This window comes from Chionomys nivalis, chromosome 14, assembly GCF_950005125.1.
Source record: "Chionomys nivalis chromosome 14, mChiNiv1.1, whole genome shotgun sequence".
Taxonomy (NCBI): domain Eukaryota; kingdom Metazoa; phylum Chordata; class Mammalia; order Rodentia; family Cricetidae; genus Chionomys; species Chionomys nivalis.
The window spans coordinates 13,274,649-13,403,310 of record NC_080099.1 but is presented as its reverse complement, the minus strand read 5'-3'; the positions used below and the strand labels follow the sequence as shown (position 1 = coordinate 13,403,310).

The 128,662-nt window shown below is 42.6% G+C and overlaps 2 protein-coding genes, 1 non-coding gene and 1 pseudogene across 5 annotated transcripts; 1 reads left to right on the top strand and 3 right to left on the bottom strand.

Moving 5' to 3' along the window:
- Window positions 1-21,650: 21,650 nt before the first annotated feature.
- On the bottom strand, window positions 21,651-80,401 carry Smad4 (SMAD family member 4). 2 transcript variants are annotated; one of them, XM_057788466.1, is made up of 12 exons: window positions 80,025-80,400; window positions 63,311-63,686; window positions 61,401-61,575; window positions 60,572-60,601; window positions 51,811-52,023; window positions 47,751-47,870; window positions 47,538-47,654; window positions 46,123-46,173; window positions 39,365-39,548; window positions 38,277-38,445; window positions 28,766-28,904; window positions 21,651-27,444 (listed from the first exon to the last, which is right to left on the bottom strand). In XM_057788466.1, exons 2-12 carry the CDS (start codon window positions 63,557-63,559, stop codon window positions 27,233-27,235), a joined length of 1,659 nt encoding a protein of 552 aa, XP_057644449.1. In that variant the 5' UTR covers window positions 63,560-63,686; window positions 80,025-80,400; the 3' UTR covers window positions 21,651-27,232. The 2 variants fall into 2 exon arrangements, with proteins under 2 accessions (XP_057644449.1, XP_057644450.1); XM_057788467.1 differs by lacking the exons at window positions 47,538-47,654; window positions 47,751-47,870 and having other exon boundaries at window positions 80,025-80,401.
- Window positions 35,944-36,403, top strand: LOC130886559 (host cell factor C1 regulator 1-like; annotated as a pseudogene).
- Window positions 80,402-106,555: 26,154 nt separating the features above from the next.
- Elac1 (elaC ribonuclease Z 1) lies at window positions 106,556-125,275 on the bottom strand. 2 transcript variants are annotated; one of them, XR_009058300.1, is made up of 5 exons: window positions 125,020-125,275; window positions 118,887-119,051; window positions 113,215-113,679; window positions 110,239-110,783; window positions 106,556-109,649 (listed from the first exon to the last, which is right to left on the bottom strand). XR_009058300.1 is itself a non-coding variant. In XM_057788837.1 (4 exons), exons 2-4 carry the CDS (start codon window positions 119,041-119,043, stop codon window positions 110,317-110,319), a joined length of 1,089 nt encoding a protein of 362 aa, XP_057644820.1. In that variant the 5' UTR covers window positions 119,044-119,051; window positions 125,020-125,274; the 3' UTR covers window positions 106,556-110,316. The 2 variants fall into 2 exon arrangements, 1 of the variants encoding a protein (XP_057644820.1); XM_057788837.1 differs by having other exon boundaries at window positions 106,556-110,783; window positions 125,020-125,274.
- Window positions 125,276-126,794: 1,519 nt separating this feature from the next.
- On the bottom strand, window positions 126,795-126,901 carry LOC130887092 (U6 spliceosomal RNA). Its single transcript, XR_009058327.1, has one exon. It is a non-coding gene; the product is annotated as a U6 spliceosomal RNA (small nuclear RNA).
- Between the last annotated feature and the right edge of the window lie 1,761 nt (window positions 126,902-128,662).

Here is a 128,662-nt window from a genome sequence, read left to right as displayed (position 1 = left end):
CTAAGGGGGGAACAGACTCTAAACAACTCAGACCTGGGAGGTCATCGGCTTCCAAACAGCTCAGGGGACTGTGTTAGTCTCATGCAGGTAGCCAGTCTAAGCCTGTGCTGAGGGCGGAACTGCAGGCCTTTCCAGAGGAGGAAATGGAAACTTATATTCAATCTGGAGAGTAACCAGGTAGAGGAAGCAGAGAAAAAGGGCGATCCTAAGCCCCTAGTTCAAACACTTAGCTGCAAGGACCAATAATGAGAATGGTTTGGCCAAATGCATTTTCTGGACTGGAAATTTTGGCAGTGATGGGGTACTAGCTGGTCTCACCTGCAGCCCTCACCAGGGCTAACCAGACAGTTGGGGATCTCCAGCTCAGACGTTCAGAAAACCCATCAAGCAGTGGCTCCTCCCCTGGGTCACCCTCTATCCTCCCCCCACCTCCCCATCACCAGGGAATACTTTGTTCATTAAACCTGGACTTTTAGTTCAGGCATGATCTGTCTCATTGCGTCGGTGGAGAGACCCACTACCAAGATTTCCAAATACTTATAGACCTTGCTTGAACAGGCAGGTGGGACCAGGGGATGGTAGCTGGCTGACAGCTCTCGCCCCAGTACCCTCAGGAAAGTCCTTCACCAGCCACCTCACCTCATCCAGGCCTCTCCTAGCCACCCAGTCACGTGAAAGAACAACACATGATTCCGTCTTCAGCTACACGGGTCCTCACTGCCCACCCAGCTCTCCTGGGGGCCGGGGGGGGGGGGGGGGGGAGTCTTCCATGCATCCTGCTGATGGATGGATATTGAATCCCAGCCTTCTGGGCAGCTGGGGAATACTGGCCTGGAGTGAGGAGTGAGGGGACGGAGCAGGAGGGATTCTGAACGAACACAGGTGGCCAGTTTGCATAGCCAATATAGGTCATTATAAACGATGAAAACTCTAAGTGATGCAATTTGTTGCAGCAGCTATGGCATGGGCTCAGATGTGGGTTTGTGTTTTTAGGAGCAGGCATGCTCTGTGCGTAAAGCAGAAACAGAACAAAGTGCCATTTCTAAAGCCGCTTGCTGCATGCTTTGGAACTGCTGCAGGGGTGCGGTTGCCATTCACACTGCAACTTGCTTTGCTGTCCAGGTAATATGCAATTGCTGTCTTTCCCGGGGCCCTGGTCTTCTCAGGTGACTTGTGGGCACTGGGTGCCACTGGAAGCTGTGGTTTCTTTTTTTTTTTTTTTTTTTTTTTTTTTTTGGTTTTTTCGAGACAGGGTTTCTCTGTGGCTTTGGAGCCTGTCCTGGAACTAGCTCTGTAGACCAGGCTGGTCTCGAATTCACAGAGATCCGCCTGCCTCTGCCTCCCGAGTGCTGGGATTATAGGCGTGCGCCACCACCGCCCGGCTGGAAGCTGTGGTTTCTAGAAGCTGCGACGGCCGTAAAAACAAGCAACCCTCACAGAGTTAAAGTCATGGTAGTTTCTAGAAATAGCCCCTGTACGCCAGAGTTCCTGATTGTTAGTAAAGAAAGGCGATCACTGTCATTTGTGACTGACATTCTCCCTCATGAGACTTTCAAGGGCACCAGCACGGGAAACACAAAGCCTTTATTTACAAGGATGGTTTAGACAGTGTGTAGGTGCTGTGTCTGTCATAACCAGGGAAGGGCAGCTAGCTGCCCAGAGGTGATGCAGAGCCATGCCTAGCTTTACTGGAGTATAGGAAACAACCAGCGATGTAAGTCGCCAGGTGAAAAAAGCCTTAGAATCTTGTACAAATGCAAAGGTCTCCAATTTGTCAAACTGAAAACTGGAGCGAGGAGGTAGACCTTTAGCAGAATGCGGTAGAATTGGCCAATCTTCACATCAGAGCGGCCCTTTCTGTCTCAAAGCGTTTCCAAGCTATTGTCTTTTTCTGTGAAATCGGGAGTACAGATCTTGGGTGGCACTTGCTTCGAGTCCATTGTTAGTCAGCTGGAGCTGAAGTTAGAAGCTGGGACCCTGTGCGCTCTCCTCGAAGGAGGGCCCCAGGAAGCTTTGACCCTCTGAAAGGCAGGGTATCTGGAACTCAGGGACAAGCAGATATTTTTCTCACAAAAGAGGGAAGCTTAATTAGTCTGTGTGACACAAAATGGCTGCAGACTGCACGGCAGGCGAGCGACACTAGTGTGTGACTTCAGTGAGATGTCTGTAAATTCCTCACAAATTCTAAGTACAGACTTAGCACTGTCATGAAGGCCAGAACTTACTTAGTTTGTAAGGCCATGCATAAACAGGCGCTGGCCAGGTTTGGACCTTGGGCCATAGTTCTAGTGTCTTCTATCAGGAGCTATGCTTTGAGAGTAAAAATTTTAAAGACAGAATAGGAGGGGAAACCGAGAAGGAAAAGAATACACACATACTATAGGGTGCCCCAGACAGGGTGGTGGAAGATATTGACCGGCTAATGCTACCTGCTGTGCCCCAAGACTGTCTGGAGGGCAGTGGCAGCCCACTGTGCCATTTTTTGCAGCCACTGAATTTGAGGTACTCCCGGAAGCCATCAGACCTCACGAGAACAGAGGCCCTGATGCAGGCCCCTGTGGGTCAGCTGACTAGGAGCCAGATGCTATCTCCTGCCTGCTCCAGGCTGCAGCACTCACCCCTCCTACTCCCACACAAGCTTGTGAGGATCCTTCCTTAACCACAAGGAGGCTGAGAGGCCAGATCGTTCCACATCGCTGCAATGTTTGGGGTATTTGAACCGTGACGCGCTGCAAGTTTCGGGTTTTGAAGTGTTTAGATTTCAGATTTTCAAGTGAATGACACACAGCTAAGAAGGTCTATGGAAATATTCTAGAACCCCCAAACTGTGGACGTCTGAGCTATGCCTATTCTTCTAGTTCTAGATAAGAGACACTCATTCACATCTCATGAAGTTGCCCTGATATTATCACCACTTTATAGGTGGCAAAGAAACCTAAGGCTCAAAAACTAAAGTAACTCACTCAAGGCAGAGCAGAGGTCCATCCACGTCTAACTTCAAATTCCTTTTTCTTTTCTTTTCTTTTTTTCTCTCCATGTAGTCCTGGCTCTCCTGTAGTTTGCAGTCCTGTAGCTTGTTTATGTAGACCAGGCTGGCCTCAAACTCACAAGAGATCCGCCTGCCTCTGCTTCCCCGGTGCTGGGATTAAAGGTGTGTGCACCACCACACCAGGTAACTTTCTGATTCATCTTCCCAGCAGCTTGGTGTCCATGGAAACCACCAGAGATATGTCCTTCTAGATGAACAACTGCAGGTAAGCCTGCATTTATATGTACTTATTCATTAGTGGTATGTGTCGGAGGGATGGATAACTTCATTAATGCCAATTCACTCGCCAGATGCCCCCCAGTTTAACTTGCAGTAGAGTAACCTACAAAGGTTTTCTGGAGTGTGGTCACATTGAATCAGCACACCATAAAGGTGCAAGGTGTGTACAATGGGCCCGGCTCTTTTACACATTTGCCCCCAGGTTCATGACCATCTGTAGTCAGCTGCACCTTACACTGTGTGAAGATATATCACCGTGGTTGGCTTATTGAAAAGCTAAATGGCCAGTAGTTAGGCAGGATTTTTCAGGGCAGAGAGAGTGCTGGGACAAAGGTGGAGTTGCCAGCCAGATGGAGAGGAAGCAGCATGGGGTGTAGGGAGTAAAGGTAGTTGAGCCACATAAAAGAACATAGATTAAAAGACATGGGTTACAGCAGCACAGACACTGAGAGAAATGATTAGCAAATGGGACCTCCTGAAACTGAAAAGCTTCTGTAAAGCAAAGGACACTGTCAATGAGACAAAACAGCAGCCTACAGAATGGGAAAAGATCTTCACTTCACCAACCTCACATCAGACAGAGGGCTGATCTCCAAAATATACAAAGAACTCAAGAAATTGGTCATCAAGAGAAAGAAAGAAAGAAAGAAAGAAAGAAAGAAAGAAAGAAGGAAGGAAGGAAGGAAGGAAGGAAGGAAGGAAGGAAGGAAAGAAAGAAAGAAAGAAAGAAAGAAAGAAAGAAAGAAAGAAAGAAAGAAAGAAATTGGTCATCAAAAGAACAAATAATCCAATTTAAAAAATGGAGTACAGACCTAAACAGAGAACTCTCAACAGATGAATCTAAAATGGCTGAAAGGCACTTAAGGAAATGTTCAACATCATTAGTCATCAGAGAAATGCAAATCAAAACAACTTTGAGATACCAATTCCATCTTATACCTGTAAGAATGGCCAAGATCAAAAACACTGATGACAACTTATGCTGGAGAGCTTGTGGGGAAAAGGGAACACTTCTGCATTGCTGGTGGGAGTGCAAGCTGGTACAACCCCTTTGGATGTCAGTGTGGCAATTTCTCAGAAAATTAGGAAACAACCCTCCTCAAGACCCAGCAATACCACTCTTGGGTATATATCCAAAGGATGCTCAATCGTGCCACAAGGACATGTGCTCAACTATGTTCAAAGCAGCATTGTTTGTCATAGTCAGAACCTAGAAACAACCTAAATGCCCCTTGACTGAAGAATGGATAAGGAAACTGTGGTACATTTACACAATGGAGTACTACACAGCAGAAAAAATGATGACATCTTGAAATTTGTAGGCAAATGGATGGATCTAGAAAACATCATATTGAGTGAGGTAACCCAGACCCAGAAAGACAAATATCATATGTACTAACTCATAAGTGGCTTTTAGACATAAAACAAAGAAAACCATCCTACAAATCACAACCTCAGAGAACCTAGACAGCAATTAAGACCCTAAAAGAGACATACATAGATCTAATCTACATGGGAAAAGACATAGAAAAAGACAAGATCTCCTGAGTAAATTGGGAGCATGGGGACCATGGGAGAGGGTTGAATGGGAAGGGAAAGGAAGGGGGGGAGCAGAGAAAAATGTATAGCTCAATAAAATCAATTAAGAAAGAGAGAGAGAGAGAGAGAGAGAGAGAGAGAGATCCAAAATGAATGTGCAAATAAAATAACAAACCAGTCAATGGCCAAAGGAAAAAGAAAAGACATAGGTTAATTTAAGTTATAAGAACTAGTTAGGAACAAGCCTAGACTATCAGCCGAGCTTCCATAATTAGTAAGTCTCTGTGTCATTATTGGAGAGTTGACAGTTCTGACCATAAAATCCAACTGCAGCGCACTGTCTCACAGAACAGAGGAGCTGAGCAAGCTCACTGATCATGGGGGAGGACGGGCCATAACAGTTTGTTATTCCCACATGGTTCTCCTGGCCTTTTGCAGGAAGCTCCATGATAAATTCTAATGACAATACTCAGGCCCCATACATAGTAATGAGCAGAGGCTTCCATACTGACTAGACTGGAGCACCAGATGTGACTGTACTGGGCCCAGGAAGGAGCTGCTTGCGATTGTCCCCACCCTCCACAGTCTCCACACAAGGTCTGTAATTCTGGTGTTTTCTCATTAGAAGTCAACACAAAAAGGAGCCAAAGCCTGTCATCACAGGAGGCCCTGCAGAAGTAGCCTGGGTGAGCATGGGTGTGTGTGGACCACATGATGCTGATCATCTCACTGGCTCATCTGTGCTGAGCATCCTTCCACCATGCCTACATCCCTTGTGCTATGAGGCTCTGGTTCTCAAGAGCCTCCTCTTGAAGGTGGTACTGGGCAGAGATGGAACACGTGACTTCTGCCTACCCATGTGCTTATCCAAACTGCCTTCTGGCTCAGCCTCTGTCTCCTGACCTTGGAATAGGATGGCTGATTGAAGCCATGACAAGCAGTGGGGTAGCCTGCCCCACAGTGATGGCAGAGATCCCCCACCATCCATTTACCACATGTTCCCTCAGACGCACCCCCAGCTCCTTCACACTTACTGGCCAGCATGGAGCCTTTCAGTCCCAAGACCTTCTCAGAAGGCCACACAGGATCCAAGGTAATACGGTTTTTGTAGTTTTGTTTTTATGTTGCATATTATCTTAAGGCTGAGTGGCTCAAAATAAATCTATGCCCCGCTTAAGAAAAAGAAAAAGAAAAATCAGCAGGATAAATTCTAGGCCAGTTGGCTACAAGGTGAGACTGTGTCAAAACACCAAACAATAAATAAACAGGACTGAAGATACTATTCAGTGATAGGATGCTAGCTTAGCATGTTCATGTCCATGGGTCCAATGCCCTTAGCACTGCGAAGGTAAAAGGAAAATAAACTCAAAAGTGTCGAGGGGACACATAGAGGATGCACACATAGAGGATGTCTCTGGGTCACAAAGTGCAGTGGTTCTCAGGCCAGTCAGTGGGCTCCTCATCACTGCTCCCAGCAACGCTGCTCAGACTCATTGATGGTGTTCCTATGCTAACCCTGCTCTTCCCACAGACAGCATCATGGCCACATGCAAGGCCAAGGAGTCCGCCTCTGACAGCAAGGCTGGACACTGGTCTTTTCCTTCCAGCCGGTGACTATCCGACCTCTCTGCCTACTTCTGTTGCTGCCCTTCAGACTGTGATCATTTCCAGACAGCGGAAGCATCTCTTAGGAACTTATTTTTAAAAGCGTAAATGCTCACATCCCACTCAGCAGTGAGCAAGTGGAAGGAGTCTCCTGTTGACTCCAAGTCACCTGAAGCCAGAGACCCATCGCGTTGGATCGGTTCCTTCAGCTAGAAGGTTGAGACAGAGATGAACCCGTTTTCAACGCCTTGTCCATCTCTCATGGCACCTTATTAACCCGTGCTTTGGTTAGGGGTGCCGTAAGTGACCCCATTTTTATCCTGACAATTTTTTTCACATTCAGCAGTTATGGAACCATATTTCAGTGGTCGTGAATTAGTTCAGCTTTTTGACCAAGTCCCCACCTTCACAGCTAATTGAGGAGCCACTGTTTTTACTGCCTGACATTTGGGGCTTGGGCACTGTAGCAGTGTTCTCTTTAGTTCAAGCCCAGCTTCAACATTGCTTTATTTGTTTGGTCTTATATTATTTTTTTGTTTGGTTAGTTTTGGGCTTTTTGAGTCAGGGTTACTTTCTGAGCCCTGGCTGTCCTGTAATTCCCTCTGTAAGACCAGGCTGACCTCAGACTCAAAGATCTACCTGCCTCTGCCTCCTGAGTGCTGGGATTAAAAGTGTGAGCCACCACTGTAACATGAGGGCTGGCTTGTTGGGGGTTTCTGTCCTGTCTGGTACCCCACAGCTGGCAAGGCCCAAAGAATCACACAGAGATCTCCGTAAGTTATAAAACTGATTGGCCCATTAGCTCAGTCTTCTTATTAGCTCTTGTAGCTTATATTAGCCCATTATTCTTATCTATGTTAGCCATGTGGCTCAGTACCTTTCTCAGTCGGACAGGTTACATCTTGCAGTTTGGTGGTCTGGGCAGGACTGGGAGGAATGGGCTTCCAACTTTCCAGCATCCTCAGGTTCTCATCACCCCGCCTCTACTTCCTGTCTGGTTGACCCACCTATACTTCCTGCCTGGCCAATCAGCGTTTTATTAAAATACATGATTGACAGAATACAGACAATTCTCCCACACCACACCACGGCCTTGCTAAGAGAGTTGGTTTATTTAAAAGTAGATAATGAAATCTTGAGATCCCCTTCATGGGGACATTTAAGTTGCAGTTTGCTCACCCAACCATGTACATACAGTGCCCTCCTCCCCAGAAGCGTACACCCACGTGACAATTTAGAACTCCAGGAGTGCAGGACTTTCTCAGCCTTGCAGTGAAACACTAATCCTCACAGATAGATTAATCTTCCTTCCTTGATCTTGAAGATCATTTGGCGTGCCTCTGCTGCCTACTGAACACTGCACCTCTCTCTTTCCCCTAAAAACCACAGAGGGGTCCCTAAAGAGATGTGTCTTATCGAAACTATAAAGCCATAAACGATGGCATAGTTACAAAGAAGGTTGCTGGGTTCAGGGTTCTGGGAGGTCTTGTTATTCAGCTGGAACTCCCAGCTGTGAAAGCTCGTTCCTGCCTCTCCAAACCCCGCCCTCTCAGAAAAACTGCCAAGCCAGGTTCTTCTCCTGAAGCGGCCAGCTCCACAACCCCCACCTAAAAGCGTTGTAATTGGGCACAAACACAGCTTGTGGAGAACGTGCCATTGCCTGCGCCTACAGGGTGTTTAAGCCCTTTACATTAGATCCCCAAATAAACCTGTCTTTTACTTTTTAACTGGGCTTGATCTTGCCTACTGCGTCAGTGAAGAAACTTTTTATCGGGGTTCAGAACCTATCACTCATGTCCCTTCTCCGTGACTAGGTCTTTACCGGTGAGAGTTGAACCCAGGAGTATGGAGTCTTGCCTGAAGCAGGCATGCGTAAGCAGCTCCTGGACCCTTGCCAGAGGCATCAGCCTTGTTCTCCACCAGTGGCCCAGGAGTCAGTTTGGAACTGAGATGCGGGGGAAGTATAGGGCCTGATACTTCACGAGACTCTTGTGGCATTTCTGAAATCCTATTTCCTGTCACAATCCCAAAGCAGGTGCTTTTGTTGAATACAGCTTCGGCTGCTATGCCAGTCCTTTGAGTTGCTAGTTTCTTTCAAGGGCTGAACTGCTGTTTTTTTTCCTCAGGTGGAGTCACTGTGAGCAACCAGGAACAGCTGAGGAGTTGTGGCCCCTCCCATATCACCCCAAGCGACTGGGGAGATAGTCACAGACAAGCTGCTTGCTCCACCAGGAGCCACCCTTGAGCAGGCCCTTTGGGGGGTTCACTTGGGCAGGGTGTGTAGGCCCAGCCCCACCCAGGAAATGCAAAACAAAAACAGACCTGTGCTCCACAGGGGACCTCGGCTCCCTGGGGTGTTGAGAGTAACAAGGACAGGCCCAGCAGAAAGCAGCCAAAGCCGTTCCCACAGGGAAAGCCAGAAAAATTCACAAGTGTACAGATGGGGTCTACAAACACTCTGAGAAAGGCCACACAGCCTCTGTGACAATTTCAGTTTTATTCAAAAGAAAATCTTAAAAACCAATGCAAACATGTTCACATCACGAGTAAAAACATCTCGCAAACTACTTCCAGAGATTTCAGGACCACATGGTACTCATCTTTAAAAAGTACTAAGGGATTCAGGTTGGGGAGTCTGAGGCAAAAGGATTGTGTGATCCTAGTTCAAGATCAGTGTAGACACCGCAAGAGACCCCCACTTCTTTAATTCAGTTGATCTTAAAGAATAGAGCAAGGCTACTTCACTTAGAAACACCAGCAGGTGTCATTCTCTGGTGAAGTCCCAGTAAAGACGGACATCATCCCTTCAGGCATCTTCACAGAGCTTAGATTCGGAAAACAGCGGAATAGCTCTCATGAATGTGCTGACGAGGCTGGGCTGTTTTGGGGGGCCTTGGTTGGTCATTTCTATACTTACTAGGTTTTGGGTTACATAAGAGCTGCAGAAGGGCGCAGCTTGCATGACTTTATGTGGGGCTGATGTTCTATGTGTTTATATAAAATATTGTTTGTGTTTAACATGATAGGCAAAATTACATCAAGTCCCGAGCTCTGGTTCCCTCTGTTAAGAGTACTGTGTATGACTCGGGTTTAGAGACCACGACTTCTGTACTTGAATCACACGTCTACAGTCCTGGGCAGCAGAGGAAGAATTAGAAGTGGTTGGGAGCTGAGAACCAGCAGAGGGGAGGGCGCTAGGGAGGAGCGCTGCCACTGCGCGCTTGCCAGGAGCTGCCGTGAAGCAGATGGAGAGGGCGAGGGCAGAAAGAGGCAAAGCAGCCGTTAGGGAAGCAGTGGCTGGTAGGCCCGGAGGGGGCTTGTCTAGCACTGTCTCTGATCATCCTGTCTGACTGACCGAGGCGCTCTGATTCTACTACTGTGGTCAATAAAGACAAAGTGAATTTCATGTATGTGTACTAACTAATGACTGATATTTATATGTGAACACACATGTGCTCACATACATGCATATCTGAGATCACACACATGCACACACATACACAGATTTCCCTAGAGAGCAACTGTAAATACCCGAAAGGTACCATAAGCTGGTGAGGTCATAGCCATGGCAGCAAGGAGGCGCTCCCTGACTGTGAAGGTTTGAATGTGAATGGCCCCCACAGGCTCACAGATTTGAATACTTGGTCTCCAGGAAGAGGCACTATTTGAAAGGATTGTTGGAATAGGTGTGGCCTTGTTGGAGGAAGCGTGTCACTAGAGTGGACTTTGAGGTTTCAAAACCCAAGCTAGTCCCAGTGACTCTCTCTTCCTGCCTGTGGGTCCGGATTGGAACTCTCAGCTACCTCTCCAGCACCTGTCTGCCTGCACGCCGCCATGCTCCCCACCAGGATAATGGACTGAACCTCTGAACCGTAAGCGAGTTTCCAGTCAAATGCTTCTTTTTCAGAGTTGCCGTGGCCATGGTGTGCTGAAGACACCACACATCTTGGTTGCATAATAAAGAAAAAGCAACCTAACCTGAGTCTGGAGCCCCCTCCCTACCGACTAGCCTTCACAGTTTCAGAGGGGGTGGGGTGGGGTGCTAGGGGAGGAGAAAGTGATCCTATCTAGCTTTGAACCCTATAAACTTACAATACCCATCTGTCAGACAGGATGTGGCCCCGGTACAATAGTTGCACTATTGTGGGGATAAGCCACCCATGATTAGATCTGAGGCCCACTTAAAAGGAGGAAACCTATACCTGATACTGTAAACTTGATCAATATATAATATCAGCACTAAGGCTTAGAGAACATTTCAGAAGAGGGGGAAACAAACGTGAGAGCCAGAGATTAGCCAGGGGGTTGGGGGTCGCCATCTTCTGGGCGAGACACAACTGCCGCGATTACACAGCAGCCACAGACAACCACACTAGGTTTGCACAAGAGTGGACAGTCAGGCAGTGGTGGAGGAGAGACCTAGGGGACAACTCTTCACTACTAAACTGTTGAGTGCTGTCAGGTCTGGGGAAGGACAGTCATAGCCTACAGTTGTGTACCCAGTGGTGACCCCAATGGGCTCCAGCAAATAGTTCCAACCCCAACAGGCATATGGCCCTGGTTAAACTAAAAACTGGTTGAAATGAAACCAAAAGTCATGGAACTGACTGGGAAAGGGGTTTGCAGGTGTGAGAGGGAGCCAAGAGTAGGAGTGGACGGGGGAGAATAATCAGAATATGTTATATACATAAGAAATTTTCAAAGAACAGACAACTAACAAAACATGCAGACTAGCAAAACTCAAATTACAAAAACAGATTTAGCAATGTAATGCCTAAAGGAATTTGAAAGAATTCTAGTAATATCAGAAAAAAATACCTTAAGGTATTTTTAAGGTGATGGAAACATCACCATAGGTAAAGAAGTATTATAAAATAATAAAAGGTCTATTCATTTGAAAGACCTAGCAAATATAAATCTATATCTAATAACAGCTTCAAAAACACAAAGAGCAAAATTGATAGAACTAAGAGCAAAAACCTAGACAAATGCATAGTTACAGTGAGAAGACAATTCTGCATTTCTCCTAAAATTCTTGGGAAAAGAACAAGTCTGAAAGGGGTTAATAGCATAAACTGGGAAAAAAATTAAGCATTCCAGGACTCTGTTGGTCAGTCCTCTTAGCCCTACCCTCCTCCTCCAAGCTGCTTTCCCTGGGCACAACCCCAGCAGCCAGCTCCAGGTGCTGGTGGTATATACCCTCAGCCCCACCTCCCACACCACCTGCCCCATACTTTCCCGAACCAACTACTCACATAGGCATCGGTAGTTAGAAACCTTGGCCCCACCCTGTAGCCTCCCCAGAGACCTCACCCAAGTAAGCACCCAGCTAACTTGACCTGAGCTACCCCTGATAACTACAGAGTTGGTGTTGGTGTAACACCCGATTTTGTGTTACACCCTCGGTACAGTTCGCGTGCCACTGTACCTTACTTTGACCAAGAGATTGAAATATTGAAGAAAATCCAAGCTGAAACATATATGGAAAAGAAAATTTCAAAAACTCAGTTCTAAAAAAACTCAAGGGAAAGATGTACAATCAGGATGGATCACAAAGAGGACAGGATGTCAGGGCTTTAAGACATGGCAAAAGATCTGGACCACTTAATCAAAGAAAATGATGTTTTTTAAAGAAACTATTTTTATGTCTATAATTTTTTATTAATAATTTACTTTTTTGCATTTCTATTGTTTCCTTTTGTTTTAAAGAATAGTCTCAGCAGGAATCTGTGGTCTTCCATGATCAAGCCTCACTCTGTCTCAGTTCACTTCCCATTTCCTGTGGATCAAGATGTAGAAATCTGGGGCTGGAGTGATGGCTCAGTGGTTAATACTGAAAAGATAGATATCAAATCTCCAGAAAACCCTTCATGTATCTATACCCAAATAGCTATATAACAGCTGGGACGGCCAAGGGCAAGTGTTGGCGTCTTCCCACTGCCTGGAGAGATGGCTAGTCATGAATCAGCAAGCAGGCCAAGGTCCCGTAGAGGTCTGGATCTCAGGTCAACTAACTGGAAGTCAGAGCCCTTAATCTGGCCCTTAGACCTGTTTGGGTTGGCTTTCGGTATTGGACCAATTATTTGAATCACTTGCCAACATTCAAACATTGGGAAACAGCAATAAAAATCCAGATTTCCGGTTTGCCTTGAAATCATAGATCTGGTGGCACCGGATTTGTTTTTCCTGCTGGCAGTGGCCTGTGAGACTCCTTGGCTGCTGTCTGCTCTGTCTGCGCCTTCTGGCTGAGGCATCGTTCCTCTTCCCCACAGGCCAGCTGCTCGGCCGCTTCTCACAGAGTCCCCAGGGCAGTGGACAACTTTTAATACCTGCCCATCTCTACCAAAAAGCTACAAAACTGAGTGGAAGGGATTTCCATGGTCTAGGGGTACAGCTTAGATGGTAGGTGCTTGCTTAAAGAACAAGCAGTCCTGAATTTGATCCCCGACACTGCATACACTGGATATGTGGGCAGTCCATCTATAACCCCAGCACTCAGGACATCATCAGCTATATATCACATTGAAGGCCAGCCTGATACACACAAAATACTGTTTCAAAACAAAAGACAGGACGCCCCTGGAGAGAGCTCAGTCCTCAAACTCTCAAGTCAGAGGATGTGTGTTCAATCCTCAACAGCCAAGAAATGAAAAGAGGGGAAGAAAGGAAGGGATGGGAGGGAAGGAGGGAGGGAGGGAGGTAAAGAGGGAGGGAGGAAGGAAGGAAGTGGCACAGGCTTGTAATTCTATAGCTAGGGAGGTGGGCACAGGCCGATCCCTAGGGCTCAATGATCATCTTTTACTCTAGCCTATTTGGTAAGTTCCAGTTCTGTAAGAGACACTGTTTGAAAAAAAATGGCAGATGACGCCCCCCACACATACACCCCAAAGCTTCACTTCCTAGGAGAAAAGAGAAAGGGTCCCTTTTTTTTCAGTCCTGCTGTTTCACTGTTGGCTCCGTGGAAGCACCTGATCCTAACTCCCCATGAGGAAACTGAGGCAGTGATTAAGCAGCCACGCACTGATTACAAGGAGCTTCTTGGACCGTGATATCCCAGGGCTCCTGAGCTATGGAAATTCTTTGGGCCTTCTAGCCAGGGCTAAGGGTGTTTCTGTGGCAAAGACAATTAACACAAGCCCGGGAGACAAAGCCAGCACAGCCAGTCACCCACAGTCTCCCTGAGTTTCGTTTAACACATAAAGGAAAAGGACGCAGTTTAAGAACAAGAAACAGCCGGAGGAGCAGCGGCCTCTGGTGACTTCTGCTGCTTTCCCACTAACTGACCGCTTCTGCTGTCACCCCCGCTTCCATCTCTCTCCTGTTTATGGGATCTTCTCAGAACCGAAGTCCCTAGCCTCCACACTGAAGGGCTTCTCCATGGCATGCCAGTCCTGGCCTGTCCTGGCAGAGGTGGTTACCTTCAGTTAGCGGCCCCTCGTGAGGTGTAAAGATGTACTGATTCTGGCCCAAGGACCTGAGACCTCAGGGTGCGACGGGCCTGACGCCCCTAGAGAGGCTGACTGCTTGCGCCAGCTTCTGGGAGCACGAGGGCCTGGCTTGCTAGCTCCGCAAGAATAGGGTCCTTGTAGACCTCAAAACGACATTTCCAAGTGTTCTCTCCTAGAAGTCCGGCAGCACCTTTGCTTTCTGAAGGACAGGACAGACGCGCTCCAACAGGCCTAGGCCTCTGACCCGGGCGCGGGCTGCTGTAAGCATGGGCGACAAATGGCGGGAACCATTGTGCTTCCCTGGGGTGCCTTGGGCCAGGCAGGGCTTTGTCTGTGCAGCTACCGATGAAGGAGCCGCCATAGACTGACACTGCTGCGCCTTTCGCAGGACAATGGCGACACCCAGTGGTGGCAGCAGGAACTAATAGGCACCCATGCACTGATTTCAAGGATCCTGGAGTGACACCTTCGAGGCTCTGGGATACCTGTTCCCATAACCAGATTCTCTGCATGAGCATCGCTCCTACTGACCACCACCCCCACCCCGGCAGCTGGGGTGTGCAGAAGCGTCTTCCAGACAATCGTTGCAACCTCTTCCTGGTCTCTTGGCGCAAGGTTTGCCTCATACCTACAATGTGTCTACCTGTTCCAAAGCTGGAGCCCCAGAGTCCAGGCCACATCCCTCCTGTAAGTGCGTGGTTAGGCCCCTACCTCTTTTAAAAACCAGGCGACATTCCCAATACGTTCTGGCTTTGCTTTACGGATCACCGAACGAAGGTGTCAGCTGGGGTTTGGTGCACCTTCCACGGCACCAGGCCCACTTTTGAGAAGTTTACACACGCTCTTGTAATTCAACACTAAGAAAGATTACTGTTGTTTACTTAAAAAAAAAAAAAGTCTTAAGGATTGCCAAAGCGGAGCCATGAAATTCAACACTAAGAAAGATTACTGTTGTTTACTTAAAAAAAAAAAAAGTCTTAAGGATTGCCAAAGATCCAACGGAGCCATGAACCGAACAGTGTCCGACGGATGACATGACCCTCTAACCAGGTCAAGCACACCTCCAGGTGTCTGCCAGTTACTGCTCTGTGGGGAAATTACACGCTACAGCAGTGGGGATGTCGCTGGTGTGCTCCACTCCTGGGGCCCTGTGATCCTCGCCCCATCCCATCATCGTGTTCCCTGGTCATTAGTCCCTATTGCCTTTGGTGTTGGGGTCAGTCCCCGGTGATCCTAGCCTTGTAACAGCCCCCGCCCCCCATTCTGTCTCTATCTTTAACACTGTTTTCTTGGGTGTCAGTCTGTCTAACTCCTTTTCCTGTAAGGACACTAATCCTACCGAGCCCATCTTCCCACAATCTCACTGGCAAAGTCTCTCTTCACGAGCAATGTCACATTCACAGGCACCAGGGGCTAGGACACCGACACGCCCTTCGTGGAGACAAACAGAACTCATAACAATAACAAACGGCAATTAGTTTGTGAGCAGGGCTCAGATGGCCCCAGGAAAGGGCAGCGGGTTTACGAGTGTTGATTTGATACTTTACTCACTGCAGAGATGGGCCTTCTTCTCCCATGAATCCTCGCTTTTATTGGTCCGTCGGTGATGCTCTGTGGTCACAGTAATGACTGTGTTTACTCCAGGCTTAAGTGCCTGTGTTTCTCCCTCTCATATTAGGTATAAAATGGAATATTAACTTGGAATATGGCCTCTCCCTCTTGGGCAGTGGTGAGGCCATTAATGTCAGAATAAGTCAAGCCGACCTTGCCTTTCTGCAGAAGCTCACCCTCCTCTGCCTGTTCTTTAAGGCTCATCAGAGTCAGGCCTCAGCTCCTGGTTCTGGCTGCTCCTTCATTCTCAAACTCAGGAATCCCTGAGCTGTCAATCAAGCTTGATGCCCATATCATGTCTGTGTTTAGTGGTTTCTAAAGCTGTCTTAAGTTCTAGATACTCCTTGCTAAAACTGAAAGGAAAAATTAATCTTACCTTGTGGATGCATGGGGAAATCTTAATCCATCTCATGCAATCTTTTGATAAACATGAAAATACAATGAAGACACAGCTGTTAGCGAATGATGCTTGTTGCCATGGAGACATTAACTTTCTCATTCACAGGAATATCTGAAATTAGGGATAAGAGGACAATGGGGGTGAATGTAATCATGTACATACATTTGATGTATGGAACTGTGAAGAAGGGAAAGGTTTGGAAACTGCCCACAACCTAGAACAAATAACTTTCCTCTTGTCGTATGCATATTCTAAATAAATATAAAGTCACCCAGAACTAGAACAACAATAAAATGGGTGATCTCCAAGTGTTGCTGGGAGTCCGAGCTGTCAGGAAATGCATCTTAAACCATGTCTTTCAGTGTAGACTTCAAATAGGGCATTTCCCAGCTGTGGATCTAATACCAGCATGGTTTCCAGGTGTGTCTGGAGATTGAGCAGATAAGGATGAGCCAGGAAAAGAGACAGGACCAGTGAAGAGGGAGAAAAACCACGAGTGCAAAGTGTTTGTACAAAGAGGCGTGGCTAACGCTGTCACAGGCCTGTGGGAAATCTGATAAGGACAGTGAAGCAGTGGTCACTAAATCTGACAAAATGTTATTGCTGACTAGCAGGGCCCAGCTGCAGAGGGGTAGCAAGACAGCAGCAAGCTGGAGTGGAACAGGGAAAGACAAATGGAGGCGGAGGGGGAAAAGCAACACAGTAAAGAGCTTTACAAAGTTTCCTCCAAAAGGAAGTGTAGCAAAAGGGATGGAATGTGGGGGAAAGGAGGGGAGTCAAAGGATGAGCGGCAACATTGGGAGTGCTGCCGCAGAGAGGGGAACTCCCCCAGAAGCAGGAGCAGCCTCCCAGCGGGGTGTCCTCAAGAGGGGCATTGGTTCCAGAGTGTGCACTCACGTGGCAGCTTTGACAGAACTGGATGAATCATTTCTCAGGATGGAAAGAGGGTCGAGTGTGCAGAGAGTGGCCTGGACCTTGGGCTGGAGGGTGACAGTCTGAAGGTCTATTTGGGGGAGTAGAAAGTCAACATTTTGTATATATGGAACAGACTTGAACACACAGCACGATGGACCTAGGTGTACATCCCGTTCCCACGAGCACATCTTGATCCTGTCACCGGTACCCACATTTCTGTGTGGTCCTTCAACTTCACTGCCCCCGTTCTCTCACTCCCAGGCCAGGCGTTCTTGATTCCGTGAAGCACTCCATACATCCCGAACGTTATTTACTGTACCTTTCGTTTTTCCTCATTTAACTGATACTGTATTTGATACATTTTTAAAAATTAACTCTTTTACTGAACTCTCCATTCCCAAACAAATCTGATCACCTAACTTTAACCAGCTGTCTCCTCTTCCACAAAGGCAACAAAACAAACCTTGAGGAAAACAAGAGTTTCTGCCGGATCCCATGTCACACAAACTGAAAACCGAAGGCAATCTTCCCTTTTCCCTGCCGGCTAAGGATATTAAGCGCCTTCCTAATTGTTAGCCATTTGTATTTCTTCTTTTCAAACTAGTTTCAAAAGTTAACTAGTTTATTTACTAATCCAATAATTTGGAGAGGGGGTTAGTGTTTAATCTGTTTCTTGATTATCAACTCCCTGTCTGACACTGGCAAATATTTTCTTCATTCTGTAGGCTAGCTCTTCATCCTGCAGATTGTTTCGTCAGACAAAACTTCTTAACTTCAGATAATCCCGTCTGTCAACTCTTAGTGCTATTCTCTGCGCTAAAGCAGCCCTACACAGAAAACCCTTGCTACGCCTGCCCCTTGTGAGGATTTCCTCTATTTCAAAGTTTTAAATCTTATATTAAGGTCTATGATCCATTTTGAATTCATTTTCAAGGTGAGAGATGCGGGTATAGGTTCCATTCTCCAAAATACGGAAATGCAATTTTCCTGGCACAATTGGATTAAAAGACTATCTTCCCAACAATGTATTTCTGACAGCTTTGCCAAGATCTCTGTGGTCAGAACCATGTATTTCTGGGTCTTCTGTCCTGCTCCCTGACGCACGCGTCTGTTCCGTGCTAGCACATGTTGTTTTGTCACTATAGCTCTGTAACGTAATTTGAGATCAGGGACTATGAAAGCTCTGGCATTGTTTTTTCTGCTACAGATTGCTTCCATAATTTGGGGGCATTTTGTGCGTCCATATGAATTTTAGGATTGTTTCTTGGGGGGGGGGTTCGAGACAGGGTTTCTCTGTGTAACAGCCCTAGCTGTCCTCAGACTAGCTCTTGTAGACCAAGTTGGCCCTGAACTCACAGAGATCCACCTGCCTCTGCCTTCTGAGTGCTAAGATTAAAGATGCGTGCCACCACCGCCTGGCTAGGTTTCTTGTAACTCTGTTACAAGCATCTGCTAAGCCTGTTTAATATTACTTATGTGTGTATTTTCAAGTCTGATCACTTGGTACTGGATAACCAATTAGGGGCTCCTCCTGGGAAAGACTAATATTCCCTTCCTCAGCGGTTGTTAATTGCCTATATAGCTTTTCGTCTAGAGTTGGGTCCCATGGATTGGCTCCAATCACACTGACATATCAACTAGTGTTGACATTGTTCACCTCTTGTTTTAACTTCCATATTGTTGAGGTTTCATGGGAGGGGCTTTCCTGACATTTCTAGAAAAAATCCTGTACATCTGGAAAGCAATTGCTGCAGCAGACTTCCTTTCTGGCTCTGACCATCTTTCTGCTCCCTTCCTCCACGTTCTCTGAGTCTCAGGTGTTGTGCTGTAGATGTAGATTGAGGTTGTGTGCCCGTCAGAACTTTGACCAGTTGAGGCTTCCGTAATGGTCTTCTGAAAAGAGGCTTCTTTGACACAGGTGAGAGCGACACTTGACTGGGTGTGGCTACTCACGCTACAGTAGGGACTACACTGGCTTAGGAAGTGACAGTGATATCCGCGACTTCAGGAGCCGCAGGCAGTGGGCTGAGTTCGCAGTACCAGGCATGTTTGCCTCCTCTTGAGGAGGTCTTAGGTCCAATGAGACAGCTGTTGGTTTGGTTATTGCCAAGATGTAGGTGCCACTCTCGCACCTGAGGTGGCAGTTGCCATTTTCATGGTCTTCTTATCCATAAGCGTAAGAGACTTTCTTTTACTCTCTTTTGTTCCCTTCAGAGTGGCGAAGTTTTGTTGCAGATGTCTTTTACCTTCCTGGTTAGGTTTATTTCTCAGTTATTTGGGATTTTTGAAGCTACTGTGGATATTACCAACCTCCTACCCCAACATTCTTTCAATGAATCCACTACCAGTAAGTGGGAAAGCTACTACGTTTTTTCTCTTGATTTTGGATCCTACTACTTTGCAGGTGTTTATAGTGGATAGTTCCTTACAAACAGGACCGTCATCTGCAAACAAGCACGATTTGGTTTCTTCCTCCCCTGCTTGTTCTCTGACATTTTCATGCTCTGAAACTTCAAGCACTATATTGTATGAGAGAATCTTTCCGGGTGAAGTGGCACACGCCTTTAAACCCACCAGAAGGCAGAGGCAGGAGGATCTCTGTGAGTTCGAGGCTAGCCTCCGTAACACTGAGTTTCAGGACAGCTAGGGCTATTTAGAGAACCCGGTGTTAAATCAAACAAACAAAGAAACAACAGAGCATGTTGTTCTGGATTTTCGGGAAATGCTGTTGGTTCCTACTTGGCATAAGGTTGGCTCCAAAACTATGGCGTATACAGCATTTGGTATGCTGAGCTCTTTCATCTACTTTCTTCAAGACTTTTGTGTATGAGTGGTTTGCCTGCATGTATGGACACTGTGTGCGTGCCTAGCCTCTACGAAGTTCAGAAGAGGGCTTCAAATTCCCTACAACTGGAGTTAGAGATGATTGTGAACCATTGTGGATGGGGACATTGCACATACATGTGTAAATGCACATGCAGGTAAGGACACAGGTCTTTGATCTCAGGTGTCCTTTGGTGCAATACACCTTGAGACAGGGTCTCTTTCTGACCCAGAGTTTGTCAAACAGTGCGGCTGGCATGCCAGCGAGCCCTAGGAACCCACCCGTGTCTAACTCCCAGCCCTGGATTATAACATGCACTACCTCGCCAAGCTTTTTCATGTGGGTTCTGGAAGCTGAGGTCAGGTCTTCATGCAAGCACTGGGCTAAGCTAGCCCCCAAGTCCTTCATGTGCTCTTGAATTCAAATTGTAAGACTGTTATTGAAAACTCATGTTCATCATAAAAAAAAAAAATCTATCATTTTAATTTTGTTATCCTTATCTGGTTCTGGTATCAAGTTGATGCTACCTAGCCTTGAAGAAATTTAAAATGTATCTTTCTGAAGATGAGCATGGTGGCACATGTCTGTAACTCTGGCACTTGAGACAGATACAAGGATGCTCCAAGTTGAAGGTTAGCCTGGTCCTTTAGGCCACATAGTGGAACCTTCTCTCAAAAACAGAAAAATAAATAAAACAAAAAACAACAGAAAGAATGAAACCCCAAAGCTTGGCACATTAATTGTACATGGAAAGGGGGTAGGGTGTGACCTTTCAGTCATGCAAACAGCATGCAATAATCAAACACTGGCAACAATATTACATCAGCCTTTACCTCTCTGTTATGAATATTCAAAAACTCCTAGTTACTTTTGCAGTCAACTTTTTTCTAAGTACTTCTACTAAATCACTAGAAGTTAGCCCTTTTACCCAACTACACCCATGACTTAAATTTTCTCCATTCCCAGAAATGTATACATTTTTGTTTGTTTTTGTTTTTTGCATGTATATTTTCCTAGAGTCATCAGGGAAGAAGGAACCAAAGCTGGGAAAAATGACCCCATCAGACTGCCCTGTAAGCCAGTATATAGAGCACTGTCTTCCTGACTTCCCTTCATAACGGACTGGGAGCTGTGAGGTGGGATAAGCCCCTTCCCCTTCAGTCTTTTTCACGGCAGCAGAAAGCTAAGACAGTAGTGACTTGGCCTACAAATGTCAATCAGACCCTGTTAGCTGCAAGTGCTGCTGTTCTCCGGGGTCTTTAATAAAAGGGTTGCTGAAGTCTGTCAGCACCTTTTGCTTCACATATTTTGTAGGTCAACGTTTTGGTGCCCGCTGTCTAGGATTTCTGTCTCCTTAATGGACTGCCTCCAACTCCCTTGTGAGATGCTGCGTATGCCTGTAATTCTGGTATACAAGAGGCTGACATAGAAGGCTGGTAAGTTCAAAAGTCAGCCAAAATTATGCAGTGAGATCTCATCTCAAAAGAAAAAAAAAGAGCAAAGACAGAAATTATATATATATATATATAGAACTTCCCCTTCTCCCGAAATGTGTTCCATAAAGGATTTTTTTTTCTCAGTAAGACTGACTGCCAAATCTACTTCCTGCCTAAAATATTGCAAACTTCAAGTTAGCAAACAAGAACGAACAAGTCTCTTGGCCTGTTGAGCTTCTCTCAAACTTCATCAAGATGAAAAAGCTGATGTGGTCATACTAGCCATTACTGTAGAAACACTTACCTGCTATATACAGCCTTCTCGTCTCCAGGAGCTGGAAACCAAGAAGATACCAGCTTCCCTCAGCCCTTCTGCCTCCACTCCATGCCTCGTGCCCTCCCCCTCCCAGCCCCCACTGCTCCCCAGAGACAAGACTGAGGGCTGCTATTCCTGGGCTGTCTCTGGAATATCATTATTTCCCACCACAAAATAACAAAGAAAAGGTCCATCTCAGGTGTGAAGATATTTAAAGTAATCAGGAACTCTTTCCAGATCCAAGGCATCCCTGAGCTTAAGAAAAAGAATGAGCACATATGATTTAGTTGGCTTTCTCTTTTAATCAAAAACATACTTTGTTACAGAGTTCTCAAGAAAGTTTCAACTATTTTATTTTTAGCCACAGACTTCAACCAGGCAAAAGTATATAGAAAGGAAGTAACTGAGTCTGCGGGCTTCCCTAAGAGCGCAAGCTCTGAGTAGCCCCCAGCGGGAGACAGAGCTGGGAGACCGCATCTGTCCCCGGCACCTCTGCCGCATCTCCCACACTGGACTCTGCGGCACGCCAGTTTTCATCACTATAGGCAGTCATGCTTTTCTCCTAAGTCACATGTCCGATGCACTGAACAAAAAACCCTCCATTTGGAGAAAGTTTGCAACTCCATAGTCAGCCTTTTAACCAATCGGAGCTCGTGAGTCCTTCTACCAATGACAAGCAGCCTTAGCAAGAGCAGCTGGTTTCGTCCCTTCTCCACCAGCTACCGCAGAGCTGGCCTCTACCAGGACTCCCCAACCCCCCCACCCCTAGCCCACCCCCTAGAAAGGTTCCCAGGTCCTTAAAAATAACAAATTCAGTTATTATACTCATCCAAGCAGGTTGGAAGAGAACTCTCTGGAAAGAATGATCCAGCCAAAAGTTGTCTAATCAAAATGGATAGAAAAGAGGCAAAACTGAAGTGAATAAGCATTCACTGATACTGGTTTTCATAGCATCAATTAAAATATTGATACAATTCTGGAGAACTTCCTGTTTTGAGCGTAGAAGAGTTAAGCAACTAAACACCCAAAGAAAGGACCTCTGATATCAGCAGGCATTAACAGGATTTCAATCCATTTTAGGTGAAGAACTGCCAGCACTCAGGAAGACAGTGTCACACATACCAACTTGTGTCAGAATGCCACGACTCAGAAGAGCCGTTAGACAGGCTGTGAACGCAGACAACGGGGAAAAGGAAATGGAGGCTCCCCCACCCCAGCTGTTTATGTTTCGCGGTGGACTCACTGCAGCCCCTAAGGTGGTGCTAGGCCTTTGGTTAAAGTAAGTCATAAGGACATATGTAACTACTTGTCCACAGAAGATCAACTAATGAAAGATCAAGCCTGTCTCACTGAATAACAAAACAATAAGCAAGAACCCCCCTGAAAGAGCAGAACAAATGGACAGAGCAAATGCAAAGGGCTGCAAGGTCACTTAAAAGCCAGAGCTGCAGGGCAGTCCTGGCCTCACTTCACAGGTGAGGCAGCGGAGGCCCAGGACACACTAAATCGTGAACCATAAGTGCTACTGTCTGAGTCCAGAGCCACGTGTGTTTGGTTGAACAGGAACATGAACTCTGGACCAACTGAAAAAACATCTTAAACAAACTGTGTGAACACAGAGAAATGATTGTCTTCACCAAAATTCTTCTCAGTTCTTCCCACATTAAAAAAAGGAATAAAAAGCTTCATTCATTCATTTTAAGTCTGATGCTAAAATCCCTGAAAACATCAGTCATTACATTAGCCACTCCTTGGGGCATGATATCAGACCCTCAATTCTCATAAAGGCACCTAAAGGTCAGAAGTATCTACAGAGGACGGCGGCCAGAGTGGGGTTCGGAGGACACAAACAAGCAAGGACGCTTTCAGAAGAGGGCGTGTGTGGCTTGCTGATGTCTCCAGCAAACAGAACAGTTCTCAGGAGCGAATTGTGTGGAGACTAAACCTCTCCAAACACTGGGGGAAGGGAGGCTATGGGGCTATGAATATGACTTAATTCTCTCTGTATCAACCATATAAAACTCATCAAGAATCAGAGACCACTGGAAGCAATCGAATCAATGCCAAACAGCAATGTACCAAAGTCCTTTTCAACGCCAAGAGGAAAGTGTCCTGGGTGAACACTACTAATTTCCCTCAACTGCTTTCCTCAGCTAAGCAGTTAGGACCAATGAATTAGAACACAATGAGAACACTAAGGAGGCAGACTGCCAACCACCCAAGAAGTAGTAGCTGTCAGAAAAGAAGATGAAGAGAATTCAAAATGAAAATATCCAAACTACAGCAGTCTTGGGTATTCAGAAAAGGCTACATAGTGCTGTCTACCTCAGAGGCCCAGAGCCCACAGAGACAGTAGAGGAAAAAGAGAAGAAACGGTATACCCAGACATCCGGATTTGTTAAATAGCTCCCACCAACAAATGGCTAATTTTTAAAAGGTTTTACTCTTTAATAAGGCAAGATGATGAAAACCTTCACTCTTCAGTAACACCAGATAAACAATCTCGCTGCACCGAAAGTGTAGGTCAGAGGCTCTGCCAAGGACGCTGCTATGGATAAGGCCACTGGCTTTTTACACACTTCTTAATGTATCACAAGAGAAGAAATGGCTTGGTTATTAGAGGGGAAAACTGGGAAGGCTTGAGCAGGAGTCTTTTCTTTACGATCATGCGGAGGAGGATTCCAGGGGCTATTTACAGACCGCTGTGTAGCGAGATGAGTTCGTCTACGGGGGAGGGGCATCCCCCCACCCCGCACTGAGGTGCACCCTGCTGGTCTCCAGGCCCCACCTATGAGAGCTGTTCTGTGACAGGGTTCATGCTCACGTTTGCTGCAGTAACCTAGCTCTCCTCTTCACCACTCTCTATCATGAAGTAAAATGACAGCGATGCAGACAGCAACCTACACAAACTACCAAAAGGAACTCTGGCCAACTCCAAATAAAACTGCTCCTTCCAAGAGGTCTCAACTGGATGCAACAACAAATGGAAATTAAAAACAAATAAAGCAACAATAACAACAAAAAACCCTAACGAGCGGCAATTAGCCAACTCGCAGCAGACCAGGGGCAAATATACTTCACTTCCACAGATACCTCACAAGTATTTCTGGAAGATTCCCTTTTCCAACCTGTAAAACCTCTGAGTTTACTTTGCCTTTAAAGTTGCCTACACAAACCACACCACTCCCTATAAAACTGGATTTTTAACTTTGAAATACAGCATAGTTAATCATGTGTTGCTGGATTTCCCAGGTATGTCCCCTACGGCGCCTCATCCTGTCTGTGAACCTGTACTGTTTATAGGAACTGTGGGTGTTTGAGAAGCAAGTACATGGCAGTGGTTTATCATCTTTGTCCAGCAGGGGCAGTAAAGCAGAACAATTAAGGTAGACTCTATCCCACAAAAGAATCTACTTCCAAGCAAATAAAGGCAAATACCATTAAGGATTCCCTTTAACTATGCACAGAAAGGCACAAGACAAAAGTAGAATGGGTTTCAAACCGGGTGGGCCGATTTCATCTCTCACTCAGTGTCCAGTGAAATTGATCTTAGGAGACTCTTGAGCTATGAATCAGAGACCAACACCCAGAACTACACCCACATCGTAATCAGACTCTGAAAACTACAGAAACTGTTTTATCCTAAAATGGACACAAAATTTTGAAGCTTAGGGAAGTTTTTTTAAAGTCTTATTCATCAAAGATGGCAACTTCCAAGGAACAAAAAGAAACGGTTTATAAAAGCATAGGACGGTCACATTACAAGTATCATCAAGAACTAGGAGAAAATTCTATGGCTCTTAGTAAAAAAAAACCAGGACAGGTGGCTTGGCTCTGAAGAGATACTTCTTAACAAATATTTCCCACATACTTTATGAAGATGATCAAACATGGAAACCTGTCCGTAAAATAGAAAAGGAAACATCAAGGTGTCCCATGGCATGGACAATGTTCTAGTCGGATGACCTGGACTCTTGAAAGTCTGTTACATTAAAACTCTCCCCTCTCACTCCTATACCCCAGTCATAGTAAAAGGGATCTAAAGACAAACTTTCTAGACAAGGTAGCGTTTTATAATTCTGCCAATACAACATTTTTTAAAAATTACCTTAAACTTATACAGATAATAATTAGGTCTGTAGCAAAAGTATTTATAAGTTCTTAGAAATGAACCAGTAAAGAGGCTTCTTAAAAAACAAGGTGTGTAAGGTGGGGTGAGATTTCCACTTTGTCACGGCAGCAGTCGGGGTCTCTGGCCGCAGGGACCTGTTCACTGCAGCACAAGGAAAACGCTGCGCAAGTGTTTCCAGAGCTCAGACGCCTGCCGCACTGCAAAATTCCCAGAGAACTCTCAGAGCAAGGCCTAAAAGCATCTCGATGGTGATCCTGATTTTATTCACACTATTAACCCCAGGCCTAGTTTCGCTACAGTAAAATAAAAATTCAGAAAATAACCAAGTCTACACATGATACATAATGTACATGGGAAAGTCCTGGTAGAGTGTGAGGGAAACCAGAGCTGTATAAGCCAACTGGCTGTTGCCTGTCATTTAGTAGAAGGTGTCTTGCCACTGAGATTGGACTCAAAAGTGCAAAAGGAAAGCATTTTAAAAACAAAACCTAGAATTCAACTTTGCATATTGAGACTCAGTTTTATTTACGCTACTAACTAGGTAAAAAGTATACATGTGTCTGTGGTACAGTCAACACATCTGCAGCTCTTCTAGTTCAGTCTCTATACAAAGTCACTGCCGACTCATCGATGATGTCAAACAAAGGGCTTAGAATAACCAAAAGGTATAAAAAAGTTTGCAGTCTTGCCCCAAGATACAAAAACTGAATTTTAAACAATGTCAAAACATACATGATTTAAACAGTATATGAAAAAAAGTCACACATCAAATCAAGTACAAAAATACCCAAACTACCCATTACGAACCGCAATGTTTCCATTACTCCGCACAGCATGTGACAGAGAATTTAGCAGTCTCCAAAACAGTCATTATTTTAGTTGAGGCCACCTTGCAGAACAGTGAAGCGTCAGGCAGAGCAACACTGTTTTTAGTGTTTTATAAATACAAAACCTTCTCCCTGTGAATTAAGGGCAAAGAAATTCCCCCTAGGCTTTTTTTAATAACCAACCATATGCCTAGAAATATAGAAGAATTCATCTACTGTTTAACAGGGCAAAAGTACACATCTTGATAATGGTCATCCATTAGGGCTAAAAAAAATTCTGCATGGCATTTCTTTGACCGGTAATTGTAAAGAACTGTCACTATGCACACAGATTAGTGTTTTGTCTTGGGGGAAAAAAAACCCTGAAGTCTGACAGTATGAATTTAATTCACCTTCACTGTTTAACTTGCAAAAAACATTCTGGATAAAAGGTTGATAAAAGGTTTTTAAAACAGAGTGAAGTTGCTTTCAGTAAAACTGACTCGCCCACGTGGCACCTGAACACGGCGTGTCCAACAATAACCTGCTCACTAAGTAACAGGTGAGCTAACTTTGACAACTGCTCTGCAGAGGAACACACCAGTGTCCTGCGCATGAGCAGCTCTCGCACAAGTCAAGGGCTGAGTTCCCAGCACTGGAGTGACTCCTTCATACATAACAACCAGAGAAGATTTAGTAAGAATTGGGTCTTCCTGATCTTCAAGCTCTGAGCCATGCCTGAAAAGTTTTAAAATAGAAAAAAAGTTTTAATTCAGTTTCTGTCTGCTAAGAGCAAGGCAGCAAACACATCTTCAACCCTTTATGAAAAGACAGAGCAGAACAAAAATGCAATAGATCTTCAGATTATAAACAGGATTATATTTCATAGTCCACCATCCTGAAAATGGCTAGGGCGTCCGTGGTGAGAGCTCTCAGTCTAAAGGCTGCGGGTCTGCAATGGGCATGGTGTGGAGCACTTCATCAAGGAGCTGGAGAGCGCGATGGAGGTGAATCTCAATCCAGCACGGTGTTTCCTTGATGCTCTGTCTCGGGTAATCCGGGCCCCAGCCTTTCACAAAGCTCATCCTGAGTATGCACAAGCGGCGGAGGTCATCTACCCCGATGCCGGCAGCAGCGGACAGACCTAACAGAAGAAGCGCGGAAGGTGTCAGGGAGCAGGGTCATCTCTCTCTGTCCTCCCCACACTGTCTTCTTTATGTGTTTTCCTCAGCATACAACTTCTCTGCCAAAGTGTCAAAGGGTAGCTGCGGGCCTAAACTTATCAAGGGGACTGAAAATCTGGTTAGGACAGTTTACATTCCACGTATCTATTTCAACCGCCAGAGACCACACAATTTCCACAATCCACCAACACTTCACTTGTTTTCCTCTTTAGAAGTTGGGATAGAGGAGGAAGAATTGACTTCATCTGTAAAAGTCAAAGCATGCCATGGTCCTAAGAACCTCAGTGTCTAAGTGGCCACACCAGAAAGAGCCATGAGTGATATCTGTCATGTACCCACCCGGTCCCACTGAGACTCCTCAGCTGACTTGTGTCTATCTCTCAGTTTTGAGATAATATATGAGGGGGGAGATAGATAAAAATAAGAAATTCAATACTAGTCTGAATTCTTAAGGAAACAGAACATGTCTGTCTATAACATTAAAACTAGCAAATGTTTGGCTTCCTAATCTTTTTTAATTGAATTAGTGACTGTATCTTGTATATACCTAAATTGTAAACTCCTGAACATATGTCACAACAGACTGTATCTAATTTTCCAGTCAGAACATACAGTCATGTAGTCAGTCCACATTTATCAATATTACCATGAGCCTAATGGGAGAAGTCTGTAATGAGCTGGGCAACTCCTGCAGGGCACTGCAGTTTCCTTAGCCAGTGTGATATGCTTACCACACTGAAGAAGTTAACAACAGGGGCTGAATGAATCACTAGTTATCCCTCAGACGTGGAAGACAGCTGCCACGTGTTTCCATCATAAAAGTCTAGAGTCAGGAGTTTAACTCTGCAGTAAAAAATTCCCCATCAGTATGAAACCTGGCACAGTTCAATCTTACCCTAAAATTAAAAACTCTACAAGTTAAAAAATGCCACCCTCACTTAGCTCTGTGTTCAGCATACTGTTTCTCAATGGAGGTGTCGTTCTGAACCTGCGGTAGCTGTTCCCAACAGCACGAAGTCAAGATCTCAGTGATTTAATCCCCTGGCGGATGAGGCAGCAACTATAATAAGCATCACCCAAAGAGGAGAGACCGAAGGATGACAACCCCTTTATCGCCTAATGCCAACAGGATCCTAACCCAGCAAAGTGAAGATTTTTTTACAAATTCCTGTTATAACCCAGCAAAAAAATTTAATTTCTATTATTATTTAAACAATTGATCAAGTGAGTAAATCAAGATTAAAAGCCACTATTACACTTTGGACAGAAAAATATACGTACTGATTGCTGGAGCTATTCCACCTACGGACCCGGGACCGGGGATGTTTCCTGCCACAGCGGCCGCCTGGGCAGCAGCTGCAGCTTGAGCAGTCGCCGCCTGCTGCTGCATCTGCCGGTGACACTGCCGCAGATCGAAGACCTTTGTAAACAGAAGTCTGAGTTTAATACATAAGTACACCACCCAAGATTACATTCACCAAAAGCCAACATGTAACAGACTAACACTCAGAGTTTCATTTGCCTCTTATAAGAAATGAGTTAATTATGAAGTTTTTTAATTTCAGAACTTTTCTAAAGTTCGCAGGTTTGACAGTCAGCACCCACATGACAGCTCACAGCTACGTGTCTTCAGTGTCAGACAATCACGTGGTCAACTACAAAGTCCTGAAAGACTCAAAGACGAACTTGACAAGTCCTAGGGATCAGAATTCCTCAATTCCTAGAACAGAAAAGCTACTTTCTGCAGCTCACAACAGTTTTCTTAGACACTCAACTTTTCTACTGGGTTGGACCTTTAGAAGGTATTGTCTAGCACAGTACAGCATATGGCCGAACCCTTTCCCATCTCAATAGTTCTGCACAAAGTGTCTTTTGTTTTGCTTTGTTTTTCAAGGCAGGATTTCTCTGTGTAGCCTTAGCTGTCCTGGGATTCGCTTTTATAGACCAGGCTGGCCTCAAACTCACAGAGATCCACCTGCCTCTGCCTCCCAAGTGCTGAGATTAAAGTCGTGTGCCACCACGCCAAGATCTCTACTTACTTTTTGAAACAGTGTCTCACTGAGCCTGGAGCTATCGACCTACCTGCCCTAACAATGTTAGGGTTACAGGCCCACACTGACACACCTGGCTTCTACACAGGTACTGGGGATCTGACCGGAGATCCTAAAGCCTGTGGAGAAAGTACTTTGCCAACTGGGCCATTTTCCTAATCTATACCTTATAAACTAGTTTTAATGAAGCACAAATTACCAACTGTTTTTTATCAAGCCTTTGATGTTTTGCTCAAGTTATCTAGGTTTAATCCTCATATCTTATAGGAATTTCATAGTTTTATGTTTTATATTACCTATATACAATCACTTTAAAAAAAAACATCACTAATCAGGTATAATATGATGGAGAGTTACTTTCATTTAATAAAGAAACTGCCTTGGCCCATTTATAGGCCAGCCCTTAGGTGGGTGGAGTAAACAGACAGAATGCTGGGAGAAAGAAGCCAAGTCGGGAGTCGCCATGATTCTCCCACTCCAGACAGACGCAGGTTAAGATCTTTCCTGGTAAGCCAGCTCGTGGTACTACACAGAATATTAGAAATGGGTTAGATCAATATGTAAGAGCTAGCCAATAAGAGGCTGGAACTAATGGGCCAGGCAGTGATTAAAAGAATACAGTTTCCGTGTAATTATTTCGGGGCATAAGCTAGCCATGCGGGCGGCCGGGTGCCGGAGACGCAGCACCGCCGCTCATATTACAACAATAATATACGTAATCCTTTTAGGGGGTGTATTTGAGGGAGGTTTCACTGTATGTTCCTGGCTAGCCTGGAACTCACTATGTAGGCTGGCCTAGAATTCAGAGCTCTTCCTGTCTCTGCCTCCCAAGAGCTGGATTAAAGGTATACAGCACCATGCCTAGCCCATATGTAATCTTATTATCTAAACATAGAATTAAAAAAAATGTTTAACACTCCTCCATGCCCACCATGAATCATGAAAATCAACCAAATAATCTTCACATATGAGGACAGTACAATTATGTTGTAGAGTATCAAATACACAATTGAATGAATAGTACACTAGTGGCATATATGTCAAGAAACCACAAAAATGAAAAATGATGACGTGATTCTGAGGATAAATATGATGCACCAAACTTCATCAAACCTTTTCCCGTAGATCATTCATGTAACTACAATACTAAGACTGGAAAACAAAATTTTCAGTCGAGCTATACAACATTTATTGTGTCGCTTACTGGCTTCACACAGTAAATGGCTTACTATACACACAGCAGGTCTCTCTTAGTGAATAATAAAATAAGTGCTACTGTTGAAATGCACCACCTTCCATTCAGAATCATCTAAGTTGTTGATAGAAGCAATTCAAAGGAACCAAAGGTTGTAAATATTCCTTTTAGCATAGATCCAAAAAAGTATTTCTGACCTATCACTCCTAAGCTAATGAACAACTTAATCATGCTTTCATTTATTTATTTATTTTTTTATTCTTTTTTTATTTATTTATTAAAGATTTCTGCCTTCTCCCTGCCACCACCTCCCATTTCCCTCCCCCATCAAGTTCCCCTCCCTCATCATCCCTAAGAGTAATCCGGGTTCCCTGCCCTGTGGGAAGTTCAAGGACCACCCACCTCCATCCAGGTCTAGTAAGGTGAGCATCCAAACTGCCTAGGCTCCCACAAAGCCAGTACGTGCAGTAGGATCAAAAACCCATTGCCATTGTTCTTGAGTTCTCAGTAGTCCTCATTGTCCATTATGTTCAGCAAGTCCGGTTTTATCCCATGCTTTTTCAGACCCAGGCCAGCTGGCCTTGGTGAGTTCCTGATAGAACATCCCCATTGTCTCAGTGTGTGGGTGCACCCCTCGCGGTCCTGAGTTCCTTGCTCGTGCTCTGTCTCCTGCTCTTGATTTGGACCTTGAGATTTCAGTCCGGTGCTCCAATGTGGGTCTTTGTCTCTGTCTCCTTTCATTGCCTAAATGTTTTTCTTAGGGTTCACCTTCTTAATTAGCTTCTCTAGGATCATGCATAATAGGCTCAACGTCCCCTATTCATGGCTAGAAACCAAATATGAGTACATCCCATGTTCCTCTTTTTGGGTCTGGCTCACCTCGCTCAGTATAGTGTTTTCTATTTCCGTCCATTTGCCTGCAAAATTCAGGAAGTCATCGTTTTTTACTGCTGAGTAATACTCTAATATGTATATATTCCATACTTTCTTCATCCATTCTTCCATTGAAGGGCATCTAGGTTGTTTCCAGGTTCTGGCTATTACAAACAATGCTGCTATGAACATAGTTGAGCATATACTTTTGTTGTATGATAGGGCATTTCTTGGGTATATTCCCAAGAGTGGTATTGCTGGGTCCAGGGGTAGGTGGATCCCGAAATTCCTGAGAAACCGCCATACTATTTTCCAAAGTGGTTGCACAAGTTTGCATTCCCACCAGCAATGGATGAGTGTACCCCTTTCTCCACAACCTCTCCAGCAAAGGCTATCATTGGTGTTTTTTATTTTAGCCATTCTGACAGGTGTGTAAGATGGTATCTTAAAGTTGTCTTGATTTGCATTTCCCTGATCGCCAAGGAAGTTGAGCATGTCCTTAAATGTCTTTTGGCCATTCGCACTTCTTCTGTTGAGAATTCTCTGTTCAGCACAGTGCCCCATTTTTTAATTGGGTTGATTAGTCCTTTACGGTCTACTTTCTTGAGTTCTCTATATATTTGGGAGATCAGACCTTTGTCTGTTGCGGGGTTGGTGAAGATCTTCTCCCAGTCAGTGGGTTGCCTTTTTGTCTTAGTGACAGTGTCCTTTGCTTTACAGAAGCTTCTCAGTCTCAGGAGGTTCCATTTATTCAATGATGCCCTTAATGTCTGTGCTGCTGGGGTTGTACGTAGGAAGTGGTCTCCTGTGCCCATGTGTTGTAGAGTACTTCCCACTTTCTCTTCTATCAGGTTCAGTGTGTTCGGACTGATATTGAGGTCTTTAATCCATTTAGACTTGAGTTTTGAGCATGGTGATAGATATGGATCTATTTTCATTCTTCTACAGGCTGACATCCAGTTTTGCCAGCACCATTTGTTAAAGATGCTCTCTTTTTTCCATTGTATACTTTTAGCTCCTTTATCAAAAATCAGGTGTTCATAGGTTTGTGGGTTAAAGCTAGGGTCTTCTATTCGATTCCATTGGTCGACTTCTCTGTTTCTATGCCAATACCAAGCTGTTTTCAATGCTTTCATTTATTTATTATCATGTTTTCTGTAGTTACTCTTGATTACAAACTCATTACACAACACATGTGAACATAACATTGCTTCAGTATATTATCTTTCAATCAAGAACCAAAATTTGATTTTTTTTTTCCTAAGGCTTAATTGAATTAACATCAGCCTGGAAGGCGGACACACGGTAGTGTAGTATGTACAATGCTTGAATATTAAAACTGTACAAAGGATTTATTAAGTTACTTGACCTAAAGCTAAAGATCACAATATGGGGCTGAAAAATGATGCAGTGCTTAAGAACACTTGTTATTCATGCAGAGGACTAAGGTACAAGTCCCAGTACCCACATGATTGCTATGGGACAATGGTCTTGTACCCTGTAAAGATCTGTCACTTGTATTGGTTTAATAAAATACTGATTAGCCAGTAGTCAGGCAGGAAGTATAGGCGGGGCAACTAGAACAGGAGAATTCTGGGAAGAGGAAAAAGGCTCCGTCTACAGACACGGCGGAAGCAAGATGAGAATGCCTCACTGATAAAAGGTACCAAGCCACGTGGCTAACACAGACAAGAATTATGGGTTAATGTAAGTTATAAGAGTTAATAAGAAGCCTGCGCTAATAGGCCAACCAGTTTATAATTAATGCAGACCTCTGTGTGTTTCTTTGGGACTGAATGGCTGTGGGACCCGGTGGACAGAAACCTCCACCAACACATGGTAAGCTAACAACCACCTGCAAGCCCATTTCCAGGTGACTCAACACCCTCTTCTGACCTCTGCAAGTACTAGGCATACATGTAACATACATACGTATGTTGGCAAAACACTTCCACATAAAAAATAATAAAAAAAAACAATAAGCAGGGGGCTGGCAAGATGGCGCAGAAGATAAGAGCACTGGCTGCTCTTCCAGAGGTCCTGAGTTCAATTCTCAGCAACCACATGGTGGCTCATAGCCATCTGTAATGAGATCTGGTGCCCTCTTCTGGCCCACAGGGATACATGCAGGCAGAATATTGTGTATATAATAAACAAACCTTAAAAACAATAAGCAGATGATGGGAATAAATTAAGCTTAATGGATACATAACACTTTTCAATCTAGCTCCATATAAACAGCTTTTAGTTTTAAAAGCATCTCCTGCTTCTTTGCCCCAATACGTATATGTTCAAAAGCAAATTGATTCAGTATCAGAAATGCTAACAGAATTGCTATGGGATTTCACTTCAGACCCACTAGTGCTGATGAAAAATAGGCAAATTGGAACCTTCACTCACACACACTCTAGTCGGAAATTATGGTTTTTGTAAAATGGTCTAGCAGATTGTCCTAGCCAGGGTTACTACTTCTGTGATGTAAGACCATGACCAAAGCAACTTGAGAAGAAAAGATTTATTTCACTCACGGTTCCATATAACAGTTCATTATCAAAAACCACTTTCTCACTATGTTTGAGACAAGCTCCACAGGGGAATTCACGGCTGGTTCTATAAACCTGAACAAGATCCAGCAGCTGGGGAAGGCCAGAGGCCATAGCGAGGAAACTATTGCTGCTTTCTAAATAGATATAACATGCCCATCAAATTGCCTTCTAAATACCTACATTTACACCTATACACATTAAATGCTGCCGTCAGCTTCATTCAGAAAAGCTTTTAGCAGTAATCAGTGGCAACCACAGAGACCCATAACTGATCAAAGTGCTGGCACTTCTTCCAGGGGCTCACATTATCTACATAGGGTTCACTCTAGAAACACCCCTGTGGACAATCTACCTGGCAACAGTAACAGGAATATGTATTTTCCACTGCTGCCAAATGAATTAGCAAATAAGAAAATATCAGTAGTTCAATTTAAGATTTATTTATACCCGTCTAATAAGATTATTCTAAAGAGATTAAAATAGCTGCTAAAAAGAAAGAATTCTTGCCAGGTGTGGTGGCACACATCTTTAATCTCAGCACTCAGGAGGCAGAGGCAGGTGTATCTCTGTAGTTTGAGGCTAGCCTCGCCTACATAGTGGGTTTTGGTATAACCAGAGCTACACAGTGAGATCCTGTCTCAATGATGATGATGATGATGATAGTAATAACTTAAACAGCTAAGAGGACAAAGCAGGATGCTGTTTTAGTGCCTAATATTCTGTCCCACAAGTATTTATCTATAGCTCATTGAAAAAAAAAAAAGAGAGAAGGAGGAAGGGAGGGAAGGAAGGAAGGAGGGAGAAGGAAGGAAGAAAGGAAAGAGAGAGAGAGAGAGAGAGAGAGAGAGAGAGAGAGAGAGAGAGAGAGAAAGAAAGAGAGAGAGAGAGGGGGAGGGAGAGAGAGAGAGGGAGAGAGGGAGGGAGGGAGGGAGGGAGGGAGGGAGGGAGAGAGAGAGAGAGAGAGAGAGAGAGAGAGAGAGAGAGAGAGAACCTCACAGCAGACAGCTGAAACTGAAGACAAAACTGTAAGAGCCAAGATTGTAAGAGGGTAAAAGACAGAATCTGGCTGTTTGCAGTGTGAAAAGGGACAACAGTCAAAACTCTCAGGGACACAACTAGGCATCTGCCAATGAACCATACAAATAGTCTGACAGTTCAGATATGCCCTTAAATGCAAATACTGCCCAAAGCAGAGGTATCAAAGAAATGAAGTCAATGGAATTTAATCCTGTGAATACCCGGAGATAAAAACTCAATTTCCCCAAAAGAAAAAGTCTCCCTACCTCCTAATTATAAAATCTGGTTTTAAAATGTGGATTCCAGCCAGGCGACGGTGGCGCATGCCTTTAATCCCAGCACTTGGGAGGCAGAGGCAGGCGGATCTCTGTGAGTTCGAGGCCAGCCTGGTCTACAAGAGCTAGTTCCAGGATAGGATCCAAAAGCTACGGAGAAACCCGGTCTCGAAAATCCAAAAATAGATAGATAGATAGATAGATAGATAGATAGATAGATAGATAGACAGACAGACAGACAGACAGACAGACAGACAGACAAAATGTGGATTCCAGTGACAGGCAAAATTGCCCTATAGGGAAAAGTAATGGCAGGAAAAGTGGTTGTTAGACTGTAACTGGCCCCATAAGCTCATAGGGAGCCGGAATATTAGGAGGTGTGGCTTTGTCAGAGGAAGTGTATCACTGTAGGGTGGGCTTTAAGGTCTCCTATGATCAAGTGACTCTTTCCGGTTGCCTAAAAATCAATATGCAGAACTCTCAGTTCCTTCTCCATCACCATGTCTGCCTGAATGCCACAAACCATGATAAGGGACTGAACCTATAAAAACTGTAAGCCACCCAATTAAATAATTAAGAGTTGCCATGGGTCTGGATCCCACCCCTCTATCTGCAGGATCCTGAAACGTAATGATCCTACAACAACCCCTGGAGCGAGGCCCCCCAAGTCGGGACCCACGGGCCACCACTGGGGTGGCTTACGGCCTGGACGCCAGGGAGCCCTTGCACAAACAGTTTCTTTCCGAGGAGAACATGGCCACCCACTTCTCTCGACTCAGCCTACATAATGACCACCCCTACTGCAGTCCCCCTGTGACTTTCCCCCAGGTCCTGCCACCACTCAGGAGCTCTTGCCCAGAGGTGCTTCTCTGGCGCTATCCTGGGAGCCTGATCCCTACTGGGGGGATACCCCCAGTCCCTTCGACCCTGCACCCCCGGCTGGGGACATCATGGAGCTCTAAGTGCTGACGGCCAGTGTCCCTCCCCACCTTGTTCCCAGACAACAAAGACCAGCAACCCCCCGACACCCCCCAGAAGGAAGAGGTCCTTCCCCCTGTAACAGGATAGATGATACTGAACTCAGAGAAACCCTGAATGGGAGGGGCAGCAGCTTGGGAAGGGGAAAGTGTACCCTATTAGTGAATAAAGATTTCTGAGCAGTTAAAAAAAAGAGTTACCATGGTCATGGTGTCTCTTCACCATGCAATAGAAATCCAAACTAAGACCATAGATTAGATAGATAGATAGATAGATAGATAGATAGATAGATAGATAGATAGATAGATAGATAGATAGATAGACAGACAGATAGATTTAAAAAGTAATTCTTTCAAAACAAATTTGTCAACCAAACGAAATGAAGCATAAATCATATAAATCCAATGCCACTAACAGATCAGATAAAGCCCTATGTGATCTAGCACCCCATTTACACTGGATGTAATGTTTTATGTTTGTAATCCTAGGACTCAGGGAAGGGCAGGGCAGAGGGAAGAGGATCAACAGTTCAAAACCAACCTTGGCTACTTAACAAGTGTAAGGCCAGCCTGGGCTACATGAGACCAGTTAACAGGTATAAGTCCAGCCTGGGCTGCATGAGACCCTGCCTCAAAACAAAAACAAAGAGCAATACAAATGAATTATGAAAATTCCTTGTAGTAAAGGTTATAAATACAAATAAATTTCTAATGGAGTTTTCTATGAGCAAACTAAATAATGATGCAACTGTTGTGAAATTATCCATGTCAAAATTTAATAAAGTAAGGAGAGAAACAGAGACGGGCAAAATCAGTTGCCAAGGTCCAAAGTACGAGGAAGTTGCAATTTTCTCTATACCTGGTATGTTTCTAAGCATCACAAAAGAGTCAGGTTGTGGGCACGTGTGTACTCAGGAGTTCAAGGCCAGGCAGGGCTACACTGTCACCAAACCCCCCCCCCACCACACACACACATCCCCCAGGCAGGGCTACACAGTGAAACACTGTCTCCATCCCCCCCCCCCCCCCCCAAAGGCATTCTTTGACTGAACTGCAACTGAAATAACACATAGTGGTCTGCACTATGAAGCATTTCCAGAAGGAAGTGGTGAAATTCACACTCAGTCCTACCATGTATGACAGCTGATAAGGAAGTGCTCAGGGGACTGAAAACTCTGACATTGAAAACATACTTAATAGTTATTGCACCTATTTTTGTCTTTCACAAAAGAGTGTATGTTAAAAATAAAATGGAAATGTGCTGAATATGTAATCATCGGTAAAAGTTATCTCTGGCTTCTTGGCATCTTAATTTGCAGTTTATGAAGGTCTGGGGACAAAGCTCAGAACAAAGTACTAGCGCAGGTGCCTAGCACTGAAAGAAAAGATTCCATCCCTTGAAAGACTATAACTTAGAACTGTCTTCCATAAATCCATAAACACCTGCTAAACTCAAACTCTAGAGTCTGGAGGTTTCATTAATATTTTCAAGGATCTATGTGTCACTCTAAACAACTTCACATAGCTGAAGACACTATTATGTTTAAAAGCAATGAAAAACATCTCCAGAAAATGTGCTTTATACTCAAAACACACGCATATTTTGTTATAGTGGTGCTTTTGTTTGAGATAGGATATCATAATGCAGCCAAGGCTTATCCAAAATTCACAATATATACAGCCCAGAATGGCTTTGAGCTCATAATCCTCCTGCATCCTTCTATTGAATGTTCCCATGACAAGACTGTCTCACCACCTCTGACCAAAACAGGTTTCCATTCCTCGCACCTCCATTTCCAGGCTTCAAGCAACAAAGAGGATTTTAAGTCTAAAATATTCAAATATACATGTAACTGACCTTTATATATGCACTTGGGTAGATCTTATGAACAGCGTCGCCAGGTGCTCGTCCAGCTTCTCTGTCCAGGTAGTAACTCTGCACAAAGACTGCATGGTCACTAAGGCACCTGACCCAAACATCACCTTCACCTTTACATTCCAACTGCACACCTTTGCCTATGTGTAACCTTAGGGAGGAAAGACACAATTACATTTCATCTTAGGTACAGGAAGTTTAGGTAAAAAGAATAAAAAATATAATACAATACACAAAATATTGCCACTGTAGGCATCTTTGGTATTTCCTTTTTGTATATAACAAATATACATTAATCTCTATATAAACAGATACAGTACTTACTATATCAGAAGCACTTAACACAAATTTCACTTAACCCTCACAACTCAGTAAGGTAAATTCTTTACTTTTTAAAAAGATGTGTGTGGGGGGCTGGAGAGATGGCTCAGCGGTTAAGAGCATTGCCTGCTCTTTCAGAGGTCCTGAGTTCAATTCCCAGCAACCACATGGTGGCTCACAACCATCTGTGATGAGATCTGGTGCCCTCGTCAGGCATGCACACAGTCAGAACATTGTATACATAACAAATAAATTTAATAAATAAATAAATAGGTGTGTGTGTATGTTAGAGGGAGGTGCCCATGAAGCTCAGAAGTCATCATCAAATCCCTTGGAGCTAGTTAAAAGCAGTTGTGGGTGCTTGGAACTGAACTCCAGTCCTCTGGAAGAATAACAAACGCTTTTAATGGCTGAGCCATCACTCCAGCCTCAAATAATTTCTATTTTTATAAGGAAACTGAGGCTTATGGGCTACACTGCCCAAAACAACAGCCACAACACACAGCTATTTAAAATACACTTAAAATCCAGCTATCAGTCACATGAACCATATTTTAAGTTTTCAAAAACCACATGTGGCTAATAGTTACTGAATGGGATAGTACAGACAGAAATAATAAAAATATAAAAAACCTTGCTGTTATTTATAACTTTAAATTTAGTAAACACCTACAATTAAAGTGGAATGCTTACAAGTTCTGAATATTTAGAATGACCTTTATTCCATTATTTTTACTCTTTAAACGTACCTTGCTCTCTCAATAGCTTCTGTCCTGTGGACATTGGAGAGCTGACCCAAGCAAAAGCGGTCTCCTCCAGAAGGATCCACATATCCATCCACAGTTACAATAGGGCAGCTTGAAGGGACCTTAAATGTCTCTCCTACCTGAACATCCATTTCAAAGTAAGCAATGGAACACCAATACTCAGGAGCTATAGAAAATAAACGAAAAAGAACACTCATTCATGCTGCAAAGATATTAGAGGGGGGGAAAGTACTTTCATCCACAAAACAAACCTAGACAAAGATGAAGGAAAGAGGAGTTAGAGAAGCACATAAAAGAATTGGATTAAAATAATGTAATACACTTGAAAAATAGTGATTTCATTATTTTATTTGCAGCTAGTACTTACACCTTGATACTCCAAGGACCGAATCAACTAAAATTAAAGAACACAAGAAATCAGATCTAGCTGGGCGGTAATGACACACGCCTTTAATCCCAGCACTCGGGAGGCAGATCTCTGTGAGTTCAAGACAAGTTTGGTCTACAGACTGAAAGAAAAAAAAGAGAGAGAGCATGCGCATGCACGAGAGAGAGGAAGCAAGGGAGGGAGGGAAGCAAACAAGCATATTCTAAAACAAACTTTTCTATCATGATAGTTCATTTGATTGCACATCTGTTCTGTTGTCTGAACTTCGTTTTTGAAAAGTACACTAATCCTAAGACACAGTCTATAGTATGTTTTTACAGACCCCTAATTAGGAGAAAGCACCTAAATCAGTTGACATACTCCTGCTCATACTTAAGAACTTTGCAGCAGAGCTGTTTTATACAGATTCGTAATTGTGTCTCAAAAATCAAAGGTCATTTGTCCAATGTACACATATTCCATTTTTAGAAGTCATTTTAGTGAACTAGCACAATATATTCATTTAAAACAATTATTTTAAAATGATGAGCAGGGGTGGGGCTAGGAGAAGAAACAATACTTGGTTTGGATTGCAAATACAGAGAATTATTTCTGATTTTGTTTGCATTATTAAAGAAAGTTTGTATACATGTAATCTGCTTAGTTTTTCTTTCACAATTTATTTAACAGATATATGCGAGCATCTAGGGAATTTTCTTGGCACTGTATGCAAAGCAGCAAACAAAACCATTCACAGAGGTTCCTCAAGTGGGCAAATGAGCAAACAAATGAACATGGAGCCCAGGTCATGACAACACTGCAAAGGTAATCAGAATAAGGGGAGGAGGAAGAGAGGGAGTGGAGGATGGGGTGGAGGAGGAACGCTATGGAAAAGAAGGTGACTAGGAGGAACGTGTCAGTTTACAAAGTTGAAGGACATTCTGTCTGAAAACTCAAGACCTGAATGAAAGTCCTATACTGGCCCCAGAGGAAGAACTTCTGCGAGATTAGGGAGTAAGAGTTTTGTCTGCAGACTTATCTACATTACAATGTGTTATGAATTATGTATAATCTGAATCAAAACTTTCTGCGCTCTGAAACAATACTTAGAACGACAAAAACCAGCCCAGACTTCAAGTTCCATCAGAAAAATGAAGTATTAACACTTAAAACTTAAAAAAGAAATGATGTAAATAAGAGTATTCACAAATGAAATTCTCAAAAGAAAATTTTAATTGAGCCAGGAGTGGTGGACACACACCTTTAATCCCAGCACTCAGGAGGTGAAGGCAGGTGAATCTATGAGTTCAAGGCCAGCCTGATCTACATAGTGAGTTCCAGGACAGCTGGGGCTATATAGAGAAACTCTGTCTCAAAAAACCAAACGAAAAAAGAAAATTTTAATTAAAACCAAAGAAAAACAACATTTTACAGGACTATGATGGCTAATACTAATTGTATACAGGATCTACAATCACCCAAGAGACAAAGCTCTGGGACTGTCTGTGACAGTCTGAATCAGGCTAACCATATATAATAGAAAGACCCAAGGCCACTTTGGGCTGAACAAATAAGAAAGCAGAGCACAGGTACTGTGGTTCCTGACTGCAGATGCAATGCAACCCACTCCTAACCCCTCTGCCACACAATAACATCCCAAATGTGACAAACTGTACCTCTGAGCTGAAATTAAACCTTCCCTTCTCATGTCACACATATTCTCTCATAGCAACAAGTAAAACAGAAACACAGAACCAAGAAACAGGGTCACTGCTATGGTACATTTGACTGTGTGGTTCTTAAGCCTCTGGAACTAAAAGGACTGCAGAAGTTTGAAACTCTGGCCTAGAAAAGCACTAGAACACTGTAAATAGAGCTTAAGGGGTCATTCTGGTATGAGTTTGGGCAAGCAGAATGCCAAGAGAAATGCAGACAGTGGAGGCCAGGCACTCTTTCCCAAACTGGGTAGAGGCCATTCCATATTATAGCTTGTCTAGACTCTACCTGGATTATGCCTGTGTTCTGTAAAGTTTAGCAAGACCAAGCTTAAAAGTAATGGGCTAATGTGCTGGGTGGACGAAGTCTCCAAACAGAATATGTAATCTGCATCATATTTACTGCTCACAGCTCTCATCCAGGTCTACAGGAAGCACAAAAGGCAGAGTAGGAAAATATGAAAACATGCAATTGCAACAACAATGTGAGCTTGAACCTACAGACAAGTGACAGCAGCAGTTAATAAAGAGATTAGTCACCCAATTCTCTGCAGTGGTGAGTCAGGATAAACCCTTTCTCCCTTAAGTTGCTTTTTTTTTTTTTTAAAAAAAAAGGTATTTTGCCAGACAATAAGAGAAGTAGCTAATATATAAAGGTACCTAATTGCTGGGCAAAAACCTGTCAAGCGAAAGAGCACTTTCCAACAAGGAGTTAGTAAGGCACACAAAGGCATGCCCATGACGCCAACATTCAGGGAGCTAACATAGGAAGAATGTGAATGAGGTCAGCATGGACTACACAGTGAGTTCTAGGCCAACCTAGACTATACAGACACCATGTCTTAAAAAAAGAGAAAAGAGTAGATAACTCAAAAATGTTTAAAAACTTTGAAACATCAATCCAATAAATTCACTGCAAATATAATTTTTTAAATATGTTTGTTTATAAAATTATACCTAAATGATTGCTTAAACACCAGTTTTGAAATATTTGTGGATTTTCTTTTGATTTTTCGAGACAGAGTTTATCAGAGATCTGTCTGCCTTGTCTCCTTAGAACTGGAATTGAAGGTGTGTGCCACCACCGTCTGCCTGTGAAGTTATTTTCTATAGTAAAAACCTTTTTTAAAAAAAGATTTATTTGCATTTTGTGAGTATGTCTGTCTGCATGTATGTATGTTTACACATATGTAGAGCACAAAGAAGCCAGAACAGTATGACAGATCCCCCAGCACTGCAGTTACAGATGGCTGAGAGCTGCTACATGGGTGCTGGGAGTCAAAGCAGATCTCAACTGCTGAACCATTTCTCCAGCCCCCATAAGTAAAACTCTTTAATGAAGATATCATATATCATGAACAGTAATAATCAGCAAACAAGCAGCAGTTACTGACTGAAGCTAAAACTGAAGCAATTTTTAAATTACCCAATTTTCTGACAGAAATAAAAACTAGTAGCCCTTACAAGATCTTTGAGTAGGGAATGAAAACTTTGTTACAAATGAATATAATGCTGGGGGTGATATTTCCAAGTACAATGTATTTCCCAGTTTCTATGGAAGGCTAAAGCTACATTATAGGCAAATCAACTCAAAAAAGAAAAAAAGGGTTTCTTTCAGCTTCCATGTTCAAGAAAAAATGTACTTTTATTATTACCACTTGAAATATCCGCAATGCACTAAACTTTTCATTACTTCCCTACCAGTAAGTCCCCACCTGCTTAATAACCCAGACATCACACTGCAACTCTTGAGTTTAAGGCTACCTTGGTCTAAATAGTAACTTTCTGGACAGCCAGAGCTAGAGGGAGAAGAATATTTAACTGATTTCTTTTCTATCTGTTCAATTAGGAAAGCAGACGTGTAAGCTGGTTACTGTAATTCAGTATAGCCAGCACTAGGTATGGGGCACAGACATGGGTATGCTTAAACTACATTTAGGAAGGGAGAGTGAGGTGCATGACTTTAGCATGGTCTCAATTGTTTCTTGCCTCTTGATAAGTAACATCTTCGTTTACCTTTCTCTTGGAGTTTCTATTGCTATGAAAACACACAACCAAAAACAACTTGGGGAAAAAAGGATGTATTTCATCTTACAAGTGTCAAGTCATAATCCATCACTGAGGGAAGTTAAGGCAGAACTTAAGTTGAGATCTGAAGCAGTGCTCACAGAGGAACACTGCCAACTGGCTTGCTCCTCTTATAGCACCCACGACCACCAACCTAGGGGTGGCACTGCCCACAGTGAGCTGGGCCCTCCCATATCAATCATCAAGCAAGACCTGAGTTCTAACCACTAAAAGTAAAAGTGCAAAATTAACCTTTTCCTCCTACAACCAACTGGACAAAAAACAAAACAAAACAAAAAAAGACCAATTTAAAAAAAAAACACAAAAACCCTTTTAGGATGCATTCACCATTAAGACACATCTGTATTCTATTGAAAGACAGGAATCAATGTCAATACAGACTGCTACAGATGCATCCTCATGTAATCAATACTATTCTCTAAACACTAGGGGCAATTCAGTCTCATCATCCATTCTACTGTGAGAAGAAGGAAGCAAATTTATCAAGAGGTCAAAGGCAATTGCTGAACCTAAATCAAGTCTAGATGATAGCTGACTGCCATATCTATTCTCACTGTACATTCCATTCAATAATAAGTCCACCTGTCCATCCGTCCTTTCTTCTTTTTCCCCCCAAGACAGGATTTCTCTGTGTAGCCCTGGCTGTCCTGGAGCTCACTCAGTGGACCAGGCTGACCTTTTCAAACTCAGAGATCCACCGGCCTCTGCCTCCCCAGTACTGGGATTAAAGGTGGTGAAGCACCACCACCTCACTAAGTTTTTCTTCAGAACCAGACCATCCTTATTCCTGCAGACCAGCTCTACTAAGCCACACAAACACTAAAGGGATTTAAACAAGTACTGACTCTCAAGAATGCTACCTCAGAGTCAGAGGAAATTCTCATTTTTGCAACTCCAAACATAAATTAAGATCTTGATACAATGTGTCCAAATATGAAATGTATTATAGCAAAATGCTCATTAAGAATTACATATACGGGGCTGGAGAGATGGCTCAGAGGTTAAGAGCATTGTCTGCTCTTCCAAAGGTCCTGAATTCAATTCCCAGCAACCACATGGTGGCTCACAACCATCTGTAATGGGGTATGGTGCCCTCTTCTGGCCTGCAGGCATACACACAGACGGAATATTGTAAACATAATAATAAATAAATGTTTAAAAAAAAAAGAATTACATATACATTAATGAGTATCTTAAGACTGGCGCTGTACTATCGTGTCAATAAAGTCATTCTCTCTCTTGATCTAGGAATTACGTTACACTCTAATTATAAAGTATGAGAAAAGCTCTATGTACACAGATCGTCTACCCAATTACTTTTAAGCAGGTAGGAAAAAAATCTGCAATCAACATAAGTAACAAAAACCCACTTACACAACTCTATGACCAATCCTTTAACTATAGTTAAGGGTGATTGTAGCTATTTTTTTTAAGACTTTACTGAAAACAAACAGTTGTCCTATGTCCAAAAAGGGTGGTTCCAGAAGAGCCATTAGACACCAAAATCTGTAGACGCCCAGTCTCTTATGTAAAATGATGCCATATTTGCAAATAATATACAAAAAGGTATATGTAAATCAAGAGAATATATACTACATGGTCTTATATAAAGGACTTGAGAATTCCTAGATCTGAATATAACTATAAGTATAGCTGAAGTGAAGAAATCAGTTATAAAGTCAGAATTAGAGAAAGCTCTTGCTCCTATTGTTTGTGTTACAGAGGTGCTTTGGCATCTCAAGTTTTCAGGGGGTTTCTGTTTTCCTGCATCTATAATTTAACACAGTATTTTCTAAATTTTGGTTAGGATCTGCATCTTTCTTTTTTTGTTGTTGGTTTGTTTTCCAAGACATGGTTTCTCTGTGTAGCTTTGGAACCTGTCCTGGCACTCACTCTGTAGACCAGGTTGGCCTCAAACACACAGAGATCTACCTGCCTCTGCCTCCCCAGTGCTAGGATTAAAGGTGTGCGCCACCACTACCCAGCTGATCTGCATCTTTCTTATAAAACAGTTGCTTACAATTATTTTTAGTTTTACATCTATTTTTCTTCTCTGACCTTTTAATTAAATTTAGTACTCTCCCCCCCCCCCCCCCCCCCCACACACACACACACACACACGACATAACATGTATGTGGAGGTCAGAGAACAACTCATGGAAGTCAGTCTCTCTTACCACATGGTCCAAGAGATCAAACTGTCTCATCAAACTTGGCAGCAAACCACTTCACCCACTAAGCCATCTCACTAGCCTCTTCCCTGTATTTTTAAGCGATAGGTCTGATACTATTCTACTTAAGCTTAGTTTCATCCTGCTGCAATGCTAAAACCTGGCAATTCTGTACTTAGTATCTGATTTCAAAACACAGTTTTTACTTTTCTTTCAGACAGTTAAAAATGAGTTAAATATAGTCTATGGGTGACTATCAGCTACTCTTAAATTTCTGATTAAGTCATAACAAATATTACACTATGAGATCAGTTACCCGTAAAATAATCACTGGCATACATGTACCAATTATCATAATAAAAATCTACATACAGGGAATCAATACTGAAATATACTTACCAGGATGATTGGAAATGGGAGGCTGGAATGCAAGCTCATTGTGAACTGGCCCTAAAGAAAATATAATGAAAATCCCATTTTACTTATTAAAAGTTTCCCAATGCCAAAACTTTTAAAAACTTTGAATATAAATATTATAAGTCTTAAGACTGGCTTAGATCAAGTTTATGTCATGCTCAAGAATTTAAAAGCTTATTTCCTAAATTTTTTTGTGATACCAATAAGCTAACAATTTAAGTGCTATCTGATACACACTATTTAACAATTTATAAAGTCATACATGCAATACTTAATGCAGGTTATAAATTAATTATTCAATTCACGTAACATATTAGTATAATTTATAATGCAATGTATAATGATTTAAATTGCTAATCTATTCTAAAAATAAGTGCTTTTATTTATTAAATTAGGGACATTTATGTGATGGACCAATAGCTATAACTGAAAGTTTATTAGTTAATACATTGTGCTAAAACCCTTACAGAAATACTAAATTCACTTCTTACAATGTTGTTTCAAGCAAATAAAAGTACAGCCCTTGAGGCTTAATAAGTTTAAATAAGTGACCAGCAATCATAGAGCAAACCCAATACCCTATGTACTGGTCCATTAGAAATCAGATTCTCTGAATACTTGGAAAGACAGTAGTGTAACTGATACATAACAATATGCATATAGCATGACCCTCCCCCCAAAATACATATCATACGCACAAACACACACACCCATTTATATGACTGGAAGGAAGTAATACTAGAAGTGACTATGTCTAGGTTACATAAGATTTTAAGCAGTTTTATTATTTATGCCTTTTGTACTTTTCTAGTGTTTTTGGTACTATTGATCATAAAATGAGGAAAAGGGATTTTATATTTATGAAAGATATATATCCCTGATTTTTGCCCTTCATCCCTATACTCACGATTTTAAAATCAAATGAACAATGTTCCTATTCTGCCTGAAACTGGACTGTTTATAGTGTCCCCTCCTAATCACAACTATATGGAGCATTACTCAACACCTATGATCTATAGTATCTACTGCGTTGATTCTATGATGACGGAAACCTTGAGATCATAGTACTCAAGGGCTCCAGTTGACTGTGGGTGATAACAAACAAGACCTAAAACCACATATAAAGCGAACAAACGAATGAAATTGATGTGGTGTTGATGAACCATCAGCACAGACAAATGAATGTACTCAGCGAACATCAGTGCAAAACAAATGTGTGAGAGCCATTTAAAGGAACTCTTTACAAACAAATACTGAAAAAGTAAAAACACTAACAGTTTAATGAAATTAAATTGTAAGATGAATAAAAGATGTAAAACCATTTTTTAAGAAAATAGAAATTAAAGTCCTAGCTAGAAAAGAAAAAGGCCCTGCTTACAATGAAAACAAGAGCTTACAGTAATGTCCAGGATGGGGCGGCATAGGCGGGTGGTGCTGAAGATGGCCGTTTTGGTGGTGAGGCAAATTAGGTGTGTATGGTGCAGTCCTACTTCCAGTCCAGGTGGTAGTGCTGTCTAAAAATTAAGGCCCATATGCATTAATTTGCTTTTATAAAGGCTGCCTAGTTTTTTTCTCAACTATTTAAAAGATTTTAAAAAGTATGTACATACTATGATGGTAAGTAGCTGGCTGACCAGTAAATCCATTCTGCTGCTGTCCTGGCTGAGGCCCTGAAGCTATCTGCAACAGTCCTTCACTATGGCTGCCTGCCAGAATACTGGCCGGCTGACCTAGAGAAACAAGAAGACATTAACACGGCATATGTATAGATGCAATTTCACGCTATTATACAAAAATGAAGGTCTAATTATGTCTGGTAATCCACAATTACAAAGGTGGGCCAAAAGTGGAACTTACCCATTGCCTATCAAATAAAAAAGCTAAAAGCATTTATAAAGGAAAACCTTCAGAAATTATTTAAAATGTCCTTCTCTTAAGAAATGTTTTCCTGGGGCTGGAGAGGGGGTTTGGCGGTTAAGAGGACCTGGCTTTGATTCTCATCACCCACATGGTGGCTCACAGCCATCTATAACTCCAGTTTCTGGGAATCTGATGCCCTCACACAGACATACATACATACATGCAGGTAAAACACCAGTGCACAATAAATGAAATAGGAAGGAAGGAAGGAAGGAAGGAAGGAAGGAAGGAAGGAAGGAAGGAAGGAAGGAAGGAAGGAAGACAGATGTTTTCCTAACATTAGTGGCCTATTTCTTTACAGGCCCTCTTCAAATGCTAAGAAACACAAGAAACATCTAGGCTACAGCAACAGCTTTAGAAGCACTTCACCAGACCATGTTGGACTTTCCTGATCTGGATCCCCAAAACCCAGGCAAGAAAATGTTGACAACAGAAAGTTAATTATCATGGCACTGGTGCTGATAATGGCAGGACAATGGCTTTAACAACAGTGAAAAGCACAGGAGGCAAGTGTTTCAAATGAATAGGATGGCAAGGGTGGGAAAGTTAACATAAAGCACAACAAAACAACCTTGCTCCACTGTCGAACCAATACAGCATTTGGTAAAACAACAAAACCTGTTCAATTTTGAAACTTTTTCCATGTTCTCTTTAAAAAATCAGAATCATAGCCGGGCGGTGGTGGCGCACGCCTTTAATCCCAGCACTTGGGAGGCAGAGGCAGGCGGATCTCTGTGAGTTCGAGACCAGCCTGGTCTACAAGAGCTAGTTCCAGGACAGGCTCCAAAACCACAGAGAAACCCTGTCTCGAAAAAGAAAAAAAAAAAAAAAAAAAAAAAAATCAGAATCATGTCAATAAAGTCACTGTATGCCCAGATTTGCATCAAATCAGTTGCTCCCTCTGTAATACGCCAAGAAAATTATTTCATTTGACTCAAAATACATTCCATTATGTTTTATTATTTGCCATTTATAGGTTTTATTTTGTACGTGGAAAAGGCTATTTCTTAGAGCGAGCATTTGTCATGTTCACTGTATTTGGAGAACACTGCAGTGTTCTTACTGCTATGTGTCAGTGACACTGGTTTTCTCTCCTCATAGTGGGTGCAGTCAGAGGAAGAAACTACAAGTCACCGCAATCTAAACATCAAGAGAAGGGACTTGCCAGGCAGAGCGGCATGGCTACAACTCCAGCAGGAGAAAAGCTAAGCTCAACAAACTCAAGGCCAGCTGGGCTATAACGTAAAACTCCTGTCTCAAAACCAGAAACAATGAACAAGGCACATTTCTCCTCCCTACACAGTATAATTCCTTAAAACTAGGACCTGCAAAACCACTGTACTCCTCTACACTGAGAATCACCACTACGAACCAAGTGTGTAAGATGTTAACAACGTGAAACCAGCTCGTGTAGAAACATTCCTCTATTTTTAATCTAATTTCTTTTCTTTCCTTTAACTCTATCAGTCGTTTTAGAAATAAGGAACTTTCACTGCAAATTCTAAAATCTACAATATTTATATTTCAGTTATAAAAATATACTTTAAAAAGTATTAAGACAGAATTGGATATATTTCATTCACATCTTTTTTTGGCCTTCAAGCATAACTCTTTCTGCAGGGAGGGAAGGAAAAAGTCAAAATGAAGTCACTTTGGAAATAACTGAACAAAGATCAGTCTCCAGAGAATGTACAGAAGTGCGTGCCTGGCCCAGAAGTAATCTACACATAAGTGAATGCATCTATGTTAATTTTCATCTCCACCATTGTCAACCATAGTCCAAATAAGCAAATAAAGACAGGACAGTCAGAGATGCAAGCAAGGTCCTATACTGAATACACGTAATCCCAACATTTCAGAGGCTGAGACAAGGAAATCAGAAGTCCATAGCCAGCCTGGCTTATGGAGTGAAATCTTGTCTCAACCCTCCCCCCAAAGGTATATACATACACATATATATCAAATGTGCATAGAAATTATCTGTGCTAAGATTGTACCACTGAAAAAGACTGCTTTCAAGTGGTGAAATGGACTAATGAGAAATTCTGAAAACAATTACAGGGCCAGACACATAGTTCAGTGGTAAAGTGCTTGCTTATCATGCTTATCAGGGGTAACACAGTGGCTTGGATTCTCAGCACTAGGGGAAATGTCAGGGGGTGGGATGGGAGCAAAACAATTCAGAAATAAATCTAATTATCACAAAGATTAAAATTTCAATGCTGAGTCTAAACTGATATGAACATAAGATACTCCATTGTTAGGTAATAACAAATATCCATCTATATCAGTCAACTATCCCTTGACAATCTAGGTTTAAAAACAATTCTCTTAGTGATCAAATTATTACTACTTGTATGCTTGATAATATTTAAATTTAAAATAAGAGTAATAATTAGGGCTAGAAAGATGTCTCAGCAGGTAAAGCACTTGCCCTGCAAGCATGCGGACCTCAGCTCTAATCTATAAAACCTACAAACAACTGGACAGACACAATAATGTGCATCACTAACTCCTCCTATGAGATGGAAGGTCAAGATAAGAAACCCTGCCCATTGGCCAGAGAGCCTGGCATGTGCAGCCACAAACAGTAAGGGAGCCTGACTCAAGCGGCTGGACAGAGAGGACAACAGCAAAAGCAGTCTCCAACTCTGCATGTACACAACATGTGCCGGCACTCACACACACAGTAACTCTGTTTTTCAATTTTTGAGTTAAATAAGCAAATTACTCTACTTTGCAAAGCAAAGTTCAACTTTTGGAACTGTAAAAGCAAGTAACAATATTAGAGTCCCAGAAAAGTTGAACCTGGGGGTACAGCTCAGTGGCCAAGGGTTTATCTGGCATGGTAGAGGTCCTAGCTTCAATTGATATGATCAAAAAACAAAGACAGGAAAAGAAGGAAGACAACAAGAACAGAATGCAGACTGAGAGCCCCTATGACATCCTTTTCAAAGATGTGCTTTATTCTGAAACTGGTTAAAATACTTGATGCCTTCCTGGGGCCACAAATAGTATAAGCAAGTCTTTTTAAGAGCCTTTTCCAAGTAGTCACAATAGGAAATTGAGAAACTATTATAAAGTTACCCTCTCAGACAAAATAATGGACTAAAAGAAAGGTTTTGATTGTAGACTTTTATAAACACCTTGGTTCAAAGCTATTTGCTGGGCCAGTGATAGAGATGGTTCAGTAAGGAAAGAGTCTTGCTACACGAGCTCAGTGGTCTGAATTTGATACCAAGAACCCATGTAAAGATAGGAGAAATGACTCCACCAAGTTGTCCTTGGACCCCCACAAACATACCATGGCCCACATGTACACACAAACATGGGCACACATATACACAAACAATCACACACTCATACTATAATAATAAAAAATTACTTGTTAACTACTTAAATATTTCTCTAAAATCTATCTGAAAAATCAGGAGACTTCTTACTTATGCAATGTAATAACAGTATAGTCAAAGTCATTACATTTGACTGTATATCAACATTAGAAATTCTAAATAAATTATGAACACCATTTTCTCCAGAATGAACTCAAATACCAATTCAACATGTCTTCCTGTGGGCTGAGTGGTACGGCTCAGGAGTGAGAACCATCTAGTTCGCATCTGGCCCTGACACTGTACCCAGCACCATAAAGACCACAAGTTTTTACTTACTTGGGGTTTCTCCAAGTGACTACACATAAATATTCAAGGGTTATGAAGACTTACGATTGTACTGAACTGCATAACTCACTTGTGGAAGCCACGGGAATGTTGGGGAAGTTGGTGGTACTGGTGGCATTAGACTCAGATGGGGCTAGCAGAGCTGGTGCACTGTATGTCTCCGTTGATGCACGATTACTTGGTGGATGTTGAATGGTTTGAATTGAATGTCCTTCAGTGGGCAAGGATGGCTGTCCCTCAAAGTCATGAACGTATTCATCCTTCACTAACATACTTGGTGGAGCTATGAGAAAAAAAAACACATTTATATATTTTACATTCTTCCATTTCCACAAAAACTATATACAAACAATATGACAAAATCTAAAATAAACTAAGTATAAACAATTCAAATTCAGAAATTTTTCATATATAAAAAGCATATTTTAGCAGCTACAGTAACTTTAGAAATTTTTATCAATTATGACTCTCTGATATCTGAAGAATTATTCTTCAGTTTCCTGACAAACCTAGAAGTGCATAATCATCTAAAAAAGTAAAAACCAAATGCCTAGCAAAACGTTCACTCAGCTGTGAAGACCATTTACTCCTCAAGACAAAATGAGACTACATACTTGGCTCCACCTTTCTAAGTGTCACAGCGCACAGAGATAGAAGTGGGATCTAATAGGTACTCAACGCCAAGACCTGGACTTATTTATTATTTGAAACTGCTGTCCTGAAATGGCCCTTTAAAAAGTCAAACGAAAGCCAAATGTAGGGTGTTGGCCTGTAATTCAGTATTCAGGAGACAGGCCAGGAAGATCACGAGTCATCAAATTGAAATTTTCTTTTTGGAATCCCAATCTGCATAAAAATGTTTGATGAGAACTGTCAATAATTAAATTTTTCAGACTTTAAGGAGCATAAGGAACATATCTAGTGTCCAGGTCATGTAAAGTAGTATCTTAAATAAACCAGGGGTTTATTTGCTTTGCTCTATTTTTTTTTTTAAGAGAAATTGAACCGTGTTCCTATCAGTTCTCTGTTCAGAGCCTTCTCGTATGGTCTTGACCCACTGTTTCGGGTTCTGCCGTCTATCTGTAGTAAAATCATCTTTCATCTTTCTGAACTAACACTTGTAGGTAACTCAAGTTTTATAATCAACTGAATACTAGTATTAGGTATCTTCTTAGAGCTATCAAAGAAAGGCCACAAAGACATTCTCTTCAATTGAAAAACTAGTGTATCACTTTCCTTATCTAGTTTTTTTTTTGTGACTTCTAACAGTAGAAATATTCCATATTTGTTCAAGCTTCTGCATACAACCTCTTTTTTTTTTTGACTTTTCAAACATGAAAACATTGTTATTTGTGAAGCTCATATGTTGTAGTAGGGAGTGGAGAGATGGCTCAGTAGTTAAAAGAGCAACTTGTTTATACCGAGTTTGGTTACCAGCACCCCATGTCAAATGGCTCATAACTTTCTATCACTCCAGTTCCACGGGAACCAATACACCTTTGGCCTCAAGGGCACTGGCACACATGTGCACACACCCACACAGAGACACAAAAATATATACATAATAAAAGAAAACAAAGTAACTTCTTTTTTAAAAAATATTTTTATTTATTATGTATACAATATTCTGTCTGTGTGTATGCCTGCAGGCCAGAAGAGAGTACCAGACCTCATTACAGATGGCTGTGAGCCACCACGTGGTTGCTGGAAATTGAACTCAGGACCTTTGGAAGAGCAGGCAATGCTCTTAACCTCTGAGCCATCTCTCCAGCCCCCAAAGTAACTTCTAAGGGAACCAATACAATAATAAAAAGATGCTTAACACATTATCATGTATCAGTGGCACAAATGTTTTCAGAGTAAGCAATCATTTTTTAAAATTGGATTTAAGGCCCATTCCATGAGAGGGAACCCATACCTGACGACACTGTTAAGGTGGCCAAAAACCTGAGACCAGGTAGTTCATAGGTCCTAGAGGAAAACTTAATACTATTCTTCTGCTACAAGAACATGGCAACAAAAGTACTCCTAATGGCATACTGCTATACTCATAGATCAATTAGTGCATCACTCAGCCCTTATCAGAGAAGCCTCCCTTGCAGTAGGTGGGAATTAACAGAGACTCACAACTGGACAATGTGCAGAGACTCAAATGAGCTGTCTAAATGAGGTAGGGAGGAGGGGAAGATGCAGGAGAAGTTAGGGAAGGAGAAGTATTAAAAACAAAATATACCGTATGTTAAAAAAAAACTTTAAATAAAAAAGTTGCCCCTAAATACTCACTAATGTTGGGAAAATTATAATAAAATACTGTTCAGAAAACACAGTGGTATGGATGGCTAAGCTTTTCCGTTTGCTTGTTTGTTTCTATGATTAGTCTACTGAACAAAATTCTGGATTTTTCTTCATAAAGATCTTGGCAAGGGCTGGAGAGATGGCTCAGAGGTTAAGAGTTTGGCTGTTCTTCCAGGGGTCTTGAGTTCAATTCCCAGCAACCACATGGTGGCTCAGAACCATCTGCAATGAGATCTGGTGCCCTCTTCTGGCATCCAAGCATACATGCAGACAGAAGACTGTATACATAATAAATAGATTTAAATAAAGATTTATTTTAAAAAAAAAAAGATTCTTTAAAAAAAAAATCTTGGCCTCGGGAGGCAGAGGCAGGCGGATCTCTGTGAGTTCGAGACCAGCCTGGTCTACAGAGCTAGTTCCAGGACAGGCTCCAAAGCCACAGAGAAACCCTGTCTCGAAAAACCAAAAAAAAAAAAAAAAATCTTGGCAATATTGATTTAATTATTTATTTAACTTAATGGGCCATCTAATTAATGGCATCTCTATTCAATTTTTTTGTTGCTGAAGTGACTGAGATTCTTTAACCTGTTGGCATTACTAATACAGAAGGGAGCAGCTGTGAACTTGACAGCTGCATGGTTGACCACGACATCACAAGAGTCAACTGCTGTGTACTTTAAATAGCTACGCCTCCCAAGGTTTCCTTCCCTTCACATGTCGACTAAACTTCCCTAAACAGAAGTTTGGAACGTGGACTTTTCAGCTTCTCAAGTCACCACCTACTTTGCAATGGATCTTTTTCTCCATCTGCCTACAGCGTTTGTGTCTCCTCACTCCCAATAAACACCTTTCTACACGTGCCGATTCTGTCTGCTGATGTCTGTGGTACTGAGATTTCTCTACTGCCGTCTATTGCACTTGATCTTTCCTGTTTTTTAACTCTTTAACTGCCGGAGAAAAAGAACAAGACACCTAGAGTGTCCTTTTGGAACCTCATCTTGGGATTTCTTCTGAGTATAACAACTCATCAAGAAAGAACATTAAAAGCTGGGCGATGGTGGCGCACGCCTTTAATCCCAGCACTCGGGAGGCAGAGGCAGGCGGATCTCTGTGAGTTCGAGACCAGCCTGGTCTACAGAGCTAGTTCCAGGACAGGCTCCAAAGCCACAGAGAAACCCTGTCTCGAAAAACCAAAAAAAAAAAAAAAAGAAAGAACATTAAGCACTCGGGAGGCAGAGGCAGGTGGATCTCTGTGAGTTCGAGACCAGCCTGGTCGACAAGAGCTAGTTCCAGGACAGGCTCCAAAGCTACAGAGAAACCCTGTCTCGAAAAAAATAAATAAATAAAAATAAAAAGAAAGAACATTAAGAAAAAGTTCCCAGTGCTGAGTTCCTCCATCCGTCCAGACATAGGCTATCTCTATCCCTTTCACTGAGTGAGGAAGAATCCTACCTCCCTGAGAACCAAGGTGCCTCGGTGTACATCACTGAGAACATCTTCATAGGCTCCCATGTTTAACCTTATCCCCAATTCCCTTGGAGACGACACTGCAGCCAGACTAATCTGCACCTCAGATTACACACCTCAGGAGTCTCTAATGATCACCAAGTCAGTCTAGGAGTACACACTCAGTCACCCAGTCTGATGTGGTCACCAACGAGTCTCCTCAATCTCCCAAAGTTTGGCTCACTTGAAGCATTGGTGCAATTCTTGTGGTAAGATATCAGTAAGTAGAACGCTATCTTCATATGTTAACCATTGAGTTAGCTGAACTTCAGAGCCAACTTCCAGACAAGGGGTGCTTCATCCAAAATATCAAAACCATGACAGGAAGGATTAATCAACGTGTGTCTAATGTTGCCCAGCTGCTTGTTAAATGTGAGCATATAAAGGTCATCAAAGGACCTGCATCATCAACACTAGGTGCTGCAGAGATACATTTCCAAAAACATAAATGTCCACCTCCAGGACTTATTTGAGTGCATTAGAATAGCATGGAGCTATGGGTTTCAATAGTCCTGTTTTTTTCTATTCCTAGTTATGCAGAGGCTGCAGAGGCTACAGAGGCTGAACAGGAAGCCCCATGTCCTCATCAGGTGACAGGAAACCATTTTCAAGAAGAGCCAACACAAGTCTACCCCTTGTCAACCTAACACACAATCACATCTTCTTACATTATGCCTAATTTCCAAATAAAAACAATAAGCAGGTCATAATTTTGCCTAACAGGATATACTATCCCACTTACAACCAAAAGCATTATAGACTTTAGGAAAGGTGACAATTTTTTGAAGGACATTCTTGTAGTATCTCTAATATGATTAGGCACTTAAATATTATCTCAGCTAAGGAGAATGCAATCATCCTCTATTACAGGATACACTATAGGGTAAAGAAATAAGAGAAAAGAAAACACAAATATCTGTACAAACATTCTTAACAAAATATGACAGAAACACTCATGTCAATTATAAACTTCATTTCTACTACTGGTCACGTGGCCTTAGTTGCTATTTTTAACTACCTTCCTCTACCACCCATTCTGTACTTCCTCCACCTTCAGCAAGCACCTCAACAAGTCTTGGCTCTTTTCCTGGGGAAGTGATCCATACCTTCATTCCTGAAGGGTCTATGCCCTTTGTCATTCTGCCTGTGGGTAGGTTGTTATAATTTCCCATTGCTTTTAATCACAGAACATGGTAACAGCAACCCCCTAAAGGATCTCCTGCACTCCACACATTATCCTGCTTACCTCCATTGTGGAGAAGCAATCCAGTTCCCTTTGGTAGTCTGGATCAGTCACCCATCCTACCAATGTTATTCTTTTTTTTAGACGGTAGGTTTAAGGACATGAGAACGCAAAAGTGGCTAGGAGGAAGTCTGAGCTTACAGTTCAGTAGAATGTTTGTTTTATCTCCTGGCAGGAGCACTCCCCACTCTGGGTCCAAAATTTCTAAGTCAGCAGAATAGGACAGGAAGCAAAACTTTCCCTAGTGGATCACTAGGGTGACAGTGAGAAGAACTATTCCCTTTCCCATCCCCTTCAGACCTGGACCCATGAATCCTGGCTATGGGAAAAACTGTATCACATATTTGATGCTAATTCAAAAGATATGCTAATTTCTAGAGAACCCTGCCCCAGTCCTCTAGGCTACCGCCACCTAACTGGCATGTAACCATGTCTCAAAAGACTGATCCATCCTTCTATCAGGACAGCTAATTCAGGATGGTAGGAAACAAGGCAAGACAAATGGATTCCATGACCCTGCCACAGCCCACTGTCACACTTAGAGAAGTGAGCTCCTTGGTCAGAAGCAATAGTGTATGGAATAACATGATGGTAGATAAGACATTCTTTAAGTCCATGGATGGTAGTGTTGGCAGAATCATGGCTGGAAACAGAAATCCATAACCAGAACAAATATACATTCCAGTAAGGACAAAGTTTTGTTCTTTCCATGAAGCAATTCTGTTTCCCTAAGCTCATGAACTGTTATGAGTCAGAGTTCTCTAGAGAAAGAGAACTAACAGAATGACTAGAAAAAGAAGGAAATGTGCGTGTGTGTGTGTGTGTATGTGTGTGTGTGTGTTGCTTTATTAGAGTAGCTTACAGGCTGTGGTCAAAAAGTCCAACAATGGCTGTCTTCCAAAGGAAAATCCAAGAATCTAGTAGGTGTTCAGCCGTAAGGCTCAGTGAGTTAACTGGTCTTCAATACACATGACTGAAATCCTGAGTGGCTGTAATACTAGTGAAGGAAAAAACTTCCAGTGAGAGTGAGGGCAAACAAAGCAAAATCTTCCTTATTCCATGTTTTTTACAAATCTTTGGCCCAGGTTTAAGGTGACTCTTCCAACCTCAAGTGATGTGGATTTAGGTTGATTTTCCCGCTGCAAATGAGCCAATTAACTGAAAGTCCTACAGGTGTGCCCAGCTGCTTGGGTTTTTAGAGAATTATAAATGTAGACAAGTTGACAACTAAGAATAGCCACCACACATACCAAATTATAAAATATTCATATTGTTTTAACAAATGGGATATATCAATAAAACAAATATGACTAACTTAATGGTGCCTCAGTTTTTCTAATGCTTTTCTGTTGTTTAATATTCCATAGCAAACCAACATTATTCTAACTCCTAGCTGAGCAAGTTCCTTGATCTCTAGGCTCATGTCTCCTAATCTAAAGAAGTAAACATAATCTCACCTACCACAGAAAGCATTAAGTGGACAATGACACAATACTCATTGTGGTAGCTTGAATAGGAATGGCCCCTATAGGCTCATATATTTGAATGTTTGGTCATTAGGGAGTGGTACTACTTGAGAGAGATTAGGAGGTTCGGCATTGTTGAACTAAGTGTGGCTTTATTAGAGGAAGTGTGTCATTGGAGTGGGCTTTGGGGCTTCGAAATCTCAAGTCAGGCCAAGCATCACTCTCTCTTCCTGCTGCTTTTGGGTCAGGATGTAGAACTCTAAGCTACTATGAATGCTTGCATAGTGCCATGCTCCTCACCATGTGGATAATGAACTAAACCTCTGAAACTATAAGCAAGCCCCAATTAAAATACTTTCTTATAAAAGAGTTGCCATGGTCACAGCGTCTCCTTAGTCTGTCTTAGCAACAGAACACTGACTAAGACAGCCATAAATCACTTAGCTCAGTACCTTATACAAAATGAGCATTCAATAACTGTTAGCTATTTTAAAGCATATTTTTAGAGTAGTCATAAGAATATAAAGTTTTGTATGAGAGGTAAATAGTGAATTCTCCATAGGTGAAAAGGACTAAGCTTAAGCCACTGGGCACTCTGCCATTGCCACAGGCAAGCCATTTACTCGCTAGCAAGCCACTCCCTGCTAACTTTCTCTTCCCTCCAAAAGACTCTGAACTCTGACTGGAAGAAACACACCACGTTTTTCTTAATATTCCTAAACCTTAGCACAGTACTAGGCAATAATAAACTCACCAAATATTTGAACAATGAATACATGGGTCAGTGTGGTCACAGAGCTCCATGAAAGAGATGAGTTGTGCTAGATAACCACAAGATCCCAACTGACAAGTGAAGGAAGGGTTCCGTTTTTCTCAACTTTTCATTACCTGCTCTACTATTATTGTTCTGTTCAATTCAAAAATGAAATCTTGTTTTCAAAGCAAAAAAGCCAGGAAAGATGGTCTATAAAACTACCACTAGGGGGATCCACAAGGCTGACAATGCCCTTAGTGTCCCTGAAGAATATTAACTCCCCCAACCCGGATGTGGAACCTCACAACTAATCCATACTCAAATTCTAAAATTAGCACTACAGTTTCCTAAACCCTAATTTCCACTGAGTAAATGCATTAGATTGCAAAAACTATGGATGGAGAAGGGTGACAACTGCTGGGTGCTTGTTTACAACATCTCCTGCGCTGGCAGAGGCAGAGCTTCAGCAGCTCGAAAGCTCCCATTCCTAGACGACCACAACTCCCGCTACCGCCAAGCAGTTCTCAGGAACCAGTGAACCACAGTAACAACAGCCCTTTATTACCAGGCACATCTGACAATGTAAAGTCATGTGGTGTTTCTGGCCCACCTCTGACAGTCTAAAGAATGAAACACCATACTACTCCTGCCTGCAGAACAAGCGTTCGCTGCTTTAAGATAACAATGGTTCTGTACCAGAGCATCTCCACAAAGTATAGATTTTTTCAGAAATTTTAGTTTAATAGGTTCTAAGTTATTAGAATTAAAGATTTGGAGAAGTCCATTTCACCCCAAAATTAAAAACAAGAGGATTTTCATACCTCAAAACATTTTAACCTTTGGTTTCACTGAAATACATTTTCAAAATATTAATATGCATATTTTAAAAACATCATCAGTATTTTCATTCATGAAAGTAAATTAGGGTGAAATGAAGAAAAACTAAAATAGATATCTTGTAAGATATGGTACACACAATTCCAAATTACCACACACTATGGTCGCTGACACCCATTTACACTTCTTTTTCTTACAAAGAACTATTCCTTTAACAATTAAAAATCTGTTCAAACTGACCATTAATTAGACTCATGTCCTGGTGTATTCATCTATCACACTTAATGAATTTTAACTCATGAGTGGCAGTTCAAACTCAGAGAACCAAAGCCAATTTAAATCTAGTATTACAGGGCTCCAGAGATGGTTCAGCCGCTAAGAGCACTTAGATGACCCAGGTTCAATTCCCAGCACCCACAGAAGTAGTTCACAACTATTTGTAACTCTAATTTCAGGAGATTTGATATCCCTTCTGGTCTCACAGGCATCAGAAACACACACACACGGTAGATAAAAATACATGCAGGCAAAACACTCAGATGCATAAAATAAAAAATTTTAATAAGCCAAATTTTAAATGTTAATATATACCTCCCTATAAAATCTACATGTTCAGAGCAGCAACTTTTTTCTTGTTGGTGTTACTAGCTCCTACTCAAACCACTTGTTAAAAATAAGTTAAGACATGATACAAGAAAATAGAAAAAGTTACAGGAAACCAGTTACTTACCATTACTCTGCAGTGTTAATCCTGAGAGATCTTATTTTAGAGGAAAAAAAATGAAACATAAATCATTACTATGAACATATCTTCCATTACATATAGAACATAAATGTAAGCCAGAGATTACCAAACTTCATGAGCCATTTCAATTTAAAAGTAGGGTAGATTCTAAATTTTATACATATATATAATTATATATATATAAGCTAATATATAAATTTATAAATTTAAATTTATGATGTTTCCCATCTTATCTTCAACAACAATGTAAAAAGTAGGCAGAGTATCAATTTTATTTTTTAAAAACATTTATTTATTCGTTATGTATACAATATTCTGTCTGTGTGTATGTCTGCAGGCCAGAAGAGGGCACCAGACCTCATTACAGATGGTTGTGAGCCACCATGTAGTTGCTGGGAATTGAACTCAGGACCTTTGGAAGAGCAGGCAATGCTCTTAACCACTGAGCCATCTCTCCAGCCCCAGAGCATCAATTTTATATACTCAATTCTACAAATCAAAACCACAAATTTAAGTATTTACATTTCATTTAAATTATCTGAATCTTATGCCAAGCATAGTGGTGCATACCTCTAATTCCACTACTCAAGAGGTTGAAGCAGGAGATCAAGAGTTATCCTTGGCTACATAGCCAGCTCTTGGCCATCCTGGAATGAGACCTTGTCTAAAATAAAATTTTAATTCTGATTCTTGAACTTTATTTGAAGTCTTAAGTAGTCCTCAAATACAAACTTTAAACTAGGAAAATTAAAATACTGCTGGGATCTTTTCCCTTTATAGATCTATGAAGGTTCTGCAAAGACAGTCAACTTACCAATTCCAGGTGACACAACGCGTTCATAGTGATAGGGGTTCACACAGACACTATCACATTTTAAGTCAAATGCATACTGACAATATTTAACATGTTTTAATTCATTCTTGTGTAGATCAGGCCACCTCCATAGACGGGCATAGATCACATGAGGAAATCCTTTCCGACCAGCCACCTGGGAAAAGACACCATCATTTATTAAGTATCAGTTTTGTATTATACATTACACAAGGGATTTAAAAAAATGTTCTTATTTAATCTTCAAACTCTACAAAGCCAGCATCTGTAATACTGTAAAACATACACATGGTTTTGCTCATATTTCCTTTCATAAAACTAAAATCTTAGGCTTCTAAAAATGATATCCTTCTGAGTGTATCCATGTGCCTAAAAATTTTTTTTTTTTTTTAGGTATGAGCTGACTGAAGGCTACAGCTCACAAGTACCATTAAGATGGGGGCTGATCACAGAAGAGAGAGGCAGAATAGGGAAGCTGGAACTTTAGGCCCAACCCCCGTGGAAGGAAAGGGGCTATTATGTAGAGTTGATCACAATCAATGACTAAAACCTGAACGGGGTTTGGACACTTTGGGTGGCTGAGCATGTGGAGGTCCTGGAGGTTGGTCTACTCAGAGGGCACGGCGGTTTACCGTGCCTTTGCAGCTCTCAATCTGGGGCCTCTGCAATACCCTTCATAATGATAAACAAGGTTCCCTCAGCCACGGGAGATGCTTGACTAAATTAACTGAACCATGGGTGGGACTGTGGGAACCCTTTATAGACAACGGAGAGAAGCACAGGTAAAACAAGCAGACGATTATGATTGGCATCTCCAAGTAGGCCGTGTCAGAACTGAACTGAATTAGAGGATGCTCAGATGCTACCTGCCTCCGTGCTTATTTATCAATATAAAAGAAACCTTCACACCTTTGAAGGTCACAAAAGAGATAGGCTGGAGCATACTTACAGTAAGGGAAACTGGTTTGAGAGTCCCACTCCCCATCCCACCTCCACTGCCAATGTCAGACTGTGACCATTCCTTCCTGAGAATCCAAAGCTCAAAATAATGAGAGCAAAGGAGCACACACCTGCAATCTCAGCACTCAGAAGCTGAGGTGGGGATAAAAAACCCTCAAGTTCCAGGTTAGGCCAAACTACAACAAATAAATGACCTAGTCAGGATCATAGAGAGAATTTGAAAGAGTGTTCAATTTCAAGACTTGCACTCAGGTTTTTAAAATGCAAAAACTATAAATTTGTCATAAACTATGCCTAAAATGTAGAAATAAAATTTTAAAAATCTAACATCACTTTTTTTCTATACTTCTTCATACAAATGATATTGCTTTACATGAAAAAAATGTGACCAGTGAATGTTTCATAACATACCGAGATTTCAGGATTCCAACATATCAGTTTGACCATCTACAATACCAAAAGAGGTTAGCAGATAGGGAGAGTGTGAACTGTAATGATGAATACTGAAGAGCTAAAGGTAGTTCTCAAAATACAGGCCTTCTCATTTATTTTTCAAATTTTCTTCACTGAATTACTTTGAATAAGAATATACTCTCATCACACACACTGGCAACAGATGCACAGTCTGCCAAGAGACAGAGCTATAGAAGAAGAGATGGCCCAGCATTAAGAACACCTGATGTTCTATTATGAGGAGCAGAATTCAATCCCAGCATCTTGGGATGCTCTTTTCTGCCCTCTTCCAGTACCTGTATATACACATGTGTAAACACACACACAAGTAATAAAAAGAAATCTATAAATACATAACATACAAATAAATAAATATACAAAGAGATAAAGCTCACATTAAATTTGTAAGACCTTAAGAGGAAATTTAAAAACATCAATTACTCTGCTAGCACAGAAGACAGAAAGCTCTGCAGACCAACCTGAAGCCGCCCATCCAGTGTTCTCTGTATGGTGACACACTTGCTAGGGTGAGCTCCATTTGTAGTTATAGCTGTTATTAAGGAATCCAATTCATCTTTTTTCTCTTTCAGCTTCTTTACCAAACTTTCAATTGCTCTTTTTGCAAACGTTTCGCTTTCTCCACCTTGTCTGTGACACATCAAACTATGCACAATGCTCAGGCAGGCATCATTACTTGTTGGTGTATTAGTTATAGACATATTGTCCATTTGTTTAAGTTTTTTCTTTTAAATCAAATTCTTCAATTTCTGGAGTAATTCTGATCTTGTGAAGGCAGTGAAAACCAATAGCCAATGTTGCAAGAAGAGCTGTCAGACATCTGGTGAGCAGGGTAATCTGAATGAGAGAGAGCGGGGAAAGAACATATTTCACAAGGTAGATGTAATTACTTGGGGGAAAGAACTGTTCCACTTAAGCCAAAGGACTCAACACTCATAGTTCTAAAAAATGTTTAAAGTGTGAAACAGCTTAACTATAAAATGTAGCTAGTTTTGATATTCCAAAATCATTTAAAAAAATCAGGCCCTCTCATTAATGCAAAGGCACACTAAGACAAGTTTTACAACGTACCATTACCCCAAATCTTTACTTAGTTATTTCTGCACCCTTTCTATTTTCTATGCCAGTGCTACAATTTTGAGCCTTTTTAGAATTCATATAATCACTTCCTCTAAAGCAGTGGTTCTCAACCTTCCCAGTGCTGCGACCCTTTAATAGAATTCCTTGTGTTGTGGTGACCTCAATCATAAAATTATTTTTACTGCTACTTCATAATTGTAATTTTGCTACTATTGTGAATTGTAATGTAAATATCTGATATGCAGGCTATCTGATGTACAACCCCTGTGAAAGGGTCACTCAATCCAAAGGGGGTTGTGACCCACAGATTGAGAACCACTCTCTGGAGTCATTTCTTAAACGTCTTTCAATTTATGTCCTCACATAAAGAAGCAAATTTTCATGTGTATTTATAGTCATCACTTATCCATATGTATAAATACAAATAAATAAAAAGATAGGGAAAGGTTTGTTTTTGTTTTGTTGTTGTTTTCTGAGACAGGGTTTCTCTGTGTAACAGCCCTGGCTGTCCTGGAACTAGCTCTTATAGACCAGGCTGGCCTCAACCTCACAGAAATCTGCTTGCCTCTGCCTCCCAAGTGCTGAGATTAAAGGTGTGTGCCACCACCGCTTGGCAGGTTTGTTTTGGAAACAAGGTTTTACTCTGCAACCCAGGCTGGCCTGAAACCCACAGCAATACCCCTACATCAGTCTCCCAAGTGCTGAGATCATACTCAGCTAATAAATAGTCACTGGAGGTACACTTTCCAAATAAAGAGTATTTGCACATGGGTGGATGGAATCAGAGACTGGAGGAGGATTCCAGTTAAACTAAGAAGTTGGGCAAAGAGTTAACTTTCTGAATCTGGAACTAAAAGGAGAACTCAAAGGAGACAAGGCAATACAAAGTATGCTGCATACAGCATTCAGTATGGCGTATCTACTGTCTGAAACCCAAGACATTTGTTTTTAAAGGATAGTATCCCAAAACACATTATACATTTGTCTGCATTTTCTCCTAATAATACACACCATAGGAAATGTAAGAAGGCAAGGACAAAGGTAAGCCACTACAGTTCAAAGGCATGCAGGAGGTTAAGTAAAAGGACAGCTCACACCCACCTGAACTGGAAAACTATTATTTGCTCCCAGAAGTGGCACTTGCTACTAAACTGTGAACTTAAAAATGAAAAATGGGGAGGCAGAGGCAGGCGGATCTCTGAGTTCGAGGCCAGCCTGGTCTACAAGAGCTAGTTCCGGGACAGGCTCCAAAGCTACAGAGAAACCCTGTCTCAAAAACCAAAAAAAAAAAAAAGAAAAATGGCCATACTTGGTGTGCAAAGTCTTATTTTTAAGTAATGGTGATTTATTAATGGAGAAAAGAAAGAAGGGAAACGTAAAAGAAACTACTGTATGGTCAAAAAAGAAAAGGAAAACAAAACAGTAAGCATAAATCTTGGCTAGGCATAGTAGTGAACACCTGCAAACCCAGCTACTTGGGAGACTGAGACAAGAAGATCATAAAATTCAATGACACACACACACACACACCCCACACATACATCCCTCTTTCTTAAGGCTAGGATACAGCTGGGTAATACAGTGCCTGCTTAGCATGTGAACACGCAAGAGTCAATCTTCAAACTGGAGGAAGGGGAACCCTCCATCTAACCTGATATCGCTCACTGCCACAGTTTATTCTTGTATTACAAGATCTGTGGTAGAGGTCTGATGAATATGCCCCCATAGACTCACATATTTGAATGCTTCATCCACGGAGTGAATTAGGAGGTATAATCTCAATGGAGAAGTGTGTCACTGGGGGTGGACTTTGAGGTTTCAAAAGTCCATGTTATACACAGTCTCTGTCTGGAGCTCTCAGCTTCCGCTTCAGCTCTATGAGTGCCACCATGCACCTGCTATGGTGATAATGGACTAACCCTCTGAACTGGTAAGCCAGCTCCAACTGAATGCTCTTTATAAGAATTGCCATGGTCATAATGTCTCATGGCAGCAATAAGACACTGACTGAGGCACCTGTAGACTGAGACTGAACTAGGCATCCTCACCATCATAGACCCAATCCTAGAACAGGTTAAGCCCCACATACTGCCCAACAGGTGCAATCCTGAGTTTCACATGCTTAATTCATAGTATTTCCTTGACCTAAAACATTTACCACCATTTTAGCCACTTAATAATTAGGCCCTACGCTTCCTTTCAAATTATAGCCTAAGTGTTTGAATTGCCCTGAAGAGTTTCTTCCCCTTACTATGTTGCCACCTTGCCTCTCGATTCCAAAGAATTACTTGGTTCCTCTCTCTCAAATTTAAGGTACACCTTTATTATACTTTACATATTAAATTACAGTAATTTCACTATATTTGTCTCTCAGTTCTAGAGTTCAAAAAATAACAATATAAATTTAGAACTTCAAGAAAAATAAAAGTTTCACATTAGAAATTCCCAAACACCATGCAGTTCCTGAATGTGGTGGTTTGAATAAGAATGACCCAACCAGACAGACTCTTATGTTTGTATACTTGGTCCCCCAATGGTAGAACTGTTTGGTAAGGACCAGGAGGTATAACCTTGTTGGAGGAGGTGTGTCATTGGGGATGGGCCATGAAGTTTCCACTTTATGTTCTCGTGTTTGCGCCACAACTCCCCACCACCACCACCTTATGGCTGTTGTCTGAACGAGTACATTCTCGGCTATTATGAGTGCTTTGTCTGCCTGCATACTTCTCACCGTGATGGTCATGGACTCACCTGGAACTGCAGGCAAGCCCCCAATTAAATGCTTTCTTTTCTAAGAGGCTTTGGTCATGGTGCTTTGTCACAGCAGTAAAAAGTAACTAGACACTGACATATACCAAGTATCTATGGACCATCGAGACAATTTTTATTCTGTGGATCTGTCTTAAGACACATTTAAGCTTGCAAATAAGCTTATTTGTTTTCACAATTAGTGAAAATTGTACCAATGTATAATTTATTTACAGCTATTTCTCCATGGTGTCAATATTAAAGGTCATCCTTTATTAAACTTAGGCTGCTTGGGGTCTGACAGTATTGCAAAGGCTGTCTTAATCATAAGTTTCTTTGAATACAGTAATAACTTTGTTTTCTTAAAAACAGCCTTCTCATATCTTGGATTTTGTTGTATTTCTTGGATCATAAGATTCTTAATTTAGAAGTTTCTTACAAGAAAACAATTATCAGCAGGGATATATAAATGTATTCCTATATTATATGGCTTTGGATTATGGAAATGTGATAGACGTGGGAAAATGCTGACATGATATAAATAAAAACTGTATGTTCCAAATAAGGTTCTAGCAACATAAATAACCTCTTAAAATGATCCCATCTATACAATGGGCAGTATCTGTCCTGCCCACCCTACAGACTACCAAGTAATAAAATACAACAATGTATAGGAAAGCAAAGTAGGAGCCATACTGATCATGGCAGCAAAGCTATGCTTGCAGTCTGGACACAGACTAACAGGTTAAGTATGAGAAAGTATGCTCAGAACTCTGTATCTCTAATAACCTAGGACACCTCCTTTGATATCTTGAAATTAAAAATATAATCTATACATTTTGAAAAATTCAACTCTATCCTAACTTTAGATAAAGGAGGAAAAGACTCACATAGTAAAATCTGCATTTTGATGTATGGCACACTAATGAGAAAATACAAATATAGAAGTTAAGGGCCCAGAATGTAACTCAGCAGAATACTTTTATCATGGGTTAAACTCTGGAATCCAATTTTTTAAAAAGGAGTTAAGATGCTTGTACTTTATACGGCCTCATAAACATGATGGTTGCATATCAAGACTTAAGAAAAGCATTATGTTAGCACAGTTGGTAACACTGGTTTTTCTCAAATGGTGAACAAATAAAGCTCCAAAGAAAAAAAGCTTCAATTAAGAAAATTTTAATTACTAGAAATGGACTAAATACTAATTATGTTTTCCTATGTGAGAGGTGCTAAGATAACTCTTCACTGCCTGTTCGAGATGCTGTCCCTTAGACCCCACCTGCAAGGACCTCTCACAAAAGTCTACAACAAGAACTGCGGACACTGGCTGGCTGGAGTGGTAGGCACCAATGAGTGGCCCCAGCTAAGACAGGAAACCACCCGCCCATAGTTCCTCAACTGTAAATTATGAACCTATCTGGGGGAGGTAGGTCCTGTAATTAAATGTGGAGGTCACAAAAACAAGCAACAGTAGTAAAATGTTTCTGAACTCACAAAAAAAAGTAATAAGCCCAAGGTGTTTCTGGTGGTGTGTCGTTCTCCACACTCAAAGTGACTTCTCTGCAGCAATTCCAGATTACTGTGTTATACACTACGGTGTTCTTATTGCAGTCTCCAGTTCTTGCTAAAAGGTTTAATTACAGTGGACAAAATTTAAGATTTTCTTACCAGCATTCTTCAGCATATATCAAGTTAGTGTAACTTTGGATTATGTTATATTAGAATGTCTGATTTTAAGAACTGTCATTTGAGTGGCTGACCTGAATTTCATTTTCTTTTACTTGCTTAATGAATTTGGGTTTGGAATTAGGACTAAATTTCCAACAATTTTGAAATGGCCCTAAACATACTTCTTCCACCTGATACTGTGTATGCACAGCATGTAATGTGTATACACAGGATATAATGTGTATGCACGAGATGTACTGCATATGTACGGGATGTACATGTACTGTGTATGCATAAGAAGCAGGGTTCTCAGCACTGATGATGACAAAATGAACACCTTGACCAATTATGGAAAACACTGAAGATGTTCTATGCCAGGCAGCATCAAATATTCAGCAAAGATTTAATTCTTTACGTAAAAATCAACAAATACATTCATCCTATTAGTGCTAATTTACTTTGATCTTCAATAAATGATAAAATCGGGGGCTGGAGAGATGGCTCAGAGGTTAAGAGCATTGCCTGCTCTTCCAAAGGTCCTGAGTTCAATTCCCGGCAACCACATGGTGGCTCACAACCATCTGTAATGGGGTCTGGCGCCCTCTTCTGGCCAGCAGGCATACACACAGACAGAATATTGTATACATAATAAATAAATAAATATTTGAAAAAAAATAAATAATAAAATTTTATCTACAGCAAAGAATTTTTAGATATTATTATACTTATTATCAGGAAATGTTTTACTTGCATAGCTATTTTTTATATGCTTACACATAAATCAAATAAAAATATCAGTAATACAAAAAGTTTGAAAAACCTAACCTGGGCAACACAGCAAGATTTCAACTCCAAAAATATTTTTTTTTTTTTTTTTTGGTTTTTCGAGACAGGGTTTCTCTGTGGCTTTGGAGCCTGTCCTGGAACTAGCTCCGTAGACCAGGCTGGTCTCGAACTCACAGAGATCCGCCTGCCTCTGCCTCCCGAGTGCTGGGATTAAAGGCGTGCGCCACCATCGCCCGGCCGAAAATATTTTTTAAGGCTATTTTTTTTTTTTGTCTTTTTGTTTTGGTTTCATTTTGGTTTTTAAGACAAATTTCTTTTAGCTGTCCTGGAAATCATTCTGCAGACCAGGCTGGCCTTGAACTCAAGAGACTCGCCTGTCTCTGCCTCCTGAGGGCTGGAATCTACAGTTTGAGGTAGTGGTGAAATATGTATCTATGTTGTATGAAGGCAATTTCTAAAGCATGTACATGCATAACACATCTAGAAAACCCAAGCATATTACCAAACTATTAAGAACTAAAAAGAGGTATAAAAGTGAATGGAACAACACTGAAAGGTCCTATCTTGACATAATGTGTAAATCAAGTTAGAATGGGCTGTGTCACATTTATAACCAACTCCCCAAATACCTACAGTTACAGATTGATTTTAAGTTCTTCATTCATCACAGATCATCTGGCACTATCCATTGCTCAGCTACTTTAGAGACTGACAGAAGAACTATCTACCCATGTTGAGAAGGAGGAGAAAAGAGAGGACAGCTTACACATTGTCTTTTAAAGGTTATTACTTATCCTTGCCTTTGGCTAAACAATTGTTCAGGCTAATCACATGGCCATACCTGTGGTTTCCAACAGGGAATTAAGGGATGTTTGGCAATGTCTACAGAAATGTTTGGCTTCTAATCATAACATCCTAAATGTGCCTGATATCTGATATCAGAAGCCAAGCAGGGTAAGGTCTGGTGAGTACTAGTTGGGAGTAATTTTTCTTGGTCCCCAATGAAGGCAAAAAGAGCAAAATACCCAATCCAAAATGACAAGTGTCTGAGCTGAGAACCCTAGGCTATCACAAATTTCAAGGAGGGGGATAACAAAAAAGGACAAGGAAGCTAATTCTACCACACGCCAGGTGACCCATCATCAGAAAACTTGGTAGAATAGTGCAGTCTGCACATACCAAAATGGAATTGCAAGGCTAAATGGGAATGGGGGAACACAGGAATAGGGCAAAGAAATAAATCAAATATTTTGTCTAGAGTAGGCTTATATTAGGAAAGAAGAGGAACGGTAGCAACAGACTGTAAAAAAGAGACTGTGTATGCAGGTCCATGGAAGAATCAGCACCAGGTTTGGAAGGAGAGGTAAGAAGGAACAAAGAGAACTGTATTACATATACCAAGCATATAATTTTCTAGAAGTTATGTGTTTTGGTAAGTGATTATAAAACTAATAGTATGAAAGTATTTTTTTAAAAAGATCAAGAGGTTTGGTTTTTTTCCAGAGGAAGGGTGCTGGCTTAGTGAGTTGGGACTAGGAAGAAATTCTAACATAAGCTTCACAATCAAGTAAAACAATTGTTCAGGCTTATCTCCCTGTAACAAGTGGCAGTCCAGATGTTACACTGACGGTTGCGATACCTCTGAGGGTAGCTAGAGAACATCCAAAAGCATAAAGTATTACGAATGCAACCAATGCAACAAAAAGTATTTGTATAGTAACTTCTAGGGTGAACTATGAGAGACAATACGGACATGTTCTTCTGCTTACTCAAATGCTTTTCATGAACCAGCATTAAATAACCTTAGTTTAAAACTAGCATGTTCAAGCCGGGCGGTGGTGGCGCACGCCTTTAATCCCAGCACTCGGGAGGCAGAGGCAGGCGGATCTCTGGGAGTTCGAGGCCAGCCTGGTCTACAAGAGCTAGTTCCGGGAGAGGCACCAAAGCTACAGAGAAACCCTGTCTCGAAAAACAAAACAAAACAAAAAAAAAAACTAGCATGTACTAAAGCTAGGCATAATGAATCATACATATATGTAATCTCAGCATTTGGGAGATTGAGGAAGAAGGATTGCCATAAATTCAAAGCCAGTCTGGGCTACAAAATAAGCTCTTATCTCCAAAATTAAATAAAAATTAAAAAAAAAAGAAACACCTTCTGTTTAGTAAGTTAAAGTTGTAGTTCAACATGGTGGTGCACACCTATAATCCTACCCCTCAGGAGTTGAAGGCAAAAGCACTGTAGTTCACAACCAACCTGGGCTACACAGAGAGAACCTGTTTAAATACACTGTTTGAAAAGGATCAATAAATACTATGGCTGGCATCTACTTCATCTGCCAGCATATATTCTCCTTTTGCAACAAGTCTGGTTTTCCAGAAAAAAATCTTATTTAGGCAGGCAAGACAATTCCCAACTAGAGTACATAGAACCAAACCCTGGCCACACTGTCACCCAAGAGATGAAAAGAACCCTCGCCAGTGGCATAACTTCTGATAGACAATGGGGAGGGGATGTTACAAAAGAAACTGAGTCCTTGTAAAGGCTGGGGATGAGCTTCATCGACAGACCGCCTGCCTAGCAAGATGCCCTGGCTTCATTCCCAGGACCACATAAGCCAGGTATTGTAGCACATGCCCAAAATCTTAACTCTGGCAAGCTGGAGACAAGTCACAAACCTGAAATCCATCTCTAAAAAATAGGAAGGGGAGTTCCTTTTATGCTGGACCTAAGCTGAAAATAATTAACCTGAGAATTTAACAGAAAAGAACAGGAAATCAAACCTAAAAGGCAATGTTGACAACACAGGTTGAGATTCTGAAACCAGCAATCTAGGGTCAAGTCAATGAAGTACCTGAATATTGACTGTTATATGTTCCTAAAAACACAAGAACTGAAAAAAAAAAATTACATGAATTACCATCTCAGATAAGCCCAAACATATGAATAATATATCCCATTGGTAATCTAGTAAAAATACAGAACTAGCTACTTTAAAACTGTATCTGTCAAACTGTTTTCTGATTCCCTTTATTTATATATTTGACTATTTTCTGAAACTAATTTTAAAATATGGGTTATATCAATATTTATCATATTACAAATTAAAACAAGTAAAACTTTAAGTAAATTTTAATTCACTTTCAAAAGGCCTACTAATATTAACCTAAACAACTTTTATAAAAAAATAACCTTTTCTAGAAACAACACAAAAGTTAGTAGTAAGAGTGACACTATTCTACATCTGTGCAAGTTTCTTTACTGTCTGGATTAACACAAGACAGCTGAACTCTCCTACTTTCTTTAGCATTCAATCTGCTGGAGATTTGAAAGTACAGGAAGGAAATGTGACACAGAAATCTGTACAGTTGGAAAGAATATTTTAATAGTCTTCTCAGATAATAATGGGTATTCATCTTTTATTCAATGCCAAAACGCAACAAATGGAGATTAGTGCAGGTTACTAAGTAGAATCTAAATTTTAGGTTTGTTGCATAAAAATCCAGTGGGTTAGGGCTAGGGAGGTAGCTCAGTCACTAACAAGCATGAGGATATGAGTTTGAGCCCAAACCCATACAAAAAAACCCAAAAACAACAAAAAACAAACAACAACAAAAAAGCTGGGCATGGTAGCCATGCTTCTAATCTCAATGTTGGGAAATTAAAAACAGACAGATCTCTGGAGCTGATACAAAAACAAAACAAACTCAAGAAAACAAAAAATAAAGTGGACCACTCTTAATAAGCAGCAGCCAAGACAATCATCTACTTCCCCATGAGTCTACCTATATATAATACACAAGAGGACCTGCACGTGCGCGCGCACACACACACACACACACACACATATACAATACAAAAGAGCATCTGAATATACACGTACACACACACACAAGCATACAATACACAGAAGCACCTGAACGTACACACACACACATACATACATAAACATGAGCATACAATACACAGGAGCACCTGAACGCACACATACATACACACACACACACACACACACACACATGAACGTACAATACACAGCAGCAGCTGCACGTGAGCGCGCGCGTGCACACAAACACAAATCTATCTACATCTTTCTCTGGAAAAATTTTATAACATTAAGAATTGATCATTTAGGAAAAAACATGTTTGGTGAGTTATTCATATTTTCCAAATGCTGAAGCAGTTATCTTCTTACCTCCGTCTTCCACATGTTAAGGTTATAGGCATAACACCATGTTCAGGTAGAACACGTGTATTTTCCTTGAAAATCACCAACAATTACACCAGAAACACATACTGGGAAACTAGCAAATTCACGCCAACTGACTCTGGTTTTCCAAAACCCTAACTTTCATGTGAAAGATTTGAGTTTTTATCACTGACAAATAAGTGACTTTCCTTTAAGTGGCAGGTTCATTTCACTCATTTTCACCAAATACCTGGGTCTAAATGACAGGAGTGTAGCCACAGGCACTCTGCCGAAGTGAAAATAAAAATGACACCACATTTCAAAAGCAGCTCAGTCACTAAGTGGTCTTTTTAGACACGAGAAGTTCACTTGAACATGCAAAAATGCTTTGTACACACTTCGCATTTAATCACACAAAATAAAGACTATTTAAAAGCTAACACTGGCCAGGCAATGGTGGCACACGCCTTTAATCCCAGCACTCGGAAGGCAGAGGCAGGTAGATTTCTGAGTTTGAGGCCAGCCTGGTCTACAGAGCTTGTCCCAGGACAGGCTCCAAAGCTTCAGAGAAACCCTGTCTTGAAAAAACTGAAAAAACAAAACAAAAAATTGTTTACTTAAACCCTCACCAAGGGCATTCTTAAGTGAAACTGGAGTTTTCTTTCAAATGCTGAACATATATCTGGATGTGAAAAACACAAAGACACTGTCTTAATTAATACATGCCAAGGAGCCACCAGTCTGCACCACAGCACAACTGGACATAGGGAGAGAACAAATAATGTCTCCCCCTATTATGAAAATTATTTTGAGCTCATGACCTCTTTAATAAAAGGACTGTGGGACTTCCCAGAAGTCCACAGAGCACATTTTGGGAACCACTGTTTCGAAAGGTTAGAAAGGAAGCTGAATTTTAATACCTGGCCACTGGGAAGAGGATAGTATTGGAATTCCACGGGAGCTCAAAGTAGCTCCAGTATGTGAAAGCTAACCTTTAAAAGTACAAGTCTGAAATGCTGTTGATGCCACAAAGCACTGGTCTAATTTACAGATTACCAAAAATACAGAAAATGAATTAAAGCACCATGAATACACCTAACTGAAGTCTAATAACAAAGTGGGGTTTTTTTAAATATAATTATCAGTATCATTTCAATACCTACATCCATAAAATTATTCTTTCAACTACATTTATTGTTTTTGTTTTTGGGGGGTTTTCTGTTTGTTTGTTTGTTTGTTTGTTTGTTTGTTTGTTTGTTTGAAAAAGGATTTCACTATGCAGCCTTGGCTGGCCTGAAATTCAGAGCTATCCTCCTGCCTCTGCCTCTCAAATGTTGAGATTAAAGACTGCCACCATGCCAGTCTTCAACTGATCTTAACAGGGTCTATAACATTAGATGCATTTAGTGTCCTAACAATTCCTAGCTTCTCTCAGCTCATTACACTTTGTCAATCTTTCCCCCAAATGATTCAACTGATACAATGACTGTCCACCATATTACCTTCTCTAGAGTTAACTAGTCAGCCAATTACCACTAATAAATACCCTTAATTCAGTTCCAAATTTATGAACATATTTTGAAGCCAGGTGTGGGGCACAAATGTGTAATCTACGAGGCTGAGGGAAGATGTCCTGAAATTGAAGGCTACGTGGCAAGACCTTGTCTGAAAACACACACATGCACACAAATATGCAAGCACAAGCACATGTATATACACACATTTAATCTGAGAAAGTCCAAACTATATAGATTCATCCATATGTATAGAAATCATACTATTAGGAGAGCAATTACTTATCAGTAATCCTTTCTGTTTAATCATAAGAACTCCATTCAAAACATGTAAATTAGGATTTGATAGGTTCTAAATAAAACACTCCAAAGTACTGATGGTCAAAAGGTATAAACAAATACAGAAATAATAGGCAGTATAAATAACCAAAACAGGGCTTTTTTCCCTATAGCTACTCCCATGCCTCCTTCATCCTATTCCCATTCTGAATTGAATGTGTGTGTGCATGTGCGCACGCACGCGCTACAGTTAGAGAACAAAACAGTTTTATTTTTATAAATAGTTCTTCCAAAGACAAGAGATGCAACTAACTCTATAGCCCAGCTCTGGAGCGATTTCAGGAGAAGTACACAAGTAGAGGGGCTGGGGAGGAGCTCGGGCACAGCACTGGTCTAATCAACCAAACGTGAGGCCCTAAATTCAATCACCAGCGCAAGGAAAAATAGGAAAAAGAGAACATGTGTGCCCAAATGATCTCTCTATAGAACTGCCAACTAGTTGGGCTAGTTGAGCAACTTTCTCACAATGCAAAAATTAAACCCCCAACTGTACAGGTTTAATCAATACAACTTTCCTCTTTAGGCCCAGAGAAGTCATGGTTAGAAAACTGTATCGATTCCAAGCACACTAACCCCTGAAGATGACTAAATTCCAGGGCTGAAGAAATGGTTACCTGGTTAAGAGAATGTACTGTTTCTTCTAGAGATATGGGGTTCGGTTCTCAGCACCCACTCTGGGCACGTGGTCTTAGTTACCTACAGAGAGGCACACACATATGTCTAGTTAAAAATTATTAAGGGGGCTGGAGATGTGGCTCAGCAGTTAAAAGCACTAGTTGTTCTTCCCGAGGACCTAGATTAAATTCCCAGCACCCATATAGTGGCTCACCACCATCTGTAACTCCAATTTCGGAAGATCTAGTGCCCTCTTCTTGGCCTCCACAGACACCAGGTATGCAAGTGGTGCTGGCATAGAAGTAGGTAAAACACCCATACATAGAAATATATTTTATAATTAATAAAAATAAATATTTAAAAAAGAAATAAAATTTCATTGGGTGTTTAGATGCTAACTTAGAGACCAATTTAATGATCATAAGAAATGTAGCTTCCTAAAACTTGTCATTAAATACAAATAAACTGAAAAAAAATGGGGGGACAGAAAGAAGGGGGTTGGGAAGAAGAGGAAGGCAGAGATTTAAAAGCAAAACAAACATGGCAATACCTTCAAAAGACCAATTAAATTAAATGTGCAATGGACCTTCTGCATGAATGTATCGCTGCACTACAAAGAACGTAAAGCAGAACTGAGTATGGGATCACAGGCCTGTAATCACACTGCAGAGTAAGCTGGAGGGGGGGCGCTCAACCAAAGTTCAAGGTCAGCCATGTATACATAGTGAGACCCTATCCCCAACAAAAATGAGAGGGGGAGTTAAAATCAACAACGAAACAGGTTAAAAGGACCCTAAGGTTCAACTACTGCATTTTCCTGAGCTGGCTACACAGTCCAGCACAAACCAATCAAAACTTTTGTGGTTATTAATCAGGCATCAATGTTTCGTAAAGCTCTCCAAGAAATCTCAATGTTCAAGTAAGACTGAAAATCACTGTCCCAACCCTTGAGATTAAAAAAGCAGTGAAAAGAGCTAGGAGGGCACAGCGCGGTGGCAAGACACTTGCCTGCACTCATGAGGCCTAAGCTCTACCCCCACAACAGCGGAGGCCTAGAGCAATAAGTTTTCCAAACTGGGAAAAGAAAATCCTATTTAAGGGGGCTGGAGAGATGGCTCAGTGGTTAAGAGCATTACCTGCTCTTCCAAAGGTCCTGAGTTCAATTCCCAGCAACCACATGTAAAGAGGTCTGGCGCCCTCTTCTGGCCTGCAGACATACACACAGACAGAATATTGTATACATAATAAATAAATAAATTTAAAAAAAAAAAAAAAAAAAGAAAATCCTATTTAAGGTATGAATTGTATTGAAAGAGATTTAGAATCAGCTTCAAATACAACCATCTCTAGTAACTGTCTGACTTATGGACTTTATCAATTATTACAACCAAGCATCTGATCACCTACCATTCCAGTTTTACAGAAATGAGTACCACCTAGTCCTTATCCATCCTAGTCCTCATTCACTTCCATATCGAAAATAAATCTTCCTCGATGCCAATGACACCATGTAACAGTGTCAAGGTGACAATCTAAAATACCTCATTTCTGAGAAGCTGGTATTCAGCCAAAATTTCCATTACCAAAATTACACAATTTAAAATAAAAGGGAAAAACAACAATTCTAAATGACTCATTAGCATAAGCTGAGGATATTAAGATGCCCACAGCATCATAACCAAAGTAGCTCATATGCATGGTATCTATACATATTTATCAGTTATATGAAGTCTCATCTTAAACAAGTTAATCTTCATTTAACTAATGGACAAAAACAAAACAAAAAAATCTAAATAATTTGAGAAAGCTATACTGAACGTGACATTCTAGTCTAAGACCCTTAACTTTAGCACAGAAAACAATGAAGCCATTTAGTCAGGTTAGTTTTATACATGATTAAGGGTTCACCTGAGTCACTCATCCTCATGGTTTGAACAAAACACAGTGGAGGGTGGGAGGTACACAACCATACAATGAAGCACTGAAAAAGTTATTACAAGATGTTTAAAGAGCTATCCACTCTGGAAGAATGAGAAATGAAAAGAAAAACAAAAACCTTGGCATTAACTACATGGGGACAAAACAGAACTGAAATAAGTTAATATTTTAACACCAGAAAGAGAATGTATGTTCTCCCCAAAAGAGGCAAAATTTTCAATACAATTAGAATAGTGAATGTCAATATTACTATAACTCTGGCTCAATCAGGAAGAAAAATAGGTTCTAATTGAGCTTGGGTGTGACAGGGCTGCATAAATTAGTTTAATACTTAATTCTCTCTCTCTCTCTCTCTTTCTGTGGGGGGGTGTAAACAAAGGGGAATTCAGATACAAAATTCACCAACAGAAATACTTCAACTAACATACAGCATAAACAAAACAGTGACTTTAGAAAAAAACAAGATCCTAACCCAGTAGAAGCAGAACTGTTTCAAGGGCAAAGCCATCAGGAAAGCGCAGGTCCATATAAAACATATAACATAATCCCATTATTACTTTCACTGACTTGCTTAGCGCAAATTTTCATTAACTCTGCAAACACAATTTTAATTCTCCCCCCAACTTAAGATTTACAACAGAAGCATTTAATCAAAACTATTAATTACTTTTCAAACAAACAAACAAAAGTACATGTAATACGTCTTGAAAGCAAAGCAAAGTCACTCATATTACTGCAGTCAGCGTTAATTCTCTTCAGAAAGGTTTCGTTTAAATTCCAGCAATTTAAGCCTACGAAATTCATCCCATCAAGATCTGAAGCCACTTGGAGCCGTTGGTATTAGTCTGCTTCTGTGCACATTTCTAAGAAGTTCACCGAAGAAAACAGAAGCCTGAGCCTGGGGGCACCTTGTCCCAGTCCTGTATTCCAGCACTTGAGAGTCCGAGAAAGGATGGTGAGAAGAGTATGAAGTCATACAAACTCATGACAGTATTATGGATGAAGCGTTAGGGAGAAATTGTATTCTTAAAATTAGTATACCAATCATTTACACCTCGAAATAGCATGTACTAATCCTATCAAGTCTTTCCAATATAGACAAGAGCCCCCAACACTAGAGCAAAGTTACTTTAGAACATCCTAAGCTACGTTCCAACGGCAAATACTTCAGGTCCTAAAGACAAGGTCAATCAGGAAACCTATAAAAAAAAATTCAAATGCAGTGCTTAAAACCTAATTTATACATTTCCGTACTTTCAAGTATGATTCCACACGGTTTTGCCTTTCAGCATAAAATCCTGAACCTAATTCTTAAAACCTTCAAATAATCAAGATGCTACTTTGAGGAAAAGGATGCTAAATCCGGCAGAAGTCAAATATGGTTAAAAAAAATTACCCGAGATTACAAGCCTGCAGAACATGAATTCAGGGCGTTTTCAATTAACTCCTCTTTTATCGTGCTACTTTATTTCTAAGAAAGTGACAATCCCACCTTAAATTATCAAAACCTGATGGCACTTTAAAAAGTAATTTAAAAATGAATTACCCAGAAAAAAATCAACTTTAAAAATTTTAAAGTTTACTCCAGCTTTCGTGGGGGCAGTTGGGAGGAGCTATCAATCAACAGGGCTTTTTAAAGCCTCCCTCCTCGCAAAGGAACCTTTCAAGTTAACTAAACACGCCCATGTCTTTGAAAAATCTGGCTTGAGAAATCATAACAGCAGTTTGGGGTGCTGAAGCCAACGCCCTCCACCCTCCACCAATTTCACGCTCTGTGCATGTAGCCCTAACAATAAAATAAACTACGCCATTTATTAGAAGACACGTTTTATTAGGGGAGGGAGATGGTGCAGTTAGGCGCTAAGAATGTTTCCCGCAAGCCGCCATCACCCGCAATACCCAAAAAGTAAACAAATCAAAGCTACAAACGTAAACTGAAAGGACACAACCAGGAAGAGAAAGTGGGGACAAAGAGAAAAAAACAAACACTTGCTGCTGGGGGGGGGGGGCACGAGGACGGACGGACCCGGGACACCCCGGACACAACGCACTCCCGAGCTGCCCGACGCCACGGCCCGGGCCGCGGCCAAACTCCTCCCGAACAACAAAGAGCGGCGGCGCGAACGGCGCTCACTTCCCAGGACGGCGCGCCTCGCCGCGAGTGTAGTTGGGGCCCCGGGACCCACGGGCGAGCACGCGGAGCTGGGGCGCGCGGGGGGCGACCCACCCGAGCCTCGCCGGGCCCGCGGGAGCCCGCCCTGGGGCCCGGGCCAGGGGACGACCCGCGCGTTTACCTGGGCTCCGCGCCGCCGAGCCGTCGCTTCCCGGGTCCCGCCCGCGGCGTCCGGGCCCAGGCGGGCCCCTCTCCCCCGCCGCGCGCGCCGCGGACCGCGCGGGCCGGGCCGCTGGAGCTCCGGAGCCGCCCCGCCGCGGGGGGCCTCGCTCGCGGGCCGCCGGCTCCCGTCACGCGTTCCCGCCCCCCGGGGGACGGCCGCGGAGCCGAGCGCGACGCGGGAAAGGCCTCCGAGGACGGCCGGACCGACGGACGGAAGGCGGGCGGGCGGGCGCACGCACGGGCTCCGCCACCCGAGCCGCTCCGTTACCGCAGCGGCGACGACGACCAGGGCCGTGTTGTTGCTGCCAACTTGTCGGAAGGACACTGAGCATGCGCGCGCGGGGACCACATCCGGGTAATTTCAGGGTTTGGCCCTTTTCTCCCCCGCAGCGCTCCTTTCTCCCGGCTGCCCCCGCCTCCCGCCCTGATCCGGGAGGGTCCCAGTGCGCAGGCGCCCGCGGGCAGCAGCGGGCTGCGCGCAGCCCTAGTCCGGGCAGGGCCGGCCCAGGCTGAGTGCGCAGAGCCGAGCGAAGGCGGTGGCGGCGAATTGCAGTTTCGCGGGGACAGTTTAAAGAGTACGCAAGCAGCGCGGGACAGCTCAGGATGTGCAATGGGCAGGGCTGCCGGGTCGGGTTGGGATTTTGAAGACCTTGGTGGACACGGCAGCGCTAACTGCAGGTGTTTGTAGCAGTTCACTTTGGAGGGGGCGGGGGGGGTGACGGGGGAGTGTCTGTCCCTTTCTTCCCACCGACCCGGAATCGAGCTCAACTTGGTGGCGCGCGGTCAAGGAATCACGATCAGGGGCCTTGGCCCGTGTTGCCAAATGTGAGCAGTTGGAATTTCGAGTTGGAGGCAACCTTCCAGACCTACTGTACACCTGCTGGGTAGGTTGTGCAAGCTGGGACGTATAGCTCAGTTTCAAACTTAACACCTTACAAAGCAAAGTCAAAATTTTCTCCCATTCCCTAGGTGGCCGGATGACTAGATATCTAAAACATCCAGGACAACCTAAAGGGAAAATTCAAGATTTGATGTCTATGTACAAAGGCTGTTTCCTTCGCAACACCACGCTACAAGAGTCAAAACAAAGGGTAGTCATTTGGTGGCAAAAGACACACTCTTGATTTTAACTTCGTAATTATTTTCTTTCCTAATTTTATGACTTTTGTACTCAGTGATTAGAACACAGGCCTACCACATGCTCCCTGGGTTTGATTCACAGAACACGCATGTAATCCTATCACTTGGGAGGCAGAGGCAGGGGGATCGCCAGCCTGATAGGTCTACATAGCAAATTTCAGGCCAAGAACTAAAGAGTGAGACCCTATCTCTAAAATAATTAATTTAGACGTCCCAGAAAACATAAATTATTGGTGTCTTTTTTAATTTTTCACCAACCTGAAAATGCTTCCATCAGGATTCCTTTAAGACAAGCTATTAGACCATTTAAGTCATTTCTTAAGCTCTTCTGGGTGAAACTTTACATACATCCTTCCACGGTCTGACCATCCCAGCCTGGTCTAAACCTCTTCAACAAGAAAGCCCTGAAGTTTTCAGCTGAAACTGATCTACTCCTGAGGTATAGGAAGGCTTTTCAAGACTATGCAGAGAATTCATTTCCAGACCCTACTAATTACCGTGTGTGTGCTGTTTTCTTCTCCTCGAAAAGGCAGCTGAGGGCAGTGTTTCAAGACTGTCCTCATACTTTACAAAAGAAAGTCAAAATTCTCTCCCAATATTAAGGTGGCCCAATATGTAAAACCCCCAGGGCAAGCCAAAGGTACTTGGGATTTTTTATCCACAGGGATCCAAAAATTGGTATCTGTGATGAGAAAATGCATTACTTAAATAATTTGATATTAAATTCCTTTGCAAATCCAATACTTTGTTGTCATCAAAATTGAAGGGTACAACAGTGACTGGACTTGTTGGGTTATGAAAAGAGGAGGAGATGAAGTTGGGAAGGGGATATGAGGGTTGGGAGAATTCAGGAGCTACTGTAGGGAAAGTGGAAAAGGTCTATACACAGTGTATACATGTATGGAACCCACAAAGAATACAATTGAAAAATGGAAGGAAGATCTGTCAGCTGGCAGATCGTTAAAATTCATTGGTTGTGGATCAGTCTGTGAGTCCTTGGGAATATACTTCTGAAAGAAGTCTGTTAAAGTGGAATATCATTGCTAACATCGAACTTTTGTTTGTTTGTTTGTTTTGTTTTTCGAGACAGGGTTTCTCTGTAGCTTTGGTGCCGGTCCTGGAACTAGCTCAAGTAGACCAGGCTGGCCTTGAACTCCCAGAGATCCGCCTGCCTCTGCCTCCCGAGTGCTGGGATTAAAGGCGTGCGCCACCACCGCCCGGCTAACATCGAACTTTTATGTCAGGTATCTGTGTCTGTCTAATGCGTTACCACAAGTTAGAGGATTAAAGCAGTACACTCTTACTCTCTGCTCCTGAGTCCAGGCACAGCTCAGCTAGGTCCTCTACAAGGCAATGCTCCTTACACCCCAGCCTCTTGGTTCCTTGGCCTTTGCCCTAACTCAACCATGCACTCCTATGATGTTATTTATGGGAGTCGTATCAAACTCTACACCTTCATAATCAAAGTTTCAAACAGCGGATGCACAGATCACTCTATGAACTACTCCAAGTTCTTAAGGAGTTCAACTCTCACCTCTGCCTTGTCAGATCCTTGCCTGGCTCTAGCTTCTGCCCAGCCGTGACAGTCACTCTTGCACATATCCTCAGCCCCTTGGTTTTCTCCCTTCTTTTTCTTGAGTTCAGCAAAAACACAATCCTGATTCAAGCTGGCTACTGGACATTAGGACCCAAGCATCTGAATATAGCTGTAGGAAAACACAATACTTGCTTTCACTTGATCACTGTGAATCTCAGGTTCCTACCTCCCCCTTCCATTCTTTCTAGATTTCATTCTTCCAACCTAGACATCTTCCTCTTCGAGGAATTGCCTTGCTTTCTGTTTCACTGAGGGCATTAAAGCAGTGAGACACAAACCACATCTACCCTCATCTACATACTGGCTCTGTCTCCACCTTGCCCCTCATGACACAGTTAGATTTCCATGTGCCCAGCTATTGTGCGAGAGACTTTTTCTGGGGAGAAACGACATACTTTTCTACTCACTCCAGAAAGGTAACCCAGGAATGACCAAAGGAACTGTTGCACACAATCCAACATGGTGAAGCAATGAGTCTGTTACTAACTGGAGTGTGGATGAGTGATTACTTAAAAGAGCAGGAATGACTCAAAAAGCAGCTGCTTCTGGAAAAGCCCACCCCCAACACTGATGATGGTTCATGAAAGCTACAACCCCGGAACTCTGCAACAGCTTGCAGGCATCTCCCCCAGATTTCCTCTCTGCATCTTGGCTGGTCAGAGTATCCTCCTCCGGTACTTGGATTCTTCTTCTATGAAGCTGTGGAGGGGCCTTCAAGAATATTCCCATCAGGAAAGCTAAATATGACTGGGAAGCACTAGGGAAGGGAAGAGCAGGATTTGTGTGATTTGAAGAAGGAGACTGGAGAAAGAGGGGCAGGGCATTAACTGAGGAGGAAGGAAGTCAATGCAGAAAGGGAGGAAAGAGGGCAATATAACACTAAGGGGCCTGAAAAAGCCGTAAGGAATCACCATTATTTATCTAAACATAAATGTACATGTAAGTTCATGTGTATACATATATAATGAAATTTTCCCACTTGAGTTGACAGTTCTCCTCACTACCACTAAGAATCTTAAACTAACAAAAACTCTTAATGCTAGGCGTACAAAACCTCTCAAGTTATTAGTCTAAGAGCTTCCCAAAGCAACAGACCATTGCTGTTGCCCTTGATTACCTCCCAGAGGTTGAAGGTTAGTCCCTAAGTCATCACACACTTCAGGCACCAACACAGAGGATCCAGGCTGGATTGATCTGAAAGCCTCTTCCTGAGGTCTAACTTTCATAGAACCAGGAGGTGCTGTGCAAGCTTCCAAGGGTGGGAAGCAACCCATACTTCTATGCAACTGTGACCTCTATGAACCGCAACACCAAACGCAACACCAACCAGCATGGCACGACAAGCCAAGAGTGCAATAGTGGCATTCATGCCCTAGAGGTAAGTTACAATTGTCTACTGTCCCTAAGACCTGATCAGCAGGAGAGAAACCATGCTCGAGACTGGAAGCCCAGCCAATTACCCAGGGCCAATGAGCTCATGGATGAGGAGAACCACATGTCAACAGTTTACCAAACCCTACCTACCATTCTAATATTTACTCTTATACCGAAAAATAAATGTAGCTCCCACCCCTCATCAGAAACAAACAAGCAAAAAAAAAAAAATCCTCTTTGTAACAAAGACCATTACAGAAACCACAACCAATCAAAATGCAGAAAACAGTGATCATAGAATACTAGACCCATTTGGCATATCTATGACTTAACTCCTGAACCTAAGACTCAGGGAACATCAGAAAAGATGGGGCAGAAAGACTGCAAGTGCCAGAGGACCAGGAAGTCTGCTGTGAGATTGTTTCTCCTAGAAATGTCAGGGAAGCTTCACCCATGATACCTCAATAATATGGCTGCCTAAACAAAACGCAAACAAATGCAACACTGGTAGACATGCTCACATGGAAGGGAACATCTCACTGGGCCCCACCCCTGAAGAAAGAACTAATGGATGTTGAGACCAGGGAAACAGTCTTCCCCAGGGATGAGTGTCTTAACTGGTTATCCAATGCTAAGTGGTCAGCCCTGAGATCATAACATTTAAGGAATACTAAATACTAAGTAAATCTGATCAAGTTGTAGTTATTTATTTAAATATACATATAAAACAAGAAAGGGCGGTGAGAATAGCGGGAAGAAGAAAAGAGAAGGACTAAATGATGTAATTTTAATTTTTTTAAAAAAGCAAATAAAAATCTTCCAAGTTTCTACTTTCTCAGGCATGTGACCTTTATTTAACCAACTGAGTCTCATGAGCTCCTCCTCCCTCCTAGAGGAAGTGTTTGAATTCAGAGGAAGTTGCTACAAACCGACTGATGCTAGCTCTCCACTGAAGGTGGCAGGTGGGTCCTAATCCCTCTTACCTTCACTCTGACCATTCCCTGTTTTCTGTATTACCAGTGTTTTGCCTCTGCTGGTCACTCCAGATACCCATCAACAGCCGTTATTTTTCTACTCCTGCAAAGCCTTCTCTTGGCCCCATTTGTTCTGTCAGCTACTTTCTCTGCTTCCTCTGCAGCAAAACTCCAAGAGTGTTCTACATAATAAAACTTTGTTCCTAGTTCCCCCATGCTAGGAACATGCAAAGAATATCATACTGTTCCTAAAAAGTCCAAAAAGAAGTAACGTGTTCAGATGAACACCTATAAGCTGGGGAGACTCCTGAGAACCCAACATCTACATAAAAAGCCAGCCATGATTGTATCTTCTTGTAGTCCATCATGAGGAAAGGGGAGGCAAAAATATCCCTAGGGCTCACTGATCAGCCAAACTAGCTTAATTGTTGATCCCCAGTCCCAATTGAGAGACCCATTCTTCAACAAGGAGGACAATTCCTGAGGAAAGTCACCAAGATTGACCTCTGGCCGCCACATACATATATGTTCACAAATGTGTACATATTGCTATATGCACATAACCTCTGCAAACATGTGACTACACAGAAGACTGACTGCACACATGAAGTCATAGATGCACCTTATCTTTGTAAGCAGGTCTTCAGCTTCCCTTCAGCTCCTCCCATCATGCTTCATTCCTTACTACTTTACCGAAACAACTTTTGGCAAGATTAACAGTGAGCTTCATTTTACTTACATCCAATGGTTAAGTCCCATCTTGACATGCTTTTTATGACAGCTGACACAGCTAATCACTGGGTTAGGAGACCTGCTTGGGGTTGTTGTTTGTTTTTGGTTTTCCAACCTATTGACTTCCCCTGTCCCTCTTTCCCCATCATTTTGCTTGTTCCACCTCTTCTCTCAAACTGTTTAACCTTGCGCTGAGGAGCCCCAGGCTCATCCCTTAAATTTCACCTTTATTTTTTTAATCTATACATATTTTTTCTCAGTGATCTCATCCAGTCTCTTGACTTTCAGTACCATCACAGTTGTATGATGTCACCAGATGATGACAACTGTCAAATTTATATCACCACCTCACACTTTCATCTGAATTCCATATTGTGCTTATCTGCCATATCTCAAACTCCACATGTCACAGACTGAACAATGTACCTCCCTCACACCATGACCTCATGCCGTTCTCTGTTCTGTTCTTTCCCTTTCTTAATGAAATAGCTAGAAACACATCACCACCAGCCAAACATCCTAACACGCTCCCTATAGTCCCACCAGTCAGGAGGCTGGAAGCTTCAGTCCAGCCTGAGTTAAATAGTGAGGCAGTCACAGAGAGAACAGGGCTGCTTCTGGGTGGGCAGCTCTGTGGTGAGGCACTTGCCTACCGTACACAAGGCCATAAGTTTGATCTTCAGTACCCAAATAAGTAACAGAACCTCAACTCATTTCTTCACTAATATTCCTCAGTTTGATCCGAGTAAAAATCTATACCTTTCTAACAGAGTTCCGTAGGATCAGCATGGCCATGCCTGATCATTGTCTCCTTCCTCTCCCCTTTCATTCATCCATCAGATTCTTCCACCTGCCTGGTGGAAGACACCACACTTGCTCCCTCTGAGCAGGCTCTGTCCTCTTTCCGGTACACATTTCCCCCAGAGACCTACATTTCTAACTCCTTCCCTCCCTTGGTCAAAGTCACCTTCTCAGTGGGGCCCACCATAACCTTTCTAAAATTCGCAACCCATTCTTTTCCTTTATTTATTTATTTATTTTTTTGGCGAGCTGGGGGTCGGGCCCAGAGCTTTGCAAACGCTAGGCGGGCACTTTACGGACCTATATCCCCAACCCCAACCCTGCTATCAACCCGCTCTCTCATCACACATAACATTTACCTTGTTGGTTGGTTGTCGTCTATCATCCCTCCACACAGGAGTATAAGCTCCGTAGGGGCAGAGACTTGGAGTAGTACTTGCTAGTGTTTCCAAGTGTCGGGTTTGTTTCAGGGACGTGCATGCTCATACCCACTGCATGAGTATAGAAGTCGAATGTAGTTCAGGCAGTTGGGACTGGTGGTGAGTGTGCTAAATCACAGATCAATATCTCCAGGAACTCTATACTTAAAATTTAAGGGTATGTCAAAATTTATTCATCATGCATTGTAGCAGATGCCTGTAAGCCTAGAATTCGGGAGGCTGACTCAGAAGTATTGTAAGTTCAGGGCCATCTTGAGTTATAGTTAGTTCCATATCACACAGAGAAACCCTGCTTTGTTTTTCAGTAGTATTTTACATTGTTTATATCAATTAGCTTCAATTAGCTATTAGTGGTGATTTGAATGATAAGTGTGTCCCAGAGACTTATGTATATGAACACTCCCTCTGGTCGGTGACGCTGCTTAGTGTTGGTGCTTTAGCTGATACAGCCTTGATGGAGGGAGTACATTACAGTGGGCAAACTCTGTAGCCTCAACCCAGTTCCAGTTCACTCTGCTTCCTGTGTGGTTAAAGATGTGATCTCTCAGCTTCCTGCTCTGGCACTTGCTGCCATGCCTACGCTCCCAAAAGCTCTCTTCTGTAAATTGCTTTTCATGGTGGTATTTACTACGGAGACAGAAAAGTAACATTGTACTCTTATACAATCAAGGTAAGTTTCCTTTCTGGGCAGAAAAGTAACATTGTACTTATTATACAGCCAAGATAGGTTTCCTTTCTGGGTGCAGTGGGGCATGCCTTTGATCCCAGCACTTAACTAAGACACATTGTACTTGTAATACCTGCTATTGTAGTAGCCCATGCCTCTGGATCCCAGCACTTGGAAGACAGAGATGAGTGGGTCTCTGTGAGTTCAAGGTCAACCTGATTTGCATTAGCTCCAGGCCAGCTGGGGGCTACAAGGAGAGTCCTCTGTCTCAAGAAAGAAACAACAACAAAAGGACAGGTTTCCTTAATCTTAAGAGACACTGAGACTCCATTTTATAAATATTTTTAAATCATAGAGAAATATTATAGGTGGATCAATAAAAAACTTTCAAGTCTAAAATATTACATTAAAATTCTCAGAAACAAGTGTAATGGAAAAACAAGATCAAAGACTGAAGAGTGATATAAAGTTTCTTTTAAAGAAAAGCTTGTTCGCGTATTTTTTGATGGATGAGAGATGCGTTATGATATGTAGATTCCCCTGGATACACTTACGGAATGATGTAACAGTCTTATTTTAAAATGCCAATACTTACAATATGACAGAAATAATAAAGCTTGCCATCTTTAAAGTTACGAGGAAACACTTTAAATATGACCTTTAAAAGTACCAGGAACACAGTTACTCAAATTTCTTTTATGAGTTCAGCAAGAAGTCATTTTGAGGACCACAGTCCCAGAGAACACACACAGGGAACCAAGCCGCCCCTTTGCAGGGCTCTCCTGAGTGAGCCATCTCTGCTTTCACCCGCATCTCCGACCTGTGCAGATAGAGGCTTCAAAGCCTTCTGTTTTTGCTGTCACTTAAGGGCCCGCACCTCCTAGGTGGGGATTTTCTAGGAGAGAGGACTGTGGACCTCCAGCCCCTCTATGAACATAGAGACAAAGCCCCAGTAGTGGCACCTGGCAGGGGAAGGAGCAGAAGTGAACTATGCCATGGAAACAACCTAGCAACTACCAGCTTCAAGCACATCACTGACATAGTTTAATGTTAGCTCAATTTTTTTTTTTTTTTTTGAGATGGTCATGTTTGTAGCTCAGACTGGCCCTGAGCTTAAGCTCCTCCTGTCTCACCCTCACACATGCTGGGACAGTTAACCTGCACTACCAGGCCCAGTCCTTTAAGCCGATGTCTTTTAAACATTCAACCCTTCGGTGCCCTTCAATGGTTTGCCAGTGATTGGCCTAAACGGCCAGTGTTTTAGTAATCTTTGGCTTCGTGAGCAGGAAAACATTTTTGACAGTGACTTGGATACTCATTTGACCACCAAGCTATTGTTCTTTTTTAGTTGGAGAGGAGAAAAGAAACGGAGAAACAGATGGAGCAAAGGGTCCATCTTTACTGTTTTTGAAAGTCGGGAATGGCTGCTGCCCAAGCTGGATCCACCAGGACCTTCACAGGCAGCTGCGGACAGAATCCCAAGGGGGGAAAGAGGTGGAGCAGGAAGGAAGGAATTAGGAGGGGAGGGGAAAACCCACAGTCCATCTTTGTCTGGCAACAACCCTCAAAATTCCCAAGAGGCCACCGACAGCGCTGACACAGAGAGGTGGCCGCACAACTCTGAGTTAGGGGACCCAGGCCCCTCACCAGTTCTTTGAATGTTGTACTTGGTGCCTACTATGTGTCAAATATTGGTGCCTACTATGTGTCAAATACTGAGCGATTCAGAGATAAATCTGCCAACCAGCATTCTGGAACAGCTCCCAGTCTTGTGGGTGATGGTGGAATGTTGGATGATTCTGAAGGTGAGTTGGGACAGAACTGTAGAAGGCTTCACAAAAAGCAATTCTTCTGAGTTTTGTGAAGGGAAGAGTGGAGGATTTCAAGGCAAAGGGAACAGACTTAGAAACAGGAAATTTGTTGTTACGTTTGTGTGGAATGATTTTTAAAACATCAGTATGTAGTGACATATACTGGCCCATGTAAAAACTTGATTAAAGAGTACAAAATGGATTATTTGCTGTGGTAAATAGATACTAATGTTTATCAAAAAGAAATGATTTGAATAAATTAAGGTGCATCCAATAGAAAATGTCAGACTATATATCCCAGGGGAATGATGCCCCCTAAAGGAGGGCTGATGATGAGAATATTGTGGTGGCATTTATGTTTTAAAGGAGGAGAATAAGATAGTTACCACATTGTGGTGGTACCACATGGAATAAGAACACAGATGACGGCAAGTTGAGTGGAAGGACATTTTTCACTGTTTAGTTTCTTTAGAAACCATGTAAATGTGTTACCTGGTTGAAAGCTTAGATTTAAATTTGAAACTCAACGTGACTAGAACCTAAACTCTCTGGGACTTGTCTCAATCCCTTCCTCTTGTGAATCTCTAGGACCACACTGGTACTCCCCTTGCTGTAGACAAACCAAGGTGCGAATTCCTCAGTTCCTATTACCAGCTTGAATACAGCAAGTGCCCCACAGTGTCTGAGCACAGGGAGGGGAGATGTACCTAGGAAAAAAGATTTGAAGCAGAACATGAAAAAAAGAGCATGTTCACGAATTAAACTCTTGGGGCCACATATGTTTGGCTTTTTACAGTTTTGTTGAGATATAATGTAGATAGACATTTCTGTAGACATGTGTATCATTCAGCTGACACCTCCACAATCAAGTTTTAAAACAACAGATCCCTTTAAAAGGTCCACTGTGCCATCCTTACCCTCAGGTCCTTTTGATATCATGGGTTTTTCTGGAAGTTCACGTAAGCAGAATCTCAGGCATGGAGAGTTTTATATCGGAATTCTTTCACTCAACATGTTTTGAGATCCAAAGTATTACTATGTGTGTGAAGGAACAATCAGGTCCTTTTCACTGTCCAGTATACTTCATTGCATGATTGAACAAAGCCAGAGATGCTAAGTCTGTTAATAGGTAATCATCAGGCAATGGAAGAGAGGGAACTGAGAGGCATAGGGTCTCCTGTGGGGATGGTAAAAATGTTCTAGAATTAGACCATGCTGATGTTTACACGGCATTGCAGATATACCAAGATGCTGAATTGGATACCCCAAAAGGGTTGAAGTGGTGAGTTCTCCGTTATATAAATTTTATCTGAAAATTATATTTTAAGCAAGCACTGCGTAAGTACTTACTAAGCAAATCATCTTTGGAGGCCAGCTGGCCTGGATTCAAGCAGGAATTTCATTCCAGACTAGCCTGAAGAACTCGGACAAAGGAGTCTCAGTCCCTTCTGCAATCCATCTCAGATTAGGTAGCATCCGCTGTGGTAAAACCCGGAGATAGAATTCAGGTAAGGCACGTCGCTTGACTAACAAAGGCCTAGTCAGTGTTGGCTACTTGTTCAACTGCCCACCCTTGCCATATGCCATGCTGTTACTTGGCTCAACACGAAGAAAGCTGTGTAGTCCATCAGCAAGTGATGAGACCAAGCAAAGTTAAGACGTAGGCCTGGCCTGGGGGTACAGGCTTCTAATCCCAGCTACTTGGGAAGCTGAGGCTGGAAGACCACAGATTTGAGGCCAAGAATGGTTACAGACTAAGTCTAATGCAAGCCTATCATAGATATATGGAGTAAGATATCAAGACATTATACCAAAATGAAAAGCATAGGCGAGGGCCTGGCGTATTGGCACTCAGCTGTAATCACAGCATGTAGGAGACAGAGATAGGAGGTTAGTGTGAATCTGAGGCTAGCCTGATCTACACATTGAGTTTGGACTCACCTTGGTCCATGCAGCAAGTTTTAGGCCAGTCAGGGCTACATGGTCCCACCTCAAAGACAGGCAAACCCGACTTGGACAAGGGCCTCCTTAGTTCGGTCTTCAGTGTTGCAATGTTAAAATAACTTGTCTCCTTACTGAGGGATGTTCTGGGTGGTTTTGTTCCTTCAAAAATACCAGTACTGTAAAAGACAAAGACCAAAGAAAAGGTTCCTGTACTACTAGATCTAGGAGGCTAATAGACATGCTCCCCCTTTTTTCTACAAAGGATATTACAGGATAGAGATTAAATAATAATATTGAACAGATTTTATGTGTTTTGTTTGCCTTTTTAACTTTTTGAGACAGGGTTTCCCTGTGTAGCCTTGGCTGTCCTGGAACTCACTCTGCAGACCAGATTAGCCTTGAACCACCTGCCTCTGCCTCCCGAGTGCTGGGATTAAAAACATGAGCCACCACCACTTGCTGTTACACGTGCGTGCACACATATGCATGTGTGTGTGTGTGTTGCTGAGGATTTGACTTAAAACTTCAATATGTACTGAACACACAGTACCACTGTTCTACACACATCCTCAGCCCCAGACCTAGAATCTGAACCCTCTATAGCCCAGCCCTCTCCATAGTGTATGTGTGTGTGTGTGTGTGTGTTTGTGTGTGTGTTTGTGTCGGGGGTTCTAGCCTTCACTACTAATAGCTGTAGCCAGAGCCTTAGAAGCACTGGAAAGGGTCCTAAGAAACATTTCTGCATATTTAACTTCAGCACTCACAGTTCGAGAATCTTAAGGAAGGGTGTGAATCAGTGACTGGGAGCTCAAGCTGAAGGAAGAGCTTCCTAACACACTAGTGAAGCTGATACTCTAGTCCCTGGACCACGTAGTCAAGGAGCAAAAGTCCTATACTGGATGACCCAGACCTTCAGGGATTCAAACACAAACTTCACTGTGGGAACAGCGGAAGGGAAAGAAACACAGAAAGAAACACAGTCATCAATCTAGCCACTCCAAATGCAGTCTGGTAAATCATCCATCTAGCCACTCCAAATGCTGTTCAGTAAATCGAGCTGGTTTTCTTTCAAGCATGCTTTCCCTCATAGAACATGCAGAGTGTACTGACTGGATGCTACATTTCGGAATTCAGAGCTGGACGGTGAACATTAACTGAAACAGTTATCCTTCATCCACTCCATTCTCCTAGGAGACACTAAATCAGCCTCAAATCTAAGCAGTGTTGAGTCCAACAGGTAAACTTGGTATCTAAGTCTCAATGTCACAGGCACAAGAGAGGATATTGCAGGAAAGGAGTGCCAGAAATGACAAGTTTACCAAAAGCAGGAAAAAAATAAAACAAGAGTTGCCAGTCATACTGTGGTACCATTGGAGTAATAGAAGTCTCTTCTAATTAATATTTGTGTTATATAATTTTAGCTTTTGATCTTAAGGGGGTAGCTGTACTAGCTAAACAGTGCCAAATTCTTTTCATATTTAACATTTTCATTTTTAATTAACTGTGTGTGTGTGTGTGTGTGTGTGTGTGTGTGAACATGAGCCGGAGGCACTGAATACCTTGGAGCTGGAGTTGCAGGTGGCTGTGAACTCTGACATGGGTGCTGTCGGTGTTCAAACTTGGGTCCTCTCCAAGCGCAATACTCGTCCTTATCTACTTAACCATCTTTCCAGCCCTATTTGCCTCATATTTTTCCAAACATTATTCTTGGAATTAGATACTCAAGGAAAATAGTCTGTTTTGCTTAGGATCCAAGTCAGTACTGTTTTTCAAGGTCCCAGGTTAATGTGATGTCACTTTCAGAGGTGGGAATTCAGCTCAGCAGACAGGTGCTGGAGAGGAGATGCTCAGAACATTTGAGCAGATGGCGCCTTCGTCTCCTCGTGAAAGATGTGGGGGATGACGAATTCATCTAGGACTCAGCCTCCTTCAAAGAGGTCACCTGCCAAACCCTCGCCTCCCTGAGGCCTCCTGGACACAACCACTCCTCCCGAGATTTTCCTGTCCCTTTATCTTTGCAAGTGCTGGCTGTCGCCTGTCCCCCTTTACCTCTTCTCTTTCCCATGGCTGACTTTGGTTTCCCTGGCACTTCCAACCAGTTTCAATCCAGTGACTGCCTGGGAATTACCCTCCCTCCCCCTTTTCTTCCTTGCCTCTGGTTGCAACTGCCCTCCCCATCCAGGTAGCTTCCTGGGCGAAATCCACATCTTCAAGACAGAAGGAGACACCTCCAGACACCCTTCCACAGCAGCCTGAAAGCTGGTCCCCAGGTCATCTCCTACCTTGTTCAACAGTATCACTGATCCTCTTTCTAAAAGATGCCCTTAGAGTCTGGGGAGATGGCTTAGTGGATAAAGCACTTGGACATGAAACCCATGTAATGCCAGATACAGTAACACACCTCTGCAATCCCAGTACCCTACAGTCATATGGAGGTGGATGGAAGAATCTACAGGGAAGCTCATGGACCATTTAGCCTAACCGTAAAGTGATAAACAAGAGACCATCTCTCAAACAGGCTAGAAGGCGAGAGACATGTACTGTCTCTGCAATCACCGTGACATATGTACTCTGTCTCATACACATGAAAACACACGTACAACACACATTGCCCCCCCCCCCCGTTTTGTTTTGTTTTTTAAGAAGGAACTACGCTGTAGGCAAAGTCTTGTCTGAGGCCTGGACCTCCTTGCTCAGCAGTCAGGCAAGTAGCATTGCCTGAGAATTGTGAAGTTCGTTTGAACTTGCCTGAACTTGTCCAAAGCTAGACCAGTTGGTTAGAATGCGGTCAAGACTACAGTTAACCACAGTCCACTAAAGCTCTTTGGAAAATGTTCTCTCCTCAATGATGTTCTGGGAAGGGAAACTTCAAACAGGATTCTTCAGCCAAGACCAAGAACACAGTGGACAGTCTTTAGCCTATGAGGGTCTGGGGTGAGGCAGTGTGCCTCCCTCCCTAACTCCCTCCCCATCTCTCCAAATAGCCTTTGTTCACAAGGCCTGGCCTGTCTCCTGCCAATGACTCCATCCCCACTGATCTTATCCAAACAACCACCAGCCACTCTTCCTCCTGTGACTTTTACTGTCCTCTGTGTTTAGATCCTGCTTAATTAGGAGACAGTAGCACAACATCTTTGGGTTATAAATGATCTTTCAAATGGGCAAGGCATGAAAAATCCTCACTCTGTACAGCTCTTTGCTCCTGGGCAAGTTGCTAGGCATAACCGAACCTCAGTTAAATCATCTACACAAGAAGTATTGGAACACTTTTAATCTTTTCTCCTGAGAATGAAATGAAGGCTTACATCCAGTAACAATCTACCCAGAGTTCACCATTTGTCAGGTACTGATGGGGGATTCCCCTCTGTATGCTGTGAATATGTTTTATTATCATTGATTTATGAGTAAAGCTGTTTCAGCCAATGGCTTAGCAGAACAAAGCCAGGCAGGAAATCTGAGCAGATATATATATATAGAGAGAGGCAGAGTCAAAGAGATGCCATGTAGCTGCCAAAAGAGACAAATGCCGGATCCTTACCAGTAAGCCACAGCCTCATGCCAATACACAGATTAAGAGAAATGGGTTAATTTGAGATGTAAGAGTTAGTTAATAAGAAGCCTGAGCTAATAGGCCAGGCAGTGTTGCAATTAATAAAGTTTCTGTGTGATTATTCAGGTCTGGGCGGCCGGGAAACCAAAGAGCAGTCTCCTTTTACAAGGTATTGCACTAGATGGGAACATGCTGGTGACCAAGGCAAATTCTGTGCCCTCAAAGAGCCTGCATTCTAGTGGGTGATACACGTGATAAGCATGTAACTGAAAGGGCGTTTAACTAAGCTGATAATTTTTTTTTCTTTAAAAGATCACAGTGTAAAAAGTCGGGCGATGGTGGCTCACGCCTTTAATCCCAGCACTCGGGAGGCAGAGGCAGGCGGATCTCTGTGAGTTTGAGACCAGCCTGGTCTACAGAGCTAGTTCCAGGACAGGCTCCAAAGCCACAGAGAAACCCTGTCTCGAAAAACCAAAAAAAAAAATCACAGTGTATAATGAGATTGGGAGAAATCAAGTACAATTTTACACGAGACAATCAGGAGATTCTCCAAGAGGCTGGCATTAGAGCAGGGACATGAATGACATCAAGCAGTATGCTATAAACAGGGCACGGTGGTGCATGTCTTTATTCCCAGCACTTGGTGGATGAAGGGAGGCAGACCTGTGGGAGCTCAAGGCTAGTCTAGCCCATGTATCAAGTTCCAGGCTAGCAAGGCTACATAGTGAGGCCCTGTCTCAAAACAAGACCAAACAGAAACCAAGCAAAAAACAGTAATACTAGAACAAGAAGTGAGCGGTGTGCAAATATGAGAAGAGTAGGTATAAAGATCCTGAAGCAGAAGGAAGCTCTGCGTATTCATAAAACAGGGCAAGGCAAGAAAGCTGGGACTCCTCAAATGAAGCCAGAGGGATGGTGTTTGAAGAGGGTTGGAGTGCTGTAAGAATACCAAAAACAACAGCTCTGAGATGGTCTCTGCTTTCCTGCTGAAGCTTAGACTCTTGCTTTGAGTCGTTTGCTTGTTTGTTTGTTTATTTGTTTTGAGAAAATGTCTCCTTTGTTGCCTACTCAGACCTTGAACTTCCAGGCTACAGCGACCCTCCTGCCACAGCCTCCCAAGCAGCTGGGATGACAGACACACGCCCCTGGGACTGACCGAATGTTCTCTGAGTACGTCCATCTATTGAACAAATATGTACCGAGTGCCACCAGGTGCTCCAAGGTAAATACGTCGTAGTGATAACATGGGTGTGAGAGAAGCTGAGTAGGGTGAGGCGACACGTTGGTGACTGCTAAGGCCATCTGTGGCAACTTTATGAGCTGAACCTTGTGGTCCCCTGACACTTGCTATTCTGTAGCATAGCATTACCTCCAGATGTGCCCCATGAGTCATTGCTTGAACGTTAGGAGATGGGAAGTTGGCAAGCAGGATGTGAAGGTGAGTCCTCAGAGTCAGCTCGACTGGATTCAGGATCAGCTAAGAGACACACCTCAGGGCTTGTCTGTGAGGCTGTCTCCAGAGAAGTTAACTGAGTCGGAGGAAAGCCCACCCTGAATATGGGGGCACCACATGGCTGGAGTCACTCCCCCATTCCCCTACCCACTCCCTTCTCCCTCAAACATGTCCGCTTCTCCTGCCACTTTCATGACCTGTTCATTTTTTTTAATAACCCGTGGACTCCAATTAGTGCTGCTTGCATGAGTCTGAACCTATGAGACTTTCCCTTTCCTGGTCCCTGACCCTCCCCTCTATTTAATGACAAAGAATTCTGACGAAAATTGCATCCAGTCCGAACACCCTGCAGGACTGCTTTTCTTCAAATTTCCACCCAGGGAATTGTTTCTGCTCCACCTCATGTGGGATTTCTTTCTCTGAGACAGGGTCTCACTACGCAGCCCCAGCTGGCCTGGAACTCTCAAGGATCTGCCTGCCTCTGCCTTCAGAGTGCTGAGATCCAAGTCATACAACACCATGTCTGGTTGTGTAGCCGCCTTCAACTTGAAGTAAGGAACAGTTGAGTATTAACATGAAGGTTCTCCGCCACTATTCTAGTTACTTCAGCAATGGTTCTCCATTTTTATTTATTTATTTTGTTTGGGAATATGTGTGTGTGTGTTAGCTTGCTTGTGGAGATTAGAGGGCAGCCTGTGAAAACTGGTCCTCTCCTTCCACTGTGTGGGGCTGGGAATCGAACTTTGGCTCAGGAATTAATGGTTTACCAGAGAAGCCATCTCACCCACCCCCGGCCATGATTCTTGTTTGCCTTTCAGCTCTCAAGTTTCTCAGTTCCAGAATATGCAGTTAAACGCTACTACTGAAAAACACGCACACACTATAAATCCTCATGGCCGCGGGGGATGGGACTATCAAATTTACAAGGTGAGACCAACCACACACTTTGCTAAAGGATGCCAACAGACGGCCATTGACAAGAACTTCCCAGTCTTTCCTAGAAAGCTGGTTAAACATGCTGAGAAGGTTGTGGGTGTTGCTTAGCGGTATGGAGCTTGTCTGGCGTACATGTGGCCTTGGGTTCAGTTTCCACCTTTCCCCAAATTAAACAATTAGGGCTGTCAAGGTGGTTCTGCCAGTGAAGGTGCCTAGCCTGATGACCTGAGTTCAATCCCCAGGACCCACTTAATGGAAGGTGGGAACTGACTCATAAAATTGTTCTCAGAGTTCCACACAGACAACCCCAACACACACACAGACACGCACACATACATACACACACAAAATTAAACATATGATTTAAATTAATATTAAAACAAAAAATGATAGAAAAAGGGAAACTTCTTATCATTAATATCTATTAATAAGGTGGAGCAGGCGCTGGCAAGCAGCTAGAGACTGAGTGTGGTGTTAGCTGCAGCCTCTATTAGCTTTTAAGAATCTCGGGTGATTCAGCTAACACCGCTCCTTCACATGCCTTCATCCGTACAGAGAAGCCCATGGTACACACCTTCCTGTCTCGTTGGCTGAGTGCTTGGAAGAATTAAGCAAAACGGACACAGGCAAGGTTTTATCATGCACAGTACAGATTGTCAGGTGAAGTTAGGACTGGAGATCTTTATTCAAACCTGAGACTGGGGGATCACAGCTATTCTACTTACCACAGTCAAGAAATAGGACTGCAGCGGATAAACCAACTTCTTCAATATCTGTTACGTGTCGAGAATTATACAAGCCCACATACAGAGTAGTATCAAATTTGGAATGTAAGTAAGGATGCTACTATATGCAAATGGTTAAAGATTCAGTGTATGGATGCACATAACGATGGGAACAGATGCTGCAGATTTCTGCAAAGCATGCCTACACTGATCCTCAGCAGATGCTTCCAAACTCTGCCTGAATTACAGTGTTTGCACAAGACAAAAAGCCCAATGGATCTGTACCAGAGATCGCCAACTTCCTCCACCCACACAACTGTCTTTACTTAGTACTAAGTTTAGAGCAGATGGAGAAACCAGCAAATAAGACAATGCCTGCATCTGCTAATAAATTAATATTGCTGAACCCAGTGAGGGGAAAGCTTCAAGCAGTCTGTACGTGTTAGCAGGGCTGTGAATAATGCATGCAAGGGTTCCTGCTTTTGAGGAAGTCAACATTTACATAATTTAGACATGACACTTTTTGGTCACACTTATTAGGTACCGACTGTGTGCCTGGTCCTATGGTAAGTGCTTTAGTCTTATCAGCTCATTTGCTCTTTTTAATGGTCCGGTGAAACAGAAATTACCTAGTTTTCACAGAGGTCAGTGACTTGGTCCAAGGGCACGTGGCTATGCAGCCAAGTAGGGATTTCAAAGTCCATGTTCCTAAATGCGATGCTAAACTACTCTTCAAGAAAGACACAGAAAAGAATAGAATACCTTCTGACTTAAGTCATACTTACTGTATTTGTGGGTTTTTGAAGATTCATTTTTAATTATGCGTATGTGTGGGTCTGTGTACACGTGTGCATGTGTGTGCAGGTGCACCCATGGAGGCCAGAAGAGGGCACTGAATCCCTTGAGCTGGAGTTAAAGAGCAGTTGTGAGTCACTCCACCCCCTCTCGCACCCTGCCTCCCTGTGACCAGAACTTTTCTTTCCCACAAATTCTCTCACCTTCATGTCTGTTGTGTGTGCATGACCAACTAAGTTTCATTAGGCCTGCTTGCATGAGCATTGATGGGAAGTTATTTACTGAATGGGACATGGGCAACTTATTAGTGGCTAGATCACCCAAGAATGGAAGGCCCACCCCCACAGCAACACTAACGTTCAATAGCCCCCTAGGGAGCCAATCTTGTGCAGGTCTTGTATAACTACTGACAGCTGTAGTGACTTCATGAATATGAGGAACATGTCATATCCAGAAGACATATTGTTGCAGTTTACCCCTTTGTCCTCTAGCTATTACGTTCTTCTCTCCTTCTTCTTTCCACATTCCCCAAGCCTCAGAGGTGATGATGTATATGTCCCATTTAGGACCAAACACTGTGCCATCACTTATTCTCAATTTGCCAATCTATGTGTTTCTGCATTAACTACTATGCCCATTGCAACAAGAATCTTCTCTTATAAGAGTTGAGCACAGCACTAATCTATGAATATAAACACAAGTATTTAGAAGGTAGCTTGACAACATGTCCATTTATAAAGCAATAGTAATAGATTATCCATCTTGCCCCACTAGGGCCTGTGATTTTTCTAGTCAAGGGCTTTCAACTAGGTTTTCAAAACCAGGTATGAGTTTCTCCCTGTGGAGCAGGCCTCAGATTCAACCATGAAGTTGTTGGTGAGCCCCACATCAGCTATGCCGCTATTGCACTGGTGGGCACTTCTTGATTAGCCGCTCATTACTGTAGCTCTCAGTTCACAGGTAAGATTGTTGATGACTTTTCTCTGCCTTCTGCCATGTGGGTCTCAGATATCAAAATCAGATTCTCAAGCTGGACACACTTCACTTCTTTATCCGTTGAGCCATCTCACCAGTCCTTGAATGTTTTAGTCCAGGAAAGGGACAATGGAAAACTCTAAAGTGTCTGCTTGTATCCTGCTTGCTGCTGAGAAGAGCAGGGAGGGGAAAGGGACTAGGGATGGAGGTGTTGCCTAGTGGTAGTGCACATTCAGGAGGTTCTAGATTCAAGCTCTAGTACCCCATGCGTGTAAGGAAAGGGAGAAGTAGCTATAGACAGTGAGGTCCAAGCAGGCAAATTCAAGGAAGCTTCAGGAGCTACCAGAGACTGAGTCAAGGCTCATGAGAGCATTATTGAGATGAGAAAACTTGTTTCTCCATCAGGATGTCTGGTTGGTTGCCTTAAGATATATCAGAAGACCAGAACCTAAATTTTGAAGAGTCCAGAAAACTATTTGTGACTTATTAATTTGCTCAAGTTCATTACAGTCTGTATTGGTTGTAGATGGGGGAGGCATGAGTTTGATCACTCACGCAAGATCTAGTCAAGATTGTTTCTGGTGAGTGCAGTGTGTATCAGTGGAGAATTCTAAGCAGAGTAGGACATGACCTGAACCATGTCTTTCAAGGACTCCATTCTCATCTATATGGTGTAAAGCAGCACTGTCCTATTGAGATTCAAATGGTAATTGTGAATTTTCTTGTAGATACACTAGCGCCTAAAAAGCTGGGCATAGTACCCAATAATCCAAACACTTGGGAGGCCGAGGCACGATAATTGCAAGTTTAAGACAAGCCCAGCATCCATAGTGAGACCCTGCCCCAAATACACAAAACTATACAAACACACAAACACAAGTGAACTCAATAGCGTGTGTGTTTGTGTGTGTGTTTGAATGCATGCATCCTGCACTCATGAGGAAGCCAGAGGAGGACATCAAGTGTCTTCCTCCTCTGTCACTTTACACCTTATTCGTTGAGACGGTGTCTCAGTGAATTCGAGAAGCTCACCATTCCCACTGGTCAGAGAACTCCCAGGATCTACTTGTCTCTGCCTCCAGCAGACGGCCTGTCTTTTACACAGGTGCTGGAGGGCAGCAAACATCCGTACCCACTGAACCATCTTCCTAAGCCCAAAGCCAATATCAATACTATAACATAACCTAATATGGCTAAAATACCATTTTAACATATAGTCAATATAAAAATTGAATCATGTTGATGGAGGAAGGTCATTTGTCAATAAACAAACTGCCTTGGCCCATTTGATAGGTTATCCCTTAGGTGGGTGGAGTAAACAGAACAGAATGCTGGGAGGAAGAGGAAGTGAGCTCAGATGCAGGGCAGCTCCTCTCAGAGCCAGACGCAATGAAGCAAGCCGCCAGGTCAGACATGCTGAATCTTTCCTGGTAAGACTGGTGCTACACAGATAATTAGAGATGGGTTGATCAGGATATGAGAATTAGCCAGTAAGGGCTAGAGCTAATGGGCCAAGCAGTGTTTATATGAATACAATTTGTGTGTTGTTATTTCGGGGCATAAGCTAGCCAGGCGGCCGGGAGCCCGGGGTGGCAGGAACGCAGCCCGCAGCTCCCCACAACATCATGTTATTTTCATAATGTCTTCGAAACCCAGTGAGTATTGTCGGTATGGGCCAGCTGTAGCTCAGGCACTCAGTAGCCGCATGTGGCTGGGGACATCAACACCGACGGGAAGCAATATGTCCTTCACCTACCTCCCCAGCTGTGGGGTTGTAGGTGCTGTCTCCCCCATACTCCAGGCCAGTGGAATTCTCCAAGGCAGCTTCCAGAACTCCCCGAGAATGACCGGATAATACCCCAGGCTCCAAGGTGACGATGTTAGACCTGTGTGCAGCACTTCCTGTCCTAAGCACTTGCCATTCAGTCGATGTGACAACACACTCATTGGAACCCTGCTGCTGCCCCACACTGACAGACAAAGGAGCGGAGCCCCAGGAGAGATGAAGTAATTTCTTCACAGCCACATCCTTGTGTCAGAGCCTATGATTTCATCTACTGTACGGGTGACCCTTCAGGTTTTTGTTCATATACCCTCTGAAAGCTTTTGTAAATGCAGGCATCACTTTCCACTCTAAGTCACGGCTGTTGCAAAGGGGCTTTCCCCTGTACATTATAAATAAGCTTTGTTTTCTACTATGTTAACTATGTTCATCAACCTGGCTAAGTTAATTTATTAATCCTTCCCGGTTATCTGTTTAATTCTTTTGTACTTCCTACCCATGTAATTATATCACCTGCTAACAAAGACCATTTTATCTCTTTCTTTTTAATTTTCACTTATTTGTTGGTTTGTTTTGCTTTATTGTACTGCTGTATCATTTAAGGAAACATATTATGGTGTGCACCCAGGACCACGCAGCCACCAAAAGAAGAAAGCTACCCCACTTAGAGACGCGAACCACGTGGGGCTCCTGAGAGCTGTTTGTGCCATGGTTTCTAGGGTTGACAGTAGGCGGTACTGCGCATATCTACAGGCCCAGGGGCAGAGTGTGTGCCGTGGGGTTTTCTGGAGGCCCTGTCTCAGAGTCCTTTGTGCAAGTTTATACCAGCCTTTCCTCATCACTTGCGATAGACACTGAACCTGTGGCACACGCTGGACCATCTACCAGGCTCTCATCCCCACAGCCCTGGGCCGACTCCCACCAGGCCTTGCTATAGCTGCTGCTCCGGTTGGAAGAGGACCAGAGGGCTCCCCGGGGCTCTGTAGAGCTGCAACATGCCAGCCTCCATGTGCAAACAGAGGGAGTTGCATCCTCCTAGGCTGCTGCTGCTGCCTTGTGTGATGGCAGGGAGACACTTGCCACACAGATGTGGATGAATGCAGTATTGAAGAGGCCAGTGGTTCCCAGCGCTTTGTCAATACTGTGGGCAGTGGTGCCAGAGTTGGGAGAGGCAAAGCCCATCTCCAGATGGGATGCTCTGTTTGCTCAAGGAGGGAGGACCTCACTAGTGGCTCCAAACCCCACAGCAGGAGCAGATAGGCTGTGAGGGAGCAGGCGCACAGGCAGCAGTCCCAGGTTGACGTGTTGGAGCATAAATTGCAGTCACTGCTGGTACCACTGCACAGCCTGGCCTCTCAGGCCACAGAGCATGGACTGCGAGACCCTGGTGCACACCAAACAAAACCATCAACAAAAGCATAGACCAAAACAATTCCTTTCAACAGCGGGTTCATGGAGTAAGCAGTGTCTCCTTGGAGTAGCAGCTGGGTCCTATGCTTGCAGAAAAGATCTGTGAGAGCATCTCTCATCCCTCAGGTCGGTCTAAGCTGTCGCCCCATACATTCCTTCAGCAAGAGTTCAGGTGCTCTCTGGTGGTGCCTGTGAGCAGAAGACCCTGCTTGTCTGTCCTTCTTTCTCAGGAGGTTCCTAGGACTTGAGCATGGGGAGTGGGGTTGTGTGTGACTCTCTAAATGGGGTTTCCAAGGAAAGGTACAAGAGCTCCCTGCCCAGAGGTGAGGTGGGAACCTATCTTTGTCATAATAAACCTGAGCCAAAAAAAAGAAAAGAAACAATAAACAAAAAAACCTATACTATTAATATGGTACTAAGTGGACATTATTAAATGTTTCTTAGAGACAAAACTTTTATTACAAAAATATTACTAGGTATAATATTTACTGTATTTTTTAGATATTACTTGTTAGAATAAAGGCATCTCTTTGTCTTAATATGATCAGAATTCTTATTATTATAAAAGAACGTTAAGTTTTATATAAAAATGTCTCTGTCTGGGAGATCATCTTACCTCTCTTCTCCCATTCTTGTTGATGTGAATACCAATGCTTTTTCCAATGCTAACAAGCTTTGCATTCCTGGAATGAACTTCCCTCATAAAGATGTCTTTTGTAATATATGTCACTGGATTCAATTAGCTAATTACTTTCTTCAGGGTTTTATGGGAGAGATTAGCATGTAACTGTCAGTTCTTTTTCTGTCCTTCTATTTCGACATCATCTAGATTATACTGGCCTCATAAAAGGCTGGGACAAACTCGCTTTTCTCAGCCTTCTAGAAGTGTCTGTGGAAGGAAGGTGTGTTTCTGTAGAATAGTTCACTAATGGAAACCAGGGAAAAAGTGCAAAATTTTTAGCCATAAATTAAACTTTTTAAAAATAATGGTCTTAAGAATGCTCTGAAAAGTTCATACTACGTATCTTCAACTATTTTCAAAAGTATTATATAAGTTCTGGCAAACTGTGTTTTAGGTTGTTCTCTCTCTCTCTCTCTCTCTCTCTCTCTCTCTCTCTCTCTCTCTCTCTCTCTCTCTCTCTCTCTCCTTTGTAATCTTTGAGACAGGGTCTCACTATGTTGGCATAGGTAGCCTTAAACTCCCGGGTTCCAGATCTTCCCCAAGCACTGAGACTGTAGGCAAACAAAATCATATCTGTCTAACAGTTGAGGAGGGGAGGAGTTTGTTTTGGTCCTTTTTGTTGATGGTTTGTTTGAGTTTTGGTTTTGTTTTGTTTTTTGAGACTGGATTTGACTGTGCAGCCCAAGATGGCCTGCTTCTGCTTCTTAAGTGCCAGAAGGGCAGAGATGCTCTACCATGCTCAGCTCCTAGGTTTTGCTTTCTTAAAAAGTTGCTTTAGTAGTTTCACCTAATATTAACACTATTTATGACAATATTTTATCATATTAATGCTGATATCATGTGTACCAATATCTCCTTTCATATTCCTAATATAGGTATTTTATAGAAAATATTTTAAAATAATCTATCCAATCTACTGAAGAATGGATAAATAAATGAAGTATATCCATATAGTACTTAGCCAATAAAAGGCCAATTACTGATGGGCTATATATTGGAGGGTCTTCATCCTGACATCACCCTGGGGCACCAGCGTGACACTGGTTCTCCTAGGTTTCAGGAAGACCAAATGCTAGAAGTGTTCCATAGAAAAGTAGCCCACACATCTCAGGAAAGTCAGCTAGTTCCAAGACTGTTGTCCTAGGCGACGCTGCCTCACAGGCTAGGCGTGCGCGGGAGAAAGGGACTGTGTTTTAGTCCTGCTCGCTGTGTGGCAAAGTCCTGAGGTGGCGAGGGTTAGCCCTTGGATTGCTGGCCCAGACCTGGACGTTGAGAAGGTCAGTTCCAATCCAGACATGGGAAAGAGAGAGAATCAGACTAACTCATCATCTCTGGAAGTCACAACAATGTAGAAAACCTGGACACGATGACCTTGTTTCGCTGGGTGACACAGAACTAAATGCTTAGTTCTGCTTGTGCTGTCTGAACAGCCCTGGCAGCTACGGAGATTTATACTGCTGAAAAACCTGATCCCTCGCTCTTCCCTTACACTTTTTTTTTTCCCCGTGGGTGAATTTAATCTTTGTACCTGCCATGTCTGCTGAGTATATAATTAGCAGGCTGACATCTGAGCAGGGCTTTTCAGCTAGCTTTATTTAAGGGTAGAATTTTTTTTTTTTTTTTTTTTTTTTTTTGCTTTGGGTAAACTTAGGCACCCCAACTTCCTTATTAATCAGGATAATAAGGACAGCCTTATCCAACCCTCAGAATGCATCAAGAACACAGAAATATCTGAATCTAGGTGTCAATTAGAGTCACCTTGTCCTTTAGATGTGACTGAAAATGGCTCTGTACAAGTCTGAGTCTCCTAGGCTTCTGGTCATTTCTTGGAGGCGGTTCTGTGGTCACCTCTGACTACAGCGTCTGGAACCGTTCCCCATGAGGGGTTGTCCGCTGTCTGCCTGCTGCTGTCCCCCTTCCCACAGGAGACTGTCATAGGATTCAGGCCTTGTTCTCCATTAGTGCTGTTTAGCACACAGCACAGAAAGACTCCTCTAATCATGGACCTCGCAGACCTCCATGTTTAGGACTAAGCAGGAACTCACTTCCGGGCAACAAGGCCAGTAATAAAAAACATCATTCAAGGTAACCTGTATCAGCATCAGGTCACAGCTTCTCTTAATTGGCTCAGAATAAACTATTTTCTTATTTCCTTTAGAAAAAAAAAGTTGAATAAAGCAGGGCAGGGGTGGCGCACACCTTTAATCTCAGCACTCGGGAGGCAGAGGCTGGCAGGTCTCTGTGAGTTCAAGGTCAGCCTGGTCTACAAAGCAAGTTCTTGGAGAGCTAGAGAAACCTTGTCTTGAAAAAACATAAAAAAAAGTTGAAGAAGGTTCCCACGCCATTTTCTACACGTGTAAATCTCCAGACTACTGCCCAAGGCTCAACCTCCCTGCTCCTTTCTTGCTTTGCTCCAACACCCTTACACAGCCAAAGCTGGTACCCAACTTAAGTAGAGAAAATCTTTCTCTAAACTTTTCCCCCACTCTAGGGTTTTGCCTGCATATCTTAAAACACCAAACTAAAGTTTCAGAATATTATTTGTAAGGATTTGCCCACTAACACCAAGCAAGAGTTCTGTTCCTCCTCCTCCGTGTCGGAGACTTGGTTTGTGCATTGTGTTTAACACGGATCAGGGGGAAAAATCCATCGGATAACACAGTGCTAAACACTAACAAAGTAAGAGGACAAGAACACTTGATCCAGTCAACACTATTTATTGGGTGCCTATGATGTTCTCGGCACTGAGTTGGTCAGTCATAAAGGGGAACAGAAGCAGACAGAGCTCTGCCCTTGTGTGGCTTACAGAGCTGGTGTGAGAGAAACATCACATACAGAGGCGAAGCGAAGCTTTGAGTGACAAGCGCGGCAAGATGGGGTAGGCGCTGGGAAAAACACACACACCACCTAGCGGGAGCTGGGCAGGCCAAGTCCATGAGGCTGCAGAGCTGTGGCCTGCAGGTTCTCTAGGTTGATTTGGGGTCGGCAACGACATTTCAGGTGAAGGAAGCAGGCCACAGGAAGGCTCTGGAACACCAGAAGCCTTGGTGGAGGACGGAGAGGAGGCCCACATGGCTGGGGCTGCAAACTTGAGTAGCACTGAGAAGTGAGATTAAGTTAGAGAGAGATGAGTGAACCAGACCACTACGAAGTTTCACGTTAGGGAGAGATGGCAAAACTTTACATTTTGGGGGAAAAACCACTCTAGCTACAGTACAGATGACAAACAGGAACATTACAAGGACTGGAGCTGAACTGTCAGCTCTGGAGTACCGTGTGGGGACGGCTAATTATTCAGAGAAGTGGTTTATCCCTATGGGTGCTGTGATTCAATGCTATACTAAATGGATATATACATACAAACAGCCACAACATCCTTCGTACCGGTGACTCAAAAGTCACCAACAAAAGTGGTCTTTGCTCCCCAGACTTCCTGCCCCTCTGCCACGGCGGCTTTCTCTACTTAGAAAGTTATTAGCATATACTAATTATACAAAACAGTGTATTTATCACATTTTCATAATTCTTATACTTTTAACCATTTATATTCCCTCCCCTACCCCCTTGTTTTTCTTCAGGGAGGTGGTCAAGTGGGGGCACTGGGAATCAAACCCAATACCTTATTCAGGCTAACCACTTTCTACCCAAGCTATATTTGCAGACACTTTTCTTGCTTTTTAAAACATGATATCCTTAAATGGTTGTTTTTCACTTTTGTACACTGAAGAAAGAGAAGAAAAATCACACACTATAAACTCATAGCACTTCCTTAAACTTAGCTCTTCTCTGTCAAGAGAGAATACTCAAAGTCACAACCAGTGCTTCCTTTTAATATCCCCCTAAAAGAACAAAATAAACAAAAACTCCATGTATTTGGGCTTTGGGATGTAGCTCCGTTTGTAGGGTATTTGCTTTGCAGACACCAAGTCCTGGGTTTGATCCCCAGTACCACACAAGCCTGGTATGATGGCATCTGACTGTTACCCCTGCATTCTCAAGGTGGAAGCAGGAACATCAGAAGCTCAAGGTCATCCTTGGCTACATAGCAAGTTCAAGGTTAGCCTGGGCTACATAAGACCCCATCTCAAAGGAAAAAAAAAGAAAGAGAAAGATGGGATGGCAATGCTCCCACTGATTACTTCCTTAGTTCATCAGCCCTCAAATCTGCCAGTAAGGACAGATCTCGTACACTTCACTATGAACACACACCTCTGTAAGATGAAAGAGTCACCCCTGTCTATCTGTGACAAACACACTGAAGGATTTATATTTCACTAATAAAGGGAAAAGTAGCAAAATTTAAAGCTGGCATCAGAATATACATAAAATAAGAGTTTAATTATATGTATTAACTTAAAGGCATAATAATGATATCTGCACTAGGTGGCAAAAATCTTCTTTCCTTTTTATACTACAGAATCAAACCCAGTGCCTCAGACATTCTATGCAAGTGTTCTAACTACCAAGCTACACTCGCAGCCTAAAAATTACAAACCTTAGTAAAGAAATATTCAAAACATTATGATCAGATTACAAATTCATACTTAATAACGCCAGCTCTCAAGCAGGAGGACACAGTGAGACTTGTTTAAAAAGGAGAGAGAAGACAGGAAGAGGGTGGGACTTGAGAGAGGGTTTTTAAATTGATGGAGTTGTATTTTCAATAGACTAATAAAACAGGCCACTCCTGTGTGGGCTTAGGAACATGAATGAATATGAAAATACATGTTATAAGTCAGATGTATTTCTGTCCTTTTTCTTTCTTTCTTTTCTTTTTAAATTTTTTTTAGATTAAAGTCTTACTATGTAAGCCAGGCTCTCCTGGATTTTGATTCTCCTGCCTTACCCTCACAAATGCAAACGAAACAGGCTTGTGCCACCATACCCAACAGAGAGATCAACTAGAAAGAAGGAATGACTTGGAGATACATAAAGACCCCATGTCAGCTTTATTTCTACTAACAGAAAACAATCTCAGTGCTCCAAGACACAACTCTAAAATGAAATAAAATCACTAAGCTCACACTTTCAGAGACCACTTGATGCTACAGAAAATGCTCATGAGAAGAGTAGTTAAAGACTTGTCTGTTAGCCAGCGCTTTATTTTGAAGCCCTACAGTCAGTGTTTCTCTACATCACTCAGCTACTTGCCCCTTTATGGCTTTCATTATTTTTATTCTGCCAAAAATAATGCCTCAGAGTTTCTTACAGAGGATTTTTTGATAATAACTCCTAGTTTTTATTTGTCCAATAAAATATCTTTATTTAAGAAAATAGTGGAGGGAGACCAGCCTTCACGTAAAAATATGCATGAATAAACTATGCACATACGCAAACATATGTATAAGAATCTATAAAATATCTCTATATATATACCCTCAATTTAAGCACTTAGAAAAAAGACGGCCTTTTTCTCCGAGGCTAGTCCAGCACTCATGTCTTCCAGAGTCACCTAGGCAGCTCAGTGATGCAGCGGCAGGGTCCACTCTGACTCCTGACTTCGTCCATGGATCCTCCTGCACATTCAGCTCACAGCCCAGCTCCAGGGCCGCTGGCCCGGAAGGAGATCCTCTCCCTGGGTGGGGGATTTGTGGATACTTCTCCCCACAGTTACAAGCTTCACTCGATGACTCATTTTTTTCCAATAATACTTGATGTGGTATTCTCATTCGATCATACTCATCCTTTATCATCTATTCGGAGATTCAGCTTGTCTATTAAATCAATCCATTACATCACCAATTTTGGCAAAGTATATTCACATTGGGAGTAAAGTTTTGTGTCTCTGAACAGGCCTAGAATATCAAGGTAATTGTTATGCAGAACTGTGCATAACACACAGCATTCCTGACCCCCACTAACTGAGCTACCGTGGAGCCACCATCTTCCTCAGTCACTGCGACAACCCAGGACCATGTGTTGAAAGAAACTGGGATGTTGAATAAAATGTTAAGCTAAACGCTAGTCCCAGCTGCTCTGACTATTCCAGTGAACTCCCACCATGTTACCATCAATATGGCCTCTACGTTTATTTCCATGTTAGGACAAATTCTATACAAACTGACAAAATATTTTGTAGTCAAGAGGACCCAGTCCTAGACACTTTGCCAATAATGGCAGTTAAGCTGGGCAGAGCTAACTCCAACACTGCGTGGAGTACTGGCTTCTATCTGTGGTGAGAGAGCAATACCCCTGAAAAATCTATGACTTTATCCCATCTGCACTTTAAGAAGGATGCTGGGTATTTTTTATCATTTAAAAATGATTTATTGTTCCCTCTCACTACTGAGTCAGCTCAGCAATCCAGCTCCATCTTAAGGATTATTAGGGACAAAATAATTTTAAGGAAAAAAATCCAAAACATAAAGAAAAAAAATCACTCACGACCAACAATAAAAGCCTGCAGTGCAGGTCTGGGAACCAGCCACAGCACGTCCATGTCTGCCTTCCAGAGCACCGCTCTCATTTCTTGATGGGAATGCCAATCACCATAAAGTCTTCCGCCAGCGTCACTTCTTGGAGATCTAACACTGACTCAGCTTGCCTTTTCAGCTCTGCAATTCCATCTGTCTCTCCTTCTCTAGCCAAAGCAATCGGTTTGTACCGCTGGCTGAAGTGAGTCAGGACCAGCCTCTTTGCACGGCACAGCTTCGCAAATGTCGCTGCCATCTGGGGTGTGCTGTGGCCATGCTCTTTTGCTTTGTCCATCTGAGAATCATCCAGAGTTGCCTCGTGGATCAACAGGTCTGCTTCAAAGCACAGCTTCACTCCTCCATCACCCACAACCCCGCAACAGTCACCCAATATGCAGATTTTTCTTCCAACCATAGGCTTTTTTAAGACATCTTGGGGAGAAATTGTAACTCCATTATCCAAAACAACTGAAATTCCATTTTTCAGCTTCCCATAGGCAGGACCTGGGGGCACACCTGATGATGCAGAAACAGATAACATTACATCAAGGACATGGAATTATGATTTGTAAAGAAACAACTTTAACAGCACAGCAAACAGCAAATAGCAAAAGCATCCAGGGGTCTTAACTCAGCAGTTAAGAGCATTTGTTGTCCTTCCAAAGGACCTGAAATCAATTCCTAGCACCCACATGACAGTTCACAAATATCTGTACCTTCAGTACCAGGGCCTCTGAGGATGACAGACAGGTATATGGTACATACATAATGCACACAAAACATCCATACACATAAAATTTAAAAGTTAAAGACATCTGATCATTTCCAAAACTGCAAGAGAGGCTTTCCTACAACTGGGATATTTAAACATTTTAAAAGTTCAGTGTTGCTATTAACAATGGCTTTACGCTTTTCCTAGCACACGTGTGAGCTGACTTTTAAGCTCTAAAGTATCACTTAGGCCTTACTATACTTGAGATACCAGCTTTGATTTTCTGCTTTGCATGAGAATAACAGTTTGGGGATCCTTTATTTACTACAACATCAAAGAGTACATCTAAATAATCATATAGTCAATATCTCCAGTCAGAATGAGTATCTACAAACAGACTAACTGAATAAGAGACCTGGTAGAAAGGACTACTGGGTCCTAAGTTTGAGCCAGGGGCCTTAGCAGCCAAGCCTAATGACCTCAGCTTGTTTCCTGAGACCCACACGGTGGAAGGAGAGAATCGACTCCCAAAAGTTATCCTCTGACCCCTGCCTGCACACCACGGCAAACACACATGCACATACACACACCAAGCAAAACCACAAAAAATAAGGTAATGGGGTATTTCAGGCAATCATACATGGTTAATCTTCTTGGTAGATGATAGTAGTTCCAGATTTCAAGCTTCAGTGTTATTTAATATAGACTAACACAGAGGATAACACTTGCAAATATATGGTCAATATTTCCAACAGTGATGTTTAAAGTTTCCAAATATAACTATTTACACAGAATTTACATGACAAGAATACCTCTGACTGCATCACTTTCCTTGTTATCTAGTATATTATTTCAGTTGGGGAAGGTAACTAAAATTTAGATGAATCACTATTGTTCTTTCAACAGGAATATCCATGTCATGCCAGGTGTAGTGGTATGGCTGGGCACAGGGTGGACCTGACCTCCACTTCTTGTGCATCATGGCCTCACATGGAGAAAAGACAACTTCTTCAAGGCCCTTCTCCCGTCTTTGTGTATTTCCTTCCCACTATGGTGACTATAGTATATGTAGAACGAGTTAAGGTGCAGTGTCCTGAATGTCAAATTAATTCAGTCAGGATGGAATAAGTAGGCAAGGTAGACAGAAAGGAAGTCTTGAGGTAGTTGGCTGCTGTTGAAAAGGCCCATGGCAAAAATCCTTGCACTAAAGATGGCACTGAAGGGCCAAGGAGATGCCTCAGTAGGTAAAGTGCATGGAGGACCTGAGCTCAGATCCCAGCACCCATGTAAAAGCCAGCTGCAACCTTAGCACCAGGGTCTCGCTGGGTAGCCAATCTAGGCAAAATAATGAGCTCTAGGTGCAATGAGAGAGCCTGCATCAAAAAGGTGGACAGTAATTGAGAACTCTTCATGTTGACCTCTGACCTCTGCATGCACATGCATGGATGAGAGCACACACACACACAGCTCACACACCTCACACAAAGATGTCATCAAAAACATACCTGAGGACTGTGCACACTTCCAATTCCAAACAATCTTGAGGCAGAGGCTGGAGGATCATGAGTTTGAATTTGAGCTATATAGTGAGTTGTAGGCCAGGCTGGGCTACAGAGTGAAAATCCTGTATCAAACAAGAATAAAAATAGAAACAGATTTAAAAAACGAAAATACAACTTCAAAAATAAAACATAAAGATTTCAAGTGTAGGTTAGTGGCAGAGCACATGGGCTTGAACCCTAGCACGACCAAAATAAAACAAAAAGGAAATAAAGATAAATCATGGACTTACCAGCCCAATTCAAGCCACCTTGCCAACCAAGTCAGAGCTGGGCCTGGTCATACAGGCTGTATCCCAGCTTCTCAGAATGATCTCACATTCAAAGCCACCATGAGCAACTTAGTGAAACCCTGGCTCAGGTAAAAAATAATAAACAAGTTGGAGATAGAGCTCAGTGCTTGTTTAGGTTGTGTCTTAGATTCAATCCCCAATGCAGCAAAAAAGGAAGAAAAAAGAATGTGAATCCAGGAAACTAACGAGAAAAGATTCATATATATTAAATATTCTAGTTTTGTTCTGAATAGTATCTTTAGACACCAAAGATTTTCCTTAATAAGCAAATTTTGGGCAAAGGAAGTGAGTGCTTACTGTGACCACACAGGAAAGAGGCTACCCTGGCACTCCCAGTGGCTTCCGGTAAGACAGCTCAGATAAAGAAGGAAAGGCATACTTACCGAGGTCTTTCAGCTTCTGTGCATTGAGTTTACCTGCACGTTTCTTTTCCACAATTGAAAAACCAAAGGATGGAATTCTGTGAAAGAGACGAAATGCTTTTACAACAAACTGCTCGTCATCAACCAGACAGTAGGAGTTTTCTTCTGTGTCTAACAAGATAGTTCGTCCCTGTCCTTTGGGAGGGCCGTCTGCTTCGTTCACATGTGAAAATCCTTTTAGTTCTTCCACAGGACACTGATCAGCTGTAGGCACTATCTCATGGACCACATAAGGAAAAACCAGCTCTGTGTGGGAGAGCTCCATGGTTCTCCAGATGAAGTCCCGAAGCCCTACAGGGCCGTAGATCTCAATAGGCTGCCGTGTGACCACAGAGCCACTCTGCAGGCTGATAGTGCAGAGAAGGCCCGGGAGGCCGAAGAAGTGGTCCCCATGAAGATGTGTGATGAAGATCTTGGTAATTCTCCCTTTTGATTGAGACAGAGAAAAGTATTAGGATAATTTTCAAAAATAAAAACCAAAACAAAACTATTTGACTCAACATCCCCAGCCCTTAGTGTGATGCTGGATGTTAGCCTTGTGCACACAGAGCAGTTGCTCTGCCACTGCGCTGCCACTAAGGAACACCCTCAGTTCCACAGACAAAGCAGTTTAAAACAAGCCTAAGAACTTACGTAAAAAGCAGTAAGCTGAAACTGGACGTCCGTATGTTACTATCCACTTACTCATTCCTTTCATTTTGCTGCGTGACTCCAGAAAAAAAGAGAGATAGGTTTTATTATGCTCTATGGTCTTGTTAGTTGGTGTATGTTTTCTGTACGTTTGTGGGGTGTGCATGTGGTGTTGTGTGTGTAGTATGTGCACATGAATAGGTAGCTATACATGCACGTAGAGATCAGAGGAGGTGTTTGGGTGACTTCTTCTACTGCTCCCTACTTTCATCTTAAGACAGGCTCTCTTACAAACCAGAAGCTCACCATTTTGACCAGGCTGGATGATCAGTGAGTTCCCAGGCTCTGCTTCCCTGACTACCCACTAATGCTGGGGTTAAAGGCACCAGACATGCCCAGCTCTTTACACAGATGTGGGGATTTGAACTCAGGACCTCGAGCTGGACAGCAAGCACTCTTACCCTTGAGACATCTACCCAGCACTACTTGGTTGCTTTCTGAGACAAGATCTCACTCTGGCCGGGCGGTGGTGGCGCACGCCTTTAATCCCAGCACTTGGGAGGCAGAGGCAGGCGGATCTCTGTGAGTTCGAGACCAGCCTGGTCTACAAGAGCTAGTTCCAGGACAGGCTCCAAAACCACAGAGAAACCCTGTCTCGAAAAACCAAAAAAAAAAAAAAAAAAGATCTCACTCTGTAGCCAATGCTAACCTGGAACTCACCATGTAATGCAGGCAGCCTTAAACTTGTGGCAATTCTCCTGCCTTAGCCTCCCAAGTGATAGAATTATAGGTGTAAACTACCAGGCCCAGTTCCACCAGATGGTTTAAACAGGATATTATTTTTTTTCTATGAAAATATTCAAATTATAATGCTTTACAGCTTTCCAAGTGTTTTCCTACATATCCTCATTTTCCAAAGTGAAATATAAAAGTTCATCAAGAGGTCTGGAGAGATGGCTCAGAGGTAAGGAGCACTGACTGCCCTTTCAGAGGTCCTGAGTTCAATTCTCAGTAACCACATTGTGGCTCACACCATCTATAATGAGATCTGTTGCCCTCTTCTGGTGTGCAAACATACATGGAGGCAGAATGTTGTATATGAAATAAATAAATAAATCTCAAAAACAAAACACTTGTAGGTCAACTGTTCACTTTAGAAAAAAAAACATTCATCAAGATAACTAGGCCTCAAGTGTCAAAGTATCTTTCAGCTACACTGTCCGCTGTCAGTCCTCTGAGACGTACTGACAGACAAGTGGAATTTTCTACGGTTCTAACTGACTGCATCAGGCCTAACCCCAAAACTGCCTTTTAAGGTCTCCTTCCTGGATAGGGTCACCAATGAAGACTGAACTATGTGTCCCAGTGAGGATGTGGAGGAAGGACAAAGAGGACAAGGCCTGAGGAAGAAAGAAGAAGGAGGAAGAGTACGGTAACTAGAAAAGGAACAGGTGAGAGAAGAGGCGGGCCATGAACACCAAATGCCAGGCTGCAGACTGAAGGCAGATCTCTGATCATACTACACGAGCACATGGGCCCAGCTCCTGTTTCCAGTCTGAATCTACACAACAGCTTTGTCAGTGCACACTGGCTTAGTCATAACTTGATTTAGCTAATGGTAAACTGAATTTACTGCTGGTAAATGGCAGGATGCCACATCAGCATTTTCTGAGATGTACCATGGGCATTTTGAAAGTAACAATCACAAACAGCATATTTCCAGTAGAACAGGCTCAAGGGCCACCTATCTGAAGTATGTGATACCATAAAAGTACAGGAGCAGTTTATTGATACCATAAAAGAACAGGAACAGTTTATCACACTGTGATTTGTTCTGACAGCAAATGCTCTCAAAGCAAGACTTCCCAGAAGGACTACGCCTAGGCTGCCTAGGCTGCAGTGGCCTAGAACAATAGCTGGCTCAGAGCTATTTTGTATGGTGCTGGGGCTTGAATCTAGGGTGCCACACACATACTTAGCGAGTGCTCACTGAGCTATACTCCTGGGCCCCTTTTAGCCTTCATATTTTACCGCTTTTTTTTTTTTAAAAAAAAAAACTTCAAATGAAAGGATAGTCCTTAAATTTCCCATTTTCCCTTTCCAGGCTGTCTCTTAATATGACCCAAGGACTCTAGAAACAAAAGAACTACAGCAGTTACCGAATCCAGATCCCATGTTGGCCTCAAAACTGCCAACATCAGGCTTTCTAGGTCTTCTCACTATCTATTGCAAAACAAAGTCAACACTGAACACAAAACAGCCTGGGAACCCAGAACAAGCGCGGCAAACAAAGTAAGAGAAAAACTGCTTCCCACAGTTATCAGTTTCAAGGCCAGGCATTTCATTTTCGGGAAATGTGATTTCTGAGAGACAAGGAATGGCAACCACAGTTATCAAAGGTATGAGGAAGCGGACAGATGAAGAGTGAAGATCACACCCGATTCCCTTCCCCTAAGCAGAAGGAAGTGGGGGGAACGCTGCCCACAGAGAGGCAGAACACTGCGCATCCTTAGGTGAGCATGGCGGTGCAATTAGATCTGCTGTTCTACAATATGTGATAAATACACTGCTCAGCTAAAAACATCAAAAGTAGTTAATGTCGAGTAAAGTGCGGCTCCAATTAGTCAAATTACACATACTTCTATACATATGGACACCATCACCACATCTGTATTTGTAGAATGTTCCTGTGGGAGCTAGGAACGTAGGTACTGTGGGAGAGTGTTTGTCTATCATTCATGAAGTCCTGAGTTCACTCCCCAGTACCACAGGAAAAAAACAAGGCAGGAGGGTTGATAGTCAAAGTCATGGGCTACATAACAAGCTCAAAGCCTCGTGATTACATGAAACCCTGCCTCCAAGAAAAGAGAGAGAGGTTTTTGGGGGTGTCTATGTGAGGAAGACTTGGGCTTTTCTTTTCTTATTTACATACACCTTTTAGTTTTGTTTTATTTGAATTTCTTCATTAAAAATATGTGTTCAAAAATGTTATAATTAAGAAGTTTTGTTCCTTTGAAACAAGGTCTCATGTAGCTCAGGCTTTACAAAAACAGAGGATAACCATGAACTCCTAATCTTCCTGCTTCTACCTAAGTACCGGGCTAACAGGAATGTGCTACTAGAGCAGCCTCAACAACATGGTTTTCTTCCTTCCCTTCCTCCCTTCAGCTCCAGCTCACACACACACACACACACACACACACACACACACACACACACACACTAGCCAGACCTGGTACCACAAGCCTACTGTTCCAACTACTGGGAAAGTTGAATCAGGAAGACCACAAGTTCAAGGCCTTCCCGACTACTGAGTGAATTCAAGGACAGTCAATGGGTAACAGCAAATTCTTACCTCAAAATAAAAAGTACTAGGATATGGCTCAGTGGTAGAGCACTCAATTGCCAGTTCTCTCTCTCTCTCTCTCTTTCTCTCTCTCTCTCTCTCTCTCTCTCTCTCTCTCTCTCTCTCTCTCTCTCTCTCACACACACACACACACACACACATATAAATATATAATTAATTTTTTTAGTTTGGGGCTGAATCCAGGGCCTTGCAAATGGACCCATGAACAATGTTATCACTTGTATCGTTGTGCTGTTGTAATGCTTTTAGGAATCACCTAGTACTCATTTCTTCTGCTCTATTGGTTTTGGTTTCAATAATGGGGACTGGAACACGGTGGTACACATACTAAGCATACATTCTACCATAATTAGTCCTTCCTTTTTCATGCTGCATGTATTTAAAAACACCTCCCTTTTTTTCCTGTATCTACATGATTGATGGCTGCTGGTTCCTGGACACTAGAAGTACGTTTCTTTGAAGACCAAGTGCACACTCTCTGATGACCTGTGGCAACTATGATTTATCAAGACCTCAAGAGTAGGACCCTAAATGTCCACCTGTTCACCATGAACAGGAACCTGTTATGCATTTACCAAGCACACAAGTGTCAATAAACCTACCTAACTCCACATCAATGTGCAAACACAAAAACTACTTAAATAGCATAGTTCCAGACACTAATGATGCTAAGAAGTTAATAAAGTCTATAAAATAAAGGAATGACTGGAGTAGGAGGAAGGTACTTAACCCAGGAGGTTCAGGAAACCCTGAGGAAATAGCCTTTGAGAAGAGATTTAAATGTTGAAAACCTGATAATTGATGAGATATTAGAAATTATTTTTAAAGATTTAAATGATGAGATGGAAGCAGCCACGGAAGGTATGAATTACTTAATATATATAATTCCTTTAATTTTTTTCTGAGACAAGGGCTCACTGTGTAGCTCAGGCTATCCTCTCTACCTCCTGAGTTCTAGGATTCCAAGCAAGTGCCACACACCTGGTTTATAGCATTTCTTTTAGGCAGTTCGTATCCCTGTTCGGATTAAGCCCTCTGCTCTGCTAAGGTCAAACCAGAGATACAACTGGGCCTAACACCCAGGTCTGCTGTTTCCAGGCTGAGAGCTTTCACCACTGGAATCCTCTGCTCCAGGTGCTGGTCTGGGCTCTCTACTCCATTCCCTCAAGCTGGACTTCCATTCTCCCCAGGCCAGGGAGTTTTCCTCTCTCGGTAATTCATAGATAAACTTGTCTGAGATGGCTACCATGAGAGCAAGGGAGCATCCTCGTCTGTCCATCGACTGCCTGCCTGCCCTTTGCATTCTCCCATAATGCTATCTCCTGCAGGAGACCAGTTTGGCCACAAGCCCTCTGTTAGGGCAGGGTTCATCTGCTACAACTCTTGTGTCTCTCACTATCCTGCATGCTCATTAATCTTCTCTCAACACTTGCAGGATGAGTGAGAAGCAAGTAAAGGCATATATGACATTCAGCAGGCACTGCTGGATGCCGGATGCTCTTCCAAGTCTTGCCAGACAGAGCCCTAGCTCTTAAGTGGATGTTACTTCAGGGCTGTTACACAACAAGAGGTTCCCTGAGAGCCAAGACATGAAACACAACCAAAGACAATCCAACAAAGCTGGGTGCACACTAACCTGCTTTAAGTTGGCTTTTCATAAGCTGAGTCTGTGTTCCCTCCCCACAGTCAAAGAGCCAGCACTCGCCCTCACACCGAAGAACCACAGCGGAGGCACCCCGGGTTGGGGATGGATATGCTGCTCCTGTCCCAAGAAAGGTCACATCCATAGACATCTTTCAACCTGCAACAGAAATATTACCTGGGGGTTATTTTTAAAAAATTACTGCACCAAAACACATTCCTCTGAGATTTGTTGACTGATTGACTGATTTTGGTGCGGGAACTGAACCTAGATCTCCACACTGGCTGAACATGAGTTCTCCGTGGAGCTATCCCTTCGACCCCTATTCATTCTCTGGCTAAAATGATTTGTTTGGTGGTTTAAGATGGTGCAGGTACTCTAACACTGAGCTATACCCCCAGTTCTGATTATATCGTAACTGGTTGAAACTACAAGCCATCAAACCTTATACAGCTGCAGGCACATGTGCACATGCATGTGCGCACACACACAAAGCATTAAAGTTAAGCCACTTGCCACTACATCTGACAAACTGAGTATGACCCCTGGAATCCACATGGTGGAGGGAACCTGTTCCTAGTTGTCCTCTTACCTCCACACTCCCTCTATACACAAATCAATCAATCAATCAATATATATATATATATATATATTTTTTTTTTTTTTGGTTTTTCGAGACAGGGTTTCTCTGTGGTTTTTTGTTTTGTTTTGTTTTGTTTTTTTGTTTTTTTTTTTGTTTTTCGAGACAGGGTTTCTCTGTGGTTTTGGAGCCTGTCCTGGAACTAGCTCTGTAGACCAGGCTGGTCTCGAACTCACAGAGATCCGCCTGCCTCTGCCTCCCGAGTGCTGGGATTAAAGGCGTGCGCCACCACCGCCCGGCCCAATATATATATTTTAAAAACCTATAGTTGAAGGGTCGGGACTTAGTTCAATGGTAGAGCTCTTGCCTGGCACGTACTGGGCTCTGGGCTTGGTACTTGGCACTCTAAGTAAAGCACTGTAGTTGAATTCCAACCCTATGATAATCTCAAAAAGACAAACTACAGAGGTAGTAAAGCGATGGGGGTTTGCTGGTGACAGCAGTAAAAGGATTAATAGGGGACGCGCATTTCTAAAGAAACAAAACCATTCTACATGACGCAATCAAGTCAGCAATGCTGTTATATCGGAAATGGGGATGTAACTGGGATACAGTATGTATAAAGCTCTGGATTTGACTCCAGTACCACATATACAGACAAAGAAATATTGTTATGTATCAGTGCATACACTACACAACACAAAAATTCAAATAACATTTGTTAAAAATTGACTATACTGGCTCATGAACTTACCAGACTCATGTTAGTACAGAAGTGTGGAGTAGAGGGTGAGAAGGCGCCATACTTGTACTAGTTCATGTTTTTTAAGTCCTAATAAAACTTGAATCTGGCTAAGGTTCTGAACAAGGGATAGTATTTGATCATGCTCACCGAGTGGCGGCCATGGAGACCAGCCCTTTCCCGGGAAGGTCGAGGACACCTGCAGATTTTTCGCAGCAGTGCATATGGTGTCCTTCCCTCAAGGGCAGAGTTCATGGTTGGTTTAGAGCACACCTTTGCCTTCTCCTCCAAGTCCCGAGGCTCAAGCACAGGGCCTGGTGCACAGAGGAGCTGCCGGAAGTGTGCCTCTAGCCGGGACTCTAGCTACTCTTCTCAGTGATCTGCGACCCAGCGGATGTAGATTTCTGCCCGCTCCTGGCACCATTCTCACTAGATCTAGGCACTGTGCCACTTCTGATCTCTGTCTGTGATGGGATGTGTCATACACAATATATGAGGGCTAACTGAAACTTATGAATGACCAGTTCCAAATGAGTTGGATATGCTTTAAAATTAGGAGGGTGCTGGGGATATATAGTTCAATAGGTGAGCCTTTGCCTCATGTGGAAGAAGCTCTGGTTCCAGCCCCAGCACTGGGGTGGGGGTGGGGGAGCAGAAGAATATGTAACTTGGGAAGTAGAAAAATCTTTCCTGCACAGACAAGAAGCTCTGAAATCTAAAAACAATGTTACAGCATTTTGTAACATCCGTGTATCAAAAACTCAGTCAAATGACAGGAAAAAGGTAAAACATCCACAAAATCTCAGGCTAAGGCAAATCTAAGAAGCAGCAGAAAGATTTTGTAAGGGTTAGATGACCAGGATGCCTGCTGCTAGACAGTACCTTCTAAATATGACCGGGAAGCAACACACGTGAAGTCTCAACAGCATGGCTGCCTAGGCATGGGCTGCAAATGATAATACCAGTCCATGTGACCACCTGGATGGTGGAAATTTCAAAAGGTCCCACCCCTAGAGGAAGAGCTACAATCAACGGGTGCTTAGGGAGGGAGAATCAGTTTTTTTCCAGGGACCAGTCAGTCACATGTCAGGTTATCTGCTGTGTCCACCCAGCCAGTCACATGACAGGTTATCTGCTGTGTCCTGCATGGATCCAGGGACAGACGTGACTGTGGTGGCAAGGGAACGAAGAAAGCACAAATATACACACACATACACAGACAGCTGGAGTTGGATGGACTGGGCTATCTGATGGACCAACCCAACATCCCAGAAGCTCAGCACTTTTGTTCTAGAGAGTTGAACAGAAAGGACTACTGCACATAGCTGAATAAGGAGGCAGGGCCACTATTAAACAGGAAGGCAAGGCTAGCTAATGTCAGCAGGAGCAGTCTCTGAATGGGAGCAGGTGAGGTGCTAAGGTGGACACCTTCTGCACACATTGTCAACACTCCCCAGGCAGGCTTTGCCACCCCTCTGAGTGGGACCCTGGGTGGGAAGGCATATGCTTTGCCTTTTTCCCATGGGTCTGGGTCTGAGGCTGGGGTCCATGACATGGCTGTGTACATGTCAACAGCACACATTCACTCAGTTCACTCAGGGCTTCCTCCACTCCCTTGTTATCCAATCCCAGCTGGTCAGCCCTAAACATATGCACACATGAGCAACACTAAATGGATTCAGTAGGTCATCTCTCTCTCTCTCTCTCTCTCTCTCTCTATATATATATATATATATATATATATATATATATATATATATATATATATATATATATATCTGTGTGGAACAGTAGAAACTAAGGAAGAGGTTTGAAAGTGGTTATCTACACCCAAGCATTAAGGTTACTGTTAGCATCCCTTCCATGAGTTACTCTGCATTTTTGCCTCTAAGACCAAGCTCACCTTTTGACAACTAAGTAATTTAGTGTCTGCAGGCTTACTGCACCCCTTCCTTGTTGCACTGCACTTTTCAGGAAGTGGAGGGATAATGTAGAAAGCTAATTTAAACGCAGAAGGAAGAACAGGGTGCTAACTGTTGCTGGCGTTCATGTTGTTTGCCACTGAGAAACTGAGAGACAGAACTGATGGAAGGAAGAGTTTCTTTACAGTTCTGTCCAGAACCGTGGAAAGAGAAGTTCCAATGTGTCTCCTCCTTACCAAGAACAGTGCTAGAGTTTATAGAAAAAGATGAATCAAAAGCCAAATGATATGTACATGTGAATTTAGCTGAGTCCAAATTATCAAAACTAAGAGTCTCCATTCAGGGCTCTCGGGGATGGGCATTTTCACGCCCAAGCAGTGTTTCCTAATCTCCTATCTGCGGCTCCTATCCCTATTTTACATAATCAGTTTGCAATCCCTAACAAAGAATGGATCTAGACAAGGGGTTGGAAAACGAAAAGCACATCATAATTACTCAGGGAGCTGTAAAACACCCATGATTAGGGCCCATCCCAGAACAATTAACCAGGAAATTCTCTAAGGCACTTGATAAGCATTGTTTTTAAGAGGGTAGAGGGGTTGTTCCCCAGAATTCTAATACCGAATCACGCTTAGAAGTATTTAGTGAAGCAGGCTAGGTGGTGCACACCTGTGATCCAAGCACTCAGACAGTGGAGCTAAGAGGATCTGGGAGACCAAAACCCCCAGCTTCAGCTACATAGCAACTTTAAGGTCAGACTGAGCTACAAGAGATACTTTCAAACCAGCCCAGGAAACAAACAAGAATGCCTTGGTAGAAAACTGTAGCTCAAGGATCATAGCCTGAAATCATCAGTCAACATTAAAAATGTGGTTTATTAAAAAAAATATTCAGGTGGGGCATGGTGGCACATGCCTTTAATACCAGTTCTCAGAAGAGAGGCAGGCAGCTCTCTCTCTAAATGGTCTACATAGCAAGCTCTAGGCCATCTAAGGCTACACAGTAAGGACTTATCTCAAAACAACAAAAACAAACCCAAGTTGAACCTTTTCAGAGGCTAGAGAAATATCTCAGCCAAGTAAAGTACCAGACACACAGCATGAGGTCTGCGTACAGATCCCCAGCACCCACATAAAAACCTTGGCCTGGCAAGGGTGTCTGTAACCGCAGGGCTGGGGACGCAGACAAGCACATCCCTGGAACTCACTGGCCAGCCAGTCTAGACAGCCTATGAGTGAAAGACCTTAGCCTACCTCAAAAGACTAAGGTAGAGAGTGATCTGGAAGACATGTAACATTGACTTCTGGCCTCCACATGCACTGGCACACACGTGTGTAAACATGTGTGTGCACACATCAACACAAATTCCAACTGGGTGTGTTGGTGAACACCTCGGACCCTACCATGACGAGAGGCTTAAGTAGAGGGATTTAGAGTTTGAGGTCAATCTGGCCTAGAGAAACCCTATCTTGAGACAAAAACAAAGAAAAGGAGAGATCTGAAACACACACAGAATTAGACATGTCAGTTCAATACATTGTCACAGAGTATTCATGGAGCTTCAAATTCTCCTGGGCAACCTGGATTCCTCTCCAACCCAGCTGGGTAGGAGGGGCTTCCAAGAGGACGGACACAGTGTTAGAAATGCCTCCTTTTCTGCTGTTAACGTCTACAGATGATCACTGGCAAGATCCATTATTTCATTAGGGGTTGCCACAAGGTGAGTAGCCCTTAGTTGTTCCTTACTCAATTATCTGCTTACCCTGAGGTGCGCTTTACATATTAAAGATCCATGAAGAGAGGCAAGATCTTATCTAAGTCTTGATGGTGCAGTATGAAATGAACGGTAGGCCTCCATGAGGTTTTCTTGCCAAAATAGAACCAGAACCAGAAAAGGCTAAATACCACTTTACTAAGGAAATCCTGTATATGACAATATGCAGGTGGTAGGAAAATACATAGGACACACGGCATGGTTTTTCAGCTAGTACAATACAGGGAAAAAAGAAGAGAGGGGAGGATTAGGAGAGCGAAAGAGATGGGAGAAATCTCTGTAATAATGTGCAGCTTGTTTGGCTCCTGATTTGGATAAACTGGCAAGGGAAGAGACAAGAGGGGAAATGTAAACACTAATTGGATAATAGATGATAGTATGAAATGCTAACTAGATAGATGATAACTTTATGTTCAAAAACATAAATGCTTATCGACAAGCATTTAGCAGATGGAATGGGTACATTTCAGAATGGCTTTAAAACAACCGTGGGAAAGTGGGTAATGGGTGAAACAAGCTTGATCATGAATTGGGATTTTTTTTTCCCCATGTATGCTTGAAAATTTCTCCAGTACAAAGTTTAAAATTAGACTCAATAATCAAAACCCTCCCAGCAGGTAAGGTGGCAAACAGCAATTATTTAAGCAATGGTGGTTTGGTGACATGCATCTCTCTAGGTTATTAGGAATTAAATGCTAGCAAACCACATTTGGTCCCTGTCTTCTTGGACAAAAAGCAGCTGCTGGCTTTCCCAAGACTGTCATCCACGTTCGAGAGCATGCGTAGTAATTTCAGCCTTGACAATGCTGTCACTTGTCACTGCGGGCCTGGCTGCAGATCACAATCTCTGCTCACCGTGGGGCCTCCCACAGTCCCTGGGTTACTAGCGGAGCCCAGCCGCTCCTCAGTTTCCAGGAAGGCAGTGTCAAGGCCTGGGGTGCAGGAGGGTGATGACGCCGCCCATCATTCTGGAGATGAAGGAGCTGTGTGGGCCTGAGAGTGAGTGGCCAGGCCTGTGGCCAGCTCCGGGCACCACTCGGCGCGTCCTCGCCGTCTGGCGCTCCCGGGACCTCTGCGCCCGCCCCCCTCGGGCGTCCTGCCCCACTCACCCTCTCTCCGAGGCCCGCCGGAGGCGAGGGAGGCGCAGGCCGGCTCCGAGGCCCAGCGGTGCACGAGCAGAGACGCGCGGCCGGAAGTGCGCCGCCCCGCGGTCCGCCGCTGTCGCTCTAGGCGCGTGGGAGGTGCGCGGGAGGTCCGCGCTCGGTGGACCCCGCCCGCTCGCCCGCTCGGCCTGGCTGCGGAGCCTGCGGAGGGTCGCGGGTCCCCACCTTCCAAGTGCGGTCGCTACTACGACGCGTGTCAGCTGGAGCTGCTGACCCTAAAGGGAAAACGTTTACTCTTCCGCGTTTGGTTTGATTTTCATGCCCTGTTTTCCCAGACAACAATGTTTCTCCTGATTTTTTTTTTTTTTTTTTTTTTTTTGTGGTGGGGTATGTTTACATGGAACAAATTGGATTATAATGATTTTTTTCATGTAAAGTAAAATGGTTAAATTAAAGTTGACAGATACCTTTTACTGGATCAAACAAAATAGAAAATCTTTAGCAGACTTGTACATGCCACCATATTTGTGTTAAAAGTTTGTGTTTTCAGAACAAAAGGACCAGATGCCAATGAAGACAAGTGGCCCAGGTGACCCAGCCTCTCAGGATGCCTCTCTTGCAGTTTCCTCAAAATTCTGGATCCGAAACAACTTCCAAGTGTCGAGCTGAGATGGTCCAGCCTTATGTAGGACTCCACCCAAGACTCCAGAATCTTACACAGAGAACGGACAACAAAAGATACAGCTAGCTCTCCCAGGATTTGACCATTATCACAATTTTCTCAGGGTCCCCTGAAGATGCTATCACCCCCAGACAACAGGAAGCAATCTACAGAACATGATGCCCACATTCCCAAGAGGTGGGGTAGGTGATTTTTGGTCCTTCAATGCATTGTGGATGCTTATCATTATTTATGGGGGCTGATTGTTGGTCATGGTCAGGAAAAAAGCTAAACAAAGGAGATAAGAGTCAGGGATTTCTTTCTGAAGGGAAAAGGGGGAGGGATATACTACAGAAATGATGCAATAAAAGGGTTGATTACTTTTGAACAACCACTAGACTCAAATATTTTGCATTGGTATGGATTTCAGTATATTGATATAAATTTAAGGTTATTTTTGTTAATACACACATATATGTGTTTAAGGTATGGTGCCTATGCAGCTCATTTTAAAATGTAATGTAATGTAAATTTCTAGTTCTTTTTTTTTTTTTTTTTTTTTGATTTTTCGAGACAGGGTTTCTCTGTAGCTTTTTTGGTGCCTGTCCTGGAACTAGCTCTTGTAGACCAGGCTGGCCTCGAACTCACAGAGATCCGCCTGCCTCTGCCTCCCGAGTGCTGGGATTAAAGGCGTGCGCCACCACCGCCCGGCTAAATTTCTAGTTCTTGAAAGCTATTTAGGATAATAAAGACAGGTTAGTAGTTAGTCATCTATAACAGTCAAACTTGTTAGGTGTCTTTTCAAGATCAAACAGAGATATATTTTAACTAGATAGGTGGTCTTTAAACACTTCGGAGACCTACAGAATATGGCATTTAAAACAGAAGAGGAGTGAATGGAGAGGACTGAGTCGGATTTTTTCTTGGGCTGCCAACTCACAAGTACCGACACAGAGGCTCAATTATGAAAACTCAGCCTTAGCCTTGATTTATAACTCTTATAACTTAGCCCGGTTTTATTAATCTATATTTACCATTTGTTTTTTTACCTTTAATTTTGTATGTCCAACTCCCTCCTCTTCTCTTTCTCTTTAGAAAGGACCAGGTCTCTTATGGGTATAAAAATATTAAATACTTCATGGATTTGCATATCATCCTTATGCAGGAACCATGCTAGTCTTCTCTGTATTGTTCCAATTTTAGTATATGTGCTGCCAAAGTGAGCATGCTTAATAACTTTTTTAAAAAAATTATGAGTATGTGTAACATGAGACCTGCTTGTTGGGGTTTATGTCCTGATCAGTTCCCACAGCCGGTAAGCCCCCAAAGAAAATCACACATAGGTCTACATAAGTTATAGACTGATTGGCCCATTAGCTCAGGCTTCGTATTAGCTCTTATAACTTATATTAACCCATTATTCTTATCTATGCTAGCGACATGGTTCAGTACCTTTTCCAGTGGGGCAGATCACATCCTGCTTCTTCGGTGTCTGGACAGGACTGGGAAGGAAGCTTCCTTCTTCCCAGAATACTCCTGTTCTCATTTCCCCACCTCTACTTCCTGTCTGGTTGTCCTGCCTATACTTCCTGCCTGGCTACTGGCCAATCAGCGTTTATTTAAAACATAATTGACAGAATATAGACAATTCTCCTGCACCAGGTACGGGTGTTTTATTTGCATGAATGCCTGTGTACCACTTACATGCAGTGCCTTGGTGGCTAGAAGGGGGCATCAGATCCTCTGCAACTGGAGTTACAGAGAGCTCTGAGCTACCATGTAGGTCCTGGGAACTGAACCCAGCTCTTCTGGAATGACAACCAGTGATCTTAACTGCTGAGCCATCTCTCTAGCCCCTCTTAATAACCTCTTAAGATATAACCTGAAAGCCACCAAAAAGGAACACATATCTAACACTAACACAGCAATGGCAGCTCTCCCTTGAGCCCACTTGACATTTGAGTATGTTATACACTCTTTCTGATCAGCTCTTTCTCTTAGCCCTCATCTCATGCTTAAAACCTGTATTAAAATCCTCTCTTTCTCTCTGTCTCTCTGTCTATCTCTTTCTTTCTCTCTCTCTCCCCCTCCTTCCCTCCCTCCCTCCCTTCCTCCCTTCCTTTCCTTCCTTTTTTTCTTTTTGAGACAGGATTTTTCTATATAGCCCTGGCTATTCTAGAATGTGCTATGTAAACCAAGCTGGCTGAGAATTCACAGAGATCTACCTACCTCTGCCTTCTGAGTTTTGAGATTAAAGGTGTACACCATCATACCCATACTGTATTAAAGTATCTAATAAAATCTCCAATTCTGCTTCATACTGATGGGTTCTTAAATTCTTTTCTGTTTTTTTTTTAATATTTATTTATTTATTATGTATACAATATTCTTTCTGTGTGTATGCCTGAAGGCCAGAAGAGGGCACCAGACCTCATTACAGATGGTTGTGAGCCACCATGTGGTTGCTGGGAATTGAAGTCAGGACCTTTGGAAGAGCAGGCAATGCTCTTAACTGCTGAGCCATCTCTCCAGTCCCTTAAATTCTTTTCTGCATTAAAGCCATAACTCTCTGCTTGGCCTGAGTTGAGGCTCCTAACAGATTATGGGAACTCTTCAGGCTTCTAACGGAAACAACATAGAGCTCAGCTCCGCCATCTAACTTCTGACAATGTCCAGCATCCCCTTTGGGCCTTGGATTGTCTTCTAAGGATAGGGGAGCTACTCTACAAGCCGGGAAGAGGACCCTCACCAGAAACCAACCAAGATGATTTAGCTTCAGCCTTTAAACTATGAGAAATCAAATTTCTATCGTTTAATCATTCATCTCTGGTATTTTGCTATGACAACCCTGTAAAACCAAGGCAGACAAGTAATATAAGTCTGCTTGTAATAGAATATTTGCTTATTGAGTGTTTACATATGATAATTGTTTTAAGACTTATTTTCATTAACTCCTTGTCATAATGAAGTAGAGGGTAGCTGAACCTT

Excerpts from the sequence above, each read along its gene's own strand:
- Smad4 (XM_057788466.1), bottom strand. The coding sequence starts at position 63,559 with ATGGACAATATGTCTATAACTAATACACCAACAAGTAATGATGCCTGC. Across the intron at positions 61,576-63,310 it reads CACTGGATGGGCGGCTTCAG|GTGGCTGGTCGGAAAGGATT; the intron begins GTTGGTCTGCAG and ends GTCTTTTCCCAG. Across the intron at positions 28,905-38,276 it reads ACCCAAGTGCATATATAAAG|GTCTTCGATCTGCGGCAGTG; the intron begins GTCAGTTACATG and ends CTGTTTACAAAG.
- Elac1 (XM_057788837.1), bottom strand. The coding sequence starts at position 119,043 with ATGTCTATGGATGTGACCTTTCTTGGGACAGGAGCAGCATATCCATCC. Across the intron at positions 113,680-118,886 it reads GAAAAGCCAACTTAAAGCAG|GGAGAATTACCAAGATCTTC; the intron begins GTTAGTGTGCAC and ends CTCAATCAAAAG. Across the intron at positions 110,784-113,214 it reads ACAGAAGCTGAAAGACCTCG|GTGTGCCCCCAGGTCCTGCC; the intron begins GTAAGTATGCCT and ends CTGCATCATCAG.